General features: G+C 42.2%; 3 protein-coding genes and 1 long non-coding RNA gene across 5 annotated transcripts in view; 2 read left to right on the top strand and 2 right to left on the bottom strand.

Annotated features, from left to right (window-relative positions):
* Positions 1-12,185, top strand: part of PDE11A (phosphodiesterase 11A) — a 194,144-nt gene extending 181,959 nt beyond the window's left edge. The window contains exon 20 of the mRNA XM_044427065.1: positions 11,977-12,185. Coding sequence (XP_044283000.1) covers positions 11,977-12,141 — 165 coding nt within the window. The 3' untranslated portion in view covers positions 12,142-12,185. The remainder of the gene's footprint in view (positions 1-11,976) is intronic.
* A 12,452-nt stretch (positions 12,186-24,637) lies between these two features.
* On the bottom strand, positions 24,638-26,069 carry LOC123021886. The gene is made up of 2 exons (XR_006414418.1): positions 26,037-26,069; positions 24,638-25,165 (listed from the first exon to the last, which is right to left on the bottom strand). It is a non-coding gene; the product is annotated as an uncharacterized LOC123021886 (long non-coding RNA).
* Positions 26,070-26,444: 375 nt separating this feature from the next.
* TTC30B (tetratricopeptide repeat domain 30B) lies at positions 26,445-29,569 on the top strand. The gene has a single exon (XM_044427053.1). It carries the CDS (start codon positions 26,445-26,447, stop codon positions 28,449-28,451), a length of 2,007 nt encoding a protein of 668 aa, XP_044282988.1. The 3' UTR covers positions 28,452-29,569.
* A 33,850-nt stretch (positions 29,570-63,419) lies between these two features.
* On the bottom strand, positions 63,420-138,093 carry AGPS (alkylglycerone phosphate synthase). Of its 2 annotated transcripts, XM_044426936.1 has the most exons (20): positions 137,842-138,093; positions 118,801-118,890; positions 117,302-117,392; positions 112,349-112,469; positions 112,171-112,245; positions 105,354-105,425; positions 104,985-105,064; positions 103,269-103,349; positions 98,090-98,215; positions 97,495-97,603; positions 95,658-95,785; positions 93,460-93,511; positions 89,510-89,586; positions 86,997-87,109; positions 82,722-82,791; positions 77,656-77,717; positions 74,591-74,680; positions 73,528-73,627; positions 71,723-71,780; positions 63,420-66,161 (listed from the first exon to the last, which is right to left on the bottom strand). In XM_044426936.1, exons 1-20 carry the CDS (start codon positions 138,036-138,038, stop codon positions 66,040-66,042), a joined length of 1,914 nt encoding a protein of 637 aa, XP_044282871.1. In that variant the 5' UTR covers positions 138,039-138,093; the 3' UTR covers positions 63,420-66,039. The 2 variants fall into 2 exon arrangements, 1 of the variants encoding a protein (XP_044282871.1); XR_006414410.1 differs by lacking the exons at positions 63,420-66,161; positions 77,656-77,717.
* Positions 138,094-144,179: the final 6,086 nt, after the last annotated feature.

The raw sequence follows: 144,179 nt of genomic DNA, 5'->3' as shown, positions 1-144,179 counted from the left end.
AGAAAAGCTTGCATACTTATGTGCCTGCTGACACCCTGGATTTTAGCTTTTCTCCTTTCTGGCAACGATCTTTAGTTATTGTCTATAATGTTTACCTGTTGGGTCTTACCTGCATAATTTGAGCGGGACCACATGTTCCAGGAAAGAAGCAAATGTGGCCACCGATGCTGGCACGCAGAAGCCTTTTTCATGCCAGTCTTGGTTCCCTAGTTGTTCAGAACCATCAAACAAGTTGTGACATTCACTGTGTGAATGTAATTAACATGCATTTTTTTAAAAAAAAGTGAATAGAAGTTGTAATGGAGCCCAAGCTACATGAGGGCTCCTATGGTGGCCATGTGTCCTCTTTTACAGACACACAGTCCTTTGTTTGGACAGAGGACTATTCTCTGTTTTGAAGGCATCCTCTTTGGGAAGGGCTGCGCAGGCCTGTTCTGATTAGGAATATAGGACTGCCAGATGGGAGAACCTTGAAGTGGCTTTGAAGCTGCCCATCACCGGGAACCACCCAGGGGACCTGGTCACAGCTCTCCCCACTAGAATCACTGGAGTTAAAGTAGAGTAATTGCTTCTGCATTTGCTTCTACAGCTATGCACTGGCATATGCAAATTTAGGCAAGTCATTGTCCCTTGGGTGCTGCAATTACACTTAGGGGCAATTCCTAGGTGGCCACCCTGGGATGAGGGGTAGAATTTTACCCTTCCCTGTTGTAGTCCAGACCATAATCCCCCGCATCAGTGGAGGCTTCATTCAATATAAATAGCAGCTCAAATGGCGGGGGGCGGGGGTGCTTGCCAGAACTGTGGCAGGTGGAAGCATTAAACTCTTGCCACCTCTTGAGGCGCCCATGCTACTCATGTTTCCCAGATTAACATTGTATAAAAATGGGCAGGTCAACGGTATCCATTCAGTTATTTTCACATCTAGTTTGGACCTATGGAATCCTGTGACCGGAAGCAGCACTTGACTATATATGAAGTGGTCACGTTTAAAACTACAGGAATCTATGAGCATAAATAGACTCATTTATGTAACCCACCTGTTGCAACCTCCCCCCATAAGGTGTTATGGAGCCCCGATGTGATACTTGGTTTATGTGGGTCAACATGATGTACTGATGCCAGGAGAGTGGGGTGGTCGAAGGAGGGGAAATGGCATGAGATTGCATTATGCTTGCAGGAAAAACGTATACTGTAGTATTCAAAAAAAAAAAAAAGAAAGAAAGAAAGTCGGTCCCATCATGCTGCTGTGTGTGTGTGTGTGTATATATATGGCACCACTGATTAGTTTCTCCTGGTTTGCTCCTAATAAATACATTTTGGTCAGCCTTTTCCCCCTCATATCCTTTTTGTGGAGTTATGTCCAAATTGGGAGTTTATTTCTGCTAAACTGTGTTGCCATTGAAATGTAGTGATCTTTGTAGTTAAAAAAAAAAGAATTACTGGAGTGAAACTGTAAACTTATGAGCACCTACTTAGAAGTCCTTTGAACTATGATTTTTACTTTTGACTAAAAATCATAATTAGGACTGTATAATAGTAAGGTGAGGTAGCTGGAAATAAATTGATGTTGTCCCTGTTGTTACTCACTCACAGTGATTACTTTATGTTCAGTTATTATTTATTTCATTTCTATACTGCTCTGTAGCCAAAGCTTTCCAGGCAGTTTCCAGTAAGGTGTAAAATAAAACAGTAAAATACAATGCAAATAACATAATTGTAACAGTCATTTTTGCACTTTATTTCCAATCTTGCTGCTTACATTTTCTGTGCCTCTTGACCTCTCCAAACATCTCTCTACCTACCAGCCTAGAATAATGCCTTGTGCAACAGATGAGATGGACCATCCCATGAATGCATATTCCATAAGAAACATGCTAGTTTATCAGGTACCCCAAGTCACATCCAACAGTATCATTTTACGTTTACTTACAGAATTGGAAAAAGTGAGTCACTAAACATTTTATATGCATGTGTTTACACATACGCCACAAAATTTTTAATGAAATTGGGACTATGCTATTATCTCCCATTCTCATTTCTATTAATTTTATTCTGAACTTATTTTTTCCTGTCATCACCTTCATTTCTTAAATGGGTCTGCTGTTTACACCGGATAGGATAAGCTTCTGCTTCGTAAGACTTGAGAAAGCCTGTGAGGATTTGTGTGCGTGTGCTTAAGCTGTGAGTGCAGAAGAAATGGATATCGTGCCTCTCCATGATCAGGTGCCAGATCAGAATGTTAACAAAAGAGCCAGAGCAGGTGTTCAGGCACCAGCCCGAGTCTGAGAGCCTACCTGGTCACTGTTGAGCAGCAGCAGAGCAACACCGGGAGGAGAATGTAGCCTGGGTAGTTCCCCGTTCGGCCTCCTGCAGCACTGCTCCCAGCAACCTGTCCTGCGATGAAGCAACATGCGTCAAGTCCCAGCTGGGTGGTGCTGGGGCTCACAAGGAGAGAGAGTGGGGGTGGGGGGGGGAGTCAGGCACCCTTCCCCACCCACTGCTTCTCCATGGCAGTTCAGCCTGAACAAGAGAGATTTCGGGGGTGTTTATCTGGATGGAGGCCCCTAGTGCTATCAGTCAGGAGCCATTTTCAACTCTTCTGTCCTTTTCTCCTTAGACATTTTCAGCAGTAAGAGAAAAGGTGCAAAACACTGGAGGGTAGCAAGTGGAAGACATTGTCATCTGAGCCCCCACAATAAAATTCCATGAATTTGGCAGGGCAGGGACATGATAAAAGCCTCATCTGAAAGTACCCTGTGTTTGTGGTCAATAGGCACCTGCGCTACTTTTTTAAAATTTCCTTCCACCTCGGTTTGGAGAACCAAGTACCTGAGCCATGGAAGACTTCCTGTGAGTAAACAGACCTCTCCGCAAGAACTGAAAGATTCCATTTAAACAAAAGAGGCCAAGAAATTCCAGGCCTGTCCTCATGGCATGACTAATTTAAGCAGCGCTACAATCCTGAGGACAGGAAAGAATACCCAGCCACAGAATACACAGCTAGCAATGGCGGACAGCAGCTGCTTTAAATGCAAGGTATCTGCTTGGGGTTAGTTTTCTTCATGGGAGACCAGTGCCAAACTTCCTGTAAATACTCTGCTGCCTCTTGGGAATCCCAAATGGGATGAGCCTTTCAAGTCTCCGAAGGAATCTCCTGAAATTTCATTAAATGCAATACAAAGGCTAAAGGAATTGGCCCTGCTTCATCCTAATCCTCCAGGGGCAGGTTTCATTTTTAAATTGTTTTCTCTGTATGTCATGCATAATAACATGGAGGGAAGTTAAAAATCCCTGGTATGGTACTTTATCAAATACCATATACTTGGAACATCAAAGGAAGCACAGGGATAATGGTTTCAGCCACTGGCGATGTCCTGTCTAGCATTCCGTCATTAAGAGATAGCTAATGTGTGATCTCATAATTAAATGAATCTGTGAGGTGATCTCGAGCAAACTCTGTAATGTATTCAGAATGTGCCCAATGGAAATCAAGAGGCTTGGGGCAGTAACTGTACTGCTGTGAAGCAAACAGGCAAAAAGACAACATGCACACACTTTTTTGCTTTTCCTTTTATTGCTTTTCTTTCTGCCTGCAATTATTTTCCTTGGGCTGTGACTTCTAATATCCCCCCCACACACACTTTCATGATCATTTGTGCTAAATTGTTCAACAGTTGCAGAAGCTGGTGATTGTGCACCTTGGCAAAAAAGAAGTGACACATTTAAGCATGGAAACAGCATGTGTGATGAGGTTATCTACCTCATTTGTTACATGCAGTAGTGGAAAACAGCTGCTGTGATGCAGCAGCTGATGCACTTGTGTAGAGCATCTGTACGTGACAAAAGGCACAAGAGGGGTGGACCTTCCAAATGTACTTGTAGACTAGAGGACATCTGGTGGAAGGAAGGCTTCCGGTAGAGAAATGGCCTTTTGAAGTTTGGTTTGCTGGCAGTGAATCTGGATTCTCTCTCTCTCTCTCTCTCTCTCTCTCTCTCTCTCTCTCTCTCTCTCTCACACACACACACACACACACACACACAGAGAGAGAGAGAGAGAGAGAGAGAGAGAGAGAGAGAGAGAGATTTCCCTGATTCTTCTGGCAGTCCATGAAATTCTCCCATTATGTTGGGACAGGAAGTACATCCCTGGTGTTCCACTAGGTGACTGGGGACTCCTCTTCTGGCACTGTTCAGCTGGTTGTCTATGCAGGCAGGGGACCTCCTGGTCTTCCCAGTGCTGGGCAATAGGGGAAAGTTCCCTAGGCAATGAATGCTGCAGCACAAAACGAGGAGACATGGAAGAATTCCAGAGTTGCCTTAGCAGAATAAGTGGATTAGCAGCAGAGGGCCAGACCATTGCAGCTGCAAAGTTTGCAAGCAGCCATCAAATTGAAAGATATATTTTGTTTTTGGTAGAGTAATTTATGCCTCATAAACATGTCAGTTTCAACACACACAACAGGCACATTTGTTTATTTGATACTTTATCTCAGCATTAACACTGACACTACGAGTGCTGTTCAGCCATGCTCAGCGCTAGTGCCCAGCAGTGCTTGTACACGCTTAGCCTGAAGAGGCCCATTTCGCCAGGCTATACTGCCTCTAGTCTGTCAGAGGGACAGAAACTTCTTTTTCGGGATCAGCTGTTTAGGTCTCTGCATAAGCAAGAAGCAAGGTCACCCCGCAGTGGCATGGCAATGCAGATGGCCTGGCTGAGTATCTGTAGCACTAGTGCACCACTTAACCAATCTGTTCAGCAGTACAGGTTCTGGGTGCCTGAACAATAAGAATTGCCTAGACCCCTTTCCAGAGCTGGGGTTCAGCCGCTGCTGATCCAAACAAGACAAAACCCAAAGGAAAAAACAGACAACCGTCCCACATCACTACCAGAGATTATGAAAAATCACCCACGCAAAGGAGAAGGAACTGGAAGATACACACTCCACTGAGAAAGGAAGTGGGGAGGGGTCTTTCTTTCCAATAGCAGTGTCAGGAGGAAGTAAGGGAGCTTGAGATGGGCATGTGGAGAAATTGCCCAAGGTTTCTCTGGTACAAGTATCCAGGTGTAATTTTTCCCCAGCCAAAGTGGGAAAGACCTGATACAGACCCAAGGAGAACTTCCCCAGTGGTAGCCAGCTTAGTGCGGGGCTGTGCTAGCTAGATGGCATTTTCCTCTTCCGTTTGTTCTCTGCCACGGATCTGCTGCTTTGAATTGCTCATTGTTGTGCATGAAAACTGATTTGCTTACTGGGGTGTGCTCAGAATCTCACCGATCTTTTTGCTATTCTTTACTTTTCCTGAACCGTTGATAGATCTCATACCTGTGTTCATCAAAAACCCAGATTGTGTAGGAGGCTCACAAGACAAGACAAGAGCATGCCATGTTTGGGGTAATGCTATGCTGCGGCAGCACCCAGGTTGCACAGAACATGCTGAGTGAAACCTAGTTGTGCTCCCCCAAGGACACGGGTGCAAAGATGCCCAAGACCAAAGGGCCCCAGGGGATCCTTGGCCAATTGTTCCCAAGGAGCCTAGAGTACTTGGGAACTCAGGGACAGCTTTGTTTCACTGAGGTGCAGTGAGTGGCGAGCAAGTGCCTCAGGTACCAGGTCGCCACAACAACATAACTCCCATTTGCCAAGGCAGTGGGGAAAAGGTGGCAGCTTCGCACCAGTATTCAGCAGCAAATCACTGCTTTTTTCCATTGCTCTAGCAAGCATTAGTTACATCCAGCAAGCACGGAGCTACAGCACTGCAACATCATTAGGGTTAGCCATGGGATACAGCCAGATACAGCTATGAAGCAATGATCAAATAGTGTCAGCAGCAGGAATGAAGTGCTTGGATAATATATAGTCCACTTGAGGAAAAGAAATAATAGGTGAAAGACTAGAGGTAATTCTTCACTATCCATGAGGGGGAAAACTGAGCTCCTTGGCCAGGAGCATGCTTTCCCAGCAATGCAATAACAGAATTAGGTGAGCAGTTGTCAAAATGGATTGAGAGAAAAAGGCAGACATAGGTTAGAACCAGAGGAAATGGATTGAGAAGTTGGAAAATGTGCTTGATAAAATGGCTGGTAAAGCACCCTTAGCTTTTAAACAGCAACCACAAAGAGGGGGAAAAAACTTACAGCAAATCTGAAAGAAGATTAATGGATAATTTAACAGCCACTCAGGTTTCAAGAAAGATAAAGAACAAACAATATTGCATCAGAAAAGGGCTAGCAATGATGATGGATAGATACTTCCCCTAAGTGGTCCAAAATCACAACGTACATCTGGCTGGCAAATTCCCAGCTGAGGGTAAATCTTAAGAACTAACTAAGGAAAAGAGACTGATACGGACTGAAGAGATTTTCAAAATCTATTTAATATCAAGGTATTGATTGTTGTACTGAAGAAATGCCAAATTCTCTCCTCAAGGCAAATTGCAGAAATAAATTGAAGTTGATTGTTGCAAAGCTACTCTGAAGTAAATAGTATGAGGATTGTTGCTGTGTTTATATCTGAAGCAGCTGCTGCTCTTTACAGAGAAGAGCTGTGCTTATATATTTAAAGAATGTTCTAATCTATTCTTCAGCTGAAAAGGCTCCCAGGGTAGCTTGCAAGGATCAGCAGTGAGCTGCTATCTGCCAGTCACCATGCAATCTAAGAATGACGTGAAACACAAAGAGAAAGGGAGAGGGAAGGAGGGGCAAAAGAGCCATCTAAGGCAGACGCTATTAGGGTCGCTATTAGGGTCGCTATTACTACAAAAGAACAGGGCTGCTGCCCTGTTCAGGGAGCCTGAATTGAATGACTGCCACAAGGGGACAGCGGAGGGAAGGCTAAAGGGTGGAACCCCCTCCTCTTTTCTGCCTCCTCTGCAGCCTGCTGGGAAGGCTGCTGGGATAAGGTCAGGCTCTCCATCTCGAGGAGCTGTGGGCATTGGTTGGACTTGCAAGCATGGCTCTTCACAGTTGGAGGCATACTTCAGAAGCAGCTTTCATAATATAGTAATTTAGAAATGGGGAACATGTTAGATCCAAACATGTCAGAATTTATAACCCCCAGGGCTTTCCCACCCGCTCTTCAAAGTAGTGCAGCAGCGCCTCCAGGCCCCAGTGCTGCACTTCCAGAGTTTGGCTTGCTGTTGAGGGCTTCCCATCCTTTTCATAGTGCATGCTGGGAGAAAGAAGAAGGGGTGGCATAAGGAAGAGGTGGAACAAGCTGCTCTCCACTCACTGCACAAGAATGTAACACGCTCCTCGACGGAGAGTCTCCTTGGCCCAAACCTGCTCTGTCCACTCCCCTGCCTAAGCTGCCCTCCACAGAGCCTGGAGCACCCGACGTGGCGCAGGAGTGCGAGGGGGCTTGGAAGTGCCTGGCACAGAAGGTACTCTCGCAGCATGCCCTGCTTCAGAGAAATGGACAACAAACAAAACTTTCCTCTTTGTTCCTTGAAAAGAGTGCAAGGCAATAGGCCTTGAGATATTTTCAGTCAAACGTGTCTTGGCAAAACAAGCCTGTTTCCAAGGCATAAGCCTGCCAGTGGTAACCAGCAGCAGTGCTGCCAATCTCCCTTTTAGTTGTAAAGAATAGGTAGCATCTTTTCTTTTTCCTTGCCAGCATTCATATTCTCACTTTTAGAGTGGAAGAAAGGAATTTAAAAGGCCAGTGCTCTGAATTGGCTCCATTCTTGAGTAACTTTAGCTTGTACCTTTGGCCCACTACAAGACAACAGAAATTAGGGGAGTAGCACATGTGCTGGATGTAATGTAACATGTAATGTTAAATGTAACAACTGGGATAGAAAAAGGGGGTGTTTGTTGTCAGGGGCACTTGCGCAGTGAAAATGGGACTGGCTTTGACTGCCATCATTGAGAGTATGACTGGATGCATTTGATGAGTACCTGCACACAAGATCATCTTTTTATTTATCTTCTTTAATACATTTCTAATTCACTTAATAAAACATGTCCTCTGAGTAGATAAGGCCTGGAAACATCCTTAGTATAGTTCCAAATTAAAAATATTAGTTCCACAAAACCTCTAGTTAAATGTCTTGTTCCAAAACTGAGATCCCGATACTGAATTATATGCTGTAGGGCTCACAACGCTACTGACAAGAATGGGAGCCGTGAATCAAATTGTCCTCTTTTCGTCTGTCATTAACCTGATATCAGGCTATGTGGTACTAGATGTGATGGAAGAAAAAGAGGGACCCCAATGTACTGCTTTGGGTTTTGGTGGCAGGACCAGGTTTCTTGTGAGATAGTTCCACCCTAGGTAGAACTAGAAGAGTTGCATTGTGTTTTTATGTGCTTCCAGTGGAATAACCTACTCAGCAAACCACAAAGTGCAAAGCAGCTTTGACTCTATTAACTTCTGCAGGAGCTTCACATGCTTACACCTTTTGTCCCTCTGCAATGTCTCTAGAAGCTGGGTCCTCTCTCAATTGCCTATACAGTAAAAGTGATTAATTAGAACCCAGCAGGTTATTGAGCAGTGCGAACAGTGTGGCTTATAGCTTTCTGATATTCTGCTTAGTAGTAAACCAGAATTTATATGGTCTTTTTTGCACATACACACTTTACAGGTGTTAGACCTACAGAAAGACAACTATATGCTGTTATCTTGTCAAAGCTCATAAATTAAGCAGGCAAGTCAAAGCTGGTCAATATTTGGATGAAAGCCCTGAAGAAAAATCTACATTGCAGCAGGAAGTGCTAGTAATTTACTGGGTGACATACAACTGCCCTGTGAACCAGTTTGGAACTGGTTTTCGGGGTCAATGGGAGATCTGATTTATGTAGCTCTACATCACAGGTGGTCAATACAATTCATTTCCAAGGCACAGGAAGCAATGCTTGCACTTTATGCTGCACTAAGCGGACTCGTGCAGAATCCCGTGTCCAGTTGTGAGTGCTGTGCTTTCGGAAGCATGTAGACTAACTGGAATGGGCTCAGGGGGTGATGACAGTGAACAACAGTGTGGAAAGCAAGTCTCATAAGGAAAGAGGAAACGTTGAAGGAACAGCATATGTGTAGCTTGGGAAAGAGAAGACAGGAGGGGAACATGGCAGCATTCTCCGGGTATCCCAAGGGCTGTCTCATAGAACAGGTCAAAGATGTGTTTTCTGTGGCCTTTCAATAGGCTTAGGTCCCAGTGGGGAGAAGCAACATCTCCAGGTGTTTTGGACTTCAGCTCCTGACATTCCTGACCATTGGCCATGCTGGCAGGGGGGGTCTGGGAGTTGACCTCCAAAACACCTGGAGATCTAATTTCTGTCAACCCGTGGCAGATGAGAAAAGCAGGTTTTGGGTTGAATACTAAGATACATTTCTTATCAGTAGGAGCAGTTTAATAATAGAACAAATTACCTGGGCAGGCGGTAGAATACTGTGGGGATGGGGGTGCTGTTCTCTATAGGCTTTCAGAAAGAACCTGGATCCTATGCTAGGGATACGCTTGGTCTGGAGTGGAACCAGATCGCCTCCAAGGCCCCTCCAACTGTATGATTCTCACTGCTACTTTTGATACAAATGACTGCTTGCACAGTGCAGAGTATGTTTAATGTAGAAAACCATTCAGAAAGTTCATGAGCTGTGGACAGTATATAAAACTTGCCAAATAAATAAATACACACTTCCCTGTCCATTTTTGCCCTTTCCTCTTAATTTTCCTCCAAACTGTAATTGTGGAGAAACAGACAAGGAACAACGTGTTACCGTTGAACTAGATTCTGTTTTCTTGCAGCTGTTCTTACCTATCTTTCCTGCCTTCCTTATTGAGGGGGGTGACAAGGAAAGTGGGAACACAGCCAGAAAATGTTATGTACAACAAGGATCCATCCCTCTTTAAAAAACTGAAAAAACCACAAATAACTCCATGGAACAAGAGATCGACTTGGAACTGCATGTTCTGGGCTCAGGTCTCATCTTTGCCATGAAGTTGTAGCATTGCCTTGAGCAAGAATTGAATAAAAACTTATTTTCTTAAGGGACAGCATGAGATAGAAAAGGGTTGCGTAAAGGATAACTAAACAACTGACATTCAGCAAAATAGAAGAGGGCGTGTTGAACAAAGAGCAAAAGGTGCAGAACCTCAATTGCACTAAAGTCAAAAGATCTGAGTAGTTCAGAAATGAATTGGTGGATCAATTCAGGAATGGACAGGTGTGAAAAAAGTAATTTAGTAAATGTTCACGGAATCTGCTGGGAGGAGAGAAATGTGTTGCTTTTGAGATAATTTCCCAGAAGCTTCATAAAAGAAAATTGATTGCAGGGACTGAATAACTAAAAGAGAGCCAAAATATATAGTAATCAAATGAGGTTTTAATTACATCCCAGGCAGATATAAAATCCAAATAGTGTACTTTGTATCCAGAAAGTCTGAGAGGAATGCTTTAGTAGCAGAATTATTTTTAAAAGGCTAATTTCCATAGGAATTATAGTGGTATGCTTAATTAAAAGAATGAATCTGTGTCCCGAAGCCAAAGTGTACTAAATACACAAATAGGACTTAAATATCAAAGAAACCTCTAAAGAAAGAAGTTTTATACCCTATATATGAAATTTAGCCTTTGCAGTACCTCTAATCCAAATGTCACCTGATTAATGTGCATAACAAATGACTGTTTTCTAATTATTCTTTCTATATATATTACTGCTATTCTATAGAATTAATTGCATACACTTAACTTACGACTAAAAATCAAAGACTGAGGAAATATCCCCTTCATTTTGTCTTAGTAACCCTGGGGCAATAATTATTTGAAGTTGGATACTGTCCTAATCCTTGTTAGTGACTCTCCAAAGTTGCTAGATCTTTTAATATACATAGAAATGTGCAAGATTTTGTGTGTGTGGAGAAGGGTTGGGAAGAGATTTATAAAATGTGCATATGTATGTTTGCATATACACACAGGAAATAAAACAGTGTATTCCAAGAAGCAAAATATTCTGCTTAATGAATCACATAAACAGAACTGCACTCATTTCACTCCATTCATAGCAGGCTGTCCTAGATCGCTGGTTCCATTATTGGAACTTACTCTCTGCAGCGCTGTTTCGTTCCCCGCAGAATGTAGGATGGAAGGGCCACAGCTACATTTGCTGCTGGGGAAAAGTATGTCATTGGGACATTGTTCCATCCCCAGCCCTCTCATTTTACATTTCTTGAAGTTGGAGCATATGAGCTCACATCAGTTGGAAGAAAAGGGCACAAAATCGCCACCTACTGAATGTGGTTTAGGAGGAATTAATGACGTGCCTGCAATGGGTATGCCCCAGTTATGAAGACATGCAGAAGATCAGCTTTCTTGTTGACCGCAAAATCAAACTTTGTAGCATCTTTAGCATCCGAGTACATACATGACATTCATGCATGTGTAGCTTCATCTGACATTTTCTTCTTTTGCCATGGAGGTCATAATCCATAATGGTAGACCAGGTTGCAGGGGTGGGGAGGTTTTGTCAGAGAGAAACTAAATGTGACTTGAGCGTTGCATGTAATTTGCCCCTCAGAAAAGACCTGAAGACGAGTAAGCTGTCAACAGTGTTTGGGCTGTGAGTACCCTTTGTCCAGTTTAAATTTAAAAAAATGATCTGGAAGCACAAATATACCACCCTGAGCTTCTTAAATGAAAGAGGTGATATATTTAAAAAATAAAATAAAATTTATTTTTGACGAGAGGCTTCTGGTTTTGGAAGAAAACATGCTCTCCTCTTCATTGATTTTATCTCCTGTTCAGTGTGGACCCATTACCAGTTTCCTCTTTCCTCCAGGAATCCCACAGAATGATCTTATAGCAACTTTTCTTCTAGTATTCTGGAAGGGAACATTATGAGCAAAATATGACATACCCTAATAAATTCTCCCAGAAAAAGCCCCTCTCATGATGAGCTGGCCAAATATTCAGTGTTTAGTTTGGACTGGAACTAACAGTCTAATCAATGATTTGTGAAATGATCTTTTGCTTTCTTCCAGGTTTTAGTGAAACTGAATGGAAAATTGAAGCCAATGCTGGATTCGGTGGTGGCCAATAGAAATAAGTGGGAGGAACTGCACCAAAAAAGACTGCTTTCCCAGGCAGCACCAACATCCTCTTCCTCTTCTTCCAAGTGCTCCATGTCTCTGGAGGACATAAATTAAAAATGCAAGTGCTTCCTGCTGCTTGGATAAAAAGTGTCTGAAAGGCTGGTTAAACCTTAGTCTCATAATTTTTAAAATGAAAACAAAACAAAAAGGCTATCATGAATGTGCATACTTTATATGAAAACTATGCGACTGGCCAAGGTCGAGCTGTTTCCTGGAAGCTCCCCTGGTCTAAAGGGAGGACTTGCAGTGAGGCTGGGTTTTGCGGCTTCAGGCTTGGCGCAGTTTTGCGGCTCGTTCCAGCTGCTGTTGTGAAAGCTGGCAAACACAAACATGGAGGATTGACGTAACTGGAGCTTGCAGTTTAGTGAAATTAGTCAAAGAGAGCATGGCTGACATTTTAAAAAATGAGTGAGGCATCTGCAAGGGGCTGCTGGAAGAAGAAAACAGTATTTTAGAATAATAACATGGGTTTGCAGCTTTCAGCATTTGCTAATATGAACCAGTTATGCCTGCATTTGTGATGTTTATCCTTTTACCCTCCTTTCTCTTCTTTTCTTATGCTTGAGTGTTCAGAAAAGCCTGCTTTGTATTCAACAGAAGTATTATTATTTTTTACAGCAAAGCTTATCTGACTAATCAGGGCTTGTAGAATTACCTATCTTTGCTACCTTTCACAGGAGGTGGGGGTGGGGAATGAACTTTATTACATTGAAAAACACTAACCTGTTCTGGCTTCCTTAAGAATTTCATATGAGCAGTGCAGTCCGAATTGCTCTGCAGGTGGAAGCTTATATAAAGGTACAAAATCTGTATGGTAATTTGAGTTCCTTTAGAATTTTGTTTTAAACATTCATTTTTAAACCTGCTTTGCACACCTAAGAAAAGAACCAATGGTATTTCATGAGAATTGCATAATAAAAATGAAATCTGTTGCCTTCTGGTAGAGAATTTGCACTATATGATATGAAGATGGCTTTCTAGTACATTTTCTGAATCACATTAACTTTGACTTTTACTGTTAAGGATTGGTGTGGCACTAGAGTATGTCACGAAAGCAGCAATTACTACCTCTGCTTTTTCTGGCCAGTTATTTTTTTTCTCTTTTTTAAATGATACCATGATAACACATTGCAGCTAAGGAAATAAAAAATGCATGTACTGAAATACGGTGAAAGCTTTTGCATGTGTATGCCAACTGAATCCTATTTGATAGACACAAAATATATCCAGACATGTCTATGTTGAAAATGAACTCACTTTTGTTCAGCACACATCTGTTTTCTCCAGATTTATTTTAGTGCTGGCTTGGCAAGCCACTGGACCTCTGGTCCCTCATTCAATTTGGAAATACATGGTTTGCTGCATTCCATCAGCATAGCTTAGCTGGTGCCTTCAGGATGTGGACTGAGTGCACCAAAAAGCAGCGTATCTCACACAGAGAACCTGTTATGGGGTTGTTTCACTATGGGGCCAAGTCACAACGCAGACAGCATTTACTGCACAATTTTCTGAGCTGGATTTACAGAAGAGAACCCCTGCAGCTGCCTCAGCATGTGCTTCGGAGTTACTAGGAGTATCCTTGAGAATGGGGACTGTCACTGTTTTTTCTTGCCAGCCACGCTCCATAGCCATTTAAAATTAAGATGTCAATAAGACTGTGGTTTCTGCATACTTAGGGGTTCCCTAAATATGCAGAAGAATATATGTTTGCAAAATAAAAGAAAAGCAGTGCTTTTAAAATCCCCTAACCACCTTACCAGAGCCTGCACACTTGTAGGACTTCCAAAATCCTTTTGGCAGCTGAAACTATACAGATAAGGGTGGGGGGATCAGTCAGACTCTGGGAACCTCTTAATTAGGTCTGCAGTTGAGGGCAATAGAAACATGAGTGCCAGTCAAGGAAGGAAAAATTGAGATTTTCCTGGGCTTACATCACTGATGTGCTGGTAGCACGAGGGGAAGGGACAGGATTTGCCCCAAAGTCCCCAACTGGAGTGCCTGGCATCCTAACTGAAGCAAGCGGCGTTCATCCCTGCCCATTATGGGGGTGGGGGGTGCTCTGCAGCATTACTGGTGTGGTAGCTGGCCTGCTCCTTCCCACTTTGAAATCCAGCTGCTGATTTCAAGCCTGCTCCTATTTGCATAGCCCCACCTCCTCATCTGCATGGTCTCCCTTCATTCCTTGGTCAGGCTGGAGCCTCATGGAATGCTGGGAGTGGGAAGGCTTCCCAGGGCACAGAAGAACATTTTTGGCAGCGGGGGAATCCTCTCCTCCATCCTTCCCCTGCCCTAAAGATGTCTGTGAGTCAGGGTAGATCAGATGCAGCTAGATGGACAAACAGTCTGGCTTGCCATGATGCTTGTCTCAGTCATTTGTTTGTTTATTTATTTCAAACATTTGTATCCCGTCCTGTACAAGTGCTCAGGACGGCTTACATAGTATAAAATTAGAATAATACAATTATAAAACCATAATAAATATCCCTAGATTAGAGGTGCATCCCAAAACCTGAGCGTTTCATAGCTACAGCATGGCTTTCCCTACATGGGGCATTTAACCTGGAGGCATCTTCTGTATGGGAGAAAGAGGGCAACCTTTACACATGGGGTTTTCCTGTTTTACCCCCTTTCTCCACCTTCCCATATGGTCTATCCAGGGTAGCCCTGCAACATAGTACAGGCAGTCCTCAAGTTACGAACATCCAAATTACAAACAACCTGCACTTACAGATGAACTGCCATAAAGCCTATTAATTTAAAAACTGGAGTTAAAGGCCTGTTGCAGGAAATTGCCACCACCATAGAGAGAGTGGAAGTGAAGAGATACAGAGAGGGAGGCCTCCAAAGCAGGCCTTTTTGCCGTGCCCATTGGAGAGAGAAATCGCCAGGATTTCCTCGCTGCAAACAGGAGGCCTTCATGAGTTTGGGGTTAGACATATTTGTGCTTTTTCCACTTTGACAGAGGTCCTGCACTCCTAAACCCTGCAAAAGTGGAGGGCTGACTATATGTGATCCAGCCTACATACAAATTTGACTTAAAGAATTTCCACTTTTTCGAGAATGGAACTTGCTTGTAACCTAGGGACTGCCTGTACAATTCCAGAAATAAATGCCGGGGAATGGGGGCTGGGGGTGGTGTGACATCTAAGAGACAGTGGATTGCCCTTGTTCTTAAACACCACACACAGATGTGGAAGGAAGATGTCATGTAAGACCTCCGAAAACAACTGCAAGTACAATCGTGAGAACACAATAAATGCTTCCTGGGAGGGTAGTGTGAGAAATGAGAAATAGTCCCCTACCCCTCTTTCCTCCTCCTGTAACATTCTTCTTGATACAGGCAGGACTGCTTTTTATCATTACATCACATCTCCGCTTAACTCGTACCTGCCCTGCCTTCATAGATCCTATACGTTCTTTGTGGGTGAAGCATGCCAATTCCCTCTACTTCCTCTGCTCTCACTTCCCTTCCTTTTTCGGGTGCTTCCTGGCAGAGGCTTCCTTGCGCTACCGGTCAAGAGGTGCTTTGCAGCTTTTCCATTGTTTCCTCCTTCAGGCGATTTTCTCTGCTAAGAAAAAAAGCAGCAGCAGTGGGAAAATGCAGGGGGTTGTGAGTACATGAAGACACCTGGAGTCCCCATTAAATCCCATGTTCGTGGACAGGTTGTTGTGGAACGAAAACTGCATCTGGACATACCCAAATGGCACCTCAACATTTCACATAAGTGCTTGTCAGGTGACTTTGTGGGGCGGGGGAGTTAAAGTTTATTTTTTCCAGCTGCAAACTTACACTACCTCAAACATATAAGGGGTCTCCTCGGATATGATGAACCCATGGCCTTATGTCTTGATAGCCCTCTTTGCTTCCAAGCTCATAGACCATCCACTGTCCATTGGAAGAAATGATATTGACTACTGGAGGCTGAATTTGGGCAACCATGTAAGCCAGCATTCCCCAAATTGGTGGCCTTCAGAGGCATTGGGACCTCAACTCCAGCAGGGCCATTCTGGGTGTTGCAGTCCAAACATGTCTGGCAGGCACAAGGTTGAGCAAGGCTGATTGTAAGCTGCAATTTAGGCAAAACCAAAAAACCCCCACCCCTTTATCAGTGCTGCAAACCCCATTCCTTAAATCTCCAAAGGGAAACAGATAATGACAATAGCTGTCAAGCCAACTGTAGAACAACTGCATCCAAATGCAACCGGTGAAGCAAAGCTTCCCCTCTTCTCCCACAAATTACAACAGAGACGTAGGAAGCTACAATGCGTTGGGTGAGCGTGCAGGGCTTTTCCTCTGCGTAAATTTAAAGAGAGCAGTTGGATCAGCTTATTTGTTTCAAACGGTCTCCAAACTGGAATGCACACCATTTCCTGTTTCTCAATTGAACAGAGCTTTATAGCCGTGAAAGGTGGGTTTTGTCTATGAATATTAGCAATCTGAGCACGGAATGCTGCGATATAAAGCTGCTGCTTGTTCTCTGTCAATCTCCTGAATACATGCCAGTCTGCATTGGGTATATTTCTTGTATTTAGGATTTCAGATTAATAGAACTGCTTGCTTTAAGAAAAAGCAAAATACTACAGTCACTCCTTGAAGGAAGCTCTGCAAACAGATTGTACCTTTATTGGAGAAGCACCAGTGGGAATGAACCCCAAATTCTGATATTGTAGATACACAGATATTTACCCCTTCCTGTAAAAACATCAGTAAGTAAAAAGTCATATGTCTCACAGCATTTTTAAAATGCTGTTAACTCTTTGAGCACCAGCCTATTTTGAAATCTTAACACTGACTTGTATTTCCAACAATTACATGTTCTAAGTGCAACTACAGTTGAACCTCAACTTCAACTTTCGCAGGTTTAACTTTTGCAGATTTGATTATTCACGAGTTTGCCATCAATGATTAAATGGATTTTTTTAGTTTTGCAGCCTACTGCAGAAAATCACAGATAACACACACAGACATCATCATCATCATCAATAATAATAACAACAACAACAATAATAACAAAATTTATATACTGCCCATAGCTGAAGCTCTCTGGGCAGTTCATATTAAGTCACCCAATGTAAAGAAAACTAAAAAAAAGTTTAGTAAGTCATAAAAGCATAAAATACACATATCATTAATCTATTTTATCATCTACTACCATAATTATATACACACATTTATTTTAAAAAGTTAAATTTTGTAATGCTGTGCTTTATGTTTCAATACCTGCCAGCCTCACTCACATGTTTTATCTCGCAGTGTATGGTGTATCTTGCATTTCCCACAACTTCTTGCATCTTTAAAGTGCAATAAAACATCAACTGTAATCAAGGGTCCGAAGCGTAGTGCTTCTGAACGTGCTCCCAAGAGGCAAACAAAAGTGAAGACCTTACAAGAAAAGGTCAAATGATTAGATATGCTTCATACAGTGAAGTCAGCTGTTGCAGCTGTCTGCCATTTATGGCATCCGCAAGTCATCCCTTGTTTTTCCATTAACTGGAAGGTGTGCGTATCAACAGTGAGAGGTAACACAGGGGCTGGGGCGGGGGAAGCAATCCAGTACACGTATTAAGCATTAAGAGGTAGGGTTCGGAGGCTAGAGGTATTGGTGTTTTTTCCACTTCGCAGGGGTCCTGTGCCCTTAATCCCCGCAAATGTGGAGAATCGACTGTAGATACAACTGCAGTCTCCTTCGTGAGCCTAGTTCTAAAATGGAAGCCTCATGGCCATAACGTCTGGCCCAAGTTTTGACCTTTTCTACACGAGGCTGTTAAATCTGAGCTTCCTTCCCACTGTATAACCTCTTCGTAGCACTGTGCTATAGCAAGATAACATAATTACACTAGTAAGAAAACATGTTTTCTTTCACTTTCAGAAATAATACTTTTTCTCACACCAGCCCTTCCCACCCCAGAAAGTGCTCTTAAAAACAAGCTAATCCAGAGGATCACAACACAATATAAAGAACTCCAAATATCCATGAGTAAGGACTAACAAGTGCACAAGTAATTGCCTCACGTAGAAAAGACCTCCCAAAACTCACTCTTTATTGCAGCTAGCCTGATGAAACACTCTTGCTGACCTCAAAAGCTTGCTCTCTGTTGTGCAATATTTTGGGTCCTAATAAATGTATTACCCAGTGCTGAATTTTGGAGTTTCTACATTAAAAAAACCCCTTACTGCTTGATTTCTTTTGTTGAGCAGTAACAGAAGGCATAGGGAAAGGGGGAATCCATCTTATCAGAGGACCTGCACCTTCTCAGTCAGCTGCTGTTACCTTACCACTGCCTCCCCACCCACTCCATCTTCTTCCCCAGTATTAACCAGAGCGAGGGTGGCACGCAGGAAGCTCCTAGAAGACTTATTTATATATAATCTGTGCTTCATGGCAAAACCAGGCACTGTGATTGACTTGGTCCCGCTGCCAGCAACCTAAAGCTTTTGTGAATTTTGATTCAACGTATTGCTAAGTGTGACATAATTTATAGCAAGTAACCTACGGTTTCCTCCAAGGTTGAGTGTTCCCTCATTTCCTCTCCTTTTTATTGGCTTCAGCTCATCGTCACCCATGGCAACAGCGGTGGCAGTGACGGGAATGCAGAAGCATCGCAAGCTGACATACACTCGAGGCCCTCACAATGTCAACCATCCATCATGCAGCTATTTGTAATTGCCTCCATCTATTTCCCGTGTCTTGTGGTATCTTTTCTATTGAGGATCAAAAGCAGAAAGTCAGAAACTGCTGACTAACGTGGTGGTTCTGATGCTTCATTCTCCCCCCGCTCAGCCCACACCTCTCCTGACTAATTCCACATTCAGACAAACTGAAGCATCTCTTTCGGTTCTAAATTGAGCATCAGTCACTTTAATTCTAAACACTCTGGTGAGGTTCAGATTACCTGAGTTTTCTTGGTGGATGTGGAAGTGTAATACCAGGCCAGTACTCCACAATGTGTGGTCGACAAACATTTTGAGGGCAGAACCTTGTTTTGAAAGACCCAAACTCCTTGGAGCTTCATGGGAGGAATATTGCTTGCCGAAAATCTCAGAGGCTTGAAATTTACATAGTCTGACTCAACACATCCTTAATGTTTGTGGCCACCAATTTTTTTAAAAAAGACGTTAGCACAAATGAAATACATTCTATTATTAAATTATAGTGTATCTTAACAGTAGATTCTGGCATGGATAAAAGGGCTGCCGTGTGAAGTTGCAAGAGCGCATGATAGCTTTGCAAGGCTGTTCAACAGCCCCTGCCCTCGATGTGGCCAAGCCTTTGAACTCCTCGCGAGGCCTGTGGGTGCCCAGGGGCCACATGAAGTGCTGCAGCAGGCCCCTCCGCACCCTGCCTGCCCTGTCCTTTTGATCGAGGAGCCACTTTCAGCCTGAGCTTGGGAAGGCGAGAAGGTGGCTGGATGGATGGCTGCAATCCGCATACCGAACCATCCCCAGCTTCCCGCCCTCCTCGGCTCTTAGCATGCCTCATTTCCGCCTCTCCGAGGCACCTTCGCCCTCTCAGAGAGGCAGTTGGCACAGGCCTTCCCACGCCAGTCGGGAGGGTGCTGGGGCTCGGCCAGCAGGCTGCAAGCACTGAGGTCAGAGGACCCCCCTGCTGGGACTGTGAAGGCCTCCCTGGATGATGAGGGCAGGCCATGGGATTGTACCCAATTGTGGCAAAACAAGGCCACACTTTGCACAACCCTGCACATATCCCCTTTTGATGTTACCTTTTGTGTATATCCTGACTGTGCCATTGTCCCGATCAAAAAAGAAAAAAGCATGTGGAATGTAATACAAGTCCGGTCATATGAACAGGAGGAAATGGCCAGCATGCTTTACGTGAAATTCCTGACAGCAGCATATGCTGTCAGAAAAAGCCAAGGGCACACGGTCCACAAAGCAGGGTGTGCCCTGACCATTTGGTGGGTAAGTCGTAAATCCGCTGCTGCTATTCACAGTCAGAAACCAACAACTGCAGCCAGAGCTCCTGATGTAAAAGTAACCATGTTGGATATCCAAAGCTCCAGTTCCCATTAATAAACTCAGACAAGCCATAAAAGCAGAACATGATGCGCCCATTCAGCAGCAGAGCGCTCTGCAGTGCCATAAGGAGTTAGCCCTCTTCATAGGGCTAACTTCCCTTCTTCCCTTCAAAGGGAACAGAAATGCTTGGGTCCAGGCAGGACGGGCAGCAAAAGCCGCCGAAGGGAACTCTGCTAACCTGGCCTGATCCCAAAAGGGGTGTTTCCCGTCATCTGCAGGGTTCCTTTAGGAAGTGCTCACTCCCTTTTATGTAAGCAGCAAGTTCAGCTGGTGCAATGGAATAAGTGGAAGCGCTCCAACCATAAGTAACACTGCCATATATCAGGGATTTGTCCCATAATGAAAGAATTCCTATGTATTTTGTGTTATGTAACAATTTGGGAAAACATTCAGCATTTAGGCTGAAATCTTACACCCACTTAGCAGGGAGTATGTCCTACTGAGACTTCTCGGAAACCTGTGCAGATTGTTCTGAATCTACGGACATCAATATCCTAGAATTGATCAACTAGTATTTTATTTATAAGTCACAGTTGTAACCTGCCAGTTCTCCAGGGAGATCAAGGCAGAATACAGGAAGATTCTCAGAAACGTATTTATCCTTTACTACAGTTCTGTGAAGGAAGCTGACTGGGAGGGCCTGGGTCAAAGTGAGCTTCACCAGCTGAGTCTGGCGCCAGACTTCACTAGTTCACGTGTCTCCCAAGGGAGAAAGAAAGGGAGCAAGAGGGGGACTGCCAGATTATCATCAGAAGCCAACAAAGAACAGAGCTGGTCTTATTCAAACCTTACCCGCTCCGAAAATGAATTAGGAAGTTTATGCGTTGTGAAAGCCTGACCGTGGAAATATAAATCAATTGCATTCAAGAGAATTTCATGGTTATTAGAAGATCCTTAATTATGCATTTGAGAAAATGGAGGAAAACCGAAAGGAGGCTAGAGTTAACCCTTTCCTCCCAGAATGCTATGGTCCAGATCAGCTCCACGTGCATTTACATGGCAATAAAAGAGCTGCAATAGACCTCTGGACTTCCAGAACTGTGCTATTCAAAAGAAGAAACAAACGTGTGTGGGAGGGAATCCCAGTGGGTGCAAATATGGCTAACTGGCACACCCGCATCTGTTGTTTTATTGCCAAACCAGGAGTCCATTGTGCGCTGAGAAGGGAAAATACAGCAGTAAGAGGCGCAATGATCTTCTCGAGCAAGAGAAAAAAGCAGCGGTCTGGCCAGCCTGAAAACGCCCCCCCCCCCCCGAAAAAGCCACAAACCCCCCCCCCCGCCCAGCCCCCCCCCCCCAAAACCCCACGAGCACCTTGGAAGCAAGCAGCCATGCCCCGATTTTCTGTAGCTCATATTCCATCAAAACCTGATGGTTTTCCCTCAGACTGAGAAAATACGGAAGAAGTGGAGGGAGGCAGGCAAGACAATCCAAGGCGCAAGACCACATGACCGAAAGAAAGGCTGCAAACTTGCACATGCTTACTGCACACGCTGCAAAGTCTGCGAATGAATGTCTCGCTTGCGTGTCTGCGTCTCTCCAGAACCTTGTCTCTCGAAGACACACCATTTGCAAAACAAGGGCGAGGGGAGAGGGATGCATTTTATTTCAGGAAGAAACCCCACAGGTAGGCAGATTTAGGGGGCAGCAGGAGATGAACCAGACATGAGCGAAAGAACAGATGCTGCGAGGGGAGTCGATGCGACAGAGACCGTCAGCAAGTGCCCGAGGACAGTGGGGTGATGCGGCTGATGGCGCCCCGGATATATGGGGCTCCAGCCCTAGCGGGTGCTCACCTGCCACAACCTCTGGGGGAGGGGAGCACAGGATGACATGGGATGACTGCGGGGGGGCTAAAATCATCGCGTCGGCAGAGCAAAGTGTCCCAAAATGCCTGCAGCACCTGGAAACGCCCCGCCTGGAGGGGCTGTGTGTCCAGCCCAAATCTTTCAGCAGGTTCCTGGCAGGAAAAAAGTCACTCATCCAATGTGCGTGATTCGTGGCTTCTTGTCAAGAAGTGATACTTTGGGGTCGATTTAAACATGAGCTCACAGTAAAATTGAAATCTCCCTGAAAACAACTACTAAATATGTATGCGTGTGTAGCTACCTCAGTGGCCATTACCACATGCCTGAATACATGTTTTGCCTTTCTGATGGATCTCTGTGTCTGATGGGAAACAGCCTCTGTGCTGCAAAATGATAGAAGGGGAAGCATCGAGCTGGCAGGGCGTAATTCTCCCTGTCTGGACCAGGCAGCTGCTCAGCCATGCAGCCCATGCTTTGTCGTTTTAAAAACCTAACAGGGTTGCCGATCCCCCTGTTCCCTAAGGTCCTATGTAAGTGAATGGCTTAGAAACAAGAGGAAATGGCGATGCCCAGAGAGTGTGATGGCTGCCCAGAGAGCAGGATGCTAATGGGCTGCTTTTAAACAAATCTAATTAATAAATAAATACCCATTCTGGATTGTGCTTTGTGTTTCCCTTGGAAATGCCCCACGATGTGGCTGTGCAGAATGCTTTCTTCACCCCGCAGATCTAGATGCATACTGCATGGAGACAGACTTGATTTTTCAGTCTCAAAGTTTGTGATAAACTAAAGCATTGCCATTTGCAATCACAAGCAGTTCACGTTCCTCATGAGCCTTAACATTAAGTCTTACATGGCATGCAGCTCAACCCCATATATCAGCCTTCCCAAGCTTGTGCCCTCTAGATAGTTTGAAATACAGTTCCCATCAGTCCCAGGCAGCATGGCCAATGGGTAGGAATACTGCGAGTCCACAACATCTGCAGGACATTTTGGTAGAGAAAGGCTGCTATATAGAGCTATTTAGGGTGCAATCCTATGCAAAAAAAAAAGTTATAGGAAAAAATCCCTAAAATTCTCAGCATTCATCAGCAAGACATTATCAACATTCTGCCTAAAGATAAACAGGACTGCACCCTTACTAGTGATATCCCCACCCCATACACACACACCTAAGTGCACGTACAACTGTAATTCTTCTGTATTTTTCAAACACCAAAATAATGTTTAAAGGCATTGTGACATTTTCCAAATCTTTTCTTTAGCCACCCACAGACTGAGAAAATGTTTTTAAGTTTTATTCATAGTAGAAAAAATAAAGTCTGTTTTTGAATAATTAGTAACATTTGAAAGCAAAGCATTGAAGGAAGCATGGAATCTAACCATCTAGCTATATCCACAGTCTATCACAGATATAAACAGCACACTAAATGTAACACAGAGTGTAAGGAGTGCATATTAATACTTTAGTGACTTCATCGAGAAGACGGAGGTCCATCGGGCTGAGAAGGGTAATGTTCCATGAAGCAAAACAAAGATGATTGGGAAGCATTAGGGGTTTATGCTCAAATAAGCTCTTAGCTCTTGCATGCCCTGCCTGCATTTTAATAGAGTGTATCCATAAACCTGTCCCAAGGCCTGCTGCACAGACCTTTCATGAATGCCTTAAGGCAGGAGGAACAGAAATCCATGGGGTCAGATTTGGGTGGTGGTGGTTGTTGTTTACTACAACCCTGAGATTCACCAACTGGAGCCTGATACAAAAGACAACGTACATTGAGAATGAAAGAATTCTGAGTCCAGGACTTTGGTTCAGGTACTCGGACTGAATGCGGCACAAGGCCCTTCCACACACCTTCATTTTGACAGGACCATTTAGGGCAGGCTCATTTTGTTACAGCTACTGTTAAACACCCGAGATCTGCCAACAGGTCTTGATCCACTTTCTGCCCATCGCTGCCTCAAAGGGCACATTCTTGCCAACGGAGTGCTGCTGTAGGGATAATATAACAAGCTTGCAAACCTTCGCTGGATCAGCCTTTGGAGAAGATAGGAGGTTTTGCAATCCCAACTTTCTCAACAACTTTCTCTACTTGTGCTTCTAACTCCTTGCCCCAAGCATCCATACTTCCCTTTTTTGTACACCTACCACACACTACCCTCCACTGCATATGCAACCAGATACAAAGCAAAATTGCGTCTCTGTAGCGTTACTACATTGTAACATAATAGGAAATGTTAGTTACCCCAACTTTTCTCACCCCTGCATACCAGTTAGCTGGATCCAGTGTTAATCCTACTTAAGTCCCATTATTTTTTTAACTTAGACTAACATTTGATACAGTCCTTAAATAGCTTTCACCTTCTGGCTTACAGTTTGATTTGGGGTGTTTGTTATAGCTATAGAGAACATAACATGTCTCATGCAAGTGAATGGAGCACAACAGATCTGAAATCAGTTCAATGACTGGTGTGAGTGAAGTGGCAATTCTACTAGATTTTACTCTTTGCAACCTAATTTATGTTCCATGTAGAACTGTTTTTGTTCAATCAGAATCTCAACAAATGTGACCAGATGCAGGCAATGGTCTTTGTGTATACCACCTAGCATTTTAAAGGATTCTTTAAATAAGGAACACTCTTTGGTTAGTTGTATAAAACAGTGACTATGATGTATTTTACCAATTAAAATAATTAAGGTAAATATTTGTAAACACTTTATTAGAGATGTTTGTAAACAGCTACTGGCTGCAGAATCTTATACCTGAAATATAGGATCCAGATACAGACCTCATGATACAGGATGGCCAGAAACCTCATTTCAACATGAAATATGAAAACATTATGAGTACATGGATAAAAGCCTTTCAAGAACTTGGGCGGAAGAGAACACATAGCTCTCACTGTGCATTATCGTTTAACCCACCCTGCCAATCCAAGGGTTATCAACAACAGACTACAGATCTTGAACATGATCAACAATTTCAGGAGCTGACAATGTTGAAGGCCTCCCAGTTCTTGCTACATCCTAAGTCTCAGAATATCCACAATGAAAATCGGCACACCACTTTTTCACAGTTGGGTATGATGAGCACTTGTCACTCAATGTTGGCATCATATACTCAAGGATTCCCTTTGGAGTTTCCTTCTGCAGGAACAGAAACTTAATGATGGCCCAGAATTCAACACATGAAAATTTCACACTTTTCATTGACATGGTTCTGTCAATGATCTGAAAAAGATAGCACAATGATCCTCAAAATTGGAACTTTACACTATAAAATAACACTCTTTTGAGTTACAGTGACAAAATAACACTCAGATTTTGGCAAATGGGTAAGGCTGAGAACTTTTCAGTATTCGCTTTGTATAGGGCATAAGCCACTCTTTCTCAGTCAGCTGTTTTTTTAATGCCACTGAATAGAATTGTCTCCCCTTGCAATGTAAGTTTTTGAAATGTTAAGATTAAAATCCGTAATTTCAGAAACCTCTATACACAAAGATTTCCACTTCAGCATGGAGAAGTAATAGACCACCCTTCCTCAACCTGATGCTCTTCAAATGTTTCGGATGACAACATCCATCATCCCTAATAACTGGTTATGCTGCCTGGTGCTGATGGGGGTTGTAGTCCAGAACATCTGGGGGGCACCATGCAGAGGAAGGTTAGAAATTTAAAGGAGTCAGACCCTTGGTCGACCCAGCCCAACAGTGTTAACACTGGCTGTCAGCAGATGGGTTGTGGAAGAATTCTTTCCTGGAGGCACCTGAAGATGCTGGGTACCTGGAGAACCCGGGACTTTCTCCATGCAAGGCAGGGGTTCCACTGTAGAGCACGGGCCTCCCCAAGGCTGTATTACTTTGTATTTTAGCTCCTTCGGCTGAGCCTGCCAAATCCTCGCCTGTACCCAGCGATTCCAGACACAGACCCACCCCCCCGTCCTCCTTCATCTTTGGCCGCCCTGTCAGTCTTATGACAACAGTGGGCACAGCTGCTCCGCCTGCCCAGTTCGCAACCTTAAACGCCAAGAAGCAACGCGGATCACAAGAGAATAAAGCGCAAGGAGCTGCTCCGTCTCCTTCGAACGCTCTAGAGCCCCCACCTCACGTGAGCCAGAAACGCGCTCCGGGCCTCGCGCCGAACCACTCCAGAAAGGAACTACGTGTCCCAGAATGCTTCGCGGTGGCGGCGGCTTCAGCAGAGCGCATCCGTTGTGTGCCCGGGTTCACGCTGCCGCCCGTCGCTCGCACGCGCTTTGCAAGCTAACAAGGCGCCTTCTTCCGAGCTTGAGGAGCTCTCTGCAGCGTCGTAGCAAAGTGGAAAGTCAGAAGAGCAAAAGTGCTACTTTCCGCCGGGCGCGTAGGTACGTGGAAAGGTGGCCAAAAGTGTGAAGCGGCCCTGATGCCTCAGAGCGCCGTTGCCATAGAAACCAGCGCCAGCTTGTTCCGCTTCCGGCGGGAGGCATTGCCTAGGCAACGCTTTCTGTGTTGAGGCCCAAGGCCTATCCAGAATGGCGTCAGGCGTTACTCCCATAGCTGATGGGGAGTTCACCGCGGCTATTTACGGGCTGATCCGGGACGGGAGGTTCGCGGAAGCGGTGGGGATCCTAAGCAGCGAGCTGCAGAGGAGTTGCCGTTCCCGGGCAGGCCTGTCCTTGCTCGGCTATTGCTACTATCAGCTGCAGGACTTCGCGGCGGCGGCCGAGTGCTACGAGCAGCTGGGGACGCTGCACCCGGAGCTCCACGAGTACCGGCTGTACCATGCGCAGGCGCTCTACAAGGCCGGGCTCTACTCCGACGCCCTCCGCGCCACCATCCCGCTGCTCGACGTCCCGACCTTCCAGAGCCGAGCGTTGCGGCTCCAGGCAGCCATCCAGTATGCCCAGAGCGACCTCTCCAGTGCCAAGGCCTTGGTGGAGCTACAGTTGGCAGCCGCCACGGAAGGGAGCTCTGGGGTGGCTGAAGACCCCTCGGAGCTGCCAGATGCTGAGGTGAATATGGGTTGCCTGCTCTACCGTGAAGGACAACATGAGGAGGCTTGTACTAAGTTTGCTTCTGCCATGCAGGTGCTGGGCTACTGCCCCGAGCTGTCCTACAACATGGCGCTATGCTGTTATGCTGCCAAGCAGTATGCCCCTGCCCTCAAGCACATTGCAGATATCATTGAGCGGGGCATGCAGCAGCACCCCGAGCTGAGCGTGGGCACCAACACAGAGGGCCTGGATGTCCGCAGTGTTGGCAACACTTTGCTCCTGCACCGCACAGCTTTGGTGGAGGCCTTTAATCTCAAGGCTGCCATTGAGTATCAGCTCTGCAACATGCAGGCATGTCAAGAGGCACTCACCGATATGCCACCCCGGGCTGAGGAGGAGCTGGACCCAGTCACCTTGCACAACCAGGCCCTGATGAACATGGATCGGCGACCCACTGAAGGCTTTGAGAAGCTGCAGTTCCTCCTGCAGCAGAACCCCTGCCCACCAGAGACATTTGGGAACCTGCTGCTTCTCTACTGCAAGTACCAATACTATGACCTGGCTGCAGATGTGCTGGCTGAGAATGCCCACTTGACCTATAAGCTTCTGACGCCATATTTGTACAACTTCTTAGATGCCATGATCACCTGCCAAACAGCCCCTGATGAAGCATTCCATAAGCTTGATGAGTTGGCGGGAGCCCTAACTGAGCAACTGAGAAAGCTGACCAAAGAGGTGCAGGAATCTAGGAAAAATCGAGATGATGAAGCTTTAAGGAAAGCAGTTAATGAGTATGATGAGACACTCGAGAAATATGTCCCTGTCTTCATGGCTCAGGCAAAGATTTATTGGGACATGGAGAACTACCCCATGCTGGAAAAGATGTTCCACAAGTCAGTGGACTTCTGCAAGGATCATGAAGTGTGGAAACTTAATGTAGCTCATGTACTATTCATGCAAGAGAACAAATACAAAGAGGCTATTGGTTTCTATGAACCTATTGTAAAAAAACACTATGATAACATCTTGCAGGTCAGTGCCATTGTGCTGGCCAACTTATGTGTTTCCTATATCATGACTAGCCAAAATGAAGAAGCAGAGGAGCTGATGAGGAAGATTGAAAAGGAAGAAGAACAGCTTTCTTATCACGAGCCTGATAAAAAGATCTATCACCTCTGCATTGTGAACCTGGTTATTGGGACTCTTTATTGTGCCAAGGGGAACTTTGATTTTGGCATCTCAAGGGTGATTAAGAGTTTAGAGCCTTACAACAAAAAGCTGGGTACAGACACTTGGTATTATGCCAAAAGATGTTTCTTGTCACTGTTGGAAAATATGTGTAAGCATGTGATTATGGTGCGTGACAGTGTCATTCAAGAGTGCATCCAGTTTCTTGAGCACTGTGAACTGTATGGCCGAAACATTCCAGCAGTTATCGAACAACCTCTTGAAGAAGAGAAGCTGCATAGTGGGAAGAACACTGTTACTTATGAAGCCAGGCAGCTGAGGGCACTGATGTATGAAGTTATTGGGTGGAATAAATAATTGTTCTAGCATTACCATTCAAAATAGTGGGTCCCAGAAGACCAGGGAGTCACTCTAGCTACTCAGAGTAACACCTTTCATGTTCACACAGGCTGTATATAATAGGATTGGTGTGCAGGTGGTCACTCCTGCTAATTGCATTGCATGAGCAAGGGACATTATTTGCATGATGGAGATTTAACACTTCCTATAGGAAGCTCTGAAACTAATGGACATACTTGTTTCTGTATTGGGACAGGCCAGTAAAACTCCCTTATGCAAACCCTGCTGACCTGCCCCATCCCAGAAATGTTTCTGCTTGGTTTCGGTTCTTGCTGGAAACACTAAATATCGGTCACACAAGTGGCAGGTTTCACTAGCAGAACCAAGCTGGTGTGGATGCAATGGAATAGGCAGGGGTGCTGCACCCTATTGGAAAACTGCTCCATCATCAGTCTCCCTGTGTTCTTTGGTAGACTGTCGTCGTGTTTGAAAAGAAATTTGACTATTGTTGACTATTGTATCAAATTAATACAGGACTAATAGCACACTCAGAGACAATGTGAAGTGTAATTATACATCAGTCTTTGAGACTCAAATTAGGTAGGAAATATTGAGTTATTAATGTATGTTATCCATTAGAATTTAACGTTCTGATACTGGTTAATATTTGTTCATTCTTTTTCATATGAAGAAATTCTCTACCTTAAAAAAGTGCTACAGTTTTTTTGAAAAATAAAAATGCATTTCCAAGATAATGTTAAAAAAAACATGCTGCTTAACTGTTAATCTTTTACCACTTTGGAATGATCAATTGATAAACTGGCAGGGAATGTGACCAGATGATATTTTCTTACGGCAAACAGCAGCTTCAAGGATTTCATTGGAGAAACCATACATTGCTGGGCAGGAACTAGATCTCCCAGGCCCCCAGTCCAACACTAACCATCACACCATCTCTCAGCTTTGATACGTGCATCCATAAATCATTTTTTCAGAATGTCTACTGTGTTGTTAGCTGTACATTTCTTGATTGGATCACCCTTAACTTTGAAACTGTAGGATAAAGCATTCAAGAAGTATATGTTTAAGAAAGTTTTAAGAAAGTTATGCTAGTGAACTGGCAGAAGTCACTTGGATTCAGACAGCTTACACTTTATTATCACTGTTGAAGTGATAATCAAACTTTTAAAATCAGTACTTTCTTCTGCTGGCATAGGAAGAGTGTTTTCTTCCTTGGGATTAATTCATTCTAAATTAATTAATGTGAAGATCTGGGAAAGCAGGAAAGCTTGTCTGCTTTTTTTCCAAATTATGAATAGTTGGGAAAAAGAAGATAAAGACTATTGAATTGGCTGAATAAGCCTAAATGTTTTCATGTTGACCTGGCTCACACAGATTTTAATTTTAGGGATTTTAAAATTAAAATAATTTTAAAATAAACTTGATATTAAAATATATGGGCCAACACTTAATGTTTAATTATTTTTTTAAATCCACCCCTTAATAAACTTGTTAAGTATTATATCTTTACTGCTGAATAAACCAATATCCACAGTATGTTGTTTTTATTTATTATTTATTTATTGCATTTGTATGCCACCTCATAGCCAGAGGCTCTCTGGGCGGCTCACAGTGCAATCATAAAAATACGTATAAAAAGAAATAATTAAATAGTTTAGTGAAATGGTTGCAGTATTTGAGTTGGTTTTGATTGTTCTGACAGAGTAAGGTAAGAGAATCTTCACCTTCCAGTACCTTTAGTAACCAAATTGTTTAAAATATGTATTAGGGTTATAGCAAGGAAGAGTGCACATTTTGGTGATTAAAATAGCATAATTAAATTGACTAATAATGTAAATATGGATTTCAATCAATTTAATTCAAATCCACCCTGCTTTGAGTAGTTTCATTAAAATGAATGAGACTAAGTTGGACTAAGATTGGATAGAAACTGTTAAATCTCAACCTATTGAAAATGTAAAGCAACCAACATAATCTAAATAATTATCATTTATTCATAGAGTTTCCTCAACTTTAAAATGTAATGGGCATATTAACCTAGGGATGGAGAAAGATGAGTCAATATCTGTTAATGTGTGGTGATCAAGAAAGTAAATGCGCTATTTTCTGATAGAACTTCTTTGAGAAACAAAGGCTTTTCCTCTGTTTTATAGTTTATTTTTTTAGAAAGGTTATTTACAACTACTTCAGCCTCTCCTTACAACTTAAAATTCATTTTAGTATTTGACTAACCAGCCGCTATGTGTCTAGCTACATCCTTCACGGGAACCATTTTGTGGAGGTGCCAACACCAGTTTCTCAAATTCCCAAACTTGTAATCCAGATTGCTTATTAGTGAGTTGCTGAAACCAAGTACCCAAGAATAAGTTCCATCAGCCAACTCCAGTTGCCCTTTGGAAGTTGAAGCTGAAGCCCTGGATTACTGCATCCTATTTGAGCGGTGCCCAAGGACAGACACAGTTATGTTCTCCTGAAGTCAAAGGAGCATGAAGATTTGTGAAAATCTAACACTACCTGTTAAGCTGTAGAAAAATAAGGTGGCAAATTCAGTCCATAAGTCCATATAGACATTCTTTTAAACTTTGTACTTGTTTATTGTGTCAGTGCATTTAAAGCAGGGGTAGGGAGATAACAGCAGCTATGTCTCTAAGGTGGCAGACTCAGAGGCCAACCCTTCTTCCTGGAGGAGGCTTCACAGATGGAGATGCTCTGGCCCTTACTTAGAGGTTTCCAGTGCATTTTTGAAAGCTGAACAATGGCCCAGTGTGGCTATGAGCTTGCAAATGTTCCAGAGAGTGCCTTGAAACAATACGACTCTCATCTGCTTCATGCTCTACCACACAGCGGTATGCAATATGCTCTCTCTGGAACGTTTGCTGAAAGCAATCATGTGGACAGGGTTAGCGGAACCGACATGGGAAATATTAAGTAACCACACTGCAGATCTCACACGTCACCATCCTTCACATGCGAATTAAGGCATGGTCCCCCCTCCCCGCCTTCAATGCTCAGACTGTACAAAATGGCCCTCCGACTGCACGGTGCTTCATTCCCACGCTCTCTGGGGCTAGCCAGCTGCTGCTTTCCATACTGATGCAAACAGTTACTCTCTTGCCACTCTATCCCATGTCTCTTTATCCCTGCCGTCTCCTGGGCAATCCCAGGTACTACCTGAAACCCCTGCAAACCCAGCTGACCCTACTCTAATGTCCTGCCATCTCCTTAACTTCAACTTAAAACACCAACAGCAGCCATACTTTTCCCTTCTCATTCACGCTTTACCTAATGTCTAGCTTGATGAACAATTCCAGAGACTTTAAAGGTTCGTGCACTATTCCGTGCCATAAAAGTATTGCCCTGCATTGTATTTTGGATGTCTGCTATAATCTGGCTGGTAATCATTCCTTGTTAGGTGCCAGCATGTGGCAATGCTGGATTTATCATGTGGCTGAAGCTTAGGGAGGCTTGTGGTGGTAAACGCTGCAGTAGGCACATCTGCACCCTGCATTAAACGGCTTTCCACAGCCACTTACACATGAGGAAAAGTTCTTATGGCTTGAAATCTTGGTGACCTCAGAAGCAGAGCAGAACTACTGGTAGTAAACTAAGTTTTTAATTTACAGGAGGAATTGTGCCATATATTGTTCAGCATAAACAGCATGACCTTTACAAAAAGTTTTTAAAAGTCACTCCGCATTACTGGGAACAGAGTGCAGGCTACGGGCTACAACACAAGGAATAGCAGGGCTTTGTTTAATACTTACTATGTGTTTTCTGTAAAAGTCAGTGGACATTTAAAAAAACAAAATCTAGTGGGTTCAAATGTTGAATGCCCCCTAAGCAATGCAAAAAAAGAACGAAGAGTTCTTTAGGCTTTTATTCATAGCTGGCTACATGAGGGTTTTTATGGGCTCTGGACACGGTCACTTCAAAATTGGCCTTTACAATTTCATGGCCAACATCACCTGCTGGAACGTTAAGCTCTCGCCCATTCCTTTGACCCACGGGGCCAAACCCCACAAATATTATTGAAGAGGAACAGACACCTGCAGACTGGGCACTTTTACACTGCATGGTTCTGTTCTGCCCTCTGAACTCTCTCGGATGGAAAGGTCACAGATAGAGAATTTTCTCCCTCTTTCATTGTACTGAAACTTGCTGGGGTGGAGGTAGGGATCATGCAAAGAAACGGACTGGTAGTGGTTTAGGGAAAAATGAAAGAAAGTATTTCACATAATTAACTTGTAACTTTTCAAATATAACAGTGGTCGCATACAGCACAATCTTGTATGTTTAGGCCAAAAGTGAACTCCACAGAGTTTAATGGGGCTTATTCCTAGGAGGTTTGTAAAGGAATTCAGCAAGCTGCAATCCTACTGGGGAGGAGCTACAGCCCCCACCTGGTGCTGGAGTCCAAGCCCTGGCGGCCCAGTCAGCATGGCCAATGGCTGATGTCAGGGGCAGGCATGTGCAGGGGGCAGACTAGACAGCTAATCTTGGCATGCTTCTCAAGGTCAGGGTTGCATCAACTCTTCTGCAGAAGGCTGGGAGATGGGGGTGTGGGAATCCAGGGGGCAGAGGAGGGTGAGGCTGTTGCAAGGCTGCCACCTGCAGATTCTCAGACAGACCATGGGAACCAGCAGAACTGGGAAGAGAAGGAGCGGGCAGAGGAGGGGCAGGGGATAAGCCCATGTCCTGCCTGGTCCCTCACCCCAGGATGTGGTGCTGGGGTGGAAGAGCTACCCAGTTCGAGGGCCTGAGTAGGTCTTGGAGACCAGACAGAGGGACCTGTCCAAAGGGGTGGACCCCAGTGTTACTGAAAAGGAGGGTTTTCTGTAGTTTCTAGTTTGGGTTCAACCACTCAGTTCACGCACAGAGACGAGTCTTTCAGTTGCTGTAGCTTGTTAGTTGTGCCTTGACACCAAATCGCTGTTCTGCAGAGAGTTTGTCTGCTGTTTTGGAAACCGGAAATGAATAAGGGGAAACCTGGCTCCCCACAGCATGGCTGGGCATCTGCCAAAGTGCTGCCCATGGGCAAGGGCCTCTTCTTCATCCTTGCAGTCTGCTTGTTCACTTGCTTCTTGGTCTGGCCCAGGAGAAAAGTGGTGGTGGTGGTGGTGAGGTGCCCCTGCCTGCCTGCCTGCCTGCCTGCCTGCCTGCCTGCCTGCCTGCCAGCACTAGGCTCTCTGCTTGTCCAGCAACCAAGGGGCAGCAGTGGTGGGCAAGTGAAGGAGGAGCAAGAGCAGCTGAGGACCATGGTGGGGAGGTGGAGGCCCTTGGAGGTGCCTTGCCCAAGGCCCTCAAAGCCTCGGAGCCAGCACTACCTGGGTGATGGGCCCCAAGCTCCCCACAAGCTCCCCACCAGGGACGCATGCTTGCCCAGGATAACCCTCACAGAACAGAATGGGGCACGCTTCAACACAGAGGTAGCAGGAATAGCACCAGCTAGTGGCTTTTTAAGCAGATTAGGCAGGTTCATGGATGATGCTCTGTCAATGGATAGCAGCTAAATAGTGGTGGACCCTAAGAACTGTTGCCCTCATGCTCGGTTGCAGACTTCCTGGAGCTGTCGGGCTAATGTGGAGAAAGAGGGTGTTAGACTAGATGCATTGTTGTTGTTGTTCAGTCGCAAAGTCATGCCCGACTCTTCGTGACCCCATGGACAACATTCCTGCAGGTTCTCTTGTCCTCCACCATCCCCCAGAGTACACCCAACCCCACACCCACCTCTCCAGTGACCCCATCCAGCCACCTCAACCGCTGCTGTCCCCTTCCCCTTTTGCCTTCCATCCTTCCCAGCATCAGGATCTTTTCCAAGGAGCCCTTCCTTCTCGGCTAGACTAGATAGATGGAGACAAATGAGTTGCCCAGGCCCACACAGAGAGGTGAAGGCAAGCCAGGAGCCCTGGACATCAAACTACTCCTTTGACTCCACATTTCGCACAGCAGCCATGTGAGAAGCCTAGGACCATAAAGCGAGTGTGTGCGTCAAATCAGACACGCTTTCTCCTTGGATTAATTTCATCCCTCCATGTTCAGTCTTTACACCGAAGGACAAGCAGGCATGGGCATCACACCTGCCCTTCTCTTTCAGGGTGACCCCTACAGGTCCTGTTAGCACTGCTCTGCCAGTTCAATGCTGACATGGCCTTAATAGCCCTAACACCCTGCTTCTTTAAAACAACAGGTTTGGTGTCCTTCACTGACTGAGTAGCTGGCAGTAGAGACAAGCTCCATTAGGCCAGCTCTTTAAGAACCAATATTAATATATAATAATATACATTTCTTTGGCAGTGGATTACAGACAAATGATGCATGCTCTAATTCTGACTGGAAATATGTGACGAGTCCAACCGTGCTGCTCAAGGAAAGCAAGAACCAGGGTGGCACCGTTGTGTCTTTCTTGCCTTAGCCTCCCCTCTGTTGGGGTTCGCAATGTCACCAGGTGTGCAGGAAGATAAGAGATCAAAGATCTATCTTCTCTCTCAAAGCTTTCTTTTCCTTTCTTATCTTTTTCCCCCTCAGTCATTTACAGCCCAAAGAAGAAGAGACGGCAGCTGTGGAGCAGCTTCTGCCAAGATCAGACGCTGGATAAGCTCTTCGACTGAGTAAGGTGCCCAGCCCTGCCTCTCTTCTCCCTCGGAGCAGGCTGGGGCAGAAGAGCCATGGTGGCCCATCAGGGTCAGAGGAGAGGAAGGGCTGCAGCCAGGAGCGAGGCAACGGCATTCTCACTCCGGCTGGCAGGGCGTAGGGTGCAGTCTCTCTGAAAGGCCTGCTGCTGAGTCTTTACTGTAGCACAGATCACTCCTTTGTCCCCAGTTTGCAGACACATGCGTAAAACAACACATCCTCTGTCCTTCGTCCATTCCTCCACTCACAGCTCTCACTCTCATTCTCTCTCTCGCTCTCTCGGGATCCTCCTTTCTCTGTGTGTACTGCGCATGCCACGTGTATCATCACACAGCCTGACTGATGGCTGTGGCTGCTTTGTTAATTGCTTTCATGGTATGCCTTCACTCAAGAAAAGAGGCAAGCGCCAAGAACTATTCAAACACTGCTGGAATAAGTGGGTGGGAAGAACAGCATTCTCCCAGCATCCTCATGCAGCAAAGGAGGACACAGAGAGAGCAGTCTCTCATGTTTTGAGTCAGTATTTCTGGCATTTGAAAAGCCCAGGCCATGACAAATGCAGAGCGGCATGAGTGGTACATGACCCTGCAGCCCCTACTGAGAATGAAACACTCTGTTTCTCTGGCAAACAGCCTGCTGCCCTGTATGATTTCAAAGCAAGTCTCTATTTATTTATTTAGAAAATTTCTAGGCCGCCCCATTCGCCGAAGCCTCTATCACGCCTTGCAATGGCCACGGCCGATCTCATGGTCGTTGCAGCAGAGGAAATGTGAATTGGCTAAACCAGCAAGCAGGAAGGAGCTTGTCATCCTATTTCACTTGGGAGTAAACCCCACTGGATTCAAATGGACATGCACAAGAGTTGCACGGGATTTGTTGTCCTATGCAAATTCTACAATTCTTCCATGTGGAGGGACTGAAGAGGTTGCGGCTCTCCTCTTTGGAGAGACCGGGCATGGAGTAAAGACTTGCAAATGCCTTTACTAAGAAGAGTTTCCTGGTCGCTTTGCGCATGTTGCTTCCAGCCATATGCGCAGGCTTGCTATTGCATCATCCTCTCTGCTCCTCGAGAGGGTGCAAAGGAGCTGCACGCACGCGGGGCTTCCAAATTCGCCCACAATTTTTTCTCCACAAGAGGTCAGCACCTTCATAAGGATGGAGAGGAATGAAGCGGCCTCCGCGGCCTCCGCGGCCTCCGCCCAACAAAGGAGCAATGCGGGCTGAGCAAATTGCCTGCTCACAGCGCTCGTTCGTCGTGTCCTGCGGGGCTAGGAGAGGACGCATCCGATCCACTCCGCATGTGATTGTACAGAATTACCGAGCTCCGTACTTCCTTCCTAAACCACGGAGGGCACCCATAGATCAGCATTTCACAGCTCACAGCTCTTGGATCGTATTTTATTTAAACATTTCTTTGCTGCCTTTCAGCATCAGTCTTGTGAAGACAGCTGACAATATAAAAAGACAAATACAGTATCAACACATTAAAATATAAACCCTCCTTATCTTTAAGCCAATGTAAAATAAGGTGGTGAAAATACAATGCAATGCAATGCAAGACGGTGCAGCACAAGGCAGTTTGAATATGAGGCAGTCGCCAATCCAATAAAATGTCATAAATTAAAAGTCAAAGAGAACAGGTACGTTTTAAATCCTCTTTAAAGCTGCTGTGAAGGAATCCAGCCATATGAACTCTTGGGACAGAATTCCATTGAAAAGGCATTCCTGGAGTTAAACATTTTGCTTGTGAAAATCAGGCTGTTCAATTGGAGTGTGTGGTTTCCTGCATTCCTAAAGCAATTTGTAGCCCTTGATGGTTGCTGTTTATTTTAAAACAAAACCAAATTTGTGCCTGCTTTACATGAAGCGCCAGCAGTCCTGATGCTGTTCACCTGCATCAGAAACATATGGGAGCATCCCATGGCTCTGGCCAGGGACACATGTGCCCAGTGGAGATGGCCCCTGCACGGGGGGGGGGGGGGGGGGGGCCCCGGGGGGGGGGGGGGGGGGGGGTTGCTCCCAGGGAAGTGCCGCATGCCCAGTTCAGAACAATGCATAATGTATTGGCACTGGGAAAGGCTAAAGGAGGTGTTCTGTTAATGGCAACACCAGGCCTTGCACAACTGATAGAGAAACAAGTCCCTAAACCGCCATGGGGCAGTGGGGGAATGACCAAGTCAGGCCTTTGCTGTGTGAAGGGCACTTTAATGCCTTATATTCTTGCTTTGGGCCCAAGCTAAACCCGCCTCCTCTCACACACCCTGATGTGTCTTGGGAAGGACACACCACAGACACAATGAGCAGCGGGCTTTTGGATGCTCAGAAATGGAGGTTCACCAGTGTCTCTTTCCTCCTCCTCGGCAGGCCTCGTCCTGGGCACACCCTGCTTTACCATCGAAGTGCCTGGTGAAGCTGAAGGCCTTGAATGCCTGCAACAGGTCGCGTTAAGGCTCTGAACATACAGAATTCACGACTTCCACCATCAAGTCAGCCTTTCCTTTCTTCTTGTCTTTTCCCGCCATTCCAATCCGCTTTCTGTAACATCTGGCCTGATGAAAGAGAGGTAGAGCTTCCAAAAGCTTGCACTCATTGACCTCATGAAGGTATTGCCCTAATATGAATGTGGAGACTTTTCTTCTGGCCACCGTGGCCACCATGGCTTTTCCTATGTATGATAACTAGCTAGTAGAGGAAAATTTTTACACAGCTTAAAATCAAGGATGGGTTTAGATCTACACTTCTGCTCCCATGAAAGTAGTGTCTAAATAAGGGCCAACGTATCCCTTCTGCACTAAACTATTCGGAAAGATACTTGTAAATCTTTTGGGCAAAGCTTTTCAGATAGAATTTATGACACTTTGAACTTCTAGTTACCCAGCTGACACTCAGCAAATTCTTCTGAGAAATTTGAATCTTTTCATCATCCATTTTTGTTGGTGTTGATAAAACTTCAAAAGCATGTGTTTGTCTAACATAATAGTGGAGGAGGTGTGTTGTCTTAGCTTTAATATCCCATCCTGTTTTGACATACATGCTTGAATAGTTACTTGTTGCAACTGGAGTGCATTTGAAAATGCTTATTTTAAACAGATAAACTTCTTAACAATGGATGAAGATCTGAAGGACTTATTTCTGTAATTTTCTTTATTCCAGCAGATGTAAAATTACATTACAAACTTGAAAAAGGACATCATCATCCCCAAAGAAGAAAACTCTAATAAATGTTGATCCAAATGATATTGGAACAAACCAAATCTGAGAATCTTTTCCTGCTATTTTCCAAACAAACCACCTTTCTCATGTATGTTCTTCAGCATATCTGAATTACCAATGTAAAAATTTCAATTGCACTAGAATTTTACTGTAGAGCAATTGGCTATAAATATCCTTTTTCTGTTGGACAGAAACAAGGACTCCAGTCCAACTAAAGGGAGCTATCATGAAGCCCCACTGAAACCAATGGAACAAATGCGTCTCCTTCCATGGTTTTTAGTGTCAACGGCTGAGCTTAATTCACGTCTCTGTGATGCACACAAGTCATTTAAACAGAAGTGCCTGCCTGACCAGCCAGAAGGTCCGAGCACGCCATCTGCATGGGTTGCCACAAGCATACTTGTGGCCCTTCTGCATCGCCCGGGCTCTGCAAGTCCTGGGTGCAAGAGGGATGGGCTGCTCCTACTTCTGCTCAGCTGCAGCTGCAACCGCAGCAGGATGGGCACCGTTGCCTCTGACGGTGTGGAGGAGCACCCAGGCATCTCAGGTTTTCCACTTTTACAGCCCAGTCCTGAGATTCTTTTATAGCCCAGTCCTGAGCGCCCCACCTATGAAATGCGCTCCCTAGAGAGGTCCGCCTGGTGCCGTAATTATTTGTTTTTTGGCGCCAGGCGAAGACCTTTTTATTTAAATCTTATTTTAATTGTTAAATTATTGTATTTATTAGGATTTTAAATTAGCCGAGAATGCACCTGGGGGGGGGGGGTTAAATGTTGTTTTTTTATGTATATATATTGTGAGCCACCCCGAGGCTTTGTTGCGATGGGGGCGGCATAGAAATGTTTTAATAAATAAATAAATAAATAAATATTTATTTAGAAGGTGGTCCTATTCATTTCAGAGGGACTTACTTCAAAGGAAGTCTGCTTGGAATTTGTAACCGTGCAGCATGAACTTAAATATGTATACATTCAGCAGACACTCCCACTAGGTTCAATGTGGCATGTGGCTTACTAAATGTGTTAAGGAAAGCAGCCTTATATTAAAAAGGAAAAGCAAGTGGAAACACTATGCTTAATGGGGGCTCTTCAGCAGATGAGCTGACACCTTTTGTTCAATTAAGAATGTAATTAACAATATAAAAAGCTTTTCAGATGAGAACCCCCCCCCCCAAAAAAAAATCAAAACAAAAATTAAACAGGAACAAAAACATTTTTCCAAGTCCCACAGTATTAACAGATCACACTTAAGGTTAATGCAAAAGTAGCCCTGGTCCCCCATTAGATGGATGGGAGATCATTTTTTATTTAAATAGCTAAGCTGTGAGGCAATGCTTCTTAATTTTTTTAAAGAAGAAAGGAGAGGCATGCGTGTGGTCCAGTGCTGCAGTGCAGACGCAGAGGGCCTATGTTGCTTTGAACTGTTATGAACAGGCATCAAAAGTGGTTAGCAACATAAGCATCCCCATATTTGCTGAAATAAAATAATCCTTGTGTTTGCTTTTTTTTTTTTTTTTTTTTTAAGAGCTCAAGGACTGGTGGACCGGAACTGTGCAGACACAAATAGTCTTTTTTCTTCTTTTTTTCACATTTTAGGATACAATCAGCATACATGTTTAATAATCACAGTGTGGAAAAATTAGCCTCTAAAAAGGCAAATGAATGGAATAGATTATTTTTAATCACTATTTTTGAAATTTTCCAGATGTTTCCAGCATGTTGCAGGGAAAGGCATGTCTGGGTCCTTGAAGGGAGTGAAGAGGCATCTGGGGTTCTTACGCAGTTATGAGTCGTTTGCCCAGAACACAAGATCTACTCAACTAGAGGAGAAACTAATTTTGCAAGCAACAAACACTTGTGGTTCACTGCTGGGACCATTTGATTTGGCTGGCTAGCTGGAAGAAAGTGCGAACCCAGCCGCAGGGCAAAACAGAACTGCATCCCAGGCCTACTGGAGCCGTCCTGTAAATGGGCACTGAATGGCGTTTTCGTTGTGCCTGTGACCTTGGACCTTCCTGCTACTTTTGCAGACTCCCGACACAATTCATGCTGACATTCCTGTGCCCCTCTGCTTGGCTTTTGTCCTTGGGTCTGTTTGGGCTTCATGTCAGGTCTATTTTATGGAGGAGAGCTTGCAAGAGCAGAGGTCAGTTCCTGCCCTGATTTCCACCTTAAGTGCGATGATCATGTCAGTCTGGCATGTGGGATGGGAGTGCTGGGCCATCAATCACAGAGCAGGAAGAGGCGTTGAGGGTCACCTCACCTCATCCTCACAGATGAGGCTTCTCACGCTCTCCAGAGATGCCACGGCCTGAGATCATGCCTTCTCTCATCGCTGCACCTAATCACGGAAACATCACAGACGGGCGCGGTGTGTGGGCTTCCAAAGAGTGGGCAACCCGTAATGGCGGGGACAAACTTTCCCTTGCACCCTTGGTGCAGACTAGTGACGGCCTACTGCTTTTTCAGCCCTACCCTAACAGTGGAGCAATGAAATCAATCAGAGGCGTGTGTAAGAACACCAGTTCAGGCCTCCGTTCTGTGATCAGTCCAGCCCGAGGTGAGTTTGACTTACCTGCTGGAATGTGATCCTTGCTCCAGCTGTTTCCTCCAATCTTGGCTTTCCCTTGATGCAAGGCAAGCCTCCAGCCTCCAGCCTCCAGCAGAGCCTATAAACACATCCTGCTTATTTTAACCACACAGCAGATATTCTTCATTCTTCTTGCTCGGTTTTACATATTTTCTTCCCCCAAGCCTGCCAAATTTATTTCACACTTCGCAAATAAAGATGCCCTCCACCCAACTCGACTCCTTTTACTGCATTGTTTTTCTTAGCAGCTGGAGGTGCCAAAAAGTATATTTTGGACAAAACGATTCTCCAAACTAGGAAACGGTGTCTTGACTTGACATATACTGTAGTTAAGGGAAACAATAACATTCGTATATTCCTTCAAGCCACTGCACTCAGACTGCAGTCACCCATTCAGTCACTGGCTCATATTTCTTCTTTCTGTTTATGCTTTGGGGATCTACCGGCACTAACGCAAATGTCCTAAACTATTGCAAGGCTCATGCACGGGTGCAAAATAGTTTTGTGGTTACCACAGACACATAGCTCACTGATCTGTTCAACACTCAGTAATCAAAGGCTTTGTAAAAGAATCTTATGCACCCGCAAAGATCAACAGGGGTTACTGGTATTTATAGAAAAGTAACTGTTTTGTTGCTTCCAGTTGCCTAGAGCATGTGTATGCTCAGAGGAAAGCTTCTTCTATGCAGCTGAGATCATAAACAGGCCGAGATGGCTTGTCCTTTTAGAGGTGTTAACCTCTCTGCATCTGGGAAAGAGCCACTGGCTTTCAAAAGAACATGGCAGAGGAGAGCGTTGGGGGCTGAACAACATCTGGCATTCAAGGGGCACTCTGCCCCCGAGGGCAAGATTTTCCTTTTGCAAATAGTCAGCATGGTGACGCGCGCTCCTACGCAGCCCCATCCAGATCCAGACTTTGGTGCCAGGTGGCAGGGAGACTTTACGCCTTCCTTTGTCCCCCAAGCAGTTGAGCGTCGAATTGGCCCTCCCACACGTGAGGCTTGCCCACGTAAAAAAGGTTTCCCTTGAACTCTAATGACAACGGCAGGGGATGCATCCCTCTTAAAAGCCTTGTTTTTCGATCCTCTCTGATCTCTGTGCCATAGCTGGTGCAACACTATTGTTTTAAGCTTTCAATTGTGACTAGAAGTTTGAGGAATTTGTCCCTTTTCAGAAAAATGGGGGATAATGATAGTGATATTTTTCTTAGGATTAGAAATTCCACATTACATGGTTTGTTTGTTTGTTTTAAACTTTTGCATAGTGTCCACTACCAATGGTCTCGGGATGGTTGTGTAATAAAACAGAGAGGAGCATAGCGTCCAGTCTCTACAATAAAACCCCACATTAAAATCACAATCTAAACCTTAAAATACTGGGAAAATAAAATGGTTTTGGTCTGGCACTGGAAAGAATAAAGTGTGGGCACCAGACGAACCTCTCTGGGGAGTGCTTTTCATAACTGGGGCGCCATTGCAGAGTAGGCCCTTCTCTGGGTAGCCACCCACCTAATCTCCTTCAAGGAGGGCTCCCAAAGAAGGACCTCCGCCCCAGATCTTAAGGGGTGGGCAGGCACATAGGGAAGGAGATGCTGGAGGGAAATCTCTATAAATGCTCTGCTGATCTTTCCTACCTAAGAGGTACCTGTAGCTTTATGACGGCATCCCCGATTTACAATTATACACAGGTAGTTCAAACAGAGATACTGAGTAGACATTTGCAGCCTGAAATTAGTTTTGGCATGGACTTGGGTTATAGACAGACTGTTAAAACAACCCAAGGTTCTTCAAGGGCAGAGTTCACGTTAGCATCAGTGGCATAGCACAGACTGGGCAAAGCATAAAGCCAGAAGCTAACCCGGCACGTGTGCTGGAGGGGGCCCAGACCAGCAATCGGCAGAATGTAGGGAAAATGCAGATCGAATGAAGATAGGACCAGCTGACTCGGACCCCAAGCGTTCCTGACCATTGGTTATGCTGGCCAGAACTTCTGGGAGTTGAAGTCCAAAGAATCTGAGGAGCTTCCTTTGCCCGCCACTCCACCGCAGCCAGTTATATAAAGAGGAACCTGGGAGAGGACTGGAACAGGAGAGTGGTCGGCCTTGCCACCAAGGCAAAGGTACATGAGCATTGCAAGAATGCATCCCTCATGGTGTCAGCATTTGAGGGGGTTGGTGGAGAAAGGTCAGTAGAAGAGTGGGTGACGAGTGAAGTGGAGGAATGGCTTGCTGGGGAGGAGGAGGAGAAGTCAAAAAGACCACGTGACCAATGCATGGTCAAAACACTTTCCCTAAATGTAAAGGCAAGGAACTGGAGGGGCTGCTCCTGCCAAGAGCTACCACTCTGCACGCAATACGCTCTAATGTGTAACACATGGGCTGTTTGCAAGCTCACATTCACACCTCGTGTTCCAGTAGCTACTTTTGTAGTAGCACGATCAGGTTTCTTCGTATATTTCATGCATTCATGTGTGGCACAGCAGCTGTAGAATTTCATCCAAAGTGTGAGTGACACTGAAAATGACGGGCTGGGGTTTCCCTGGTCAGGTGGGATTTGCTGGACCCAGTGGAGGCAGGGTCCAAGTTCAAGGTGTCCATCACTGTATTTTGTTTCGAGACCTAAAAAATTTAAATCCTGCGTTGTGGTGGGTATGACCTGATTATGCAACTTGGCAAGTTTTTGCTCTCTGGCACAAGACCAGTTTGTTTCCTTTCCCTTTTATGACTCGTTATTGTTGGAGTAAAATAAGATGATCCACAGCACTGGAAGGAACCTTGGAGGGCCTCAACTAAGCCCCCCTCAACACAGGATCTGCAATGCAAGATGAAACCTTGTAATCTTTGGTAGATGGCCACCCAGCCTCTGCTCCAACCCCTTTAGCAAAGGAGAATCCAGCACTGCTCCAGGGAGCCTGTTCCACAAACACTTCCCATCAGGGTGCTTACAAAAATATTTCGCCAAGTTCTGCTGCCCTTCCATACCTGCTTTTTTGCTCCATTCCTGCCCTCTGGAAGCACAAAGCACAAGTTCTGCTGTAAAAGCCTTCCAAATATCTGAATGACAATATCGTGTCTCCCTTTCAACTTCTCTCTCCAGGCAAAACACACCCCTCCAGGCCACCGGGCTGGTCCCCACAGGACTCCTGAGGATGTGGATTGTGTTGGTAATTCCATTTCCTCCAAGCCATGTATTACCCTTTCCCTTCCCTTTCTCAGTTAGCTGATAACTTTCAGGCCAGAATCTCCTAAGAACACTGAGCCATTTGTACCAAGTGACCTTACTGAACTCAACAGGAAGCGAAAACAGGCCGCAAAGCCCTAACACTGACCTGGGGATGAGCCCTGCCAAATTCAGTGGACTTATTTCTCAGTAAAAATCTATTGGACTGCACCATAAGTATTTGAACCAAGTCTAGCAATAATGCACAAGTGGCAAATCAGAACTGCTTATTTAAAAGCATCACAAAGGCTTTGCATTTTAATGTGTCTTTTTCTTTATTACTGGCCAGATTAATTATTGCCACCTTGTCATTTGGCAGGTGGGTCACATTTTCTTTTTACTGCATTAATGAGCTCATCCAGTTTTTTTCCCCCCACCTCTCCTTGTAATTAAGATTATGAGTTACAGATCACAATTATCCATTGGGTTGGTGTTCATGTCACTCTCTGTCAAAGGCAATATCTGCTCTCAGCTTCTTTCTCATTTGAAAAGACACATTGCTGGTCTTTCACTTGAGAAGAGGTGGTTCATCCGACTGCAGCCGCAGGGAGTGGCACAAAAGGGAGGGAAGCCCAGCCAAGGGGCACTGCTTGGGAAATGTCCGCTCCAGAAAAAAGGCTCTTCTAATGAAGATACTCTAGGACTCTCTCATCTTATGTTCTTTCTTATGTTCTTTTCTCCTAATAGCTCCACCCTAAATGGAGTATGTATGTGAATTTAAAAAAACAAAAACAAAGAGCAAGTTAGTTACATTGTTCACCCTGCCTCACATTTCCCAGTCCAGCCGATTATTTTGGTGGCGAAAAGCTTTTTGCGCCTTTATAGGAATGCCTATTTATCACAGGGTCCTACTTCTTAGAGAAAAATCATGAAAAGCTTTATTATTGTACAAGGAGGCCCCTAACAGATCTCAGATGGCCGATGGGTCTGAGCTTATTTTCAACAGGATTGTGAATAATAATGCAACAAGTGATACTTTACTGATTCTAATTCCATTTCTTTGTGGAAAGCTTCTCATAACAGCTAATAACTTCAGTCAGGCACATCAACTCAGTGACAAAATTTCTGAAGTATGTAATGCAGCAATACTTTCAGATTCCACTCCTGCCCCATTCTTAATGGAATCTACATGTTGCACTCTCCACACTTCATGGCTGTAAAATTTTACAGTCCACGGTGTCTGTTGAGAATTCAGGTGTTTAACTATTGCATTCCGCCTCAGCTGCAATCTAACATAACAGCTAATGTTATCCATGTGCTAAAATATATGAATATTCCAATCAAGTAAGCAGTAACTTTTGATAAATCCGGATGCACACGTGCACACGCACGCATACACACACGCACACCGAGCTTTCCTAAGGCTGTCAACATCATGATGTAATTTCAGCAGAACTGGGTTCTGCTGCTTCACATCCCCACATTAGGTCCATCTGGATGACTGGACAGGGATGAAGACATATTAGAAATGAGAAGGGAATATATAAAAAGGGAAAAAAGGGTGAAAGGAACAGTGTTGGTGAGGAAAAGCATACAAGCAATCGTGCAAGGCAACAGGGAGCTGCTAAAGTATATATTCATATGCCTTTTAAATGGCTCTGGAGGTTTGGTACCCCGCCTAGTAACTGAAAAAAGACTGCGACATTTTATAACATTTACACATAAATTACTTTTCAGTCTACTCTAAACCCACATGTATACATCCACCCCTTGGAAAGGGCAGGAGGGCAGAAGGGAAAGCTATATGTTTAAAGTATTCGTATTTGTCCGTGCATATTTGTGCCGCATTTTCCAGCAACGAAGAAATCTGGGAATGGAAATAATTAGAAATGTTGCTCTCTAAGAACCTGGCCCTCATTGCTGTAAAGCAAATGTGGAAACGGGCCTGACTTCTCATGAATTCATCCCTACTTCAAGTTCTTCTCAAACTAGGGCCAAAGGTATTGAAACCAATGGGGGCACAATCACACAAAACAGACGTCCCTCCAGATGAGGTTTGCAACTGCTCTGCCTCCCACACCATTGTATGGGGGATCCTGACCACATTGTCTTTCATTTTAACCCTGTGATGTTTTGGCACCCTTTCTCTAAAAAAAAGAAAGAAATGCTGTCATAAAATCTATTAAGCCTAAGGAATTAAAAACCATGAATGGGGCAGTGTCTTTTGCCTGGTGGTGCTAGGTGGCCTACATCTGGAAGCGTATATGAGGATGGCTAGTTTTTGGGTGTCTACGGCCAAGATTGTTTAGGATCCAGGTGCTACAGGGCTGGATTGCTCTCAGTGAACCCCTGTGCATGTCTATGTGAAGTAAGCCCCACTGCACTCAGTGGAACATGCTCCTAGGTTAGGAAAGCACCAGTGCAGGCGTTAAGGAATTCATAATATTGGCTGATATATCTATTTCCAAGGGGGATGCCTTGGGAACTCAGTGAAAGCCAGTGCATTACCAAATTCATCAAAGGGTATATTCTGTCCCCCTTCAAAAACACTGAAACTGTGCTTTTCAGTTCCATGTAGAACATAATGCCATTTTAGTCCATTTTCTTGGACAAGAGACCTAAAAAACACCATTGCACAGGTCATGAATTGACTCTCCCTTCTTGCAGTCCATGGATTCTCACTTACCTGATTGGTCCTCCTCGCAGGACTGGGGAGTCTTTTCTGGGCTTGCTGGGGAAAACAGGAGGCCGGATAAACTCACCCTGCACTTGACTTGCCTCATGATGAGTGAAGGCCAGGGGAACTGCAATGAGCCTGATTCTCCATCCTGTAATTCAAGCGACACCAGGCCTGCTGGGTATCTCTCTATGTACATATTTGTGAGGTTCTAATTCATATAATCACAGACAAGCACAGACCTCTAACAGTCCAATCTATTCATCTGAAATACGTACCTGAGACTGAGAAAGGTACAAAAGCTGTAAGTAATTGCCAGACATTCCGCTGAAGTAAAGTGATATTGATACAGCTTCTCTAAGGTGATTTCTGTTTACTTCACAATGGCGCCTGATCACCACTCTGGTTCTCCAAGCATTCTGGGCAGGCTGTGAGGCCTCCTGCACTTCTGCTTACACACCAAAGCACAACCTGAGGTGACCTGTGGGGTGGAGAGGGAGCGGGAATCCTCTTGTTTGGATGGCGCTGCAGGATGGCAATGCCATCTGGAGTACCGTTGGATGGGGGTACCCAGGAAGGGCCTGCAGTCCAGCTGTGGACCATGAACAAGAGGCCCTTGGCGGGGCGGGGGGGGTGTCTTTCTCAGGTCTGGCTCAGGCAATGGTGCTCAGGATTAGGGCTGCAGTCAGCTTGCTCCTGGGCTCTCTGCGCTGCCAAGCAAGTAGGCGAGCAGTAGCAAGAGGTTAGGAAGAGCAGGAGAGAAAGTAGCTGAGGACAGCTGTGGTGATGATAAGGTGCAGGAAGGGTGTCTTTCCCTCATCAAATGTTCTCTCTCTCTCTCTCTCTCTCTCTCTCTCTCTCTCTCTCTCTCTCTCTCTCACACGCGCGCGCGCGCTTCCATTTTCATTTCAGAAGGAAAAATACAGAGGGCCCACGCCCAGGGTTGCATTTTCCCACCTTTTTAATTGCCTCTATAAACCAGCCACAAGGTGGTGCTTTGGTATAGCTGCAGTACAGGGGATTTCTGACTGTACATTAGGTTTGTGTTCCCGTTCGTCGTGATTTAAAATTTAACAGCAGAATTTCCTCCGTCAGAAAACAAAACAAGGCACACACGCACGCGGGCCGGGAAGCGCAGGAGGAGGGAGGCATTCTACAAAGGCCGCGCAAACCTCTGCTGGCGAAGGATCGCGAGTGCGCGACGCGCGCCTCGTGCAGAGCAGCCCCTCATTGCCCGGCTCACCAGACCACGTACCTGCTACTGCAACGGAGAATCCCCGCCGAGGCGAGGCGAGGCGAGGCGAGGCGAGACGCCCGTGGCAGCGCACCGGCCTGCCCCGCCGCGGGCGCCCGCTGCAGCCCAGTGGCGACAAGCCGCGCCGGGGCCGGCCTAAGCGCAGCCTGCTCTTCAGGCGCGGGCCTGATCGCCGTAAGCGACCCGCCATTCCTGGCAGGCGAGAGGGTGGAAAAGCCTCGACCCCCTCCCCCCCAGCCCGCTCGCTGCCCTTCCTGTGCCAGGCGCCGGCAGGGTAGCGATTTCTTAAAATTACGTTTTATTGTGCAGACTGATTTACACGGTTGGGGCAATGGGGGTTGCACTGACATTCATCTCTCACACGCCGCAAACTTACTTATGCAGCATTCTCTTTTCTACATCATTAAAACCAACACAACACACATCACGAACAAACTTCCAATACGGAGAGGCGGCAAAAGCCTTTTTTCCAGTCGCCTTACATGGAAATTTCATTTTGCCTGCTGCCCACGTCTGACCATGTCAGTTTTCCTCCATGAATTCTCAGCACGCTTCTTGCCCGGCCACCGCACCGAGCTGACAGCATTGTGCAAGTTTTAATGTGCCTCTTGCCTGCCTTAAACAGCCCAGAAATGAAGCTATCAGTTCTCGACTAATATTAAAAAAGCAGTATGAATTCATAGATGGACTAAATCTTGTCAGGCACATGGAGACAGGCATGCTTTATATGCCTGCTGCACTGATTTAAAGCATGATGAAATGAAATGAGTGGCAAGGAGGGGGAAGGAAGGTGAAACAGACAGAGAACATTTGGCCTCTGCTTTCGAGCGATTAATAATAACTGATGTGGCCCATTCTAGTTGCGGTATTCAGAATAAGTTGTGGTGGCCAGAAGGTGTGATTCAATTTGTTTTTTAAATTCAGTTTTGCCACGCTGTAAATGCTGTCATTGCTCCATAAAACCTAAGCAATGAGTGGGTAGACATATGTGGGGAATTTCCCCCAGGGATCTGTAATTATAGGATTGGTTCTCCACCCCATACCAAAAATGAAAAAAAAAAAACACCTTAAGGAAAGAGCCATTCCCTCCTGCCCTATCTACTTTCTCATGAAACTGCAGGTAATATTTAAAAAGAGACCTTTCTGTGTGATCTAGCTGTATAAACCTTAAAGGCTATTGCAGAATGAAATATTAAAATCCAAGAGCCCTCACTTGCACTGTTTGTGCGTGTTGATGTATTAGGGGTGTGTTTCATGATATTGATGTTTCTTTATGAGCGGCCAGTTATGGAAATACTTTTTCTGGAGCCTTTTGAAATACAGTCAGAAATACTAGATTTGTTATCCATGTGCCTGCCATGTGTCAGCAGTAGTTTTAAAAAATGAGGGAGACTGAGTGAGTGCTACAATAAAAATAATAATAATTTGTGCACGGTTCTATGGTAAACTGGAAATGTAAAAGAATGTTAATAAAAATCAAGACATTTCACCTCGTCGCCTCAGAGAGAGCAGCAAAATAACGTTCCTCCATCTGTCCAGCTGGAAGCAACTACCACATGTTTCCTTCCCTCCAGTAATGTCACTTGCATGGCCATGGTACCTGAATTTGTTGATTTTCCTCTTTCCACTCTGCCTTTCCCCATTTTCTATCATAAAACTGTAAGCTGTTTGCTAAAACTGCGAAACACCTTGGGTGCACTGGTAGAAATCTACATGGAGTAAGTCAGTCTGATTTCATGTCCATACTATGTGTAAGGATCAACTTATGTATTACTTAGTTTTAATGCAGCGCACACAGTTCCCATGCATACTTTTTAATGCTCAGGAGAATGCAGGGGAGCAGTTTGAATGAGCGCTGCCAGACAGGAGGTGGGCAGCTTTAAGTCTTCCTTCCCCAGCCACCACCTGGCCTTCAACCTCCCCCATCCCTCTGGCATGCTCTCTCTCTCTCTCTCTCTCTCTCTCTCTCTCTCTCTCTCTGTGTGGGGGGGGGGGGGGCAGGGGAATTTCAGGGGATTGTAGCTAAGAAGGAAGGGCTCAACCTACCCCTCCCCACACATTGCATTCCCAAAACATCAGCCATTCTGCATTGACTTTTGAGTCAGAAAAAAGCACAAAAGGAAATGCTTGCTACATATTAAATGTGATTTGCTGCTTAAACCCAAGTAACACATTCTAAACTAATATCTTTGTTACAGGTCATTACATTTATGGGGACTATAGGTTTATCTCATTTTATCCCCATAACAAACCTAAAACCTGTGTTTGGCTCCAAGGCATCAGCTGTTCCCAATCCCCCCACTGGCTGAGGGCCACGAACTACCTGCTCCAACAAGCATGAGAGGAAGCTGCCAAGAACACCAAGTCATGAGGAAAACAACCCTCAGTGAAGGTACCCGAGCGCTCACATGAGCAGGCTGCATTTCCCTACCTCAGCCCCTACTGCTGGGAAATGCACAACACAACGATGCCAGGTCATGGGTGCTTTAGTTTCGCCTTGTGGATGAGGGGAAAGATGATACTAGCCTCCATTTGATAGTGATGTGGAGTTCTGCCATGAGAAGATTTCAAGCACGGCCTTCTCAGTCCAGGTACAAAACACACACTCGCTCTCATTTCTCTCATGGGTAGCTGCGCCTGGCCAGACATGTGCCCAGAGCTCCCTGCACTGCTGGCCTTCTCTTTCCCCATGCTTCCCAAGTAACACCTCCCCTCTTGGCCACTGGCTTGTCCTGAGCAATGGAATAAAAGGATGATGGCCTTTCTGGACCCCTAGCTAGTATTTTTGCTGCTCCGAATTGACCCTGCCATCTCCTTCTGGTACCTTCTTTCCTCAGAAGAGCTGCTCTGACAGCCCATGGAGCCCCGGGGATGGTTGGAGTTGGCACTGTGGTTAGACACACTTGTTGAGGGGAATGCCCTTGAAAGATGTGCCCCAAGACCTCCCAAACAGCAGAATTAAGAGCAGGTGAAGTTCTTAAAAAGACAGAGCACAGCAATACTAAAAGGTTATGCAGAACAAAAACAGCTCCTCTGGAATGAGAGCAAAGAAGAGGCCAGTCTGACTTTCTTCAAACGCATTCCCATGCGTGTTTGGAAAGGGAAAAAAATCCTATTCCCAGCATTCCCATGGTTTCAGGACATCTTTCCTTTTGTATATTGTGCTCAGCATGAGTAAAATGTGGAAGCAACCAAAACAGAAATTCATCCAGAGCAGAGCAGAAGCACCAAGCACCCCAGAAGAATGCCATGGTTAATGGTACTGAGATGAGACATCCAGCAAAACCAACAGGGGCACAGTCCCCTTGCCTAATTCTCAGAGTACGTCATCCACCATTTCTCAGTCCCCAAAACCAGACATTATAATGTTTATAGTAGTAGGAAGCTGAATTTCTGCAAGGCCACAAAATAAGAGACTATTTGTAGGAATTGCCTCTTGTATGATTTTATGCTTCACATTTAAATGGCAGATCTGCAGCACAAAAATGGTTTACTAGTCAGTCCCCCTCCCCAGGGAATACCAAAGACTTTAGTTTTGGGAGAGGTTCTAGCCACCCCTAAAAAATGCTCAGCCTCTTCAGTTAACTACCTTGCTATGACAGTTAAACTGGGGTGGTGATATCAGACCCTAAGATTAGCAATAACATTTTCCCGTGCCTCCAGCTTTGGGAATATAACTTAGAGGGAATAAATGCTTTGCAACATGGATGGGGTCTTGAAAAAAAAATCAGCTTCTACTCACATTATCTGCATGTAAGAAGCAATTAAGTTTTGATTAAACTCCCTGTAGTCTTTTGGCATTTTTAAAGTAAAAGATCAAATGCCAAGAAACAGTGATGCCATCAAAACTCCAAACCTAAAAAAGCAAAGCACCAAAACCCAAGTCTTGAAATGGCAGGTAAAATATTTCCTTACCAAGCTTGTGGAATTCCTGAGAGCATTTCAAATAGACATTGCATGCCAGTGATTGTATGTAGCATTTCTCCTGGCCTTTTTTCCCAGTTGAAAAGCAGCCTCACAAAGCCTGGCTGGGATTGCAGAAGCAGGGATGGGAGGGGCTTGCACTAGCCTTGAGGAGTCCTTTGCATTGACTCTTCATTGGGGCAGTCAGAGGCACACACTTTTGCCCCCCCCCCCCCCCGGTCTCTGGCTGTCCTTGCCTCTTGAAGATGCTGCACGGTATTCCTTGGGGGTCTTTTTTGCAGTGCGGTGCATGAACAGAGGAGCGTGGGATTCAAGCCCATTTCCCAGCACCCAGCCTCAAGACAGGGGAAAGTGGTGATGAGAGAAACAACTCAGGCCAGAACATGGTTCTTGCCCTGTCTCCAAATTCTGCCATTCTTCCCTCTATTTTCACGTGGATTATTTATTTATTTATTATTTTATTTATAAAATTTGTATGCCGTCCAATTACTTGTGTCTCTGGACGGCTTACAACATAAATAAATTGACTATCCACACTGGCTGCAAATTAATAAAATACAACAATAAAATTCAATATTAAAACATATTAAAATATTGATTAAATAAAAAGGTCTTGACCTGGTGCCGAAAAACATATAATGACGGCGCCAGGCGGACCTCTCTGGGAAGCGCATTCCATAGATGGGGCTGTCCCCTAACGTCTTTCACAGAGGGTTCCCCGGAGGAGGGCTTCTGCTGCCGATCTCAGGGGGAAGGAGGGCAAATAGGGAAAAAAAATCTTCCCACAGTTGGTGCCAGCGCAAGGCTTCTCTGCCTCCTGAGGCAAGGAATAAGATGCTGCTTCCTCCTCATGCCCGCCGACAATGGAAAAACATTATTTCTCATACCTTAGGGCACCTTGGGCAGCAGCTTGGGGGGCGGGGGTACAGGGCAGGCCACAGTTTGTTGTCCAACAGAAGGCGGCACTCATGGAGATGAGGCAGGATCTGCCATTGCTGCCAACTGCAGCCATTTCTTTGCTCTGACTAAAGGTAAGACTGGCGTACCACATGTACTGGAGGGAGGGGAGGGGGGAGAGGAGGGGAGGAGCAGCACATCGACTGGAAGAAGCAGGCCAGACAGCCCATCTTTGGCAAATGGGATCAAACACAGACCTCAACTTAATAGGCGCTTCAGCATTCAGTAAAGCAAGCAGGCTGCTTCCGAGAGAACCTGGCGGCGTGCCTTACCGAGTGTGTTAGCATCGGCCCAAGTACTTCCAGGCCCCGAACAGGCAGTTTTGATTCTGCTGCGGCAGGCTTGCGCAGGAACACCCTCACACGACTTTAGCCAGGGCTGTGACTGAGTTGCTCTCCCGGCCCTGCTGAGACGAAGGCCTTTTGCATGTCTCTGCCAGGTGTCAGTGCAGCTGGCAAGCGAAACCGGGGAGAGGGAAGGGCCCGCAGCAGAGTGCTCGCTTTGCATGCCCAGGGCCCCCAGTTCTAGCTTCGGCCTCTCCAGGTGAGGCTAGGCAAGGATTCTGCCAGGAACCCTGCCAGTCAGTGTTGACAAGAATGGGCTAGATGGACCAAGGGGCTCAATCCAGGGCCTGGTTTGCTCAACCGTGGGAGGAAAGTAAGTCACAGTGGCTCGTGTCCCTTCCTGCACATAACAGTCGTGTGCCAGTGGGATCAGCATAATTAGCCCCTAGCACCACAGCTTGTGGTGCCACGCAAGCCCAGCCAGGGAGGTTTGTGGCCCTGGTTAGCAGGCCACAGCTCTACAACAGGTCATGGCTTGGGGTAACTCGTTACCCCCACTAACAAGTCACAGTGGCCAATTTGACCCAAGCCAACAAGCCATGCTGCCGGGGTAATTATCCCAGTCCTTTGGGGATATGTTTGGGGAGGGGAAATGAGCCACTGGCTGTGTTTCCACAACCCGCCAAACCATGGTGGGGTGGTGGCTTAGTGTGTGGTCTGAACTCCTCCTTTTCTTGGAAGGTGTTTATAAACCTCTCCGAGCAGCCATGGCTTGTCTCATCTGAACCTGACATGATGCTGAGCTGCTGTCAAGTCCCCTTCCCTCTTACCCAGATAATTAACAATAAATAAAGAATTAAAAATGATTGTCCTCTCCTTTCTCCTGTCATGATAGCCTAGGCTCTTCCCAGTCTACATCACACATCCAGGAAACCATCTCTCCATCTCAAAGAGTGGATGTTCGTCTCCCTGGCCTTCACCCATCCCTTCCCATCCCACAAGGCAATTTCAAAGACCAATCTTCATTCCTGTGATTCTCAACAGAAACACATAAATACACGCATATCGTACAGTGCAGGGACATGGGTGTAACAAATAGTTTGTTCATTTTCTAGTCAAATCCAGATTGTGGTTTTGACCTACAAAGACCTCCTTAGCTTAGTATCTGATGGAATACCTCCTCCCATATATACTTATCCCTACCCTAAAGTAATTTATGGAGCCCCCTCATCCTAAAATGTAAATGTTGGCTACTGGAAATAGGACCCTTTGGGTGATGGACCCCAGTTATGGAATTTTCTCCCCAGGCAAACTTGTCTGGTGTCAATATTTTGTCAGCAGGTCAGGACCCTTTTGTTCTCTCAGACCTTTAAAATCTTTGCTATTGTAATCCTTGCTTTATGTTGTCGGTTTTAAAGTCCTGGTTATTTCTTGGTTGCTTTTATTTCTTTGGATTTACTGTATTTTATCAGATTTACTTTATACTTCTTTTAACATAATGCTTGTTTTGTATGTGTTTTTGCATTTGTATTGACTATAGAGCTTTATATTTTGTAGTAGTTTATTTCATCTTATTGTACTTTAAACTATGACATCTAGAGGTTTTGCTTTATAGAAATCTTCTAAGTAGATCTATCTATCAATTGATTAATCGATCAATTGACCAATCTAATATCTCTTTCTCCAGTATACTGAATGAAAAGCAGAATTGGCTATTTGTATTACCTGCTTTTGGCTTGTTAGAAGAAGCCACACACAGGGACATAATCCACTTTTAGTAATACACATTTAAGGTTATGTGCTCTTAATTTATTCTTTAGCCTGCCTGTCTCTTTAAAGAGAGCAAAGACAGAAGATCTGTCCCCTGCTGTAGCTGGAAATATTTGCTGCTAATCCATGCTCAAACTGATGTGATATAGTGGTCTGAAAATAAATCCAGTTTTTGCCTTCAAGAAATGCAGAAAAAGAGAAGAAAAACAAAACAAAACAAAAAAAGAATTATTGCTTCTAAAAAAGTAAGTGAAGGTGAAAGGCAGATCAGACTAGACTAGACTGGCCTCCACACTTGGGATGTGAATTCCACAGCTGTTAAAAAAGCAGCATGAATGGATAAAGTGAGTTGCAGGAGGTTAAAGAAATGGAAAAACCAGACTCAGTGCAAAGGCTTTGGGAATATTCACAGCTGTTAGAAACTTGAGCTTCCAAATAGGTTTCAGACATAAACATTTTAAAAGTTTGGGAAAAGAAAGTAACGGTTATTTTGCTGCAATTTTTTTTCAGCCAAGGATTTCACATGTACAGTGATGGTGCCTTATCACTAAGTCAGCGCTGGCTCCTGAGGGCAGCTCTGAAGTCCACGGCAGCAAAACAAAGAGTTTGGGCACCTTAAGGATGAACACATTTATTCTGGCAGAAATTCCGTGGATGAAGTGAAGCTTCCGATCAACTGGGTTCTCATCCACTAATGCTTAGGTCAGAATAAATGTGAACATCTTTAAGGTGCAAGAAGACTCAGTTGTTTTTAATGCTACCTGAATTGTAAAGATTAGAAAGGAGCAGAATCATGGTTTGCTGTAGATTTCTGCATGGGACTTTTCTTTCAGCTATCGCCCAATTAAATAGGAATTAATGTTATGACTTTTAGCTGATTGAGCAATTAATTCAGTTGATAAAATGATACAATGTTTCAAAGTTTTAAAAGACAAAAAGCCAATTTTTTTAGGTGATACATGCCTTTTTCAAAGCGGCTGTCACCTCATGAGAGCCAGTGTGGTGTAGTGGTTAGAGCATGAGACTGGGACTTGGACGACCTGGGTTCTAGTCCCCGCTCAGCCATGGAGCCAGCTGGGTGACTTTGGGCCAGTCAGAGACTCTCAGCCCAACCTACCTCACAGGGTTGTTGTTGTGGGGATAAGATGGAGGAGGAGAATGATGTAAGCTGCCTTGAGCCCTTTGTAGGAAAAAGGCAGGATATAAATCGAAAAAATAAGTAAATAAATAAAATGAGGCGACCCGATGGTTCCAGAGGCTGCACCCCTCGCCCCCTGCTGGCAGAAAGGAGCATCTGCCCAGAGGTCCTCCTCAGATGGGGTGGTGGCCCTGCTGTCACTGCTCTCTCTGGCAATGGCACTTAGAGATAACAGGGGACCTCTCAAGGACCAGTTGAGGGAGCTTGTGAGCCCACTGGCCCAACTGTGTCCCCTTGTTCCCCAGATGTATTCCTGAAACTGGGTGCAGCACAGTGGCAGCCCTGGAATCAATGGGAGGGAAAACGCAGGCAGGCAGGCAGCAAACAAGAGCCCTGCAAAGCCCTGCATTTCCATTTCCTGCCCTGGCCACACTTTAGACGTGGCAGTTGCCATGGAGTCTCTATTGCCATGGAGTCTTCCCTCGGCCAACTTAGTTCTGATCTTTTATGGCTGTTTCACCTTCACGGTGGTGCCTGTATGTGGTAATGTATAAATGTTGCATGTGGTGGTTGTGGCCAGTGGTGCCATTCTGCTGGCGCAGAGCATCGCGCAAGGGTCAGATCCAGGGCTGTGCTCTTAGCTGCATGTTGGTTCACAACTGACCGTGTTCAGTGTTGTGTAGTCATCCCCCACCAGCCGTGATTTTCAACTGCTGGTGGCACGCATGGCTGCTAGCAGAGCTCCCACCTTGCTTCCTTTCCCCACTAGCATTAGGATGAATCCAACCTGGAGTATCTACTCAAGACGAGCAGCATCGCTCTCTCTTGGCTTCTCTTTTTTACCTACTGTATTTGTGTAGGTGTCTTATCCTTTCAGTCTGGTAACGGATGTATATTTGCTACAGTTGTTAGCAAAAAAATTGCCATTTTGGTACATTTTGATGTTTTCTAGTTCTAAACTCAGCAAAAGAATTAAAAGGGGGCAATCTGACCAACCCCATTCTAAAATGTATGACAGGCTGGGCAGCCCAAGTTTTCCCGCAGTCAGAGGTCACATTCTAATGAACTTTGTATCCCAAAATCCTCATTGTTCCTGCCTGTGGGTAAAGGAGAGAGGTCAATTGCTGAGTTTGGCCCTGTGATCGCCTCCGCTTCCCCAGAGCTCCATCTATTCAGAATTGATTAATTGCCCTCACATTGTTTTCTGTGTCAACATCAAATGTCTGTTTTGCTACACCAGTTCCTGGGGAAACCTCTGCACAGGGCCAGTGTCTTGTTAGGTGCAGGGGAAGCAGCGGTGCCGCTGTGGAACTGCCAGCTACGTACCCTCTGCCTCTCCCATTCCCCCAGCAATTGCTGAGTGAGTTGACCTTACCGCTCTGACTTCTCTGACTCCCTCAAGAGCAGGCAGGCAGCACAGTCCCCTTCCCCAGGCCCATCCTCCCTCTTTCAGGATAGCTCTGACAAAAGCATCCTGCTTGTGCTCCCTCTTCCTGTTTGAATTGGAAATAAGTGGGAATGTCGCTTTTTGTCCAGCAGTGCGTCTTCCCACCACCCCGATCCATCATGTTTCTGCATGATCGGCAACTGTATTCTTTGCCACTCAAGTCAGTAAAAGAAAATTCCAAACTGAGAGACACGGTAGCGGCTAGCCGGCGGTGGGTGTGTGCAAGCTCCTGTCCTTGTGCACATGGGTGTGTTCTGAGGGTTTGTGCCCACACTGCCTTGTAGGCCTGCTCTTTGGCAAATCACTTATGTCATAGCCTCAAACAGAGTGCATTTGGTAAGTGTGGGTTTTCTGTGACCTGTCCAGCCACAGCTGTGAATGAGTTCAACCTGTAGCTACTGGATCAGATCCAGGGCCCCCTTAGTTCAGCAACATGCCTTTGGGTTGAGTTGTTGCAGCTGGCAAGGAAGTTGTCCCCAGGACCAGCTGGAAACCTGAGTCAGCTGTGCTCATCCCTGAAGGGGCGGACATCAGAGGCTGCTCCTTTGGAGGAGGGCAGGGACTACCCCAAAACATTTCCTCTCTTTGATTTGCCCAGCACCCTCTTTTGCTCCTTAGGGCCTGGGAATGTGCCTTGGAGGGAAGCTTTGGGAGCAAGTGGTAGGATCTGTGGGGCTCAATCCCTGCAGGCATAGAGAGCAGAGATGTGGTGTTGGGAGGAGGGCTAGCCAGGTAAGGCAAGTATTATCAGGCGATTAATGGCTGTACCTCATTCTGACCCTCCTTGCTTCCTCAGGTCCGGGTGTTGCACTGACTACTTGTCCTTGGTTCTCTGGATGCAGCTTATAAATGGCAGATTGGTTCCAAGCAAGACCTCCAACACATGGGATTTAGTGTGAGGCAGCTGACCTGGTATGCATTGCTGAGGTGAGTGGGCAAACCCACTGGGGCACTTGACTCAGCATCAAGGAAGAGCTTAGGGCTGCTGGGTGGGTTCTGCTGTGGTCTATAGAAATCCCCTTTCTCTCCCCAGGCCCCATTGGTCTACCAGTCTGGGGTGTACCCCCCCCCCCCGCTGCTCAACAGACTTTCTCTCTGAGCCAACAGAAATGTTCTTGGTTGTGATGCTGAAGACCCCCAGGCTTTTAGGGGTGGGGGATTGTTGGCATCCATGCTGAGGGCACCCTGAGGAACCTCAGGATTTTATGGATTCCATGGGGACCGTGGACTGTCTCAACATGTCATCAGTCCAACTCACATCGCAGGGCACACTCTAGATAAAGTTTTGTTTTACTGGGAATGGGGATCGTAATCTGAGGGTGGGGAACACTGAGTTAGTCCCTTTGTTGTGGTCAGTCAAGTGCCTGCTGATACTGAACTAAAGGCAAATTTTCCCCTCTGCAAGGGTGGACAATGGGGACCGATCAAGATGGTCTGCCACTGGAGGCTAATGAATCCAGATCAGTTCCAGAGGGTTTGGGCGGGGGGTGAAGGTTGGTTCTGGCTGTGGTTGGCAGTTCTGTCAAATCCCTGTTGGATCTCTGGAACACAGAGGTGACCTGGGCGATCAACACAATCACTCTTCAGCACCACCTCTGTAGCAGAACTCATGCAGCTTGGTGGAATACCCCACAACTGCGAGCCATACATTAAGAGAGGGCTTGCATGCAGATATAAAGCAGATGCCACAAGAAAATGGAATTATAGCAATCCACCTAAGATTGTGTGTTATTTGTGGGGCTTTTCCGCATTTTTGCAATGATCTTAGAAATGTTCTAATTATTGCTTCTATCCATGATTCTAGTCAGCTGGACATTGTCTTTTCTATGAGAGTATAAGCTTTGTCACTCCTTAGCTGTTCTTTCCTTCATCTCAGCAGCCCAGCTGGTACCAGTCACCACTCTCTCCAAATAAACATAAATCACAATTCACTATTGTTTCTGTCTCTCAGTCCACTATCACGTCTCAATTTAACACACCAAGAGCAGTCTCAGATGTTATCTAGTGCTACTTTTGCCTGCAGCAGAGTAGGGCACATGCATGTTGGGGTGAAACAGACCACAGCTTATTAGTAGCTTTAGTAATGCTGCTGCATAGTGAAACCCTCCAGGGAGACAGGGGCACAAATGTTACATGGGTTGCATTGCTAGTCCAAGCATTTGCTTGCCCAACTTCAACTACAGAGAAGTTAGCATGGACCAGATGTTGTTTTCATTCGGCAATGCTGAGATGGGCCTTTTGTCCTCCCATCGTAGTCAATACTGCCCCTGGATTGTTAGGGGAGAGGAATGCATATCCGCAGCTGCATCAGCAAATCAAAAGCTATAGGGATTTGAATTAGTGCTTATTAATTCAGGGTGGATTCAAGGTGGATGTCAAGAAGTACTTCCTGATGGTTCGGACCTGTAGGGTATGGAATGGGCTTCCACAGGGGGTGGTTGAAGCCCCATCAGTGAGGGTGTTCAAGGATAGGCTGGACATGCACATGGTAGGTATGTCATGAGTGGAGCTGGCTGAAGCTGGGGGTCAGACTAGATGGCCCAGGAGACCCCGTCTGACTCACTCAGTTTCTATGTTTATTCATAAAAGCCCTTGTAGTTAGGCAGTATGAGCTAAATGCCCAACTTACATTCTGGCTAGTACAGAATACTCCTAAAAGCCAAGCAGGGCAGATTAAGGCATGGCATAAATCAAGGATATGGACAAAGCTAGCAAAAGGATGGTTGCTTGCAGGAAGTAGGAATGGCCACTGTAGACTGGAGGAGATCGGGCACCATTCCCCCATTCCAACTTGTGTGCAGTCATCATCTAACTAAACAGCACCAGCTCACGCTCTGCTACATTTACGGGCCTCGGAGGGCGTGCAAGGAGCCTCACATCTCCAAACCCTCAAGCTGAGACAACACGCTACTTAGAGGAGCCTCGCCGTCTTTTCTGCCCATGCCTCCTCCCTGCACTCTGCATGCTTCCAGAGACTATGTACACATCCAAGGGAGGCTTAATATTCTTTTTTTTAAAAAAGTGTATTTTAATAATTTTAATTTTTAATTAAACATTACTGATTAACATAATTAAACGATACATTAATATTGGTGCTACCTCTACCAGGACCAACAAAGTTAGTTACTTAATGTAAGATCATTTATTCATTCAGCTTGCCCCACTTCCTTTCCAGAACTGCACTGACTCTTGTGGTAGTTCACACCCCTTTCCTTTTATTAAAATATATTCAATAAAAGGTCTCCAAATAATTACAAATTTGTTTTCACTTATCAAACCTTTTTTCCATTTTAATATCACAAGTTAACTTACCATTAATAGCTATACTCCAGACTTCTTTATACCAGTCATCTATATGATATCCACCTTTTATTTTCCAATTCCTTGCTATTATTAATTTTACTGCTGTCATTAAATTTATCATCGATCCTTCAGTATTTTGTCCCATCTGTTCTCTAAATAATGACAATAATGCTAATCCAGGATCAACTTCAATATTTAAATTTAGTATTTTACCAATTTCTTCCAAGTGAGACTTTTATTGAGCAATGACCCTGCCTCATTCACTGGACTTTGTAAAGGTGAAATTGTGGTGACTCTCCTGTGTTGTCCTATCACTTCTTTTTCTTGCCACCAAAAATACAATGGAAGAAATGAATAATTGTACTGTATCTTTTGTTTGGTAGAACTAGGAGCTGTTAGCCTGGAAGTTTTCTATATCCCATACGTTTCCCACTGTGGGTGAAAAACAATTTATGAAGGGCAATTCTGTGCTGGGTCGAGGACCAGAACAGAACATGTTAAGTGGTCTCTCTTCACATATCCTTTCTCCAGACTCAACCTAAAACCAGTTTTAGAATAAAAATCAGAATTCCAAATAAAATGCATTTTTGAGTATCCTGGGATGTAATTTATTTCATAAATCTTTATAATGTGCCAGGAAGTACATGCTGTAAATGCTCATCTTAATAAAATTGAAATAGTAAAAGTTTTAAGAAATCAGTTCACAGAATTCAGGGATACTGAATGGTGTATATCCTAATGAAAAGTTTGGCTTCTGAAATGGAATAACTGGTATCTAGAGAATAATGGGGGATTTGGGTAAGTAGTTTTAAATCTTCTCTTAACAGAATTGAATGCTATTAAATATTGATTCATATTGCTAAGTTTTATTTCCCAAAATTGTCCAAAGCTTCAGGTACAGTTTTGACCTTTCAAACTATATTTCAGTGAAGTAAAACCAGCCATTTCAAGTCATATTAATTTAGCCAGCTTAAAGAGAAAGGCTAGGACCACTTTATTAGTAAGCAACTATAATCTCAAACTGTATAGCTAAAGTTGCATAAATAACTTTTCAATTTAACATAAAATATCTTCTCAGATAATTAGCAGAAAGGGCAAAAATATTCTTAGACTAAGACTGTAGTGGAAAAACTGTTTGATGTGGCCTGTGGACAAAAATGTTATGCTAAATGTCTTTGGATATAGATTTCTAAAATAGCAGCTGTGAGAGACTCCAGTCAGGATTGGAACTGCAGTGCTAGCAGAAAGGTTTAACCTTCCTGCCTCTGCTGTCATCCAGACCCGGATTATGCCTCCACCATTGCTATTAAAAAAAACTCTAAGCAATTATGAAGATGTATTTAATGCAACATATAGTTTGACCCTGTGAGCTGAGAAGCACCCTTAAGATGGCTCCTACAAAACAAAAAGTCATAAAATTATGAGTATTTCTTTGATTCTTGTCCTGAAGTTACACCTAAATTTTTGCAAGCACACAAATATATGTCCTACTGCAAAGAGATGTAACAGTCTGCATCACATTTTACTGTCTTGCTTTTTTCCCTGCCACACAAGGAAGAGAGTAGCTTGCATCTGTACAGAGTCACTTTCAGGCACCTGGCCAATGGGGTTCTTGATTTGCACCTCTTCTGCTGACAGTTCCAGCCAGCTGCACTGCAAACGGCTTCAGAAATGCTACTACAAAAGTAGTCTGCCATGTGACATGGAGGGCTGCTGTTAGGAAAGTTGTTTTATAAGCAAGTCCTCTTCAGTGGAACATGCTGCCCTGTCAATTCTAAGATGACATGAGGAGTTAAAATTGTAATGACAACGTAAGTATGGCCAACCGTGGCTTAAAGAGGTACATATTCTACCACAGTGAAAAACATGCTCTTTTACAAGGCTCCAATTTTTAAACACAAGTTGAAGAAACACCAGGCCTGGGATCCAAAGAGCAACTGCAGGCACGCCGAGCAGAATTTCTGAAGTTCCTTCCTTGACATATGAACATTGCTTGGAAACACTCATTTGTCATGAAACATGGGCTCCAGTCTACACATCCCTCAGCCAACTAACTGGGGAAGAAGAGCATCATCAGCTCAGGGGGCCCAGTGACTTCAGCACTAACATAGCAGCCTCCCATTTTATGCTGGGCAAGTGGGCAAAATACCTGAAAATGAAGTTGCATTTCACATACTGGATGCCATGATGATGCTTGAAGGGTCACTGCAATATTGCCAAGATATCTTAAGGATCTTGACATTTAAAAATGTATTAGGAATATTTTTTATTATGTTGCAGGAGTCCCTGCAGCAGGACTGCAAAAACACATCTGCATGCCTAAAATGATTCCCTGCCTGCCACTATTTTAACTTCTGGAAGACTGTGGCACCATGCTGGATGGTACTCCAGAAGGTTTTCCCCACCAGCCAGTCCCAAAAGCCAGAAGAGTCTTGGCAATTCGATGGCTGTGTACTCAGCCCCTTTCAAAGCCTGTTGAAGAATGAACAGCTTAGAGTAACTGCAACTGTAGTGAAATGAGTGATCTAATTCAGCATTACATTAAAATTAACATCGTATCCTTCATAATTACTTTTTTATCCTGTTGTTATCCTGTGGCACAAAAACACAGCCAATAGCATTCCTTGTGGTAAATTTGTATTTTTAATGAGCATCTCACTTTTTTGAACTAGCATTCAGCTTGTGCATGTTTTACAGGTGCTCTTGTTAGTGCTCTGAACAATTTAACCATTTAAAAAAAGAAAAGAGAAGAAACAAGGTTTAGCAAAATAGACATAAGTAACGCAATTTACAATATGTTCACAGTTATCTGTATTGTGTCTTTTTCCTCAAGCCTGTCCACTTTTGCAACCCACTCCCCAGTCTTTTGATGGGGCAGAAAATGACACAAAGTTTATACGTCATGATTTGAACATGCCTTGTTATCAGTAAATTTATGAAAAATATCTCCAGAGGGCATTTCTCTGTGCAATTTCCAGTAACAAAGGGTTAAGAAAATTCAATCAGTAAAGTAAATAAATTAAGCACCATACATATTGAGCCTACACATTTTGGAGATAGCACAAACTTGGTAAGAACAAGCAAAACAACCGGGAAGTTCAACGTTTGCTTTGATGCTATCAAAAAGGCAATTTTATTCCCTGAAACACACATTTGTTCCTAGATTTGGTGCTTATTAGGCACATGAAAACAACTTATTTCTTTTAAAACTGAAATATCCCTGTATTTGAGTAAGAAACTACATTGGTATTGATAAATGATACCGCATACATGGTCAAAACATTACAAAGTGGTGATGTGCTGAGTGCTAAGATGGAATCCAAGTAGTCTTCCTCTGCTGACAGAAAGAGCCATGCCCAAATCTGTCCTGGTTGGAGGACCCTCCAGAGCAGATTGGATGAGGTTCTGCATGGAGGGGAAAATATGACCCTTTCCTCTTCCATTGATGGAAGTCTTCTGTCTGCACAGAGAAACTAGTTGGATTTTACCCATAATGCTTACTGGGGCACAGACTTTGGCTCAAAGAGTTATTTCTGCTAAATGCACTGCAATTTTCTTTTACTCATGCAGGTTAAATTTAAAAGGGGCTATCTGGATTGCAGTCATGTTTTTGGTTTAAGATCAGCAAAGTGTGAGTCACTGAGATGTGATGTTGTGCATTTTTAAAGGTGCTTTTCAGGATATCAGGACATTTAAGATTTGACCATATACTGCTTTAAATTGGTGTCCAGTAAAAACACAGTGGGATAAAATTTAATGTAGAAATTAAGGTTTTAGCAGTCAGATCAGTGTAGTATGTTTAATTACCATATTAAAACTTTGCATTCATTATAAACAGCAAAATGAAAGTTACAAGAAGTTTGCATGTCATCATTTTAGATATTTTTGCTTAAAGCTATTCTGCAACAAGATATATGCAACCTTCATAGATTTAGAATGCTGAGTTAGTATGGGCCTAATTCATGTTTTAAGTAATTTAATTCCATTGAAATTAGTTAAACTTTGAAGTATGTATTTTTTAAAAAACCAAACAGGGGATGGATCCAGACTTTGTCTCCATGGATGGAGGAGTTCCTTCTGTCTATGCAAAGCTCCTGATCATAAAGGAATTCCCCTGCAGCCCCCTGGAGACTCCAAAAATCCCCTCTGGAAGGTCAGGGGCTCTCTGGGGCAAGAGGGAGGTGGGACTCGCCATACTTCACGGGAGGAGCATTCTGAGAAAACATCACTCAGGGAACACCTACTGTGGAAGGAAAGAAATGCTGGATCCAGCCCATGGGTACAAACTAGCTAAAGGACAGGCAGTACCAAATTAACATTCTAAACCATTGAAATGTCATAAAAGCCTCTGATCACCCCAAAACATATTGATAAATGGTGTTAAAATTATGTTTTAATATACATTTCAGTCTAATGTTCACTGATATTTTTAGAAGTCTGACATTTTATTTATGCAGAAAAATGATTACTCGTATGCCTAGTAAATAAAAAAGATAATTTAGAAGTTTTGAAATACCCGAAACTTTGTATTACGCTTTTGGAAAAACAAGCAGGCCTGCATTTTTTGCCTGAGAATTGCTGCATTTTACAGAAATGCAGTCTAGCAGGACAAAAGTATGACACCATTAACATTTTATGTAACAGATTTTCCAATATCCAAAAAGAATTGTGTGACCTTCTGAGTCATTAAAATTTGTTGAGGGTATTAATTAGTACTACTACAAATGCAATTTAGACAATAGTTCTATTAAGTAATGTTTTCAATTATATCAGATAGAGGAGACTAGCAAAGCATTCCCACCACAAAACTGCTGGATTTTTTGAAAACTGCAGCATGACATTCCTTCTCTATTTGCTTAACCTTTCAACAGACAAGCTTACTTTATCAAAATATAATCCCATTTTTCATGTGCTTCCCAGACATGCTTTTCTATCAAGAGGGACTCCTAAAACAAAAACATTAGTGTCACTCTTGGACATTCTTGAACCGCAGAAGGGAAGGCATCCAAACAGGTTATCGACTGGACTGAATTTAGTATACTTCAGACTGGTTGTGTGTCAAAGGTTTAGCAGTATTCTGTTAAGATTTGTAATGATTAAATGGGTGCTAATTTTAACTGAACAAATAAAAGATGTGAGGAAGGAAACAGCTTTGAAGCTGGGTCCATGCTATGTTCAGATACTGGGATAACCATGGGACACATTATTTTTTGTAATTTTGATTTGGACAGTAAGGAGGTTTACAAAAGGTTCCCATTTCCAAAGATGTTATTGGGGTCCACAAACTGTTTGACAGATTTCAGCATCCCAAGGCCAACATCAGAGACGCTCTCTTTCAGCCACTGTTTCCGTAACTTGCCCACTAGAAAAAAAAGCACAAAAAAGGGAGAGTCTTTAATATGCACCATAATAGCAGGAGCCAATCAATCTTGTGACCATGAATGAACAAACACTGGGTGATAAATGCTTTTATTCAAAAATGAGAAATGTTTTGCTTTATTTGATTTATTGAGCCCACTAGACTATCAAGCTCATTAAGCTCAATGTACTCCCAGAGGAAGCCTGTGTTCCACACTGCCTACTCTTTATAAAGTATGAAATTTAGATAAAGTTTAAACCAAGATGATGTGCCACATTAAAAATAATTAAACTGAAGTTACATGTATTCAAATCATCTCAATAGGACACACCAACACCAGTTGTACACATAAGTGTTTTCAAATTTTATTTACATAAGTTGGATTTTTATACAAAGAGGTTCGTAATGCTGAGTTTAAAAAATGGAACTCACAGCTCGGATGCAGTTATGTGTTAAAGGGAGAGGCTAAAGAAAGCAAGTTTGCTGCTCATGAGTTTAGATGACAATCCTGTATCTACACCTGGAAATAAACCCCTCCAAATGCAATAGAGTTTACTTCTGAGCAAGCACAAAAGGCCTGCATTGTCACATCCTCAAGATGACCCTGACAGTGGCTACTACCTTCACACAACTTACTAAATTCTAGATAATTACAAATATGAATGCAAACTCAGCTTTCTGATTCTGCTGGCAATTTACAATAGTCACATGGAAAAGTACTGATTTAACATAAATGATCAGTTGGTTAATTAATAGCCATTAAGTGACAACTATTTAATTCTTGACCATATGCATCAAGCCAAGTACCTATTGTATTTGGAGTTTCAATGCAAAGAATGATGCATTTGTAAAAGGTGACAAGCCACAGCATCTGCCTCTTGAAAACCTTGTAGCTATATTCAGCCTACCTTGAGTGGTCCATTCTCAGCATAGCTAAAATGTCACTGTAATAATGAATAATGGGAATACCAAATAGAGAACAGAGTATTTTGGTTTCTTCTCCCTGAAGAATGCAACCTTCTCACAGAGCTGACTGAAAAGGAAACAGGACTGTTTTCTCCAGCGCAGACTGGAATTTCAGGAGAAGCCTTATGTGTTGTCGCAATACTTTGGCTTCATACCCCATATGGTAACAAATAGGTAATCAGCCTGGCTTGTTCTTTTATGTGTTTCCTGCTCTATTATGAATCTTTCAACATGATGTCCTTCAGAAGGTTTAGACTACATCTCCCATGATCCATAGCCTTAGCCATGTTGGCTGGGGTTGATGGGAGTTGATATACAAAGCATCTGGAGAGCTCAAGGTTGGGGAAGGCTGTATTAGGATATGAAACTGCATGCTTAACTAGAGAGAAACAAGCATTTTCCCATAATCTTATCCCCCTATTCCAATCTATTTGACCAGTTTAAAACTGGGATTTCAAGGAGCTTTCTCCATTCTAGCCACCTACACTTCAGCTAGAGCTAAAGAGACAATGAATAGTCTGTGCTATTATCCACTATTATCTGTAATATTGTTTGAGTGAATATATCCTGTGGTTATGGATGTAATTGTCTCAACAAGACTGAAAACAACTGGTCCAACAAGATGGAGCACATTAAAGCCGCAGCAGGATGTCCAACAGCTAGCACGCCTGCCTTTTCCCCACCTCCAGTAATAATGCAATTCCGTGCGGGACTGAACTGATGTCTGAGCAGCCACCAAACAGCAATTGCATATTTAATGAAGTCGCTCACCAAGTGCTTGAAAACAGAAGGTGCTTGGAGTGCATCATTAGTTCTGTCAGAGTGATAATTTACACATCTATCTTGTCACATTTTCTATGCTTTATACTTTTGCAATAATAAATCTAACATACATTTGATTAGCGAACCAGAAAGAAAAAAAAAGCTGTACAGAGGACATTGGTGGTCCTTTTGGAGCATATCTGATAAAAAAGTTAACCCATTTGTAGTCTGAGGGTGTGTGAGGCACACAGACAAGTTGTTGCTGCTAGTATGACTAATCAAAGTTTCCCATAAAAACTGCAAGCCCAACCTTATTTTCCTTAAGAAAGAAGTACACAGCCCGACTATCTGACATTATAGGATGCACTGCCTGATTGCACAAATCCATGTCTCATCATATAGTAAATATAGGAATACTGCAGTGCACAATCTAGTGTGCATTTTCTGTGATGTTTGCCATGTTTCACACCTCCGGATCACTTGAGGTTGCAGTCAGGGAGTGATACACACACATGTTCCACAGAAGGCATTGCACTGTGGGCCATTAATCCTGGTTTGCTTCCATCTTGCAAATACATTCTGCCTACAAGCAACAAAGATGATCCAGGGTTTGGAAACACTGTCCTGTAAGGGGAGACTGAGAGAACCCTGTATGTTCAGTCTTGAGAAGAGAAGGCTGAAGAGGAACATGATAGCACTCTATCAGTACTTGAAAGGCAGTCACAAAGAGGAAGGTCAAGATCTCTACTCACTGATACCAGAATGTAGGATACGGAATAATCAAGTCAAGTTGCGACAACCCAGATTCAGGCTGGACATCAGGAAAAGCTTCCTCACTGGCAGTGCAACTGGAACCAGTTGCCTAGAAAGGTGGTGGGCTCTCCCACACTAGCAACTTTCAAAAAGAAACTGGACATCCATCTGAGTGGGATGGTGTAAACTGGTGTCCTGCAACAGCATGGGGTTGGACCCAATGGCCTTCTTTTCCCCTTCCAACTCTACTATTCTATGATACTTTAAAAAATACTAGTGAACATCACATCATCATGAAAGCTGCACTATGTTTACCTGTAGGCATCTCTTTACTGTACTACTTTCTTCTACTGGTTTGTCCCACCACTTGATCATCTGCTGACCTACACAGATGACATACCAAGCTGCTCTTGAAATACCATACCAAGTGGCTCTTGGAACTTCCAAACTCACTGCAACTGCAACATCCACGGCCAGCATTTCTTAAATTAGTCCATATGCTCATTGCCTAGCAGTTAAGAAGAAAGGGTTTTTAAACCTCCATCTTGTATGTGCAAATCAGTTGAGTGGGATCATCAGCTAAAAAGGTGCTCCATCTCCTCCCAGGGCTGGCCCTTAGCATGAGGCAGGATGAAGTGGGTGCCTCAAGCAGCAAATGGTGGGAGTCACACTGAGGTGCTGGAGGACAGAGTTGTGTATGCCATGCCCAAAGCTAGCCTTCCATGTTCAGGCGTGGAACAGAACACTCTCCTGCCTCCAGCACTGTAGGCTGGCTCAGGTCAGCTCCTCTACTGGGATTTCGAGGAGGAGAATGGAGGCACAAGGCTCTTCCTAATATCAAGCAGCAAAACTTTCTGAGTTGCCCCCATATTGTCCAGCTACTTCTTCATTACACTCTGCATAAAATAAACTGGCAGGTTTGCTCATATAAGCGTCATCAAAACCCTTCAGCCTTGAAGCATGCTTCATCGAAACACTGCATATTGATACCAGCAAGAGGCAACAGTGATGATGGGAGGGGCTTGCCAATGCAGAACCTGGAATGATCAATGTGCCAGACTTGTTATTTGTGACATGGAGCTGCTTCTCACGACTTGAACTCAGGAAAAGAGCTGTTCCCAAAGAGCAACCACTCCTACAGCTTACACAAATTGCAGCTATTTAGGTTTCAAGAGAAAACTCTGTTGATATAAACTGTCCAGGTTCTTCCTTAGCACAACAAACTCTATGAAGGCTGAGTCAAACAGGCTTTATATTCCATATAGCCTCAAGTCCCAGACTACATCTGTTTTGTTTGATACACAAAACCAGAGTTAAAATAGCTCCATTTATCACAACATTGTTGTAGGCAGACAAACCAGGCTGTCTGTTTCCAGATAGTGAAAGCAACCATTATTAATCACAATTATAGGGCAAACACTGAAGAGGAATTGCATCAATATTCTCCCTTCCCCACACAGGAACTAAAAAGCAGTGCTAAGAATGTCATGGCAAGGCCTGAAGGTCAGTAAATAATAATAATAATAATAATAATAATAATAATAATAATAATAGAATTTACTGCTTAGAATTAAACTATCTCAGGAAGAAACTTAAGATTCACAATAGAAATTTAACACACAGTATTAGATGGGATTACCATAGAAACGCCTTTGGCAAAACAGAAAAACATACAATAAAAGCTTGTTTTATAAGCTGCAGCATGAAGTCCTATGCCAGGGAAAGTAATTCTGTGAATAGCAGTGTTTTCATACACTCTGACATTGAAGCAGGATTACATTCCATATTCATTTGTTAAATTTCAGTTCAGTTGTATCCGTAGGCACAGGACAAGAAATATTTCTGCACTGCAATACACATTTATTGTAGAAATATTTCCAAACATTTCCAATCATAGTTCCAGCAGTGAAAACTCTGCCTAAATAAAGTAAGTCTTGTGTTATCCTAATGGCTCTCAAACATATACCAGACAATTGCCTGGCTTTTGGCAGCTGGTCACACTGTGTATTTGGCTTGTGGGGCTCCCAATTCCAGAGGACATGTGCAGACCTGAAGGGACAGTGGAGCCAGGACCTCTCAACGACAAGCATGAAGCTTGATGCTGCAGCTTTAGGGCAGTTAAGAATGGTTCCAGTGCCTCTGGGAACCCTTTCTGCCAAAAGCCATTACAGATGCATGGCAGGGTCTCCCTGACAGCCTTTGCCAACCATACTGATAGGCATCGAGTCCATATATACTTAGAGAGGGAGGGTGTGTGTTTCTGTGTAGGTTGTCAGGAAGGCTTGAATATATTAAGTCACTCACTGAGATGGGGAACCATCATGTGGCAGCTTTTAACAGATTTAGTTAGGATGCAGCATTAGAAAGGAGGGAGACTAATGCCAATTAGCACTTGAACTAGTATTTCATATTGCATCCAGAAAACATCGGAAACAGAGATCCTGATCCATTTCCTGATATGGAAGTCCTGTTTTGTTTTTTAAATCAATAGCCTCTTGAACCATGTTTGCAGCAGAGGTCCTTTTTCTCTCTGATGTTAGTTCAGCCATTTAAGCCCTTAAAAGGAGCTCTCTTTTTTAGAAGTTATTTCATTGTGCCTTTATAAAACTTACAAACGCTTCCCCACACTCCTAAAATTCTACCACACTTAACAAGACCAGCAGAAACCCAGATGACAGGCAGGCAGGAGCAAGGGTAATTTTTCATCGTTGGGGTCACTGAGCAGGGAATAAGGTTAGCATCCATTCCACTGGGGGACTCAAAGAGTACCTTTTTACTTTCTCCTTTATAGTGAAAGACAACCATTCTATCTTATAGGGAAGAGTAAGGCTTGGAAACAACTGTGTAATGGTGGCAGATTTTGTGGTTGTTGTAGGGGGAGCAAATGAATAGTTAATTTTTGCAAGCATTTGTTGCCCAAGTCGAAATCTTAAAGTCCCGTTCATAATGTGAACCCCAGGAAAGCTTTCCATTAAAAGTCAGTAGTGCAGAAATACTAAATTTGGTTTACCAGCATTCAATACAAATGAATATTGATGAAGGTGTGGTACTACAAATTAAGTAAATGAGACTAGAAATATTACCTCCATGATGATGTGATAAGCTTCCTCCGTTAGCAAGGATTTCTTCCCTAGCTGCCATCTAAAGAAGTGAAGTAATAAAATTATTCACTGTACTAAATCTCCATGAAGCAGGCAAGATACTACATACCTTTCACTCATTTTAGCACTAACATATATCAATTAATACCAATATTATTTACAAAATTACAGGATAATACTCTGCTTACAGCTTCCAAAATTTCTACTAACTGGCACATGGCATTGATTTGAATAAGTGTGTTTGACTGTGTGAATTGGCCCACTAAGCAGATAAGCTGATTGAAGGTTGAAAGAATCAATGAGGGTAAGAGAGCAAGAAAATTGTGTATAATGAAGCTGGTACATAAGTAATAAGAAAGCAAACACTCTAAAAGCCAAAGAACCACAACTGGTGGCAAAGTTGAATTTGCCCCTCCTACTCACAGAATGGCTTCCATCAGCAGAAAGTGGATGGGAAATTCTCCCTCCCCACCCTGCATGAACTGAAAATTTGCTCTAAAGGGATATGGAGGCTGTCCTTTATAATGATTCTTGTGCTGTGGAGGAATCCATCAAGTCTGCTGCAGAGGACTTGTATGGAACTCGTAAGGAGAAAAGGAGGGGAAGCTCCATTTTACAAATGGAAGACTGCTTACATGATACTGGATTTTTACATATAACTGATTTATAAAAACAAGTATTAACATCATCACCTCAAAATGCCCGTATTTAATTCAATTACTAGAGTTTTTGCTGGAATCAGCATTTGACCAGAAGTGAGCTGGTGTGGTGGTAAGAGTGTTGCTTCTAGTCCCCACTTGGCCATGAAGCTCACTGGGTGACTTTGCGCCAGTTAGCCCCTCTCGGCCTAAGCTACTTCACATGCTGCTGTTGTTGTGAGAATCAAGTGGAACTATGTAAGCCGCCTCAGGTTCCTCAAAAGAGGAAAAAAGGTAGGGCATAAATGTAATTTTATAATGTAAAAAATATAATACTGCTAAAACACTGCCTAACTTGCAATCTATTTCCCATGGACCTGAGTTACTCCTTCTACAGCTGAGAAGTGAGTATACACAGGTTGCAAGAATTCACACCAAAAGATCTGAAAAGCATTCTGGAGATTGTGTACAAACTTAAAATGTGATGGCTTAAGATTCAATTCTTAAGGCTACCACCACAGCTGTCAACAGGGAATCAGCTATAGGGCTGCCTCCAGTACAAGACAGAGCTGTGGAACTTCAGGCCTGGAGCAAAATCAGGCCATCTGGTGTCCCCTGATGGCAATTCCTCTTCCCCGGGCCCTCCCCCATCCCAAGTAATTGTGCATAGAACTGCTTCTCTTTAATATTTCCAGTATTTTTTGTACTTCTGAATTTCTTTTGCCTTCAGCCACACAAACCACTGGAAAAAGTTCTCCAAAAGTTTCTCCAAAATGGAATTTGGCCCCAAAACTAAGAGACTAGAGGACTTATACTAGAGGACTTATACCTTCCCCAGCCTGGTATCTTCCAGGTGTTTGGGACTAGAATTCTCATCAGCCTCGTAGCCAGCATGACAGATGGTCAGTGGGGATGATCACATGTGGTTGAAAAATCTGCAGTTGATCAGGTTGGGGAAGGACGCTGTGGGGAATTTGCATGGGACAGTCGTGATGGTGGTTTCATGGACCCCACCTGCATGCATGCCATTATCAGCTGCTACCATACTACTTGAGTCAGATTTATAATAGGTCCAGGACAGCAGAATGAACTGGTCTAGGTAATTATCTACTTTTCAGTAACATGAAAGCTATAAACTGGTATAATTACCTCTATTTCTTCATAAACACGAATAGGGTCACTTATTCCTCTGTAGTTAAAGCCCAAATAGAAATAGACACATGCACCTGCATCATAGGTCTGTGTTACCCTGTTTATTAAAAAAAGTACAATTTCTGAACACAATACACACTTCTTTGTGACCACCTGAAAAAGAACAATATAAGGTTCTATAATGGAACACAGCATATATATTGAAAGTCTAATTGCACATTTCTGATACAGGACCAGCAGGAAAAATGCAACAACTTTACTAGGTATACAACCAGGACTATTGGCTGTTAACCATAAACAACCCATGAGAGAACCCATGATCTGTTGTTGGGTTCTGCTTTGTGGTGGTTTCCCCATGGTTATTATCAGACACCCAAGGAAAAAAAACACCACTGCTGTTATATTGCTTCACCTGCTTCACCAATGCCACAACACATACTATGGTCCAGTTAGCATATCTTGGATATTTCCTTAACCAGCCAAATGTGTCCAGAGCCCCAGCTTAGCTTTGTATTTATATAAGGTAAGACCACCAGGATGTCATATCATCATTACTGGATGCATCTTATGAATTAGTGTTTAAGAACCTCAGTCCCAAACATGCAGAGTCTAAAAAATGCGACATATCCTGGCATACATAAAGTTGTGATGTGTCTACATGCCCAAGTGGGTTAATCGTGGGGTTAGCATCATCAGGAGACTAAGGGATAACCATTCAGTTACTCAGCGTTGCAGCTACTGCTGCAGGGGCTGTCTCTCAGTGGCGGCAGGGTTGGACCCCAAATGACTCCCTCAACTTCCTTGTAGTCCAAAGAGAAAAGGGGGAAGTGGTGGCATGCCCAGTTGGAAAGGGTGGGTGGTGTCCATCGGATAGCATGCTGCCAAAGCCAGGCTCAAGCTCTGGACTCAACCATTTTCCACCAAAAGAAAGTCAGCACTGTTTACTGTTGCAAACGTATACTGATTAAAGTAAGTTATAGAAGTTTTCACTACATACATGTACCACAGCAAACTAAATTTCAGTTAACGCCACAACTCAATTTAATCTAAAATGCCTTACCGACAGGTAGCAAAAGGTGGAAACTGAACACCCTTTTCTTTGCATTCTTTTACTATTCTTTCTTTTACATTGCTGCACAGGTCTAGAACTCTAAAGTAATGAGACAGACAGAGACATACAATAAAAATACAAATACAAATAAAAGTATACAAATTTAAAACAATTTAGAATTTCCATATACAAAATTTTTAAAAGTTTAAGCTCTAAAACAATTTCAATAAAACTAGATCTGATTAAAACAACTGGTATTATTTCAACATGTGCCATGAAAGAGGGCAATTTTAACATGATGCCAAAAAGATGACAATGTTGGCACCAGGTGGGTCTTAGTGGGGAGATCATTTCATAATTGGGGGGCCACTACTGAGGTCTTCTTCCTTGTTGCCTCTTTCTAGGCTTCCCTTAGAGGTGGCACTCAGAGGAGGTTCTGGGTATATTGAGGTCAGAAGAGGTGGTCTATCAGGTATTGTGATCTCAAGCTGTTTAGGGCTATATAGATTAAAACCAGCAAATGAATTGGGCTTGGAAACACATAGGCAGCCAGTAAAGCAGGACAGAACTGCTGTTATATGTTTGTATCTTCTTGCGTCAATTGTTAATTTGGCTGCTGCACTTTGCACAAACTGGAGCTTCTGAGCAGTCTTTAAGGACAGTCCCATACAGAATGCATTGTGGTAATCTGATTAGAATTATCAGAGTGTAGATTACTGAGCATAGATTATTAGGATTTTTTGTGATTTACATTCTGTTTAAGGATAGATAAAACCACTTGCTAAAAAAATGAAACCAAATGTTTAATAGAATTCAAATAGAATATAGTTTAGATAGACTAATACTTTCAATTCAGAAGGAAAATGGCTGAAGTTACGAGTGAAAAGTGCATTACAAAATTACATGCAATACTCCAGACTGATCTCTTGATGGAATAAGTGTACCCTGAACACAGCTTTGACACATTTCTCCTTTTCCCCTTAATATGTCCACCTTTATCATGGATTTGTCCTCAATTACATTCATTTACCCAACAGCACTATATTGTCAGTTCTGTCATTCAGATTCCCCCGTTGATTACTCTTCTCTCCTGTTTGATGTGTTCTGTTCTGCTGCAGCCAATATTGTGCACACAGATGTGATGGGAGGCTTACCACATCATACTGAGCTACCCTGCAAACAAGCCATGTTGCTTTGATTGCTTGCTAAACAATCCACAGTGTGCATGACAAATGACTGGGCTCACCATGGGTTGTTCTCCCCTTCCTTCCCACTCAGCCTAGCTGCCAACTGAAATGTGCCGGTAAAAATGGGGCAGGAAGACACCAAAAGAAGGTGGTGGCAATATCATCCCTTTAGAAATGCAATCCTCTCAATTTTAATTGTTTAATGGACAGCTTTCCTCCCCTGCCACCTTTTCAACACTTTGCTGATTCCCCAGCCAATCCAGAAAGGGAAAATACTGGCTTCCCACTGGTTTGCAGCTTCTTACTGCTGCTGTTATATGGTTCCATGAGAGTTCTAATCTTCCTCCACCCACAGAAGTATATGCAAACTGAATAACAAAGAGGTGAATGAAGGGGAATTTGTGACAATTTAAGGGCTGGGAAATAAAGTAGAAAGGTGCACATCTTCAACAACTGTTACAAAAGGGGAGGAGTTAATAAATCCCTTATATGGAGTAGCTGCAGAACTGGGGAATTGCTGAAAGGGTGGATGACATTGAAAACTCTAAGTTCCACATATGAAATTGAGATATTTCTTTGTCAAGTTGTTTATAATGTCCCCACCCCCTTTTGATGCACTTTCCTCTACATTTTGCCCTTATCTCTAGCAACTGTGTGAAAATTAGCCTATATAGAGTCTCACCTTGTTTCAGTTGGCCTTCAAAATGTACGTGTGCACTGTGAAGGGCCAACAATTTTTAGAAGCCAAAAACATCCCTACTACCCAAAGGTTTGCACATTTTGAGGCTCTGGGGAAAAATGCTGATGAACAAGTGACAGTCTTTCAAAATGCCATTTCAGTTTTGTTGGAAGAGCATTCACAGGTGAGATCATGCAAGCACGGCACAGGGGTGTCTGCTGCCCTCGCTGAGTGGTTCCATAGCATTTCCCAAAGACCCATAACTAAAGCCAAGTTTGGACAACAAAACAACTGAATGACCCCTAGAACAAGCCATGGGCTCTCAGGGTGGCTTGCTCATGAAGAATAAACCACTCTGCAGAAACCACACTGGGTTTCGGTGACACAGCAACTCACTATGGCTGGTTACCCATGGTGGATTGTTGTGTGATGCAGACCAGGTATATAAATACTACTGCACATGGTGAGCTGGGCAGGGACAAACAGAGATTGCAAGTTGGTAAGAAATACTTTCAATGACTGAACCCACATTTGATGCTTTAAAGCCATCATATCTTTGAAAGATTAAAAAAAATAATATATCTCTAATGTCTAAATATCTTATCACAAATGACAGTTCCAATTTAGCAAACTGTCTTCAAGTTTATGCATGCAGGACATGATAATTACATTTGGAACATGTTAAATGTCAAATTATGCATGTGGTATAGGATCAACTCCAAGACAACTCCTAGTGAAATAGGGCTAACAATAGGACTAGAATTGGATAGTTTTCAGAAAACAGTACAAATAGATGCAGCTATTTATTTAATAAGTTTGAGAAGTTAACTATAAAGCTTTATTTTCATAATTTGTTCTTAACCAAAATTACATAGCTTGAATCCAGACTTTGCCCCTGCTGCTAGCAACACTCCCTGAACAGAGTTCTGCTTAGGGAATTCTCCTACTTATGGATGGGAAGGAGAGTTTTGCCATCTCCACTTTTGCCAGCAGGATCTGGATCAAAGGAATCTTTTGGTTCATGGACGGCAAAGTTGATCCAACTCAGTCATTTTATCTAACAATAATCCAAATATGAAATCTACTTCTATGGTTTACAATAATCAAGCCTAGAAAAAAAATCTGGGCAAAAAGCAAAAAAACAAATTCACAGGGGGTAGATCATAAGAAAATTAAGTTTAACTGAACAGAAAATGCATGGCTTTTACCTATCCCAGGGAACAGATGTCTCAAATGATTCTCCTATTATATAATAATCCATGCCCAAGTCCTATCAAAGAGATCAGAAAAGTTTCAGATTAGTATTATCTGTAAGCTTGGAGTTCAGACTGTTACTGCATATAATTAAGACACCGAAAACATTTGAGCTTATCCATCTGCACTTTTGACAAGTTACATTTGTCAACAGGACGTAGCACAGAGACCTCTGCTAAGTTTGTTAATTCCTACCAATTACTTTAGTCATGGAGCTTCTCACCCTTTAGGCATCACACACAAAGTATTTATTTTTACTTGGTTCAAAGCTGATTGACGAGAAACCCACATGATGATTGCATATGACCATTTGTTGAGAAAAAGCAGGGGCAGAGATCTCTATGTAACAGATACTTCATGGTTTAGAATGCTGTTCTTTTAATTCATAAGCAGTTAATTTCAATTCAATAGGACAGTTTTGAAGCTGTTGGTGGGTTTTTTTTTATTCTGGTTGGAAAGTATATTGATAAAATTGCTATGAATAATGAATATAGGGCAAATCATTATTCTCTGGTTGTTTTATGAATGTTTTTGTGAATTCATTGATAGCACTCATTTTTATTTGATTGTCAGTGGGGACTTTCTCTTCTTCAACTTCTATACCACCCAATAGCCAAAGGGTGGTTTAATAAGGTTTTACAACACTATCTGGTGCTTTAATGTTTTACTTCTTAATTAAAAGGTGTTTAAAAATCAGATTTCTGTTTTTATTCCGAATTATTCTGTTATTTCAAAATTAATGAGGGTGCTGTTGATTCTTTCACTATCAAGTCGGAGACCAGTAAAGCTTTTATATAGGACCAATTTATTGCCTGTATCTCCTGTAAGAATTTTAAGCAATGAAACAAATATAGCCAAATAAGGTATTGCAATCTTATAACACCCAGTTTACCATTTTCCTGATGACATAACTTTATCAGGAATTGCAGAATGTTAAACATGAGTTGAATACTATTCTTTCACAGTAGGTAGAATTTGCCTTAAACCTGTTTATGACAAGCATAATAGGAAAAATGTTGACCATCCAGGTAAAATACTGGCACATCATCTTAAATAGCAAAAATACTGCAGTGTTTTTTCAGTTGTTAAAGATGAGCTAATAAAGATATGATGCATACCTTTCCTACAGATGTAACCACATTGATTAATGTTGTTCTCCTCCTCTTTCTCTCAATTTTTCTACTCACAACAAACAGCCCTGCAAGGCAGGTTTAGCAGAGTGAGTGACTGGCCTAGTCACCCAGTGAACTTGATGGCTGAGTGGGAATCGGACACAGAACTCTTGAATCTGAGCCCAACACTCTAAGCACTACTACAAGTTTTTGTATAATACATATGGTAGAAATGGAAAAAGAACTATAAACCATTAGTTTATAACACCCATAGTTCCTCAGAACACTGAAAAGCCTTTGTCAAATTCATTGGAAATTTATTTTTTTATTTCACTGGGTGAATAAACTATACAGGGTGGGTCGTTCATGAAACAAGCAACTGTGCACTCAAGAGGCAACTGGGCTCACCAGCGGTCCTTCCCTGGGTGTTTTTTGACAGGTTCTTTTTCTGTTTTTTGAACAAAGTGCGTATGCTTTTATCCATGTCCATAAAAGGCCCAAAAACAATGCCCTGCAAGCCCCCTTAAAAGTAACCAGAATCTTGACAGCTACTTGTCAAAGCTCCGTGCTGCTGCAACAGGGGTAGCTCACACTCTTCCAACTTCCCAAGGACCTAGATTCTCAGGACAGGGTAGGAAAGCATAAGAAGCTCTGCATGAATCAAGTCCACAAGCACCCTCTGGAGGATTTGGGTGTGAAGGGGGTAATCAACTGGCCATCCCCTCCACAAGCAGAAACACCTGCGGCCTTCATTTCTCTTGGCCATCCAGCTCCTGGCAGCTGTAAAGCAAAAGGAGTACTAATCCTCTTTGCAGCTTCTCTGGGTCAACGCCCCCAGGAAGTCCTTGCTGCTCTTCTGACAGCAGACACCCCCAGGACACTGCCCAGGTGAGGAATGTGTCTTTGTGCTAGTCCAACTTTAAAAAAAAATGATCAAACATATTTGCATATTTTGTACTTTAAAAAAATGGAATGACAAATCAGCACCACCCCTCCAGTGTCCTGTTTGGTCACATTGAAGAGGCTGTCATTAACAGTCAAATCAGAGATTGTGAAAAGTGATCACCAAGAAAGCACCAGGTGGGGGGAAGCCCTCAGCAAGCACAGAAAGCTTTGCTATCACAGTGGAGGGCATTTAGCCAGTAAGGCTGCTCCACTGTGCTGCTTGGGCATTGGTAGAGGGGCTGGCACTGGCCTGGGTTAGCTCAGCACGAGATTTTTGCTTCCTAAGCAGCTTGCTAGGTGTTTCCCATAACACTCAATGGGGTCAGTCACCCAGGTTTGGATGACACAACAACCTGTTGTGGGTTCAACAACCCAAAGAACAAGCCATACATTGTTGTTGTCCTTAAATAAGGCCACATTGCAGGAAGTGGTCCAGGTTTGCATAACATGACAATCTACCATAGCTTTTCAGTCCTAAAGGATTGTTGTGTTCTCTGAATCCAGTCACTAAGTGATATCAGCTTTCCACTAGTAATTTCTGATAGATTTTTGGGTTAGAATTTTGTATTAGGTAGTCTCCTTCACTACAGGAAGCACTTATTAAGGCTGATCAGTTATACTGCCCCACAATTCATGTGCAGAAATCTTGCTACATGTGAAAAAATAAGATACACAGGCTGTTAAGCATGAGTGGAAGAGGGAAGTGGATGGTACCATTCACCTTATCAATGGTCACCATTTTAGTTGTGTCTAAAATGCCTAGGGCTGTGACATTGTACTCACAAAAACTTTTGTTCCATGTTTCCCAGATGCCACAAAGACTTTTTAATAAGGCTTGCACAGGTAATGCTTCTTTTAACCATGCTGGCAGTGCCCAAGTGCTGCCTCATTTGCAAGGGCTGGTTATTATATGGATAAATTTTGTACTGGAACATTCTGGAATATTTAATGATGCACAAATATTTTAAATTAGCTACTTGCTTTCTGGGAGTTAAGGCTTACTCTATGCAAACAGATTTTCCATGCCATTTTGATAGCTAAAAGACAGATATTAAGGCATTGGAAGGATAAACATTCACTTCTTACAATGCACAGAACTGAGGACCTAAGAAAGTTTTAGTATGATATACAGATACCTTTTCTGAATGACCATATATATGGATATTTGGTCTGCCTTTGTTCAAGTTTATGTTTAATTCACAGAAGGCTATATTTTCATATACAGCTTTCATATACATTAAGCAGTACTGAGAAATTTAAATCTGTACAGGTGCATGCTTTCTTTTTTAGAGTTATGTTGAAATATTAAAATAAAATTTAATTCTTATAAGTTGGCTTGAGTTGTCTACTTTTTTGATCAGGAAAAGTGACTTTTTCCTACTTTACAATATTGAGATGATACTCCTTATTTTTACTGATACCAAATCAATCATTGATTGATTCCAATAATTTGGTATTATTGATAATACCATCAATACCAATCATTTGGTATTACTGATACCAGGTCAATAATTATGATGTGGATTTCAATGGATAAACTGGCTACTGAGCAAATATCAATCTTGTGAGTGTTCTATTATCCTTAAGTCTATTTTGAGTGTGCTTAATTACTTCATTTTCTTTCTTTTAAGAACACAAACATTTGGTAAGGAAGTTCCCATTTCTCCATGGAAATGTGTGAAATTTAACAGTTTGAAAACCCATTCTAAATCCAGTCTTTCTTGCCAAATCACTGCAACTCTGAGTTGTTTATGGGTCCCCTTTTTTCAGAGGCAGAGCTGAGCTTCTGTATCGGGGGTCTAAAAGACAACATGGTGGAAAACTTGATCAATAACTGGAGTGGATTTCCTTTTCTGCCTGCAAACCTACCCACCCCACATCTGCTCTTGAGTATATTTTGAACAGCACAAGCAGCTATGAGAGGAAAGGCAAAGTTCACTGTGTCCTGTATGTGTTTGGATATATTTTTTGCAGAGAGAAATTCTTGCAGTTGCTTTTCAGTTCCAACTTTTCAAAGCTGAGACACTTTTTGAATCAAAAATTAGAGGCATGTTAACTAGTTTGCACCAGGAGCCGTATTGTTTGCACACATTATTTGCAAATAAGCATGCATCAACAAGAATTACCCTATCCTTAGAAGATCCCCATTTCAGCATGAATCTCTGATTGGAACATGGCCTCTTAATCAGGAGGACACACCTAAAGCAGTGATTTCTACAAAAGCACAAAGCTGCTGTTTGCCTCTCTGTACAAGGTATATTTTCATTGGGTATAAGTGGATTCAAGATGCACAGAAAAAGCTGTTACTACATGAGACTGATTACAAGGAAGCAAATGGGGGGCACAGCAATAATGCTCACGAACATAGCAGGAAGCCTAACTTGTTAGAGCAATGTTTTAAATTCATAGAAACCTTTATTTTTCAAAGCATCTTAAGTGAACCTAAGAATCAGTAATCTAGGTAATTTCTAGCAAATAAAGGTGCCTCTCCTTCAATTTCTAAGGCTCCAATCCAACACAAATAAACCAAAGATCCTGGAGTCTGTCTAAACCCCTTTGGAAAAGAGACCCCCCCCCACTCCTCCACCAGAGTAACAGGGGCAACAGTTCTCTATCTACAGATGATCGAGCTCAGCCAGGAGAGAGAGGAACAGGGAAAGTGAGGATATCGATGGAATCAGTCCCCCCACCACACCACCCAAAGCTGACTACATCATTTGTCACTGCCTGTGCATGACTTATAGAAAAGCTGTACAGCTATATAAATTCCACAAAGCAAAACCACCCAGGTTGCATGTTTTCTATCTACAGGAGCTCTTGAAACAGTTAAACATGGGAGATTCTCCTAACAGAATGCAACACATTATTTTCACATGTGTTCTTTCAGACATGTGCCCACATAACATTTAAGGAAAAATAAATTACGTATTTAAATGTTGGTTTGTTTTTTTTAAAGGACTTACCCGAATGTAAGCAATGACAAATGTTAGCATATACCCTCTCTGCCCATTGTCTTCTCCAGCTGCCAGGCCACTGAAATTTGAGGATAGCATATAATCATCACAGGGTGTAAAATGGTTTACAGCAAAAATGCTTCAGTTCAAGAATTTAGATAAGCCAGCTAAGTTCAGTATGAAATTCAATAATGTTCAAATTGCATACTTTTGAAAAGCTGACAGAAGAATGAAGTAGTGAGAAAATTCTCAAATGTCAAGCCATACACAACGTTGATCAGTTTTGTGGAAATCTCAAGTTTTGCTATGCTTAGCATCTGTAACAAACCAAGGGAAACAGCTTCTTGAAATACTTCTCTATACCAAAAGATACATGAGGAGAGAAACAACATGGAATGTATTTTAGATCTGTGAACTTTACATTTTAGTAGAGATACATTTACTGGAGAAATATTAATGCAAGGGCCAGTCTAGGACATCTCTGCATAGCAGAAATATAACCCCCATATATCTATTAGCACAGCTGTTTTAAACACTTAAAGGCAAAAGTTACTATTTATTTATTTGGGATATTTCTAACCTGTCCAATCATTATGCATCTCCGGACGGCTTACAAACAAATTCAATAAATACAAAACAATTCCCCCCAAATTCCTATTTAAATATTTCTTTATATAGCACAGTTACAGTCTCCATATACAGTGGTACCTCAGCTCACGAACTTAATCCATTCCAGGACTCTGGTCACAACTCAAATTGGTCACGAGCCAAGTCAAATTTCCCCATAAAGTTCAATGTAAATAAAGTTAATCCATTCTGTAAACGTTTTATCACAAAAATTTGAAACAAAGTAACGAAGAACAACAAAGTACAGTACAATAGAGAACACCATCCTAGGTGGGGGGAAGGTTATTGTTTGGAGGAAGAGTTCAAATGATAATCGTGCGATAGCAATCGGGCATGGGGGGGATGGGCATGATGGCGATCGTGCTCATGCAGGGAAGATGGGCATGCTTGTGCTCGGGGGGGGGGGGACGGGCACGATCGCAATCATGTTCATGTGGCAGCAGGGCCACCATCGTGGTTGTCACCTAATGTGGAGTTTGTGAACTGAGGCAAAATTTTTCTGAAATTTCTGTTTGCGACCCGATTTGGTTGTGAACTGAGGCGTGTGTGAGCCAAGGTACCACTGTAGCTACCACCAATAACCAAGGTTAATACTTTTGTACATTGATTTTTCAGTCATTTTAACAGTGCTTACTACTGCAGGAGTACCAGAAAACAATCCCTATCTGTATTAGCTAAATACACCCTGTTTTCTACTGATTGGGAATGTATTACCTACTCCTTTGAGCAGTTTAAAGTGACACAACCAGCAACAGCTTACACAGCTTGTTTTGAGCATGAAGACATTTTACATTAGGTCCTATTATAAATTACAATTTATCATTAATTTGTCAAAATTAATCTTACTGAAGATCTTTATATAAAATCTGATGAAAACTGTTTCTCATGCTGTATTTTCTTTTCAACTCATGAACAGTAATGTTCTTTTAGGAAAGGAATTCAAAGCAAGATGCTCCCAACTGCAAAATTCAAGCAGAGTCCTTTCAAAAGTGTCCAAACTGATTTGACAGTTCAAATACTTGTATGATTAGTTGTGGAATAGCTAGTTAAGTAAGCACTTTCATTCAGAAAGTCAGTTCAGACTTGCTCTCAACGAGACAAGTTGAGAGCAAGTCTAATATAAGACTTGAAGTCTTATATAAGAAAGTATAATACAACAGATTTAAGATCAAATATCAATGGAAATCAATCTGATCAGCTACATTTAAAGATGACTACCAACTAGATTCCTGTGCATTCCTGGGCTTAAAAAACAAAAAGAAGCACACAAAAAGCATAGATTTGATTGAGCTTTTGGGTGACTTCCATTCATAAATCAGTTTTCATAAATGTATTAAAAATTTCCATATACCGTTTCCTCAGTACATTGCCCTCAGAATGGTTCACCAACAACCAATTATTAAAATAATATAACAGGTTTTTAAAAAACCCTATACAAGAATACCATCCCACCTAGGGAGCTAAAATATACAGGCAAGAGTTAAAGAGACTTGCAATTTGACATCAAGATGCAGACAATGCTGTTCAGCAAGGTGCAGATGACATGAGACAGACGCCTGATACCTTCCAGATATTATGGGCTACAAGTCTCATAAGCCCCAGCCAGCAGGGGCAATGGTCAAGAATTGTGGCAGATGAAGTCCAAATTATCTGAAAGGCACCAAGTTGCCTACCTTTTACCTAGCATATAGCAGTGAAAAAGTATTGTATTCTCCACGAAACTTTTAGTTACAGCCTGAAATCAAATCCCATAAGAGTACAAATGGAAAAAAGGCAGCACTTCAACTCAGATCTCTGGTGCAGTACACTTCTGTGCAAGCAGCATGATAACATGCTGTTTGGTACAGGCATGTTTCCATGTAGTGGATGCCCTCAGAGGTGTGCTGCTTGTCTAGACAGAGTGGGTTTGAACAGGCCACCACTAACGATTAAAGTTTCTTATACCTTACACTGCCACTTAGAGGACAGAACTCAAAGCCAATTGTGCCAGGACGATATAATGGCTAGAATGTTGGTCTATGGGCCTGGAAGATCAGGGTTCTAGTCCCTACCCTGCCATGGAGCTCACTGAATGACTCTGAGTCCATCACAGACTCTCAGTCCAACCCATCTCACAAGGTTGTTGTGGTGAGGATGAAATGGGGAGGCGGAGAACCTTGTAATCCACCTTGGGTTCCTTGCGAGAGGAAGAAAGGTAGGGCATAACTGTAATGCAATATACTAACAACAACCAAGACAGGTAGTCTGCCATGATCACAGCTATTTATGGACAGCCACTGCTCCAGGGAGCATAGCAGGATTCTTGACTATGTTGCTCTCCCTTTCGGTTCCCCTTGAAGACTGAGAATGAACAGAGACACAGAAAGTGCCAGGAAAACAGGTACTTGCTGTATGCCTGGCTTTGAGTTCCTTTGCTAGACTATCAAGAATTAGAGTGAAGAGTTTGTTTTCAAACTGAATTTTATTGTCAACTACTTTAAACACCTTTTTTGCAGAAAGGTGGGATATAAATTTATTAATTAAATAAATCTGCCTTTTGAATTAGTAGTTCTAAAAGACAACAGTGGTTGTCTATCCTAGCTCCCTCCTTATGGTCAAACTTCAAGACCAGAAGACACAAAAAAGTATAATAGAACAAAAATGTGCAGTAGGAAAGCTTCTAAAAATATGGTAGGGCAACTTCTAAATTTTAACTGCAAAACTCTTATTAACTGCTTATTAATATCCAGATAGTTTCTATATCTCAGAAGATACTGTACTCCCTTCTCTTTCTCCTGCTTAACATCTGTATTTACTGCCTTTCTGAAAGGACATTTTGATCTTTATATAGGATAGCAATGTATAAAACTGGGAAGGTAAACCTTGTAAGTGCTGAATCCAATGCAAAGTTAGTGAACCCATGAAGGAGAATTAGCATTTGCAAAAGGTCTGATGGAAATGACCACTGTAAACAAATCTCACTAATAATTTGTTTAAATGGGAAATAAAGTTGTGACCCAGACAAATACCTTCACCATGGTTTCATTGACCAGTCTTGTAATCAATCAAACCAGATGGACACAAACCATCCCATCATTACTCAGCTTGTTATTAAAGTGAAATGCTTTTTGTTTCTCTGTAACAGCACAGAGTAATCAGTGACAGGAGGTGGGGTACATATAATTAATCAAGTTCTGTTGATTAAAGACAATTTCCTTTTTAAAACAAGCTTGCTTGAGTCACAGTTCTAGTCAATAAGGCACAGTATTATACTTTAATCTACCAAACACTGTTCTACCTTATTGTGCTAAGGCTTGTTTGTTTAGTGTCACAAAGTCACTTTCCTTAGAGAGAAGCTGAAAAATTAAAGCTTTTAAATAGCAATGGCTCTAGTTGGATCATGGAGAAGTCTGTCAGTCCCTGCAAAAGTATATGCTAAAGCAAATTCAGGTACTTTGAATGTCATATTTCAGCTGCAATTCCACAAACTGAGTAATGAATTTTTTTAGTTAAGTTTTTATGATTTCATTCTCAATTTTTGAAATAGCCCACTATTACTGAGAAACCACAGTTTTACCAACAGTATTCATAAATGTCTACTTCTTAGTTCAACTCCACAAACATATTTGACTTTAGGACACCATTAAATATAAAATATGAAGCTTTCAAAAATCATACCCAAATTTTGAAGCAATATCATACACTTGTTTTTCATGCTGAAGGACCTTCTCTCTGTCTCCTTCAAAAAGTAAGGTAGCAACACATAAAAGATGGGGATCAAACCCTTTGAACTGTAAAAAGAAGGGCATTTCCATTACGTTTTGTTAACACACAGGCCACCATTTATTTCAGTTTATCTACCACAGTTAGGTCATTTACAATATATTCATTTTCAGTAGGTACTTTTGTTAAGTACAATATGATGCCACAAAGGCAGATACAGAAGCATTTTAGGTGATGATGCTGGTAATATAAAGCAGACTGTCAACTTATTCTTTGGGTAGGATGCCTGCTTCTGATCAGGAGTAATTCTGATCACAATTCTGCTCCTGTTTCAGCCCATGTTTTGAATGAAGTTTATATTTTCTCTTGGAATATGCTAAGCAGTAACAGACATACATAAAAACACTAGTGTTTGATTAATGAGGACACTTTATTTAAGAATAAATACTTATTCCCTTGATCTATAGTATGTGTTGATGCACCCAGTCTGAGTTAATACAACTGCAGGGTTTATTCAGACATATAACAGACTGAAGATGATGCACACATTCTGCTATTGCAGGATATTTGCATACAATCCAGGCTGCAAGGTCATGTTACCTCTCCTCACCATTGCCTTTGCAATGAAATCCCATGCCTCATCCTCATCCCTGTTTTTAAAATAGCATCTGCTCCTCTCCAGTCACCTAGCACGATCATCCATTCTTCAAAAATGCTCAACGAATCTCACAGACTACAGCCAGCAGCTGCTTCAGGTGCCATTTCAGAGTCATGAAGGACAGGAGAAGTGCTGGAGATGGGGAAATGTGCCAGTCAGCACAAACTTAATATTGGGCAATATTCTGGCACTTTAGTCTTTGAGCATCTAGCATATAGACACTAATGCTTTGATTACTAAGATTTAGTTATCATTACTTACAAAATATTACTTACTAGTCAACATACTGAAAACTGAATAATCAGTCACTTGGAGAATAATATTTTAAAGATATTAAAACCTCTTTTGGGCCTTCATTTCACGTATGTGTGTATGTTGTTATCCTTCACTAAGATTTGAAGTTATTCTGCCCATAAAAGGGCACTGTCATACATAAGTCTCCACATTGTGGTGCTGAGTGTTTGACTAGGGACCTGGAAGATCCAGGTGCTGGTCCTTCCTCAGCCATGAAGCTGACTGAGTGATTTTGGGCCAGTTGCTCACTCAAGCTAGACTATCTCACCAGGTGGTTCTTATGAGGATCAAACGGAGCTATGTAAAAGCCACATCAGAAGAGGAAAAAAGACAAGGTATAAATGCTATATAGCAACACTAACATTTGCCCCCATCTCCCTTATACAACCTCCAAATATAGCTACCCCCCTTTTAATTGCATCTTTAGTGACTTCTTTTAGAGATGTTATCTAAGTGCTTATACAAGAAGCACATTTCAAAGTGAAATGGCACACATTTAGAAGTTTGTTACTTAAGATGTTGTTGTCAAGCAAGTCTAAAAATTCAGAAACGAAAAATATCCATAGCTGAAGTGTTGTAAACATCCATCATGTTATATTCTGCCATCATTTAACTTTATACATCAATGCCATATGGAGGCTTCTGATAAGGACTCAACATTTATCCTCTGAAGACAATGAAATTAATTTGACTCTGAAATTCTTAATTCCAGCTGTTTTGCTTTGGCTGCTAAATTTAATTGGGGCATACTAAGAAACAATCACTAGGAGCAGATGCTGGGGTTGAGATGCTTCTCTTCCTTCAGAGCAGATCCACAGGATCTTTCTGACAGACTTAGGAGAACCCACATTCAGATGTATGTAGGATTTTCTCACATAAAAACTGATCCCAACTGATTCCCCCCAACCTTTTAGACTTCAATTCCCATCAGACCTAGCATCATGGTCAGGAATGCTAGTTTAAAACCCTGGAGAGCACCAGATTGGGGAAGACTGTTCTATTTTCTTTTTATTTGTATTCTACATTTTTAACAATAAAAATGCTTATAATAATAAACTTGATTAAAGCAGTTATAAAACACATGCATCAAAACACAACTAAAATCAACAACATTAAAACAGTGTGATAGACTTCACACTTCTCTTTCACTACTTACTCTGCGCTACTCTGAACTAAAAGGGCCCAGAGGCATCACACCTGGAACCTGCTCTTCCCTATCGGTGCATAATTTCCTACTTTGCCTTTGAATGCAAGCATTCAAACCAAATCTGATAAACATTAGTACAAAAGATGGTTTTATAGAAAGGACTGAAATTTCACAGCAGTCAAATACTTTTTCTTTTTACTGAGTCGGAGCTAGGTACAATATGAATTCAGGAATTAGGAAGGGGGAAGGGAGATAAAAAGAGGTAATTCACATTTTCTACAGTACCACCTTGCTTCAAAAGAATGTGAAAGAATGAGTCAAAACCTTTTAAAATTTGTATCTGATAATATTGAGACTAAAATTAAATACCTTTGTGATGTAGAATTTTTTCAACCCATCCAAAAGTGATGTAAAAATGGAAGCAACCTGTGGTTTAAGAGCATGTCCTTGGCAGGGGGATGGAGAAAGAAATTTGTAAGACAAAGCAATATTAAAAGTTCAGACTTTTAATCAGGGAATGATTGAAAGGGTTGAGCTTAAAACATTTGTTTACTATTGAGTGTTCTACTTCCTAACAATACACATTTCCAGTACATAATTAATAGCAATTTAAGGAAATTAAGCAAATGCCAATCTTGCAAACTAAGAACAACCATATAGTTTCATTCTTTGGATGCACACAGATGTGCTACAAACACAGAGGCATGTGATTCGCTGGGCTACCTTCTCCCACCTCGACACTGGAAATGACATGGCTATATGCTTCCAGTTCCAACACTAATTTAGTCCCCAAATTCCTACTTTTCCCACTGCTCTGGTGGATTATCTGTTTTTGTTTAAATGCCACTTCCATGTTCATGTATTTAAAGTTAACAGATTTAAAAAAAAAAAAAAACCAAACTCCCAGGGCTTTTAAAAGCTGAAAGCCGCTATTAGCCTTTTTGGGTGGCATCATCAGTTTTACGGACAGCATCATGTACATCTGGCTTCTACTGCAAATTAACAGAACTGTTTTCCACATATTTTATCAAGGAATGAAGAATGGGCGCCTGCCTAAAAAGCTGAGAAACCTCCACAGTCACCCATTTCCTGTTTTTCAGAAAGTCTGTTCATGCTTCTTGTTAATCATGGACAGCAATACACAAAGTTTAAGAAGCAGTCTGTTAACCTTCATGCAAAAGCCTCTATGCATTTCTGATTATACAAAACATTGTGTAATGTATAGCCAGAGCCTGAATTTGATTACCATGTATCGCTGTGATCAAAAAAAGGGAGAGACAAGTGTAGTGTGAGCCTTTTGCTTCTTGGTGGTTTTCAGTACCATTGACCATAGTATCTTTCTGGACAGGGTGTATAGGCTGGGAGTTGGAGATACTGTATTGCAGTGGTTCTACTGCCTGGATGTCCAGAAGGTGGTGCTGGGAGGATCACTGCTCTATGCTTTGGTAGCTTGGCTATGGGATACCACGGGGATCTCTTCTACATCTACATGAAACTGCTGGGCGAGGTACTACAGAGGTGTGGGCTGGTGCTACCAACACATGGATGACACTGAGTTCTAACTTTCCTTTTCATCAAATCCAACTGAGGCAGTGGCTGTTTTAAATTGGAGCCTAGATGCAACAATGGTAGGGATAACAGCCAATACAGACTCAGATGACAAGAAGCTACTCTTAGTGTTTCATTTGTCTAGCTAAGAGATATTCAACTCGTTCTAGAGGGGGCTAAACTCTCTCTAAAGGATCAGGTTTATAGTTTGAGGATGCTCTTGGATCCAGCATTGTCAGTGGCATGGAGCACTTTTTACCTGCTTAGGCTGAAATACTAAGTAAATCCTTATCTAGATGGAGATGGCCTAGCTCCGGTCAGCCATGCTCCGAAAGCCTCTCGTCTGCATTACTGCAATGTGTTGTACATGAGATTGCCTTTGAAAACAGTCCAGAAACTTCAGCTGGTCCAAAACAGGGCAGTCAGATTATAAAGAAGGACTGGCCAATGTGATCATTTTGGGTCAGCACTTTAACCTTTGCACTCTCTGCCAGTCCATGTCTTAACCGGATTCCAAGTGCTGGTATTAAAAGTACTAAAAGGCTTGGGACCTTCTGGAGAACCCCCTGTCAAACAGAGACTGCTGGGTGGCTATTAAGAAGAGAGACTTTTTTTGTTGTGGCACCGCTACTGTGGAATGAACAGGATCACCTGTCACCTATATTGTACTCATTCCAGTGGTAGGTGAAAAGCACTTTTCCCTTGAATTTTAGTCCCACAGTCTTCTGTTCTCTTAAATCTATTGCACTGTATTAGGGCTATTGTAGTCTTGGATGCTTATATCATATTTTATCATGTTGTATTTTACAGTTTTCATTGTGAACTGCCCAGAAAGCTGACTATTGGGCAGTACAGAAATGAAATAAACATTCCTTTAGAGACCATTTTATATAAAAATTAATAGAGGTATAAACCAAAATTGTTATTGTGGAGCATCTTCTTTTCCCCTAAATGCTTTCTGGTTATTTCAGATTAAGAGCTATCACAACTCCTTCTGCTTCAGAGGTGCCTCAGTAGAAATACTGAGATTTTTACCCAATCACATATCACTTTTGGTTTGTACTATCTTGCTTTCCTGTCAGGGCTGAATTGAGATTGAGCTTTTTCCCATGAAACCTGGCAGCCATCATATGAGCACACCAGGAAACTTTTCTTGCTTGCTGCTACCACCTTCTACTGTGAGGACAAACCATAAAAGGTATATGAACAGTAACCAATACAACTCTAGTCTGCTAATTGTCAGCCAAAAATGTGTTTATTCAATCTACTTTATATTCCAAAAGGACTCTGAATTTATCAAGTAAGAGAGCAAACTAACAAATGAGAAGTATTACTAAAAGATATTCAACTCACAAGGTGTTGATTAGACCCATAAGCTTTTGGACGAACTAGCTATAATGATTAAGGTTTGCTTTTTGGTGTATTTGTTCTTTAACTGGGTGACAAACTTAAACAAACTATAAAGTGCTCATAGATAAATTATGAGTTTTAATTAAGGGCACAATTCTATACATGTTTTAAAAGAAAAGAGCACGACAACTCCCCAGCTAGCCTCTCTGGGACTTTCTTCTGTCAAAACATGCATAGGATTACACCCAAAACGTACAGAAATTTTCATTTGAATAAGCCACTTGTGTTGGAGAACTAAGCTTATTCTATTTTTATAAGGTGCATATATCATCTTAGACATAATTTTCTCCTTACTTTTATTAAATGTGTTGTTTGTTTTAGAACGTATCCCTTATTTGATGTCAGTATTTTAACTGATTAACAAATAACTCAATATAGCAATCCTAATTTTGTCAGATAATTTTAACAGTATTAACATGTTTTATAAACTACTTAAGGATCTGGAGGCAGAATAAGGCAAGCAAAATAACTGGATAAGGAGCCAGCTTGCACCTTCAAAAAAGGCTTATTTAAATCACAGCATGTGCTACACACAATTTGAATAATCACTGTCTGGGCATGGATTTTTTGTCATCTAAATCAAGGCAGCATGGCTTTTAGGAAGGTGAAACAAGCTTCCAATCATGCAACAGCCAATGATTCTTGCAAAGTTCTGTCGCCTCCAACAAGCCATGCTGCTGGGGGTTCAGTGGACATAAGCTGCACTCAGGTGGCGATTATTCAAATCATACCCAACACACACCTAGCATACTTCTTAAATTAAATAAAGCACTTATTAAATAAACAGCTTATTCTCATTGTGCATGCCAAGCCAAAATATCAGTATATGTCCGTTTATAATCTGTGATCAAAGGCACAAAAGACAGGAATCCCTTAATCATGTTAAGGAATTAGAAATAAATTGCTGATTATGTATTCCCTCCCTCTAAACCCTAAAAATGCAGCACTGGAATCAGTCAAGTCTAGCATCAATGAAGACATAACTCACCATCTAAAGACCTACTTGGGCAGGCCCAAAATGGAATTTCTGACTTATGACAGCAGGAAAGTTACCTCATTTTGAAAGCAGTTCGCTAAGAACCACAGAATGCTGTTGTTCAAGAAGCATCAGCTCAAGGCCCCTTTTAGGTCTAGTCATTTCATTTCTGGACTTTGGCTATAACACTGAACCATCCTTACTGGCATGAGGCACAGGGCAGGGATGGGGGCAGAACTGGTATATGGGAAATGACTCTGGGAAGAATGAGGCATGCATTCTTGTGTCCCCTTTCCAGTTCCTTAAACTTGGTTAAGAGATTCCTGCTATCAAGATCAGTTAATGCTTAAAAACACTAACCCTGAATAAAATTAGTAAAACTTACCAAACTGAAACTGTTCATTGTCCATGAGGCGAATAGATGCAGGAGCACATCGCTATAAACAGACAAGTTACATAAGAATACAAAATACCAATGGAAAATACAGCATGGAAACAAGTATTTTTGTAGCGTAGTATTAAAGCTATGGTTTGCTTTTGGGTAAACTTACAAAGAACATTGAACGCTCAGGTTTGGACATCATGGAAACAAGTTATGAATGCAATATTGTAGAACGTTGGACACTGGAAGTAGCTCATGAGCAACCAGCAAGCCTGGTTGAAAGTTGCCCTTATGACTGAAGAAGGCCATTGATAATGTCACAACATGATAGAAAAAGTTAGATTTAACAGTGTCAGTAACCAGAAAAAACAGAAATTCACAATTTTTCTGGGAAAGAAGTTTTACTTAGGAAGGTTTCTGAAGTCTCTAGCTTTAAAAACATGTACATTGCCCAAAAGATGTCCAAAGAATTGCATACAGCTTGTATAAACAGGTAAAGATGTGCAGACAGATATGCATGCCCTTTGGTATAACAGCAGGAACCCAGGTACTAATAATTTTGCAAAGGGGAAATAACAGAAAAACCATGGAAAGAAAACAGAATAGATGACTGATGGAAGATTTCAGTGACAGAAGAATATAAGAGGGCTAGGGAACAGATAAAAGGAAGGATAAAATATGTTAGTCTTTACAAATAAGAATTGTGTTGATTCAGAGATGCCTTCATAGTCTTTCTGTCCTACAATGGTATTTCTGGCCCATTCCTCTCCACTGCGGCAACCTTTATTCCCCTGAAAAGCCATTCCTGTGGGTCATGGAGCAGTATGGAATGTGCAGTGGGAACTGGCGCAGGAAGTGGCAGAAATCAGTGAGGAATTATAGCAACACCTTTCAGAAGTGCCTTCCTTCCATTTATCAACATGATATAGACTTGCTCTATGACTTGGTTCACCTCTAACAGCAGCAATTCTTGCATTTAATCTAGGAACTGCCAGGAACAAGCAGAGTGCAAAAGCCTTTCCAGCTTTTACATAACAACCCAAGAATGTCCTGTTCTTGGCTGTTTTCATGATATGCAAACCTGAAAGTTCAGGTATGTATATGGGTTAACCAAGCCTGAGTTAGATTAACAACAAACCATGGGTTAACTCTGGCTTGTTTGTTCCATTAACAATCCTGAATCTCTTGATTTCATGTGTCACAAATCTATCAAATTATTTTGCTTTTATAATAATGACTTAATTGAATTTAATGGTAGAAACAACACCTCTTCCAAATTTCAGCATTTGTTAACATCCCCTTCCCCTCTTTATCCCCCCTCCATCAAACATTACATATCTCCTTATGTTTGTGATACTGTTCAATACACCAAAATGAGATTAAAAGATTGAGTGGCATTCTGCCCTTGGGTGTAATAAGTGCAACTCTTTTGTAAAGATGGCAATATTTTTTCTGTTCAGCTACACAGGGAAAATTTCCTATATATCCTGCTACAACTTCAGGTACAACACTGACACAAAATGAGGCAATTCTTTAACTCCAGTATTCAAGCTAACCCGTCAACAGTAGTAAAATAGCACGTTTCATCCAAAATATTCTGCTTGCATTTCAGTGATACAAGAACTGTGCTTTAAAGATAACTCTTGATTTTACATCTACCCAACTTCTGATGCCACCTCATCAACTTGCTGCTTTCACCAGCCCAAGAACTCCAAGAGAAAGGAGACGTTTGGGAATAGTCACATTTCATACTTTAACTGGCACAGATTGAAAGATATATAGGATGCTGGCAATACCATTTTTTGTGTAGAAAATAGGATGGATCTAGATTTTTCTAGAACAAATCCACTGAACTGAATGGCATTTAAGTATGGCTAACTTAAGTCCTAATGATTTCAATGTGTGTACTTTAAGTTATGACTAGGTCTGAATCCAATTCAGTGTATTTAAACCAACAGGATAGAAAAGTTTCTCTCTCTCTTTTAAAGTATCAGGAATGCAACCCACAGAAATGCAAGATTTTAATATTAAATTTAGCCATCTACAAGAGGCTGCATAGGACACTTCCCCTTTAGCACATGTCTTAGCTTCAAAGAAGTAAGTGGAGCAGAGCATTAGCATGCCATCTAGTGAAGGCATCTGGATACTGCTATTTCTTTTAAAGTGCAATGAAATACAACTTGAAGATAAGGTTACTTTACCTGCTTTGCTACTTCTCTTAAACAGGCAACCCCTCTTTCAAAGTTTGGAAATACTACAGAGCCATATTTTTGATATTCAGGAACTGGTCGAATTTTTATCGTAACTTCTGTTACCACTCCAAGGGTTCCTTTACAAAAAGAGAAAAATACTCATTTTGGCACTGCAGCTGAAAGAGCTACAAGATGTTATTTTGTAGGCAAAGGCCAGAATCCTTGTACCTTCCACCCACCTGAAATCATTTCTCTTAAATTAACTTTGAACACCACATGGGAGTTTAATTCAGTTTTATGTATTTCCTATACCTGAACCTCTGAATGGTTAATACAATATTACTCAAATGATGAGAATTTGGCTTCTAATTGCAGAAATATCTCAGTTTGAAATATTAAATCATAGAGTTTTAACTAACTATACACCACTGCAGGATCAGTTTTCTTAACATTAAAATGCAATATTTAAGATCCTGGTACAGAGACAGTTATAACTGAGACTTAACATGAGAAGTCTAACCATATAATTGTCAAAGCATTTGGTATACTGGATATTTTCTGCAGATGTGCTTTCCCAGAATCAGTACTGAAAGCTATTAGTTAGCATGGCTGAATATCAAGCAAAGCATCTAAAAATTATTTGTAATATTATTACTGGGTGCTATAGTTCATGTCTATAAAAAGAATGGATATCAAGATACAAAGGAGAGATGTCCAATTTTGTCATGGAAAAAAGTGAGCAAGGGTGCATGTGACTGGGGAACAAATGGAAGAGTGCCATCCAGACCTAAAGGGCGGAAGGGTCACACAAATGAGCAGAAACCATATGAAGGTGCTCACAGTTAAGAGATGTTGCCTCTTATGTTCCAAAATTGCTGAATAGTTAATTTCAGCCAACATCAGGAAGACACCAAATACATTGACTGAATTAAGATATCAGATATGTTTAAGAAAATTAACAAAGTCATGTCTTGAGAGAGATAAACCAGAACTGGAGAAAGGGGTTGCAAGACTGGGCAGTATGCAAGACTGCATGAGCAGACATGTACTGGTATGATGAGAATTTCTCCTTCCCTCAATCCTGCATGTGCAGCAGCTTTGGTTTTGCTTCTACTTGGGCATCAGTCTTTCTCAGGTAAAATCTTCCTGGCACTGCCTTAGTTAACTCATGTAAAAACAGTCCTTTTCTGACCAAAAGACAAGTTTTAGCCATGATAGAATGGTTAAATTTGAATTATCTAACAAAGCTTTAAGAGTGAGCATGCTTATTTGTATGTCTTACATTCTCAATACTAGGCATATGCATTGGGAGCATAATAGACTAAAGGTGTTTTGCAACGTTCTTGAAGCCACTGGGATGCTTTGGAGATTGTCAAGAAGCAAAAAAAAAAAAACCAAAATGAGAAAATGAATGGAATTAAGGGCACAAATTCTAGATATCAAAGTCTAGGCCATTATAATTGCACTGAAGACAAGCAATAAAACTGAGAGGCAGCCAAAACAGCATAATCCAGTGCATGTTTATTTAGAAGTCTTCATCTTCACGGGGCTTACTTCCTAGTAAGTGTGTTTAGGATTACAACCTAACATCCATTAGAAACAGAATTAACTAAAAGGCAGCATCAATTTATCACTGCCCCAAGAAAATATAGTGGTGTCTTATAAATATTGACTGTTGTGGCACATCACACAGGTCTACTGCTGCATGGTATGAAAGATGAATGATAGTCAGATGCACAGAAAGAAGAGGCCTTGTTCCTTAAGGGAAGGTCTAAGAAAGTTCTGTGTTAGTGATGGAGATTCCAGAGGTTCTCAAACAAACGCTGCGATTCTACTTTAATTATACCTTCAGACCCTAAAATGAAATGATGGATGTCAGGTCCTGTTGACATACGTGGTCCTTGACAGCTTTTTTGTATTACACCTCTTGGGGTTACCATTTTTATATGAACCACCTGTATAAAATAGAATAGTCTCAGTTACAAATAAATGGAAATATATAAAAGCATGCTAATATATCAAATCAATAAAGCATCCTTAGTCTATACTGAAATTTACCACTGCTAGAAGCCACTAAAACACTCCAAAATAAGCTGACACAGAAGCTTAGTGTATTATAATAAAAAAACCCAACTACCTCCCTTAATTCATTTGCACCAAACCCCAAAAGAGTGTGGGGTAGACAAAAGATGGTACAAATAATTTACCTGCCTTTAATATTTGTATCATTCTCTATTCAAAAGGTAATTTTATCCAACATTTAAAGCTTAAGTGCTGCATTATGCAAAAAAAATTTCAAAACTATTTTTGATATCTCAGAACAGCTAATGTTTTCTATTACTGAGCAAAACATGAGGAACAATACTAAGTACTGACAGGCTGTAGCAAGATCACTTGCTGGAATACTAGAAAGAAATTTTAAAAACTATGAAGAAGTTTACCAGGTCCTCAATGTTCCCATAAATATTCTTTTTCATGCCAGATGCTCGTGTTGCCACCCATCCTCCAAGGGTACTGAATTCCATTGAATCGGGTTCATGGCCCGTACAGTAACCACTATCACCCAGCTAAACATAAGATAGAATAAGCCATTATTTGTAACAGTTTTTAAAGAGCATTCAACTTTCACTGCAAAATTTAGTTTTGTAAATGCACACTTAACTATCAGCAGATAGTAGATACTGCTATCTTTGACCAATATAATTACATTTGTTTCTAAGTGACTTTGATTAACACAGCTATTCTATGGTGGTATACAGTAATTTTTGCTAATCAGTTTTCTCCATGTAATCATCTTTCAGTACCAAAGCGCCTGCAGTCACAAAAGTTTGCTGCAAGAATTCTGTGTGTATCTATGCAGCTCATACTGAAACTGTTGAAGACTATGTAGTGACATGTACATAGGAAATATTTGCATGAAGGCAAAGAACAGGAAAAAAACATGATGTGAACTGAAGGTATAAAGCAGTATGCCTTAAGCATACCTGTAAAATCTGGCCTTATTTATAACCATGCTTACAAAACTGTAAAGAAAATTCTATAGAACACAGTAATTGCATTCACATGTAATAATAATCAGGGTATCTCCTGATATGTATTTACCAATCACGCATCAGTTTAAAAATCAATGATTTGTCACAACTGGGAAAGAGCGGACACGCTACCTACTGCATGCCTACATTTTCCAAATTCACAAACCACGATCAGATCCTTCATAGGTTGTGGAGCATGACATCCAAACTCTGACCAAACTGTTATGTAAAAACTAAGTAACCCAGTCACGGTGTTTGGATAACTCAATTTTTAATTGTTGTTAAAAACTCAAGGTTAAATCATGGTAGAGAATTTGCATGTAATCCCCCCATTCAACAACCACCTATAATTCAACAACTCATGCTTAAGGTAGTCATAATGACAAAACTTTATGTAATTATGGGTTGATGATACTTGCAAAGCATTTTAAATTGTTTGTGGGTTCTTTCAGCAGGTTAAGGATACAAGAGTGGCCATCCTCTCTACATCTTAAAACTACAGTGCTGCATATACAGTTGGGTTACATGAAAGGAATTGACAAAGGAAAGAGAAACAACTCAGGACTGAGAAAACAAAGCACAATTTGTCTGTCTGATAGACAAACCTTGGTTAGGACAATTCATGGTTTAAATAAACTGTGGGATAATGTTAGGTGCCAATGGGGTCAATGTTGCTAAAGAAAAACAACTAAACAATTTCACTAACAATAAAGCACATTATTTTATGGTACTGTTATGGTATTTGCAACTGGGCTGTAGAAATCCTGAACTGTTCATACGTTATTCTCCAAAAAGAATTTTCCTAATATACAACCATTTGGCTGGAATATGAAACCATAGTGTATTTGTTATGCAGAGCAGGAATTCCTACATGTTTGTCACTTGTTTTGTTTCTCTTCATTAGTTTGGCTTTTGCCATCTGTAGCGCCTCAAGTAGTCTGAATGATATACCGTCACAGAAAGTTATCATAGTGAAATGGCTTGACAAACAAAAAAATCTTATGTCAAGAGATACAACTGTGAGTCACATGTACTATTCCTGAAAGCATATTCTATGCAGAAAAAGTGGGAAAATGGGCTATTCAAGAATGCCACATTGGGTAGAAGGCTCTTCCATGTTTTCTTATGCAACTTTTGGGGACAAATAACCTATTTTCTGGATTGTTCAAACACAACCCCTAAATAACTGTGTTAGTATCTGCTGTTCTATTACATATCACCATACGGTCACTGATTGTGACATTTCATAGTAGAGGAATCAGTGTGTCCTGACTTACAACATTATCCAGCAAAACAGATTTGCTGGGCTGATAAAGAACAGAATGCAGAACACATTTCTTTTACACATTTGACAGTATTCAAACCTACAAGACTGCAAGATTCATTACAAGAATAGTGTACACTCTCCAGAACTGTATTTCATGTGCTAGAATGTAATTTCTATTTACCTTTAATGCTGTACACAGGGATCTGCATGTACATAAACTAAAAAGTATACAGAATTCAAAAAATGTTTTCTGATCCAGAAGATTCTCCAAGAATTTGGTTTTTTCATTTTACAGAAAGAAGATGCAGCAAAAGACGCTAATATGCCTTATTCTGGTGGGACAAAAGATTATGCGGCATTTCAAGAATGGAGCAGTTGGTGAAACATCAGAAGTTACTAGCCTGGAAAAATGTCATTTAAATTAAGGGAATGTGCTCTGTGCATTTTAATTCTAACCTTTCAAAAAAGCCTACAGCTCTGGAAAGGTTAAAATACTTCATCAAATGATAAAAGGATATAAAAATAAAAAGTATGAAAGGCCATCTCATCAAGAAGTGCTGTGTTAGTAGTTTCCAACAAAAATAATTTTGGGGGGAAAAGCTACAGAAGTGCCTTGAAAGACATCTATTCCTTAATGGAAGAAGTAGCACCTATTTCACCATATGTCAAAGTGGAATCTACTTTCACTAATGCTTTGCCAATTCCTGCTTATACATTCATTTCAGAATCTAAAAATTATGCTAACAGGACTCTAAGAAAGTATTTAAACAACAGTGGCCTGTAACACTGGAACAGTGCACAGCAGGATAACTAGAACCAACAATTCCAAATTAGCAAAAGAAAGGTGGAACACTTCTGAAAGGGAATCATTTGCCAGGTCAAGGGACTGAAATCCTATCAGCATCAGAAGAAAGATTTTTTAAAAAAATAGTATTTCGGGAAGAAAGTTGTTGATTTGCTGCCAACGTTACATAGTTAAGAAATAATAAGTAAATAGGCTTTGTATTTTCTCAAGAAAGTTTAAGGTTCCATTCCTAGTATCTGGATTAATTTATAGCTGTATATTCAGTACAACATTATAAGTAAATTCTCAATCCAGCAAAGTTACTCCACCTAATTATGTGGGACAGTGCCTTCAAACTCTTTAGATAGTGATGGGGCCAATGTCCCACTTTGAAAATGGAAGCTTGATTTGTAATGTACGCATTACAGTAACGAGTTTTAGAAACATAACTAGATTAATGTTTATATAAATATTATAAATGCATATCATGCATCAGGTAATTAAAATTAATTAAATGTTTTGATAATTAAAAACAAACAAGTGCAGTTACATGGACAAGACGGCCATTTTAGGAATAGGATAGGAAAACACTTCATAAGTAGATACCTATATAAAAATGACCTGGTGGCCAACATCCCATTCCTGGGCAAGGTGTTAAGAGAGGGTGGTGGCGGGACAACTCCTGACACTCTTAGATGAAACAGATTATCTGGACCCATTTCAGTCCGGTTTCAGACCTGATTATGGGACAGAAACTTCCTTGGTCGCCCCGTACAATGACCTGTCCAGAGAGAGGGACGGGGGAGTGCATCCTTGTTGGTTCTCCTGGACTTCTCAGCGGCTTTTGATACCATCAACCATGGTATCCTTCTGGATAGGCTGGCCGGGTTAGGAGTAGGAGGCTCTGCTTGGCAGTGGTTCTGCTCCTACCTGGCTGGCCGACTCCAGAAGGTGCTGCTGGGGGACTATAGCTCTGCGCCGTGGCAGTTGTGCCATGGGGTTCTGCAGGGCTCTATTTTGTCCCCCATGCTTTTCAACATCTACATGAAGCCACTGGGAGAGGTCATTAGGAGGTTTGAGCTGTGGTGTCACCAGTATGCTGATGACACCCAGCTCTACCTCATTTACATCTACTCCAGGTGAGGCGGTGGCTGTGCCTGGCTGAGGTAATGGGCTGGATGAGGGCCAATAAACTGAGCCTCAGTCCAGATAAGACGGAAGTCCTGTTAGTGGGCGGATCACAGTTTCAGGTAAGTGACTCTGACCTTGTCCTGGATGGGGTAGCAGCTTGGCAGTGCTCCTTGACCCAGAGCTGTCACTGGAATCCCAGGTGGCTGCGGTGGCAAGGAGTGCTTTCCTACAGCTTCATCTGATTCATCAGCTGCGCCCTTACCTGGACAAGCACTGCCTAGCAATGGTGATTCATGCTCTGGTAACTTCCCGGTTGGATTACTGTAACACGCTCTACGTGGGGCTGCCCTTGAAAACGGTCCGGATACTTCAGCTGGTACAGAACAGAGCTGCCAGGTTGCTGGCAGGGACCGGTTGTTATTCTCATATAATACCGGTCCTCTACCAGCTTCACTGGCTTCCAGTTGAAGTCCGGGCCCTGAAGGTGCTGGTTTTAACCTATAAAGCCCTGAACGACTTGGGACCAGGATACCTGAAGGAGTGCCTCTTCCCTTACATGCCCTCACACCCCTTAAGATCTGCAGGAGGGGCTCTGCTCCGGGAGCCCTCTTTAAAGGAGATAAAAAGAACAACTACCTGGAGCAGGACCTTCTCTGCAGTGGCACCCAGATTAGGGAATGTGCTCCCTGGAGAGGTGCGCCTGGCACCGAGTTTATATTCTTTTCAGCGCCAGGTTAAAACCTTTTAATTTAATTGCTATTTTAAAAATTAATATTTTATCGTTAACAGTCGCTTTTTCATTTTTATATAATTTTATGGCATTTGTTATTGTTTTAATTGTACATTTGTGAGCCATCCCAACATGCCGAGGCATGTGGTGACGGCATATAAAAGTTACAAATAAATAAATAAATAAATGGAAGTATCAAGCTGTGGATTTTTGGCAGTTCTCTTAATGAAGACTTGCACATTAAATCTTTCCAAATCTTGCTTTAGCTCAAAATTAAAATTGACTACTTAATTATATTACTAATGATTTAAATGCAAAGAAAACCTGTACCTTGGTGCTGGAGCAGGATGTTTCATGTTAAGTCAGTAAATAACTGACTTAAATTCCATTCATTTCAATGCATCTACTCTAAGTAGGATTTTATTCCATGTTTGCTAGTTTTAGGTGTGTACTTGTTTTGTCTTGTGGACTTGCATTTTTAATCAACCCTTAGAAATGTATTATTTAAACAGAAAGATTAAGAATACAAGAACTACCCTGAAACTGGTAGAGAGGGGAAAATATAAAGAATTTGTCCTGTGATTAATTCAAGCTAATTCAATAATGTAGCAACACCGCATGTATAGATGGCAAATGAAAAACACAAATCATTCTCAAAGGATGAAGCTTAAGTTACCTGTCTTTCCAAATCTTGCCCAGTAATGCCAGCTTCAACATGAGCAGTTAAATTTTTCTCATCTATCCAGTGAATCCTGTTCTATTGCAAAGAAAGAAAACACTCATGAAACAAAACATTATCTTCAATTCTTCAACAAAAGGAAGAGTGTTTAGGAAATTCAGTAAGACTGTAGGGATGACACAGAAGCCCATCATGGATTAATTAAGGGGCTAGGCTGCATTAATAATCCTGAAGAAGCTATAGTGTATGCTGGCCCCCATTTTTAAGAATCTGCAACCCCTGACTGGGAGTGTTTTTTGTGTGCCATGTAAACATGGAAAGTGAAGGTTGTTTGAAGATTAAATAATCCTCACATGGTCCTACAACAGACTATGGGTTATGCAAAGGTTGTTTAGCCTTCAAATGTTCCCTGCCAGACAAGTTTGCATGTGATGGCACCCCTATCCCTCAGGAGCTATATATTCACAAAGGTGACTGGGACAAGCTGCAGCTCTTTTTTAATAAGTTTTATTTGAAATTATAATCTTAAAAAACAAAAAGAAAACTACAAACAACATCCATCATCAAAAACATCGAGCCCGCTGGGTCAGCCCCCACACCCTTCTCTTTCCATTTATGATAACTTAAAAGCATATTTAAATCTATGCAAAGTCCTGTTTCTCTAGCCAATAATAAAGAGTCCCAAGTTTGATAGAAGTGACAAGCTGCAGCTCTTTGAGGGTTAATTAACCAATGATGGGCTGTAGTGTTGTTCAAGCCAAGTCAGTGACTAGTGTGGGGAAGGAATAAACAATTCAAAGGATTGCATTACAGATATTCCACACAGGAACTAAAATTGTAATAATATATAACTAAAGCAAGAACTGTCAGTTAGGAATTGAGGTTGCTAGACTTATAAAAAAAATAAGGAATCCATCCAGGTGTAAAGCTGTTGGCAGTTTAAAGTAGATTCCAAAATTCACTGATTTGTCACTGGTCATTTATAGGCAACAATATGCCAAACCCAAATTCTCAGAGTAGTAAAAGATACTAAAATAGGAGAAGAGTTTTTTTTAACTTATCCTACTAGAGCCAAAATTTAAAACATGAAATGACAGCTTGTGCTCATGTTAAACATTCACTTTTTCTCTCCTTTGTCTTATTTTGTAACCTTATTTGCTAACCTGATGCAAGTACTGCACTATGAACTGGGATCAGTGAGTGTAGCCCAACAGCATGCCACACGGTATTCTTTAATTTCGTCCTATGTGTAAACTGGAAAGAAGTTTGGCACAAAGGATTTTGGGTAGTTTGACTTTCAGTGAAGTCTTGTATAAAGCAGTCTCTTGTGCTGCAGAAGCAACAAAGTTCACTGAAACTAAGACTGTTGATTTTGTGGAGGAGCATTATATTTTATCTTGCCCCCTCAATGCTACATTATTATGTTATTAAAAAGCGATTTCATGCTTTCAGACTGAAAATAATTTACAAAGAGCAATAAGCAATCAAAACAGGTGACAATGTTGACACAGTCCATTCCCACCAGAAAGTCAGTGTGGTATAATGGTTAGAGTGCTGCACTCAGGACATGAAAAAGCCTGGCTCAGATCTTTACTCCTCTATCCACTTAAGATTATTGCTTATGTGACCCTTCGAAATACTCCTAGTGAGGTTTAATTTATTTTTTACAATTTGCCACGCTGTGGAATTCGCTTGAAAACGTTAACCACATACCATTTGGGAGGTGTCCAGTGAAACAATTGTTCTTTTTTCATCGGCAGGACACTCAAGAGCACTAGAAACACTTGTTCCTCCTGCAGACGTGGGAAATATAGCAACTCGTCTTTAATTTTTAACTTATTTGCCTTAATGTTAGTTTCTCATACTTAGCCATGAAGGACTTAAAAGAACACACACGTACATTTAATAATAAGTACACTTAAAACTTGAGGGCACTTCCATAAGCAGAATGAGGTGTGGCAAGTGAATCCACTGTTCAAAGTCAACAATTCCATTATGCCTGAAGTAGCTCTTTGGATCCCAGCCACTGATTATAAGGTAACAATTTTTCTTCTGAAGTTTCTAAATAATTATAATACTTACCACCAAATGGTATAATACAAATATTATGCTTGCAGGCTAGTTCCACAATTTTTACTACATCATCATGACACTCTATAAAAAAAGGCAAGAGAATTAAATGTACCTCAAAATAAAACATTCTAACAAAATACACTAAATGATTTTAGTTACCCAGTTAAACCCCAAGCACTTAAAATTTAGTTTTGCATTTATTAAATTATTTAACAGCGTTTTGCCATTACATTGATGCTAGAGCCACAACTGTATTAAAGTAATGATGCCTGCAATATTTTTTAGAGCTTTACTGCAGGATGAAAAGGAAATCCCACCCAAAATACATATTACATATGGGGAGGAAATAGGACTATGCACAATACTTGCTCACAAAGCTGAGTCTGAAGGCAGATCATCAATTTTATACATTTAGGTGGTTATAAATTAAAACCAAAGCAGCTTGCATGAAAAGAAAAATATAACATGCAAATTTAAAACTATAAATATTAAACATAATTCACAACATGATTACACTTCAAATAACATTAAATTACAAATTCAGCCTAACTCAGAGAAATGAAGTGAAAACAGAAGTGAACCCTTAGGAAAGTAAAGCCACTAAGCTAGTCAGATTAAGAAGCCTTTGGAAAGAGCCAGCTTGATACAGATGATCTAAAATGTTGGGGCATGATGGGCCTTTCCATAAGGCTAGCAGCACTATTTGAAAGTTCCTCCTTCTAGCTGATATCCTTCAAATTTCAGAGTAAGATCTCAGATATTGAACAAGGTGCATAAAAGGCTAAATAAGGGGAAAAGGCTGTTCCAAAAGTCAAATACAGTAAGAGCCAGCATCTTGAACTGAGCCTAGACATGAACTAGCAACTAATCAGATCATGCAGGATTGGTGAAACCTGCTCTGTATGATTAACACCTAATCAGGTAGCTGCTGTTTGCACTAGGTTAAGTTTCTAAGTTCTTTTCAAGAGCCATATGTACCAACAAGAAGGCTTCTACAAACTGGATAGAAAATCATGCTATGTCCATTATTCTTTACATTAGAGATCCCATTATCCCAGTCCAGATAGCATGAACAGTGTCAAAAGTCTTTTGGGTGGAAACGAAAGGAAGTAAGAAGCTGGATCAAAGCACTGTTAGTTTCTAAGATAGTTCCTTCTGGTTGTTGTGTAGAAGACATCCCATGATGAGATGACTCCTATTGCCCAGGGAAAAGCAGGGATCATGCCATGTGACAGATTTGCAAGCACTGTGTTGGTCTCAGGCTCCTCTTTGCCAGCTCTGTCTATGGCTATAACTCAGAAAGGAACAAACAAGAAACTTCCCCAGGTGGAATCATAAGAAGCAGCACAAGGCTTATCACCTGTGAAAGAATAAATGACTAGAGTTTTGCAGGAGAAGGATCAGTCTGAGGGTGTAGAGGTCAGCTGAGTAAAGAATTGGATTGCCTGAGTATGTTTAAGGAAGATTTTTACTGTCTTGTGTGCATCCAATTTGTGACTATCCCTCTTCTACAACTGAGGGACATTAGGACATTAGATGGCTGAGGAATTCGGTGAATGAGGGAAATTAGGACATCAGATTCATTTCAATAGGGCTTTAGGCCTGGGAGAGCGCAACCCCATTGATTCTCCTTTTTTAATGTCAAGAAGACAGCGTGTAGGCTCCACAATGGGCATCCATGAATCCTGAGAGGGCTTACCAGAAAGGCTCCTCTGAGCAATCTTAAGATAAAGTTGCATGTTTAACAAAGGGCATCTTGGTTTTGACAGAACTGAAGTAATGGCTGATGATTTCCTGTGCGGGGTTCTGGGCTAAAGTCCAAGCCAGCCTGGAGGAGGAGGAGAAATTCTTCAATACCTGGATTATGGCCATTGTTCTTTTGTTTCCTTCACCTATGCATGATATGAATTCTTTGCAGGATGTCAGCAAGGTATATATGGCTGTACACAAATAGCCTAGTTTAGAAGAGATGGATCTTTCCATAGGGAGGCAGCTAATCAAAGGCATCTAAGATCTGGGTGAAGAACTAGGTGTTGAAAAAAGCTATTTGCTTTCCGAGGGAGAAACTAGGGCCCGTAATATGATAAATTTAGCAGTCAGGGAACTATGCTCAATATGGTCAGAATGGCATTAAGAAGACTGTCACCTATTCTGGCTTGAACTTTGGCAACACCATTGCAAGGATCATGATTGGTGGAAATGCATAAAGGAAAGTGGCATAGAAGAAACTCTTTCAGCCAGCTGAGGTTCTTGCATCTATTTTTTCCAATTCAGAAGAGCAGGATCCTGAAAGGAATCTTGGGAATTTGTAGTTTGTGTTGTAAGAATAATAGGCTATTGTGAGTTAACTGAAGCAATCCTGAAATACTGAAGAATGCAGGTTCTTTTCTCTCAGGTCTGTCACTAGTTCAGATAATTCACTCTGTGGGTCAGTAGCCTTTTGATATGCTAAGCTGAGATCAAAGCTAAATTTGCTCAGTTTAAAACAGCAGGAACTGGACTTCTTTGCAAAATGAATCTTTTGCAAGATTTGGATCCTCTTTAGATCCAAATACGAGCCTTCACCAGAATGTTATCTGTCACGAGTGCACTGGATATGGTACAAAAGGTGCTTCAGGCCCAAATGCATTGCTTTGAGTTCTAGCTAACTGTTGCTATGTTTCTTTTTCAATAGCTGCAGTTTCCCTTGGGCTTCTGGCATCTGTACTTGAGTGTAATCCTGCATGGTTCCTGGCCTGGTGTGCCTAAGTTTCCAAAGATGCTGCCACCAAAGAGAAACTCTAGGTTGGCAGGGCAGAACATGAGATGTTGCTTCCTGGCAATTTGAGGTCAGAAGGTAGCAATAACTACCGTGAGGGATAAGAATGCTGTCTAATCCATGGAACAATGCCAAAGCAAGAAAACATGAAGTCTAGTAAGTGTGTCAGATCCATTAAGACTGCATCAAGTTAGTGTCAAAATGAGCTATCCAAAGAGTAAAAGAGGTAACCCTTTTGTGGTGTTGACTACGGCTCTATGGTAGGATACAGACTTTGTTGGTTTCAGCTGACTATGGGCCAGGGTTCTTGTTGTGAGGTTGAAATGGAGAGGAGGAGAACCTTGCAAACCATCTTGGGTTCCTTGTACGAGGAAGAAAGGTGGGGTATAAATGAGGTGATGATGACAGATGGCCCTCCAGGGACACCACAATCTTGGTGAAAACACAGGATGCTGAGATTAGGCCAAAAAGCACGGCTTGGAAAGTACTGGTTCTTGTAGGTGAAATAAAGGAAACATCTGCAGCACGAGGAGACTGGAACATGAAGACAAGCTTCAGTGATATGAACATATCTTTGACTGCCTGAAGAGTTTCCATGAGAAAACAACTATACTTGGCAAAATGTGTTGAGGTGTCTGAGAGTCAACGTGACTGCCATCTTCAGTCTGTTATCCATCACAAAGAACCAGAATGTCTTTCCATTTTTCTTGAAGAGGAACCTGTTATGGCACCTATCTGAAGTAGATGCTGTATTGCTTCTGAAAGAACATGTTTTTTTGGCAGTGAAGTGTGATGCTGGTGATGGAATGAATCTGGGAGATAGATTTTTCCAGAATTCAGTGTGGCAGACATGGCCGACAATGTCTAAGGTTTGGCCAGATGCTCACTGTTTCCAGGTCCGGAGGAAAGGCTGACATTTTCCTCCTACCTTGACATTGCTGGTGTCAGAATTGTGGGTGTCTGGCTTTGAAGGATGTTTCAGCAACAGAGCTAGAGGCACTGTCACAACTGGCCCAGAAATGTTGTCTAGACCAGGCTGATTTGGGGAATCTATAAAGATTTTGGAAGAAAGGAAAACTGATTAGTGGACCTGATGGGATGAAAGGAAGAGAAAGGTCTGTTAAAAGATTGCCTATCCTCTTGCCTGACAGTTGAAGGTATGACTTATTTCTTACCATTAGTTTTTATGGGGATAACTTTTAAAATATTTTCTCCAAGTAGGCACTGTGAGATAAAGTTTCCCCTAAAAGGAGTATCTATACGTCACTGCTTAAGCCAGACAGGACAACAAGCCAGAGCTACAGCTGGCCATGGAGCATGCATTAATATGCAATTAATTTTGTGCGGTGCCTGCTAAGGTGGTACAAGGCTTTGAAAGCTTAATTTATCTTCTGTATAAAGTTGTCTGATTTAAGGAGGGTGAGTACTTGGAGGAGGGCTTTCTCTGCGGTGGCGCCCAATCTATGAAATGCGCTCCCCAGAGAGGTCCGCCTGGCACTGTCGTTATGTGTTTTTCGGCACCAGGTGAAGACCTTTTTATTCAAATGTCATTTTAATTGTTAATAGTATTTACTCATTTTATTCTTTGGCCAGGGTGACTTAATTTATACTGTTAATTTATATTATTCTATGGAAGTTTATTTATGGATGTGAGCCACCCCGAGGCTTCGGCGAATGGGGTGGCATAGAAGTCTCCTAAATAAATAAATAAAATAAATAAAGGAACTCCGTTGAAGTATGATGAAACTACTGATGCTAGAGCTGATGCTACACAAGCTTTCTTTAATGCTACCTCAAACCTTATTACACCCTTGTCTTTAAGGGAAGGGCTTTGATCTTTTAGTATGGTTGCCCCTAACAAGTGTGTCATCATGGGAACATCCATAAGGTACCATGGAAGCATATAATGCTGCTGTAGTGTCCTCCTTCCCTGGAAGAGAAAATTTCCAATTTAATTTCGGCAATTTTTAAGGAGTTAGGAAAGTGTAATTCTCTGGAGGTTTGCTGAGGCTCTGGGAGCATCACAGCTTCTCTGGATAGTTGTTGTGTTGTATTGTTTTGTTTTGCTCTGTTGGCTGAGTGGCTACAGAGGCAATCATGCTGGAGAGAGCAAAGAAGAAAAATCTGATGTATGATATCATTGGTGAACTTCTCTCCATGGCTGGCTCCAACAGTAGGTTTATGTAATTAAGAATCTGTCCAGTTATGATCATGGAGTACCACCATACTGGATTGGGAAAGCACTGATCTATCAATCAGAGAAATGTTCATTACTTGTGGGAGGGACTTTTATTCCCTTCTTGTAGATTAGAGTGAATTACGGCTTCTCCTGCTGGGAGAAATCAAGGTTGCTTTCCAAAATGGGCACTTACTTAGATTGGTTGGGATCTAAGAAGTGGCTGGAACCATTCAGTGTTCTCACCTATTTTTCAGGTCTACTGTCAGGGTCCTGCTGCCCCCCTTTCATCCATTTCCAAGCCCAAATCACCTGAATCACAGGCTGTGTCTTATCTCAGGTGTTTGCCTGTAAGCAACCAAACTCCCTCAGCCTCAGCCATCTCAGCTGGATTAGCTGGATCACAGCTGGATTAGCTTTCCCACTCTGTTTCAGTGTGATTCAGATGATGATGTAAACTGGTAATCTCACAGCTTATCGTCTCAGGCATCATCAGTGAAAAAATGCTCTTTGCAGGAAATGAGGATGCTTGTGGTTGTTCTTTTTTTGACTATCCTTCCATGATAGGACTATTCTTTTGCTTTGTGTTTCATTGCAGTCTTGATCTTGAATTATTCCCTAGTGGAGCCATAATAAAGAATGAAAAAGGAACAGCAGAAGAAACAAGTGAAAGTGGTTTTTTGTTTGTTTTTTGGGGCGGGGGAGGAAAAGCTAGTAAAGTTTGGAAGTTACAAGTAAGGAAATGTTTTTATAACAGTAATCAATAAAATTATAGTAATAATACAAGTAGCTTTTAAAAGGTCAAGATATGAGAAATAGCTCTTTTTTGGTGCGGGGGTAAAAACAGGGATGAACTGGCAACCAAAAGAAGAGCCTGGGACCAAAAGAGTACTGAAAATTTGTCACATGGACCATGCTGTTCCCCGAGTGATAGAAAAGTTAAGTCATTGTGGGATGCCTTCTTCACATCAACCTAGAGAAGAAGTCCTCTCTGTTTAAGTGCTCCTTCCCTGAATAGATGATCAGCGTTACTGCTGATGACCTGGGAGGGAATAAGGCATACAAGAGTAATACCTGGATATGGCTTTGAACTATATCTATATACATAGATATAGCTGTGTAAGGGCCTGCAAGTCATAGCAACAGTAAGCAAAACTAGTAACTGTGAACTGTATGCCAGTTGAAATAGTAAATTATGCATTCTTCAGAATGCTAGCACACTTTAAATCAATTTGTTTAATAAGATCAGTTGCCTAGAATATCTATTTCAACAATGACACATTCAAAACTTGCAAATGGTCTTCAGTTTTCCAAGGACGGAATATGTGTGCATTCTGAAACTTGCTCCACCATTTCATGTGCTTGTGCTGCCAAAGACAGAGAGAATACATCCAAATGCTGACCCTATTTCTTTCACTTTAGATGAAACTGAAGTGACAAAACTGAGTTAGACAACTATATCGCACACTAGTCTAACTTACAGTAGACCCACTGAAATGAATAGGATGTAAACTGGATGGAACCCATTATCAATTTCCATGTATGTTCCCTAATCTACTTCCTGTACCGTTTAGAAGCTGAAATATGCCAGGAAATAGACTGGATATGACAACATATACTGAACAGCAGTAAGAATATACTTATACAGGAATGCTAAAAAAAACCCTACTAATAAAATTATGAACACAATCACACAACTTTGTGAGGACAAGAATATTAAACATAATATCAAATCTCAACTCTACATTATTGAAATGAAAAAAAAGTGGCAAACAATAAGCGGTAGTAATCAAAGCAGGAATGGCAGACAAGAAGGGTTCTGCTGTGAAAGACACCATGATATTGATTGGAAGACAATCTGAAGAATGAGAAAAATACTCTGAACAGCATACCTGGCCATACAACTACATCAGGAACTCGCTGAAACATTCCTTCCCTTAGCAAAAATATTTCATGAAGGCAATGACCTGAAACACAAGTGAAGGGGCGGGGGGGGGGGGGGAAACTTATGAAAATAGCAAAGTGAAAAACACACAAGACACAGTTTTGTGTATGAAGATGTTGGCTTACCGTGAGCTCTGAATACCCTAGCTTCTGCTTCTTGGGAATATGATATTTTAGACGTTTGGAGATCCTGGAGAAATTCTTCATTTGCAATGGAGGGAGGTACATCACTAATATTTAAAGATGCCTTCAATGTAAAAACAAATGAACACCCATGATGTTCAATAATTTATTCGTAAGAACAAATAAGACACATACTACTTTCATTCCCACCACAAGGAAGAACAATTCCCACTTCCTGCCAGCAATCGCTCTTGCTCTTGCCATCCCTTGCATCATGTTCCTGTATTATGCTGGCACAAACAGCCAATCTGAGGGTGAGGACTAATACTGGACCGACTGCTTACATGACCACTTAACACACTTAATTGCCACATGGTGTTTCTTGATGAAAACCCTGTAGGAGCCTAAGAAGCCTGTAAGCTCTTTCAATATAGGTTTTCATCTGCCTGAACTCTAACTACATTTAAAAATGGGCTAATGGACCCATTAGAATAACTGACCCTGAATCAGGACAAAATACAGAACTTATAGCCAGTGGTTCAAGAGATTGGTGAACTTGTAACCTTACACTGTAATGTCCTCTCCATGGGGCTGCCCTTAATTCTGGTTGAGAAGTTATAGCTAATGCAGAATGCAACAGCTAGAATATTCAAAGGAGCACCTAGATATAGGCAGATTACATAGAACTGTTGGTCCTGGGGGACTTCAATCTCCATGCCGAGACGGTTCTGACCGGGGCGGCTCAGGACTTCATGGCCTCCATGGTGGCCATGGGGCTGTCTCAACAAGTCATTGGCCCAACCCATGAACGTGGACACACTCTGGACCTGGTTTTCTCGACGGGGCAGGAAGAGGGTGATCTGAGGGTGAGGAACTTGTGTCTGACACCCCTGTCATGGTCAGATCACTTCCTTGTGAGGTTTGAGCTCGAGAGCGGCCTTTCCCTCTGTAAGGGTGTGGACCCGATTGTGCTGGTCCACCCCCGGAGCCGGATGGATCCGGATGGATTCCTGAAGGCCCTGGAGAATTTCCCGGTTGATAAGGCTGGTGCTCCTGTCGATGCCCTGGTTGAACTGTGGAATGAGGAGATGACCAGGGCTATTGATACGATCGCTCCTAAGCGTCCTCTCCCACCTGGCAGAGCCCATTCATCCCCTTGGTATACATCTGAACTATGGGCGATGAAGCGGGTTGGGAGACGTCTAGAGTGTAGGTGGAGGAGATCATGGGGTGATTCTGACCGAACACGCTTAAGAGCCCATTATAGGGCCTATGCTGTGGCGGTGAAGGCGGCGAAGAAGAAATTCTTCTCCATTTCCATTGCCTCCTCACAATGCCATCCGGCGGAGCTCTTTTGGGTGGTACAGGGGCTGGTACATCCGGGCCCAAAGAAAGATCTAGTGCCACCCTCAAAGGCCCGCTGTGACGACTTCGCCAAGCATTTCCGGGAGAAAATTGCTCAGATTCGTCATGAGCTGGACTCTACTAGTGAATCATATTCTACTGGGGAGGTGCCAATGTTGCCATCTGGTCCACAATTGATGGATGAGTTTCAGTTGTTGCAGCCTGATGACGTGGACAAGGTGCTTGGACAAGTACGTCCTACCACCTTCTTACTGGACCCTTGCCCATCTTGGCTACTCAAGCAACCCAAGGACAGGATTGGGACCTGGATCCTGGAGGTTGTCAACGCCTCTCTAAGGGACAGCCGGGTACCTGCCCCTTTAAAGGAGGTGGTAGCCCAGCCAGTCCTAAAGAAGGCATCCCTGGATCCAGAGGTGGCCGCCAATTATAGACCAGTGGCCAACATCCTGTTCTTGGGCAAGGTGTTAGAGCGGGTGGTGGCAGGACAACTCCAAGCACTCTTGGATGAAACTGATTATCTGGACCCATTTCAGTCCAGCTTCAGACCCAGGTACGGTACTGAATCTGCCTTGGTCGCCCTGTACGATGACCTGTGCAGGGAAAGAGACAGGGGGAGTGCGTCCCTGTTGGTTCTCCTGGACCTCTCAGCGGCTTTCAATACCATTGACCATGGTATCCTTCTGGATAGGCTAGCAGGATTGGGAGTTGGAGGCACTGCTTTGCGGTGGTTCCGCTCCCATCTCAATGGCCGATTTCAGAAGGTGGTGCTGGGGGACTATGGCTCTGAGCCATGGCAGTTATGCCATGGAGTTCTGCAGGGGTCCATTTTGTCCCCCTAGCTATTCAACATCTACATGAAACTGCTGGGAGAGATCATTAGGAGGTGTGGGCTGCGGAATCATCAGTACGCTGATGATACCCAGCTCTACCTCTCGTTTTCAACCAATCCAGGTGAGGCAGTGGCTGTACTGAACCGGTGCCTGGCCGAGGTAATGGGCTGGATGAGGGCCAATAGACTGAAGCTCAATCCAGACAAGACAGAGGTCCTGTTGGTGGGTGGTTCGGGCTTCGGGGTGGGGGACTTGGACCTTGTCCTGAATGGGGTTGCACTTCCTCTAAAGGACAGGGTCCGCAGCTTGGGAGTGCTCCTCGACCCGAGCTGTCTTTGGAAGCTCAAGTGACGGTGGTGGCGAGGAGCACTTTCCTTCAGCTCCGGCTGATCCAGCAGCTGCGTCCCTACCTGGAGAACGATTGCCTGGCGACAGTGACACATGCATTGGTAAAATCCCGATTAGACTTCTGTAACGCGCTCTACGTGGGGCTGCCCTTGAAGATGGTCCAGATACTTCAATTGGAGCAAAACAGAGCTGCCAGGTTGCTGACGGGGGCTGGGTGTTGTTCTCACATAACCCCAGTCCTCCGTCAGCTTCACTGGCTTCCCATTGAAGTCTGGACCCAATTCAAGGTGTTGGTTATCACCAATAAAGCCCTTAAGGGCTTGGGACCTCGTTATCTAAAGGAGCGCTTGCGTCCATACATGCCCTCCCCCCCCCGAGATTGGCGGCAGAGGCCTTTCTCCGGGAGCCCTCCGTGAAAGCCATTAGGAGGGTGAGCACCCGGAGGAGGGCCTTCTCTGCGGTGGCACCCCACCTATGCAATGCGCTCCCCAGAGAGGTCCGCCTGGCGCCATTGTTTTTTTTTTTTTCAGCGTCAGGCCAAGACCTTTTTATTTAAATGATATTTTAACTGTTAATTGTTATTATTTATTTATTTTACACCTGCCGAGATGTATCCAGGTTTTTTAAATTTTATTCAATATTTGTTTATTTGCTTTGTAAGCCGCCCCGAGGCTTGTTGCAAAGGGGACAGAATAAAAAAATGCTTTAAATAAATAAATAAACTGTGCTGGCTGCTTATTAGCTATTGAACCATGTTGTTGAAATGAAAAACCATAAACAACTTGGAACCAGGACATCTAGCTGACCATCTTGTATGTCCTCTTAGATTTCTGAGTAGGCCTTACTGGTCTTTCTGCAGTCAGTGGAATGTCACCAGCTTGTGGTACCTTTTCAGTGTTGCATTGATCCATTCTCTTACATGTGATCAGAGAAGCTGGAACAGTGGAAGTTTTAAATACCTCTCAAAAACTCAACTATTTGTACAGGCGTTCTATGCTCTTTGAAGTACTCTGTCACTACCCTGTTTTATGGCAATGGTGATACAGTGTTTCAATTATTTATAACTGTTTTATTTATTATTCTTTTTTCTATATGTCATATTTTAATGTACACAGTTTAGAAATTTTAATATACGGCTTTCTGTGAGCCGCCCTGAGGCTATGTAGCAAGGGGATGGCATATAAAAACTTTAAATAAATAAATATTAAGGTGACAATCCTCTGCAAATTTTGAAAGAAAAAAAGCCTAAAATCCCCAGCATGCTCCAGCCATAAGTCTTTTTTTTCTGTCTAAACTTGCAGAAGGTTGTGCCTTGAAGTTATAACTGTTTTATAAACAAAGTAAGTTATATCTTTCAAGATTCTTGGGAAAAGCAAAAATTAAAAAAGGAAAAATATATGGGCTTTATTGGTATCCTTCTGAACAAAAGTTTGCAATGAATTGAGCTATTTCTATTTACAGGGCAGAAAAGAGTCTGTGATTTGATTTGTGTTAATTATATAACTCACCAGCTACAATAACAGATTTCTAAAGTTTAAATTATAAAATGAGTGACCAACTTGTGGCTTGTGTGACACAGGCAGCAGAAATTTGTAGGATACCTGAACAGAAGAAGTGACATCTGTGCATCTGGCTCCAGCACAGGAGGCACACAGACCTCCCTGTCTTTCCCATGTTGCTGCCTGTCTTGGAAGTGTGCCAGACTGGCTAAGGACACAGAGAAGACTGCATATGCTCCCAGGAATGTACTAGCATGTCACAATCTCACTTGGCACACTTGAGAAAAAGGTTCATTAGCTGAGAAGACAACATCAGTCTATCACAGCAGTCAACTAACCTGGCATTGTGTGATTAGCTGGTGTCTGTTAGAATTGGTTTAAGGTATTTGACCACCCTATTGGCTAACTATTCTACTTTGTGATTAGTCAAGTGACTAATCACTGGCAAGGAAGCATAATCTTTTCATATCTTATTATTTACTGTTCATGAATTGTCCTAGCCATAGAACACCAAGAACAATTTACAAGAACTTTTATTTTACAAACTTAAAAACACTGTTCCAATTTAAAAGCAGCAAGCAGCAGTAGAGTTTTTTGAAATATAAAAACATGTAATTTATGTTTTAAAAAGCAGGAGGATAATGTCACTATGAAAGGTCATAAGCAAACAAGACAGATCAGACTGACATATTTGTAAACACAGACTTCTTGATTTATTTAGGATGCCACCATACAGCACTGGTGGAAAGGCTACAAAGAACCTCCACCAGAGATCTTGGACAGCCACTCACAGTGGATGGGTGATCTGACTTAGTCTAGGCAGCGTTATACCCTCAATTCAACCACATGAAAAGTATAGCAATTACACAAGTTAAAAGTGACAAATGGCTAATAATCCTCATATATTTGCTTACCCTTGGAGTGATTTTATGTTCCAGATTTCCTCCAAGATTTTTTTCCACCCATTCTTTCAAAAGAGGAAACACAATTCCACCTATCCGGTACCTGAATCCAAAAGCATACAAGTCAGTTCGTTCTAGCCTGAAATTAGTGCAAACCTGATGTTATTTGATTTATTCAAATATACCAGAGTGACAACAAGCTTTTGTGACAAAATAAAAATTTAAAGGAAAAGAAGCTGCACTGAACCCAAATCACCTCACAGCACTAAAGGGGGAAGTCTGTGCTAGCTGCCCCCATTTAATTCTTGTAGCCAGTACTGGTGCTTGGCCAAAAGCCCATGGCAAGTGTAGTAAAAGTATTTTATTGCTCTTGCTAGCCAATTTTCCATGCCCATGGCTGGGTTGGTCATCCAGGCTCAGAAGACATGACAAATCATTGTGGATTCAACAACCCCTGTAACACACTGTAAGTTGGCAGGGTAGACTGTTTCCCACACATAAACCATCCTGCGGAAACATGAGTAGGCTCACACATGACAACTCATCTGGAGTAGCAATCATTAAATTGTGAAATTCACTGCCCCCAGATAAGATTAAGAGGTTTTAAAAAGAGAGCTAGTATATTCATGGGGAATAAAATTCAAAGCTTCCTAACCATAGCCCAGTTCAACAGCTAGCAACCCTACATTAGAACCAGTGTGATACAGTTGTGGACTAGGACTCAGGCAATCAGGTTTTCGTCTCCACATGGAGCTCACTGAGTTATTTTGGGCTAGTCATTGACTGTCAGCCTAACCTACTTCATAGGGTTGTTGTTCTGCAGATAACATGAAGAGGAGGGGCATGTAAGCTGCCTTGGGTTCCTTGCAGCACAAAAAGAAACTGGGATATGCATGCAATAAGTAAGTGAATGAGAAGAAACTCAGGCAAAAGGCAGGCAACAGTTAAGTTGCTTAATAACCAGAGAACGATGTCAAGGTTGCTATTGCTGATCACACAAGAGTGGAGTTGCCTGCAACTCAGAGTAACCTCTCAGTGATATCTAAGAAATATTGGCTCTGCCAAATGCTCTGATCTCTACAGATTAGAAATGAAGGAATCAAAGAGCCCTTTGCCTTCGCCTTAGCTCATGCAGAAACAAGCAGCTGATGTGTATAAAGGGTCAGGGGCATCCATAGGACTGGGGTTATGTAGCAGGCCAAGGAACTTGCTAGCTGCCACTTGCCTTTTTTGAATCTGTGAGATCAGTTAAGCCTCAAAAGGTACCCAACATAACCAGACAACTAATCGCACTCAAACTACATACTATATAATTATAAGTTTAAATACCCTCACCTAGAAGCTATCTAAATGGACATAAGATGTATTCCTTCATATACAGCAAGGGGGGGAAACAGTGATCCTTCAATGTAGCTGCACATTCTTCACATTAACTACCATTCAGGTACCATTTAACCACTTTTTCAAGAAAAAGAAAAGATTATAAATTTTGCAGTCACTATAGTTATTACCTTTTTCCTGTGAATTCTCCTTGACCCTTTTTATTGAATATGAATTTTGAGTCATTGTATCCCCATCCATTCCACTTTAAAATGTCTTGCCTTAAAGAGGAAGCAGAATAAAAAGAGAACCTGTTAGTTCATTATGACCAACTTGTTGTGTACAATTATTCTAATGTATAGTTCATTCTGAGAAAGTTTAATCAATTTGAAAGTTTTCATAAGCAGTGTACATAGTGAACATTGCATATGGACTTGCTCAGTATTTAAAATAATTCTGATTCTTTGACAGAATAAAGCTAACACTGAAAATAAATTATCTAACACAGCAACTGAATTTTGATTAATCTGCAAACTTCCCTACCGTGCTTTGATCAATTAAGACCAAGAGAAAAAACTTTTTGGTACTAGAAATCTAATGACGACCATCCTTACTTCGGGTCGTCAAAACAACCTACAATCAGGTTCTTAACATAACCAACCCTTGGGCAACACTACACTTCTGAAGGGTTTGCAACAGGCCACCTACTTGATTAAGTGAAGTGACAGATTTAAAAGGGCATTAAGTGAAAAAATACTAGAGTACAGATATAATCAGAAATATGATTCCACACTTACTATCATGTAGTTATATTGTGATCCAGTGCAACAAAAATAATTTGCAACCAGCGATGGGTGAACTTACCCTAAATGGGTTTGCTATTTACTTCAAAAGTAACAGGCTTGCCCATACCAGCGCAGGTTAAGAATTTTCCCTGCAAATTTCTGTTTTGCCTGATTAAAGTAGTGCATGGTGATGCACCATCTGTATCAGAGTTATCTAGAGAAGTTGCTAATTCTAAGATCCAACCAGGGACTAGTTGACTGGACTGAGAGATCTCAGCTGTGTTCTTGTAGGAACTTTTACCACCCCACCTATAGGAGCATTCCAGCTACTTTGTATCTGACTAGCCAGGATCTCCTTAAGAGTTGTCAAGACCAGGGGTCCTCAAACTCTTTCTAAAGGGTGCCAGTTGACAGGTGCCAGGGGTGGGCGCAGGCCGCCAAGGCGGTGCTGGTGGGGGGTGTGGGCCGGTGAGGGGGAGGGGTGCACGCGAGGCAGGGACAGGGGGATGCGCAAGGCGAGGTGCTGGCTTGCTCGCAAGGAGATCGTTTTCTCCAAGCAAGTCCAAAATGACCTCCCTGCGAGCAAACTGCCACAGGGTGCACACATGGCAAGGCGCCAGCTTGCTTGCGAGGAGATCATTTTCCCCAGTTGAATCCAAAACAACCTCCTCATGAGCAAGCTGCGCACCCACACATGCCCAGCAAGTGCAAAACCTGTGGTGCGGGCTGGTTAAATGGGCATGGTGGGCCAGATCTGGCCTGTGGGCCTTAGTCTGAGGACCCCTGGTCAAGACTTTAAGCATAAAGAAAGCCTGCAGTGGCCTAGAACCTTCATCTTTCGCTTTGCTTTGGACTCCATATATGGCTGTCTGAATGCACATGCTTAGATGTGTTTAAGTAGGTTTAGGTAAACTTTGTTCTTACCTTATAACATTTTCTGCAAAGGTACTCTAGTTCATATATGGCCTTATACCTCCCCTTTCCTGCCTTCTGTTTGTAAATATACCTAATGCCTACCTCAAGCATTCGATCGTGTTTTTCAAGGTAAGCCTTAGTATCACATCTAGGATCTTCTGCTTGGTTATTGCCATTACTTAAAATCCCAGGCCTACAGCTTTGTAACAGAGGGTCCTGGCTTGAACACATTCCTTTAGCCCTAACAGTATCCTGTAAGGTCTGAGAGTCCCCTGGTTCAGGCTGAGGTGGCCATAAGGAGTAGTGGGACCCTGTCTGTACTGCAGGAAGTAGAGCAACCCCCTTCCTCCCTTAATACACAACTTAACTGCTCTTCAGAAACCTTAAGTGCTACATATTATTGAAGTGTGATGTCAGTTGGAGCTTTCCATTGTGTGCAAATACATTCATCACACTGTATTTGCAAATGATACAAGATATTCATCATGTATTAAACAGCCCTAAAATGTGCCCCTTCATGGATCACTGCCTTGCCGTGGCGAAGGAGCTTGTGTAGTGCAATGAAGCTATGAACTATACTATGCAGGGGGACCCAAGACAGTCAGGCCATAGCAGAGAGCGCTGACAAAATGTGATCCACTGGAGAAAGAAATGGCAACCCACTCCAGTATCCTTGCCATGAAAACCCCATGGACAGTATCAAGAGACAAAGCGATATGATGCCGGGAGATGAGCCCCTCAGGTTCGAAGGTGTCCAATGTGCTACAGGGGAAGAGCAAAGGACAAGTACTAGTAGCACCTGAAAGAATGAAGTGACTGGGTCAAAGCTGAAAGGACACTCAGTTGCGGATGTATCTGGTGGCGAAAGGAAAGCCCGATGCTGCAAAGAACATTACAGCATAGGAACCTGGAATATAAGAACTATGAATCAAGGTAAGCTGGATGTGGTCAAACATGAGATGACAAGATTGAACATCGACATCTTGAGAATCAGCGAGCTAAAAGGGACAGGAAAGGGTGAATTGAATTCAGGTGACCATCATGTATACTACTGTGGGCAAGAATCCCTCAGAAAAAATGGAGTAGCCTTCATAGTCAATAAAAGAGTAGGAAAAGCAGTATTGGGATATGATCTCCAAAATGACAGAATGATCCCAGTTCGAATCCAAGGCAAACCATTCAACATCACAGTAGTCCAAGTCTATGCCCCAACCACTGGTGCTGAAGAGGCTGAAGTTGACCAGTTCTATGAAGGCCTACAACATCTTCTAGAAATAACACCAAAAACTGATGTCCTGATCCTCATGGGGGATTGGAATGCTAAAGTAGGAAGCCAAAAGATAACTGGAACAGGCAAGTTTGGCCTTGAAGTACAAAAGGAAGCAGGAAAAAGGCTGACAAAATTTTGTCAAGAGAACACACTGGTCATAGCAAACACTCTTTTCCAACAACCCAAGAGATGTCTCTACACATGGCTGGAAACTCAACATTAACAAAACTAAGATCATGGCATTCGGTCCTATCACTCCCTGGCAAATAGATGGGGAAGAAATGAAGGTAGTGACAGATTTTATTTTCCTGGGCTCCAAGATCCCCGCAGATGGGGACTGCAGCTGAGAAATTAAAAGATGCTTGCTCCTGGGGAGGAAAGCTATGGCAAATCTAGACAGCATACTAAATAGCAGAGACATCACCCTGCCAACAGAAGTGCGTATAGTCAAGGCTATGGTTTTCCCAGTTGCAATGTATGGCTGTGAAAGCTGGACCATAAGGAAGGCTGAGCACCGAAGAATTGAGGCCTTTGAATTGTGGTGCTGGAGGAGACTCCTGTGAGTCCCTTGGACTGCAAGGCGATCAAACCAGTCAGTCTTAGAGATCATCAACCCTGAATGCTCTTTAGAAGGCCAGAGACTGAAGATGAAACTCAAATTCTTTGGCCGCCTAATGAGAAGGAAGGACTCCCTGGAGAAGAGCCTAATATTGGAAACAATATATGGCAAAAGAAGAAGGGGATGGCAGAGAATGAGGTGGCTAGATGGAGTCACTGAAGCAGTCGGCGTGAGCTTAGGTGGACTCCAGGGGATGGCGGAGGATAGGAGAGCCTGGAGGAATGTTGTACATGGGGTCGCGATGGATCGGATGCAACTTTGCGACGCATAGCATAAAATGTGCCAAAATATAGACATTCACACATACACGTGCATACAAACAAATCTATATATAAATATAAATGTACCCTATGTGCAATGCAGAGATAGTACAAAGAGCACTTAAGACTGACATTATCCAGGAGATGAAGCATTTATCAGAATACCAACAGTTACAAGGTACCAGCAGCCACACACTACTTTTGTGGCAAATGTAAGAAGAGTACTTTTGTCAGAAACTTGTTCCAAATAATTCCAACAGTCTTAAAAATTCACTGTGGGAACAGTTAAATCCTGTAAACATTATTTTAAAATATTTTCCTCTCTAAAATATTTGAGCTTTACATTTACATGACATTGTCAGTGTAAAGTCATGTTGATCATCTGCCTTCACAAAACCACAGAATTTGCCCAAGAACTATTCAGGGCAGAATGATCAATGACTGAAGGATCAATGATACTAAGTATGGTAACTATTCACTATCTATTTAGCCATGGGTGGTAAAATCATGAAATGTTACCAAGAGAAAATGATGACTCACAGCAGTATCCACAAGATGGCAATATTTCCATGTATTTGAATGAAACAACTAATCCCTTTTTGTGTAAGATTCTTTACAGAGCAAGCCGATGTTAGAAATAAAGCCACATCAGTGCAGTTCAACTCATTCATAACAGGGTAGAAATAAGTTTATTGGGTCAGATTTTAAGGTGTGCATCTTACATTCCAATTGCTTCTTTCCTTAATGCAATATTTCATTTGAGTCACTGTTGGCTATCAGCTGAATATTCAAAATTCTCCTTGGGTTACAGTACTAGATCTGACCCCTATGTTTTCATACATGTTGTTAGTGTCCTATCAGTTGTTCCTGGAGTACCAGAAGATGACAAGAAAATGAAGTTTGCTACTTACATTGAACTCTTGTATAATAGTACCCATTCTTTTGACACCAAAATTATCTCGTTTCCCAGAAAACAAAATGGAATCTAGTTTGCCTCAGAGGTATTTCACACATAGGTATTTCAACTTCAAACCTTTCCTCTTTTGTAGTATTACCTTATCATCTGAACATTTTCCCACTCCAAGAAGTATCACCTTGTCCTGAGAGGTCACATTTCTGAATTAGCATTTGCAAAAGATACCTGAAGTGTTATCAGAAATTTGGGGGAGTGGGGAAGTGTTCTTGCTTGCTCAATCTCTCTCTCTGGTGGATGGGGATTCAAAAAAAGTGATCTCAGAGGACCCCAATCATGCAAATCAAATCACTGTGGAAACTTTCCCGGTTTAGCAAGTTCTGTTTAGTATGAAATCATGGTCTAATAGTCAAGCCAGGGAAACTTCCTACTTGCGATTAATGATGTATTAAAATATTAAAAACTTCAAGGTGCTCACACTGACGTATAAATCCATAAATAGCTTAGGGACTGGCTATGTAAAGGAACATCTCCTCTCATATATATCTACTCGGACCCTAAGATTATCTATGGAGGTCCTTCTCCAGGAGCCACCTTTAAATGAAGAGAGTAGCCACAAGGGAAAGGGCCTTCTTGCCTGTGGCGCCCCAATGAAGTAACCAGCCCCCAGGGTGGTATGCCTGGTGCTGACTCTATATGTTTTGGTGCTGGGTTAAAACTTCATTTTCTCGCTATTTTAATTGTATACGATTATTCAGTTTTATATTGATTTTTATCTTTATTGATACATGTGAATTAGTTGTTAAATTATTGCCATGTATTATTTTTGTTTACCACTGATCATCATTGTTGATTGAACTTTAGTGATTATACAGATGTTTTATGACAAGTGTACCTGATTTTAATTGTTGATATTATATATTGTTTTGATAGGATTTTATTGTACTCCCTTTTGAGAGGTCCATAATAATGAATGGTATATAAAAGCCTAAATAAATAAATATAATTATGTGGTTTACTCTTGTTCTGACCATTTCTCAGTTCTTGTCCCAGAATCATTATTTTAGACTTGAAGACAAGGGGAAATTACTACAAGGGGGTCTTTGCACAGAGGTTCATTGATGGCCTTGAATTTCTTCAGCTTCAACATGGAAGACTGGGCTGTTACAACAGGTGCCTGAGCAGCCATTTAATTAATTTCATAATGTTCAGGAATCTAAACAAAAATAATGATATTCTAGAAAATGTAGGTTCCAAGTGTAGGAAGGTAAGAAGTGATAAATATGAACTGAAGTCTAAGAAATCAAAGGTCAACAACAAACTGAAGAAGTCAGTAAATGAATAATGATGCAAGCTCTGTTTCCAATAAAAGTGCACAGAGTCAAAACAATACAGGCTATAGAAGGTAGAGATGCAGGAATATTTTTTTTAAAGATCACACCAAGAGCACTGTTTTGAGTGTTATTAAAAATCCAGATTAAGTATGGCCAATCTGAATTTGGGGCACATGGTTCTTCAAATAAACTATTAGTATGAAGGTTGGTAGATAAAATCTTAATCTAAAATTAACAGGTCTTGAAAGTGCAATATTCTCACTTTTCAAGGTTAATCATTCCACAATAATGTTTCTGTCTCAAGGAGGCTTAATAAAAGCGATTCCAGTCAAAGTTGATGATGAATCATAGATTGTCAGACTCATATGAGTTGACATCTGGTCACACAACAGGGCTTCCCTTCCTCTCCTTTCCCCTGCACACACTCTCAAACCATCTCAAAGTTTAGACAGGCAAGAAGTACAGCTAGAAGGATTAGGATCTCAGATTTGGACACAACAGCCGTAATTAATAATCTATACATCTTGATTATGCTATCTGCTCTATAAGAGGTCAAGCATTAAACTGGCAGTTGACACAAGTATCCATCTTCTTATATAAGTGAGCCACTTCATACTCTAGTATTTGCTATTAGGTCAGTTTTCTAATTTACTATTTCTCAGCCCTCCTGATAATACCACTAGTGGTGCTAGCTGTAAGAAACTAGGGCAGGTACAAAGAGAGCGTCTGTAAACTGGTCCACGAACATGAAAGCTCTCCCCCCTCCCCAGCAACTAGGCAACACCCTAGGCAGAAGTGCTGCAATGTAAGGTTTGCCTTGCTGATCCTAATTAAGGAAACACCTGAAGGGAACTGTAAATATCTGGGACAGGGTGGAGAAAAATAGTCTCCAAATATTAAACTTTAGTTTGCATGAAAATTGGTGCCTCTGCTTTCTCATACAACCAGCAGCATTAATCAATTAACTAGCCATATTTCCAAATTTTGTCATTACTTAGCCTGGAACATGACTTTGTCCAGCAATGTTAGGTACAAATCAAGCATTCATTCCCACGGAACTTGTTCTCTAGTTCTGAACATAAAAATGAGTTTTGCACATGTGGGGTCAATGTTCTGGCTGACTGCTGCTTTGTAAATGTTGATGGATATTAAGACCTTTCTGTTTGAGTAGACAGGCTGACCAAGAAACCTTTGTTCAGCAAATACCTTTCAGTTATTTCTGCTGTCTAACTATTTTACTTTATTTCTAGACTACCCTTTAACCACAAAGGAGGGTCCTAAGATGGTGAACAAGTATAGAATTATACATAAAAAATGATAAAATACCAGTGATAAACTGAGAGGAATCAAAACAAAAACTCTTCAAACAGTTAAAAGCACAAACCATGCAATCAAGTTAAAGTACTAAGATTTAAATCCCCAGGCAAATAGAAATGTTTCAACCAAGCACTAAAATGAATATAAAATTGGTGCCAGTCAGATCACCCCAGGAGGTCATTCCAGTGCTGTAGAAAAATACCTTTCTGTGCCTTCACATTGCACTTTTCTTACTGAATCCTACAGGTATGAGCAGAACCACCATATCAGCATACCATCCAGTCAGACCCACACAGCCAGTAACAAAAATACCAGATTGGATGCTATCAAGAGTCTGAGAATTTAAAGAGAATTAACAGAGTTGCATGCCCATATCTCTCTGAAGTTATCCATTAGGGTGGTCAGCACTGTTTAAATATTTCATTTCATCCAACACCACATGAAAAAGGGGTACCACCACCCCCTGAAGTGTCATGCCTCAAACTGGGCTATTTGTGACTGTACAGTTGTTGTTACAATCTTTCAGATCTGACTGGCCTTAATCACTTATTTCAAGATTACCAGAACCATTTCCTACTTCCAAGAAGCAGTTATCATACTGGATACACCCACTTAATCTCCTTCAGCACAAATATCAATAGTCAGAATGGCAAAGACTGAACAAAGAAGTGGTTGGACAAACCACACTTAGTACCTTGACCACATCCTCAAGCAGCATGAACTGAAACTGATCCCATATAGCCAGTCTAGAATGTGCTCTAGATGTGGCCTCTGCCACTCTATCAATGGTAATGTCAAGGGCGAAGCAAAACACAAGAGACATTATCCTCACAGTACCTTGCACATGCAGTTTTGCAGACAACTGCCAACTTTTAACTTCACCTTTTAATGTTCTGACCATGGCAACAGGAAACCATCCCATACCTCTTGCTCAGTTGAGAAAAGCAGGTTACATATGTGTTCTGCAGAATGTGTTAGGCATTTGAGATACTGAGACTAGGGATGTGACAATCCAGTTGGAATTTTGTTTTCTTGCACTTGTTAAGACTTCTTTCCCACACTTGGCCCTGACTTAAAGAAGCAAGCCAAGTCAAATTCGCAAACATGTGGGAATGCTGCATCCCCTGTCCTGTTGCTGAATCATTCTTCTGCAAAGTACACAAAGCCCTCAAGTTACACATGCAGAAGCAGAATTCAGAAAGCCAAGCTGGGAAAATCTGATAAGATTCCCACCTCACACATCACTAACTTTCTTCTCCTCCTCCTTTTCCCCTTAGTTTTCCCCTCCCCTTTGTGTTCTTCTTTGTAACACCCTTCCATTTACTGTTGAATGGTGTTGTTAACCTTTAGTGAAGACAGGAGATAGCACTGGTTGTTAGAACAGGCCCAACAAGGTAGAGTCAAATAGGTAGCAGAAAGAGTGGACAGAGAAGACTCACCAGTGGTGGTGAACTGCAATGTCTGTGCGATGTTTGTTCGCCTGCCTGAAGGTACCATGACCTATATGCGCAACAAGTGCAAGCTAGGTGAGAGCACTAGGGGAGCAAGTGTCTACCCTCAAGGTAATAACAGAAGATGAAGAGTTTTTAAACAGAGCAGTGGAGCTGCAACTGATAAGAGTATTGCAGAAGCAAGAGGTGCAACAGCAAGCTGAGGCAGAAGAGAATCTTGAGGAAAGGGAAAATGAGGAGGAAACTCCCTGAAAAAAGGTGACAGGCGAGGAAGAATTAGAAGACACTGCACTAATGGAAGTAGTAGAACTCTAATTACTTTCAGTTACTGCAGGGCAGCCTGCTGTGGAAGAAAGTAAGGCTGATTACCTGTAAATAGCATTTGAGTGGTCATCCGTGCAGTGACACAACCGGGCCACTGGGTGTCAAACCAAAGACTGCTAGCTCTCCTCTGCAGGGCACAAAGGGGCTGCACCAGGGCAGTACAACACTCCTCAACTGGTCCTGGGACCTATAAGCAGTCTCAAAGGAACTGAGGGAATACGTGGGAGCCGCTCCCATGGATGCAGGGAACAGGAAGGGGAGGAGCTCCTGCTGAAACTAACACTTAGCTGAAGAATCTTTCTGACAACAGGCTCTGTAGGCCCCACACAAGAGCTGAGTCCCATATATGGGATGCACAGAGACATCCTGTGTAACACTGAACAAGAGGCTAATGGTCAACCAAGTAGTGGCAATGATACCAAGGCTTGCAAAAACAAGAAGAGTGTTAGTTATGGGAGATTCCCTGCTGTGTTGGATGAAAATACATGTATGTCAGGATGACCCATAGACAAATTAGTGATATAATTCAAAGATTGCCAAGGGCCATACAACCCACTTTCATGCTTCCCACGCTTCTTATCTATGTGGAAACAAATGGTACTGTGAAGTGGAGCTTTGAAGTATTAATGTCAGACTTTGAAGCTTTAGGGAGAAAAGTCAAGAACTTTGGGGCCCAGATAGTTTTAAACCTTCTAGTTCTTGGAAGAGGAATAGACAGGGAAAGAAAAATACTCCAAGAAAATGCCTGGCCATGAAGGTAGTGCTGATGTGACAGATTTGGATTGTGAGACCATGGGCTACACTTCCTGGAAGATGGACTGCTGGCAAGGGATGGGTTACACCTCACAAGGACTGGAAAGAATGTGTTTGGCCACAGCATGAAGAAGCCTGTCAGGAAGGCTCTCCCGCTACCAGGGAGGGATAAGTATACCTGGGTATAAGAGCAACTGAAGGCTCATGCACCACAACAGAGAGAGAGCAGCTCTAATAATGCCCAATAATAGTTTCCCCCAAAAATGTAGGAAGAAAGTTAGAATATAAAGTATATGGTCTTCAATGTCTATATTCTAATGCCCAGAGTATAGGAAACAAACAGCATGAATTTGTGCTCTTAATCCAGGAGGGTGAATAAGACCTGATGGGTATAACCGAAACTTGGTGGGATGACTCCTATGACTGAAATGTAAGAATTGAAGGATAAAACCTGTTCAGGAAGAAAAGAAGGAAGAGAAAAGGAGGTGGAGTTGCACTCTATGTTAAAGATAAGTATCTCTGCACAGGAGGATGAGCTTAGGAGCCCCACTGAGAACATCTGGATTAATATAGAGCAAAGAATAAAAGGAACACTGTGGTTGGAGTCTATTACCAACCACCTGGTCAAGGAGAAGACAAAGATGAGACTTTTGAAAAACAAATTGCCAGTGCTTCAAAGAGGCATGATGTTGTCGTTATGGAGAACCTCAGTTCCTTGATATCTGTTGGAAGATACACAAATTTGTGTTTGGCACACATTCTGCCAAACACAGCCCCTCAAAGAGATTCTTAACATGCGTTGCTGATAACTTCCTCCCACAGCAAGTGGAGGAAGGAACAAGAGGAATAGCTTGGTTGGTTAGTATCAAGTAAAGGATACTAACCAACAGGAAAGATCAGGTGGACAAACTGGCAGCTACAGGAACCCTGGGGGAAAATGACCATGCCATACTAGAATTCTTGATTCTAACGGAAACAGAAGTCAAATGTAGCCAAATGTGTACCCTGAATTTTAGGAAAGTCTAAACAGAATAAAACCAGAGTAAACACAATCCACCCAGGTTTTTGTTATACACAATAAGTCATCCCCTTCATCTATAGTTAAACTGTAGTAACAAAAGCATTTATGTAAACCTATCCAGCATTCAAAATAAGCATCACAAAATTGGGGGCTGGCTGACAGGACAGCCTAAAATTCCATAGATAGGGGAAGACCCAGAGGAGCACAACAGCTCTTAGATGTCTTACCAGCCCTTCTTTTCATGAGCTCATCCAACTTTATCATGTCTTCCACCATCCATGACTACTACCAGAATAGGTATACCACAGTCTCCTGTCTCAAAAATTACATTGTCGAGGCACATAAAATACATCCAGAAAACAGTGGAATAAAGTGTACCAGATTGCTCAATCTACAAATGCATTCAGACCTTAAGGCTTATTCTAAAATATACAATCAGATTAAACTCCATAAAGTACCCAGTTGAGTAAAATGTAAAATACAGCTGAGTATGGAGTACAGTAAAATGCAGCATTCAATTAGATATCAAGTATAGAGTTCTCTGAAGCACTGAAACCAATGCAGTGTCAACCAAACTGATATTTCACTTTCAAAATGTATACTAATATGGCATCAGCCCAGCAGAAATGCCACAAGATTCTACAAATTCTTTCTGTCCCTCAGAAAGGAAGCAACCCACTCCAACTTGTTTACAGGAAAAAAAACACATTAGTCTTCCAGTTTTTGTGTAAAAATACATTAGTTGTGTCCTTATTGTCCCCACCCTCCAGTAAGCCCTCCAAATATACTCCCAGCCCTGGAAGTACACCTCTGTATCAAAGCTCAAAAAAAGCCAGTGCAGGTAGAGATTTCAATAGGGCAACAAACAATAACTGACAACTCACACAGATATCCAATTCTGTTTTACTGTGCAGCTAATACTTAGGGATTTCAGGGTAGCATCCCTTCCCATACCCAGGTGTTCCAGCCACTGTGTTTGTCTCTATAATTTCTAGCTAGACTGTTTTTAGAGGAAGGTGGCTGAATACTATAAATTCCTAGGGGTCAGTATGATAAGGCAAGCATGTGTTGCAGCATCAGCACACATCCAGTATTATAAGCTTGAAGAGAACTCTTGGGCAAGAGTTAGTTTTTTTCCATAAATATCTGAAAACCAGACAGGAGTTCACACATCACTAATGCCAATTACTAGAGCTTTGCCAAACTCTTTCCATCACTTCCTTTGCTTTTTAGCCTAATTCAACACCAAAGCAGGAATATGAATTCCTCTGTTGCTTTAGAATATTTCCAATTATACACTTTTCTTAAGGCAGTGGAGACAGTGTGCATGTTTATTGTGCATACACAGCTGTGGAGATGATGCTATCTACTACCTAGGCCTTAGTTGAGGCTCTTTGTGCAGGAACAACATTCCTGAGATATGGCTTTTTAATTTGATGCACAATGTTTAAGTGCTTGGATGCCCCTGGCTAGAACCTTGAAATTAGTGTAAATCCCTGCAACAACCAGACTTTCCAGTGATGTGCAGAAATTGGGGTTAGTAACAGGCAAAGTTATTTGTATTCCTGATCACAATCTATCGGTGAGAAAGCTGACAAAAAGAAAATTCAGGCATTTGAAACATGGTGCTGGAGGAAAACTTCGAAAATGCCCTGGACAAACAAGTGGGTTCTAGATTAAATCAAGTCAGAGCTTTTCCTAGAAGTGGAAATGCCAAATCTGAGGCTGTCATACTTTGGACACACGATGATGATAGATGTGAAAGGATGATTTGAAACAAAGGAGTAGAAAGATTTAAAAAGGTAATAAAGAAAATTACTTAACCCAAAGGAGGGGAGGGGCTAAGATCAAATAGCACAAGGTGTGAGAAAAGGCAGGATGGCCAAATACTGACTCAATGAAGTTCTGATTGTTTACTGACAAGCTTGGCAGAACAAAATGAGCCTTTTGTAGCTTGTAGCTGGGGGGGCGGGGGGGCCTGGATTGGGAAGAAGTGCCGGTGTAGGAGCACTGCAAAGTAGGTGGGCAGAAAGAGTGTCAACTCCCGGTACCCCAGCCAATGAGGGGAAAGGAGGAGGGAGAAGCAGCCAGGAGCAGGGTTCAAAAGGGGTGTGTGAACATGTGCTCAGGTGAACAGGAAAATGGGAAGGAAACCATTTTTTCTGTTCCCTTTGTTGCAATAAAGTTTTAAAAAGAACTCTCTGCAAGCTCTGGATATTTTTTTCTCTTCCGATGGAAAGGAAAGAGTGATTTTAACAAAGAGAAGGCAAGACTCACTGGAGAAGACAATCATGTTAGGAAAAGTCAAAGGCACAAGACAAAAGGGAAGACCAAATATGAGATGGACTGAATCCATAAAGGAAGCCACAGATTTGAAGTTGAAACACCTGAATGAAGTTATAATGGACAGAACATTTTGGAGGGTCCTCATTCATAGGATCACCATAAATTCAAGACAATGTGACAGCACAAAAGAACTACAGCAGGGAAAGCCACTATATTCTGCCACAGAAATAGCACTGTTTTAAAAGGTGATTAGCAAGAGAGAAAAGCAAAGCATCAAGAGGGGAAAGGCTAATATGCAAAATGCCCGAATGACCAGCTATTCTTCAGATGTACCACTTAGTTGCCAATTAAAATGTACAGATGATATGCATGTTCCACAGTGCCAAAAAGCCCTCTCAGTGATTACTACAAACAAGAGTTGTCTATCACATCCAAGCAAAATTTGTGGACCACTGTTATCAAACAATCAATATCTATACACATGGAACTTTTTTTTAATTTCTGCTTTCAGAAGCTGCAACAAAATTTACAATTCAAATGCCAATATGAATTCTAAGGCAATGATGGAAACTTTTAAATTAAAATACCTGGAGGATCACAACTCCGATCTTTCCTCACCATTAGTTATGCTTGCAAAGACCGATGGGAATGTATTTCAAAACCTCTAGAAGGCCATATGGTACCTATTCAGTTCTGCAATTTTTCATTTAACAAAAATTGGGCTACACAACAGACAGATCTTGCATACATACAGTGTGTGTGGGGGGGGAGGGGACAAATTAACACCTGAGGTTAAGCTGTGAAGTCCCTGAGAGTAATCTGAGAACCACATACTGTATGTCTTACTGGTGTAGTAATAAGATTGGGAGTGAGTGACCGTAGCAACAAAAGAGCAGAAGCTATTCCCTTGCCAGGACCATATATCATGTCCAATACTGATTGCCGCAATCTCTTTTTTGATGCTTCTGTGGCAGAACACTACAGAAGTCAAGGGCAGGAGAATAGAATATCTACCTTTTAGTATTCATCTGTCTGCAAGAGAACAGAATTCAGTTATGCCAAGATAGGACAAGGTTGTCCCCCAGCAGGACTAGCAGCTTCTACGAAAGAAATTTCCAACCATTTTGAACCTATGGCTACATTTGGAAATCTGGGAAACCAGTGTAAGCAGTGGCTCACTCCTACAGAGGATGTAGCTAAACACAGAATGGCTGCCAAGAGGGCCTGGCTAAACAAAAGAAAAGTAATTCATGCAGGAAACATAACAAGCAGAAAAACTTTAAAGCTAATCCAACCATTAAATACCCATTTAATGTCGCAATTCTTTGCCATTTCAAATGAAACTTGGTGGGGATTACTTTTGAGTAGGCTTGCGTAGAATTGCTCTGCTCATCTCACACACAGACTTTTACCTTTTCCCAGATACAAAGGAAAAATACTCCAGACAAAAAAGGAAAGAAAAGCTGAGCCATTCCTTCTCTACCACTGCAGCCCTGACCCAGAATGGTGCAGCACTCTCACTCTGTGCATACATGTGCACATCTACATAAGTGTGTGTGTGTGTGAGAGAGAGAGACAGAGAGAGAGACAGAGAGAGAGACAGAGAGAGAGACAGAGAGACAGAGACACAAGAAGAAAGGCTAGTGAAGAAAGAAAAGAATATGGCTAGGGGTCTGGAAAGGGGAACAAACAGAATAAAGAGGTGAGGGAGGAATTAGTGAGGCTAGGGGCTGGTGGGAAGGGAGAATTAGCAGGACAAATGGGTAGAGGGAAAAGTTAGGGGCAAGTTTGGGGAGATACACTGTCAAGTTAGAGGCTAGAAGTGGAGAGAGTACATGTGCATCAAGGCAAAAGGTTTGTGTGAATGGAAAACTGGGGAGGGCCAGAAAGCAACTCTTTCCTTCTCTTCCTACAGACCAAACAACTGATCAGTGGCAGGTTTAGCAACAGGAAGAACAACATGCCATAAAGGTTTTTCAAGTCTCAAGAGACCTTAACCTATGAACATCAATACACTTAAGTCTACGGAGTAGGGTAAACACATTTAAAATGAATGTGATACCACTAATTGTTTGTTTTATATGGCATTCCTTTACATCTGACAAGTTTTCCAGACATTTAAAATTTGGTTTTCTAAATTTCTATGGGCTTCCACTCTGTCACAAATATTCTTGAAAAGAATACAACTTTCTATCAAAGAGGCTGCATCTGAACTTTTTGGATTCCTTGAACTTTCCTTATATCATTGGGCCTATCTGTTAACTGTGCTAGATTATAGTCTTTTCCACTTAGATTCCTCTCCCTGGTCAGTTTTGCCATCTTCTTTTCTGGATCTTTTTCCCAAGTGGTTTGCCCTAAACTCTCATCAAAATAGATAATGTGCCCCTTCCATGCTGGAGAGTTATGGTACATATTTTCATGTCAATTGCAGTTTGCTGTATTTTCACATGGAAAATTAACTTTATGGGGAAATCCAGATTTTTAAAATGACAAAAAAAAAAAAACATTTGCTTGGTGGATATGGGTAGACAGGCTGATTTTTACCTTGGATCAGCTTGTCAGTCCTGATAATACTTTTCTATTATTTTTTGATGTGTGTGCTAAATATAAGTTAGCAGCTACAGAGACAAAGAAATATATTTACAACTTATTGTTGTAAGCCGCCCTGAGGCTTCGGCGAATGGGGCGGCATAAAAATGTTTTAATAAATAAATAAATAAATAAAATGTTTGTTAGACTCTAGGTTTGCTCCTCCTGCTTTTACAGCCCCAGAGCTGCCAGTGTTAAACCAACCAGTTACACCAACCTACAATTCAGGTCTACAAATTCATTTGGAAAAAAGGAATGGAATTCATTTGGAATGGAATAATGAACTGAAGCACCCCATTTTGCCCAATCAGTGGGGGCCTTCATTATTTTGTAGGGAGTCATGGATCTAAAGCTTTGTGTAATTCAGCAAAAGTTGATGTTCTGAGTATATTGGACACCACAATGTCTATTTGATAAGAGCTTACTTATATTGGCCAATTGTTGGAGGTACAATGGTGCTAATGCTTCCCTTTTTAAAAGCTTGGGCAATGCGTAATGGAAGCTTCCTTTTGGTGAGGAAGCACTAATCTGAAAAACTCCTGTGAAAGTTATTTAATATTTGAAGACACACCTGTTCTTTTGAATTAACTACCAATTTCTTGGAATTTAGGGCAAGTTATCAATGTAAATTGATTTTCTATGCCTTTTTGGCAGCTAACAGACTAACGTTACAACATTAAGACGAAGAGCCACCTCCAAGAACACCATGGATGGAGAATGTAATGAAACTTTCAATTTTTGATCTGGTGGCCTTTAGGAAATGGATAAATATATGGAGTGCCTTTGTTGAAGTCTATGGTATTTCATAATGGTGGTGCATTCTGTCATATATTATGTTCTGCTATATACTAACAAATATAAAAATACAATATGCATGTAATTTGTTCTATGGATCTTTTTACATTTTATTCAAAAATTGTAATATTTTAGTTTTCTTCCTTTTTTAATGTTGTGGTTTGCAGGTTTTTTTCCCTAGTGCAAAACAAAAAAATAATGTAAGGACATATTGCAGCAAATGCTAGGAAAGGCTTCCTGCTTTTTCTCCATCCTGCTATATATTCAATGGCAAAAACAGTCTGTGTTAGGATCAGAGATAAGGTTAGGAAAATGAATGCTCAAAAAACAGTGAATCACAGCATGATGAAACCTTGCCCTGCATGGCTTGTAAATTTGTCTTTAGTTATGCAGTTTGCCAAGATTATGAGTTGAACTCTAACCAAAGCCAAACAGTAGAATGACAAACTGCCTGTTCTAACTTTTTCTCCTAACTTAATCAGTTTCAAATACCTGAACACATGTACGATGAAAACATAATCCGAGCTACTTTGGACATTAAACTTAGGTGATTTCTACAATCATCTTTTGCAGTTCTGATCGAACATCCAGACATATGCATCTTTCCTATAGTATCATGCATGAGCTGTACCCACAAATAAAGTCTATGCTTCTTTGGGCAAGACAGACAATTGGCCTGTTTGGTCACTATTTAAGCTAGGAGCCACTTCTTTTCCATTATGCCAAAACCCCACAAGCTTACATCACAAAACTTGGTTTCAAAAGATAGCTGCTCTGATAAGCAACTATTTTAGCAACAAGGAACATACTGGAAGACTCAAGGATGCATTTTAAACTTTGATATATAACCATGAAAACTAGGATTTTTTAAAACGCTGATTTCAAAGGCCATCATGTAGTGTGCCTACAAAAGCTACACTAACAGCCTTACACAGTGAGGGATCAGTGAGACCTTTTCTGAAATAACCTGATCAACCTAAAAAAGTTAGACAGCAAAAACAACTGACCTTGCAACAGGGATTGACACAGGAAGAAGACATGGATGCCAACTCTGTCTCTGCTCTGCAATACTATTACAGGATCTAATAATACAACTACAATACAAACCTGTTCATCCTCCAATTTGATATATGATATATTTGATTGTATTATATATTTGATTATTTACTAGTTAACACCCTACTGTCTTTTAGTTTAAAAAGACAGGCAGAATCTACGTACAATAATAAGTGGGCACAAATCTGGCATCAATAATATTAATAAAAATATCCAAAAATCAGCAAGAACACACATCAACCTTGTCAATGATCTTAAAGTGGAAGTTCTTGAACAAAGGAACTTCAAAAATGTCAATGCAAAATTGCTGAATTATCAGTCATCAAGAGACTCAGCTGTATTTCCTGTGATTTTACAAGGACAAAGTGCCTTTAAAAAAATCACACCACATGTATTCATCTGTTCACTAATACAATTGTGATGACTTTTTGTGAATGAGAGCTGTTAAGGCAATAATCACTGTTGTACTTTTGGCAATATAGTTCCCTCCCCCCTCCCCCCATCCATGTGTATATAAACCTGCCAGCTTGAGGCCAACACTTCAAAACATCTACTATTATAAATTTATTTGTTTTTAAGGTGTCTCAAGACTTTTTGTTTTTCTAAATAAGTGCATAGGATTGCAGCCTAATGTTGTCGATCCAAAATTCACTTAGTGGAAAAACTAAGTTAACTTAGTCTTGTCACCACCATCATTAAACGTTCCAAGTTGGGTGGTGAGGGGCTATATATCTACAGTACCAGGAAAATTTTATACCAAAAAGTTCACATTCAACTGTTGACTTACAAGCAGGCACCCAGACTTCACCTAAAAGTGTCAAATGGCCAGAACTAAAAAGTAGTTGAGACAGAACATTTCTTCTGGAGTCAAATGAACAATCCCAAATCAATGCTATTATGCAGAATTTGGGAAGCCATATCGATATTATCTTTAAAGCTAAAATATTCTAGCCTATGAATTGGAAGCTCCACTGTGAGATTTATATCAAGAGTACCTAAAACACCTTTTGTGACTTGCGAAGCTTCCTAGAGAGGGAAGTAATTCCCCAAAAGAGTAGCCGGTGCTTTCTCCAAACTCATTCTCTACTTTTACTTCTTTCCGTACCCACCGAACAAACTTCGGACCCTTTCAAGCCGCCCCAGAAGATGCAAGGCCCTTTTTAATTGTGTTTTGTTTACCTCGAAGACTTCTAGCTCGCCTTAATACTCCAGAATACTCTTGGCTGCTGGCAAAGATTGGTAACCACTCTAATGTTCGAATGAAATGAAACGGGCGGGGAAGCAACAGCACACTTCAGCCGCTACTCAGAAGGCGGGATGGGCCCGACGGGAGAAAGCGACAGCATCTTTGCTTCTTCTCTGTCCCGCACTCGGCAAAAGTGCCGGCTTCGAACTTATCGAGATGCGAGCGTTGTTCCGAGAGCAGGTGGCCGCAGGGGCCTTGTTCCGTCCCAGGAGGCCCAGCACGCTCCCGCGCCGCCGGCGGAGGTGGAAACGGGGAGGGCGAGCAATCCCCGACCTCCGCCAGGCTGCCGCTCACTTACCGCCTCTTAGGGAAAGTGCTCGGCTGAGCGCTCGTCGACGTTGTCGGCGCCGTGCCCGTTCGCGCTCGGCACTGGCTGGCGGACAGGTGTGTCTCGGGAGCGCTCCGCAGGTGGCCCGAGAGGACCCTCAGCCTCCGGTGAGCAGCAGACTGGAAACCGGCGCCGCCGCCGCCCCCCGGTCCCTCCGCAGCCGCCATGGCACTTCCGTGTTGCGCCGTCAAGCAACGTCGGGTGAAAGGTTGCGCGTGGCGCCCAACGGCGCTCCCAAGTTGTCCCGTCGACCACCGCGCACACAAACCTCCGTCCGCCCGCCGCCCCGCTATCTGCGTGAAGGCAGAATAAGGTCCTCCGGCTGTGGCCCCGCCCCGGCCCCGCCCCCTCCGAACGCGGGGCTGTTGACGCGCTCGTCGGCTCCTCGCGCTGGCGCCGGCCGCACGTGGCAGCGGCCTCCCGGGCTCGGTGTGGCCCAGCGCAGGGGCAGGCGGAGCGGCCGCTGCTCCGTGCTGCTCTCCCGCCCAAGGGTGGACGTCTTCGCGGCGCCGCTCTCTTTGGGTAAGGCCGCTCTGAGCAAGGACACTGTGTTGCCTTCAGGCCTATGTAAGGTTTTCCTGCAAGGGGTCTCCGTACACGCCCTTTCCTGGTTATTCTGCCTTGTATAATCACCTGCAACAGTCTGTATTTTCCATTTCTCGTCGTGCGACCAAAATGTTCCAGTTTCCTGAGTTTTACATGTTTTGTAATTTCTTCATCTTAGTACTTTCGCTTTATACGTTTCTGTTGGTGAGCTCGCAGTCTGCAAAATTTGTAACATCCAATGTAAATCCATGTTTCAAATGCTATCTTGTTTATAGTAGTCTGTGATAAAGTCTGCAGTTTCATGTCACAGTGGAACTGAAAATACATAACAGCACACCATGTAATACTTGTCTTGTGTTCCATTTTTCAACTTAAAAAAGCAACTATGGGCCATCACTATTTTAACTTTTGTTCGAGTGTTTCTTCAACCAGATTCCAAGATAATTATATCTATCAAGATACTCAACATTTTAATTTTGATTTTTAACAGTATTTCGTAGGTTACTTGCTTTTCCTAATTAACATGCACTTGATTTTCTTAATATTCACTTTTAGCCCATGGTACTGAACAACAGATCTAGACAAAATTTCTTCTCCCTTGTGCAATCCTATCGCTGTTTACTCAAATTTGAGTCTCATTAAATTTAATGGGGCTTATTCCCACATAAGCAGGTATACAATTGCAGCCAATATCAATTGTCAGGGAAATCTCAGATTAGCAGCTGTGAGAATGTATGCTCAGATCCACAGGGAGACACCGTTGCCTCAAATCTCAGCAGTTTTATTGGTCAGAACACCCAGGTAAATCCCTCTGCAGAGTACAAACCTACAACAGCATTGCTTGGTAGAGGTATGCCCACCAACTACAAGTTTCTGAACATATACAGGGTGTTTTCTAGGCTTCTAATCACATGCACAGGAACAGAGCAGATGATGGGAAAATAATGGACACATAATGTATTCATACAGCAAAAAAATGTGAGCGATCTGCAGAGGGGCATGAGACAGTTGTACAGGAAATACCAGTGATTACAGAATACTGACATGACAATCAGTGAGGTATATGAATCATTACAAGTCTTGAGTCTGAACATGCAAATGAAAGTGATTGTGATACTGCTAGAAAAACCAGTTTGGCAGCTTGCTGCTGCTAGACATAGAATGGTCATGATTAACTTTCCTTGGGAGCTGCATTCTTCAGAGAATTAATTTTTGCAGCTAAATGTAGGCACCACCTCAGGTGCTCAGAGAGTCCCAATCTCTTAAAGGAAGAGATGCCTAATAATGCTTCAGGGAACAAAAAGGGAATCTGGCTTGGAATTTGGGTTCTTTCTGGGCAAGAGGAACAGGGATACTGCAGATTTGATTTTATATCACAAAGGTACCTATTAGCAACCTTTCTCCATAAAGAATTACTTTGATTTCCCCAACAAAATGTACACAGGAGTAAGTTTTGATAAACTCAATGGGGCTAATTTCTGTTTAGTGTGTACAGAATTATACTATCCACATAATATTAGGATTACATTTATTTTTGAAATAAGTTAATACCCCACCCCTCAGTCAATAAGTAAATTCAAGCCAAAGGCCATGCAAGTGCATGCAAATCAATGCAATAATAGTTAAGATTCCAAAGCCCAAATCCTGTCGTTTCTTAGTAAAAATATTTCTGTGCTATCTCTCAGCCAATGCAATATTAAAAGTGATTGAAATACACAACACAATAAAAGTAATGCTAAAAACCAGCAACAACTGTAATAGTACCAGGTTTTCAAGGTTTCCTTAAAAGCCTGCAATGGTAGAGCATAGGAGGCTCCTGATGGCAACTTATTCCAGAAGTGTGGGACCATGGTAGAGAAGGTCCTCTCACATGCAATCACCTACCTAATGCTTGAACAGGTGGACAAAAGTGAAGAGTGTCTCTTGGTGACCTTACAGTGTGGACAGAATGATTAGGGTGAAGGCTGGTTCTTCAAATAACTTAGTCTCAGTCCCTCAAAAACAGTCATTTAAATTAGGCTTAGAAACACAGTGGATAGATAAGATCACCCAGGAATATTTAGGAGGCCTTATTCTGCACCTGCTGAAGTTTCTGAACCATTGCCAAGTAGTTCTAGGTACAGCTCATTACAGCAGTCCCCCCAGGATGTCTCTAGTACATGGATAACTGGGGGGGGGGGGGGGTCCAGCCTTTTTAGGCAAGGCCACAACTTTGCTCATGAGCCGAGCCTGGTGAAACATACCCCTGCACTCTACAGCCCCATGGACTTCCCCAGTTAGTGCAAAGTGTAAGGGGACTCCCAGAAGACATGCCTGGTCTTTCAGAGGGACATCTAAGATTACTTGTAAAAGCTTCTCTAGGGTAGTTTGTTTCCAAACCCACAGTACTTGCATCTTGCCTGGATTAAGTGTCCATTTGGTTGTCTGTTTACTCAAAAGAACTTCCCAATGCTGGGTCACCAGCAGCTTCTCTGTAATGTGTTGCTGGAATGAAGAGTAGACCTGAATTTTGTTTGCAGACTGATGGCACTTCAACCTACACCTCCTGATGACTTTCCTCCGTGGTTTCATGTGGTCCTGCTTAAAACATGCCATTTGAGTTGTCTCAGCAGCAGAACTGTTTGAGCAGCTACAGCTGACCCAGGATCTATCCAAACTCTCCAGGAAATGATCTCCAGGGATTTTCCTAAGGTCCATCTTAAATATTAAGTTGGAGGACCAGGTTCCAGCTCATGAGACAGTAATGGGACCACTTCTCCCAGAATAAGATCTACGAATGTTCTCTCCTGGAAATTTTACCTCAGACAATTTGCATTTTCTTGAGCTTTGGAAACAGCCTAGCCTGGTTGCCTGGCAGAGTTTATAGATACATTCCAGTAAGGGCCATTGGCATTGCCATGATATTGTCAGCTGATATTGTCCCCGGCTCTACACATGGATCCCAACTGTGGCCTGTTATATTTCAGCATCTGGAACTTCAACTGAAGTATACCTGCTTTGTACAGCGAGGCAAAGGCTTTTATCTGCCCTGCTTGCAGAGGTTGCAAGTAGCCTAAAGGTCAAAACTGATCCGATAATGCCGTGTCCCTGCCATGTGTCCTGACCATAGATAACCTTTTCCTAATTTAGCAGTTCCAAAAGTGTGCCCTGCCACGTGTGTTGGACCAGATGTTATCTGAAAATAATACCTTTAAGGCAGTTATAATTGTTAGTTGTAGGTCTCATTTCTGCCATATTCATTCATTCATTCATTCATTCATTCATTCATTCATTCATTAACCTTGTTTTATAATCAATCCCTTTTATGACTTCACCTGCCTGATTCTATCCTCTGATGGGCCAAATCCAAACTTCTAGGTAGGTTGTGAGATTAGTTGTGATATTATAATGTGAAATATATTATTTATTAGTTGTGAAATATATAATGATTTAATTGGTGCTTTTTTTATCATAGAACGCACCAGAACAGAGTTCTGGCACCTTTTTTCAACAGATTTTCCAAGTTATAAAAGTAACTTTTGAAAATTTGATGTTTGGTCCACGTGGATTTGAATTGCCCTGTCGAGCATAGCAGGCCCTGTCGAGCCTGGCGGCAAAATCATTAAAACAGTGCACACAGGCTGCTTGTGTGTGAAAACCGATGCATGCGTACTTCGTCCACGCTGGTTGTGATCGGTCGTGTGGTTGCGCGCTACACAAGTGACGTGTGTGGGTGTGTGTACAGTGATTGACTATGTGCGAAAGGTAAATAATGTCATGAGTTCCGGCACCATTTTTCTTACAAAAAAGCACTGGATTTAATTATATTTTTGTCAGTTTAAAGACTTTAAAGGCTCTACTGAAAGAACTTTTTGTTTCTGCAGATAGGAAGCAGGAAGAGAAACAATGTGAGGGGTTTTTTTAATGTTTGTTATTTAAATGTATAGTTTGCCTTTCAAACTTATTTTCAGGGTAGCTTTCATCACACATTAAAATAATAAATTAAAGCACAATCCACATTCAAATAAACAGATCAACCAATGTTCTAAAAGCCTGAAAATGTATGTATATTTGCATGTATTTATTTCTATATGCCCAAAAGCCTAAGCACTCTGGGAGGTTTGCACAGTCCATAAAAATACAATGAAAATAACATAAAATCAGAAAAAAGACATTAAAAAGGTTTAAAACAGCTTTAATAGATTCTTTTCTGGCGCAAAAAGGGTATCAGTGGGTCCCTAGGGCAAACACACCAAACTGGCTACCATCACTGCAAATGCTTCTCCCAGCCTGAGTAAGCTTCATATAGCAAGCATATTTGGAGGAAAAACGGCCACTGATAAAAATCTTCAGGTATGGACAGGTACATGCACAGGCAGGCACCCCATCAGTTATCTTGACTGTTTACAAACACCACCTATGCCACTTGCTTTTCTTGGACCAGTGGTTTTGTTCTCATTCAAACTGTGTTCCTCCAGAGGACCTTGCAGTTTCTCAGAAGCATTTCCAGGGCCTTTCAGTCACCAGTAATGGCCCCCTTGACTTCTTTATTCCTACCAATATCCCCTGCAGGCTGTAGGCAGAGGGAATTCTCTGGGGCATTCCAGAGAACTTTCTCCGCTAACATGGGATAAAAGTTAATTGCAAGAAGCTGGTTAGTTCTTTGCACCTGCAATTTTAGAAACATAGAAACAGAGCAAGTCAGAAGGGGTCTCCCGGGCCATCTAGTCTGACCCCCGGCTCCAGCTGGCTCCACTCACGACAATTTTATTACTCTGCTTCTTTTTCATAATAAGCTTTTCTACATGAGACAGTTATGTACTCATCATTCCCTGCTCACAATTGTTGGCAGATTCTTTAGACAATTATATGATCCTGTATTTTCACTCCTGTTTTTAAACAGCAGTTTTGCCGCTGCTAAGGAAAGAGGATTGGTTCGCCTCATTGGACTTGAAGGACGCCTAGTTCCATATTGTGATCCATCCCAATTATAGGCGTTTGCTTTGCTTTGCTGTTGCTTCCGATTTATACGAATTTACGGTTCTACCCTTCGGTTTGGCCACCGCTCCGAGAGTGTTCACTAAATGCATGGCCCCCGTCTGCACTTTCCTACACCCCCAGGGCATACAAGTTTATCCTTACCTTTATGACTGGCTCCTGGTCTCCAGGTCTAGGGAAGCACTCCTCACTTTCATCCGTATTACCTGTGCCTTATTGGACAATCTGGGCCTCTGCATTAATACCGAGAAATCTTCCGGTACAGAAGCTTACATTCATCGGAGCCCACTTGGATTCGACGTTGGAAAAGGCCTTCCTCCCTCAGGACAGACAATTGACTCTCGCTCGCCACATCCATCTCTCCCCAACATAACAGTTGCCGTTTTTGCAGCCCCGTCACATTGTTGGTTCATGTTCACCTTGTAATCGACAATTCCAAGACCCTTTTCACTTGTGGTATTGTACAGTCAAGTATCCCCCATCTTGTAACTGCATATTTGGTTCCTTTTGCCTAGGTGTAGAAATTGGCATTTGGTCCTGTTGAATTTCATTCTGTTGCTTTCAGTCTAGCACTCCCAGCCTTTCAAGAGTACAGTACTTTGAATTTTGTTTCTGTTCACTGTCTTACCCAATTTTGTGTCGTCTGCAGGTCTGATCAGCATTTCCTGTGCCTCCTCAGCCAAGTTGTTAATACAAATGTTGAAAAGCGCTGGGCCCAGGAAGGAGTCCTGTGATACTCTGAGTCCACTTCTGTAGCCACCTGTAGATTCACCTGATTGTTGTTC

This window comes from Varanus komodoensis, unplaced genomic scaffold (genome assembly GCF_004798865.1).
Source record: "Varanus komodoensis strain SLA01 unplaced genomic scaffold, ASM479886v1 scaffold18_1, whole genome shotgun sequence".
NCBI classification, from domain to species: Eukaryota; Metazoa; Chordata; class Lepidosauria; order Squamata; family Varanidae; genus Varanus; species Varanus komodoensis.
Note: the sequence above shows the minus strand (reverse complement) of the source record. Positions and strands in the feature narration are given on the sequence as shown.

Excerpts from the sequence above, each read along its gene's own strand:
- TTC30B (XM_044427053.1), top strand. The coding sequence starts at position 26,445 with ATGGCGTCAGGCGTTACTCCCATAGCTGATGGGGAGTTCACCGCGGCT.
- AGPS (XM_044426936.1), bottom strand. The coding sequence starts at position 138,038 with ATGGCGGCTGCGGAGGGACCGGGGGGCGGCGGCGGCGCCGGTTTCCAG. Across the intron at positions 112,246-112,348 it reads TAGGGTATTCAGAGCTCACG|GTCATTGCCTTCATGAAATA; the intron begins GTAAGCCAACAT and ends CTTGTGTTTCAG. Across the intron at positions 103,350-104,984 it reads CACTGGACACCTCCCAAATG|AACAGGATTCACTGGATAGA; the intron begins GTATGTGGTTAA and ends TCTTTGCAATAG.